Source organism: Pseudophryne corroboree, unplaced genomic scaffold (assembly GCF_028390025.1).
Source record: "Pseudophryne corroboree isolate aPseCor3 unplaced genomic scaffold, aPseCor3.hap2 scaffold_280, whole genome shotgun sequence".
Lineage (NCBI taxonomy): Eukaryota > Metazoa > Chordata > Amphibia > Anura > Myobatrachidae > Pseudophryne > Pseudophryne corroboree.
This window is the reverse complement of record NW_026969463.1, coordinates 319284-456083: the sequence shown is the minus strand read 5'-3', so window position 1 is coordinate 456083 and position 136800 is coordinate 319284. Positions and strand designations below refer to the sequence as shown.

The window sequence follows — 136800 nt, the reverse complement described above, 5'->3', positions numbered from 1 at the left end:
ATAGCCCTGAATTTTCCAATGCGCAGCTCTTTGCAAACGAGAGATATTGGCAAGGAAAAGCTGTCTTGTACCTTTGCATTTTTCTCCCAAACGAAGGACACTAGAAAGAAAATTTTAAAGCCTCCTGTTAGGCCATCATCTACACGACATAGCCCTGAATTTTCCAATGCGCAGCTCTTTGCAAAAAAGAGATATTGGCAAGGAAAAGCTGTCTTGTACCATTGCATTTTTCTCCCAAACGAAGGACACTAGAAAGAAAATTTTAAAGCCTCCTGTTAGACCATCATCTACACGACATAGCCCTGAATTTTCCGATGCGCAGCTCTTTGCAAAAGAGAGATATTGGCAGGGAAAAGCTGTCTTGTACCTTTGCATTTTTCTCCCAAACGAAGTACACTAGAATTAAAATTTTAAAGCCTCCTGTTAGGCCATCATCTACACGACATAGCCCTGAATTTTCCAATGCGCAGCTCTTTGCAAAAGAGAGATATTGGCAAGGAAAAGCTGTCTTGTACCATTGCATTTTTCTCCCAAACGAGGGTCACTAGAAAGAAAATTTTAAAGCCTCCTGTTAAGCCATCATCTACACGACATAGCCCTGAATTTTCCAATGCGCAGCTCTTTGCAAAAGAGAGATATTGGCAAGGAAAAGCTGTCTTGTACCTTTGCATTTTTCTCCCAAACGAAGGACACTAGAAAGAAAATTTTAAAGCCTCCTGTTAGGCCATCATCTACACGACATAGCCCTGAATTTTCCAATGCGCAGCTCTTTGCAAACGAGAGATATTGGCAAGGAAAAGCTGTCTTGTACCTTTGCATTTTTCTCCCAAACGAAGGACACTAGAAAGAAAATTTTAAAGCCTCCTGTTAGGCCATCATCTACACGACATAGCCCTGAATTTTCCAAAGCGCAGCTCTTTGCAAAAGAGAGATATTGGCAAGGAAAAGCTGTCTTGTACCATTGCATTTTTCTCCCAAACGAAGGACACTAGAAAGAAAATTTTAAAGCCTCCTGTTAGACCATCATCTACACGGCATAGCCATGAATTTTCCAATGCGAAGCTCTTTGCAAAAGAGATATTGGCAAGGAAAAGCTATCTTGTAACTTTGCATTTTTCTCCCAAACGAAGGACACTAGAATTAAAATTTTAAAGCCTCCTGTTAGGCCATCATCTACACGACATAGCCCTGAATTTTCCAATGCGCAGCTCTTTGCAAAAGAGAGATATTGGCAAGGAAAAGCTGTCTTGTACCTTTGCATTTTTCTCCCAAACGAAGGTCACTAGAAAGAAAATTTTAAAGCCTCCTGTTAGGCCATCATCTACACGACATAGCCCTGAATTTTCCAATGCGTAGCTCTTTGCAAAAGAGAGATATTGGCAAGGAAAAGCTGTCTTGTACCTTTGCATTTTTCTCCCAAACGAAGGACACTAGAAAGAAAATTATAAAGCCTCCTGTTAGTGCTTTATCTACACGGCATAGCCCTGAATTTTCCAATGCGTAGCTCTTTGCAAAAGAGAGATATTGGCAAGGAAAAGCTGTCTTGCACCTTTGCATTTTTCTCCCAAACGAAGGACACTAGAATTCAAATTTTAAAGCCTCCTGTTAGGCCATCATCTACACGACATAGCCCTGAATTTTCCAATGCGCAGCTCTATGCAAAAGAGAGATATTGGCAAGGAAAAGCTGTCTTGTACCTTTGCATTTTTCTCCCAAACGAAGGTCACTAGAAAGAAAATTTTAAAGCCTCCTGTTAGGCCATCATCTACACGATATAGCCCTGAATTTTCCAAAGCGCAGCTCTTTGCAAAAGAGAGATATTGGCAAGGAAAAGCTGTCTTGTACCTTTGCATTTTTCTCCCAAACGAAGGTCACTAGAAAGAAAATTTTAAAGCCTCCTGTTAAGCCATCATCTACACGACATAGCCCTGAATTTTCCAATGCGCAGCTCTTTGCAAAAGAGAGATATTGGCAAGGAAAAGCTGTCTTGTACCTTTGCATTTTTCTCCCAAACGAAGGACACTAGAAAGAAAATTTTAAAGCCTCCTGTTAGGCCATCATCTACACGACATAGCCCTGAATTTTCCAATGCGCAGCTCTTTGCAAACGAGAGATATTGGCAAGGAAAAGCTGTCTTGTACCTTTGCATTTTTCTCCCAAACGAAGGACACTAGAAAGAAAATTGTAAAGCCTCCTGTTAGACCATCATCTACACGGCATAGCCATGAATTTTCCAATGCGCAGCTTTTTGCAAAAGAGAGATATTGTCAAGGAAAAGCTATCTTGTACCTTTGCATTTTTCTCCCAAACGAAGGACACTAGAATTAAAATTTTAAAGCCTCCTGTTAGGCCATCATCTACACGACATAGCCCTGAATTTTCCAATGCGCAGCTCTTTGCAAAAGAGAGATATTGGCAAGGAAAAGCTGTCTTGTACCTTTGCATTTTTCTCCCAAACGAAGGTCACTAGAAAGAAAATTTTAAAGCCTCCTGTTAGGCCATCATCTACACGACATAGCCCTGATTTTTCCAATGCGTAGCTCTTTGCAAAAGAGAGATGTTGGCAAGGAAAAGCTGTCTTGTACCTTTGCATTTTTCTCCCAAACGAAGGACACTAGAAAGAAAATTTTAAAGCCTCCTGTTAGTGCTTTATCTACACGGCATAGCCCTGAATTTTCCAATGCGTAGCTCTTTGCAAAAGAGAGATATTGGCAAGGAAAAGCTGTCTTGCACCTTTGCATTTTTCTCCCAAACGAAGGACACTAGAATTAAAATTTTAAAGCCTCCTGTTAGGCCATCATCTACACGACATAGCCCTGAATTTTCCAATGCGCAGCTCTATGCAAAAGAGAGATATTGGCAAGGAAAAGCTGTCTTGTACCTTTGCATTTTTCTCCCAAACGAAGGTCACTAGAAAGAAAATTTTAAAGCCTCCTGTTAGGCCATCATCTACACGATATAGCCCTGAATTTTCCAATGCGCAGCTCTTTGCAAAAGAGAGATATTGGCAAGGAAAAGCTGTCTTGTACCTTTGCATTTTTCTCCCAAACGAAGGTCACTAGAAAGAAAATTTTAAAGCCTCCTGTTAAGCCATCATCTACACGACATAGCCCTGAATTTTCCAATGCGCAGCTCTTTGCAAAAGAGAGATATTGGCAAGGAAAAGCTGTCTTGTACCTTTGCATTTTTCTCCCAAACGAAGGACACTAGAAAGAAAATTTTAAAGCCTCCTGTTAGACCATCATCTACACGGCATAGCCATGAATTTTCCAATGCGTAGCTCTTTGCAAAATAGAGATATTGGCAAGGAAAAGCTGTCTTGTACCTTTGCATTTTTCTCCCAAACGAAGGACACTAGAATTAAAATTTTAAAGCCTCCTGTTAGGCCATCATCTACACGACATAGCCCTGAATTTTCCATGGCGCAGCTCTTTGCAAAAGAGAGATATTGGCAAGGAAAAGCTGTCTTGTACCTTTGCATTTTTCTCCCAAACGAAGGTCACCAGAAAGAAAATTTTAAAGCCTCCTGTTAGGCCATCATCTACACGACATAGCCCTGAATTTTCCAAAGCGCAGCTCTTTGCAAAAGAGAGATATTGGCAAGGAAAAGCTGTCTTGTACCATTGCATTTTTCTCCCAAACGAAGGACACTAGAAAGAAAATTTTAAAGCCTCCTGTTAGACCATCATCTACACGGCATAGCCATGAATTTTCCAATGCGAAGCTCTTTGCAAAAGAGAGATATTGGCAAGGAAAAGCTATCTTGTACCTTTGCATTTTTCTCCCAAACGAAGGACACTAGAATTAAAATTTTAAAGCCTCCTGTTAGGCCATCATCTACACGACATAGCCCTGAATTTTCCAATGCGCAGCTCTTTGCAAAAGAGAGATATTGGCAAGGAAAAGCTGTCTTGTACCTTTGCATTTTTCTCCCAAACGAAGGTCACTAGAAAGAAAATTTTAAAGCCTCCTGTTAGGCCATCATCTACACGACATAGCCCTGAATTTTCCAATGCGTAGCTCTTTGCAAAAGAGAGATATTGGCAAGGAAAAGCTGTCTTGTACCTTTGCATTTTTCTCCCAAACGAAGGACACTAGAAAGAAAATTTTAAAGCCTCCTGTTAGTGCTTTATCTACACGGCATAGCCCTGAATTTTCCAATGCGTAGCTCTTTGCAAAAGAGAGATATTGGCAGGGAAAAGCTGTCTTGTACCTTTGCATTTTTCTCCCAAACGAAGGTCACTAGAAAGAAAATTTTAAAGCCTCCTGTTAAGCCATCATCTACACGACATAGCCCTGAATTTTCCAATGCGCAGCTCTTTGCAAAAGAGAGATATTGGCAAGGAAAAGCTGTCTTGTACCTTTGCATTTTTCTCCCAAACGAAGGTCACTAGAAAGAAAATTTTAAAGCCTCCTGTTAAGCCATCATCTACACGACATAGCCCTGAATTTTCCAATGCGCAGCTCTTTGCAAAAGAGAGATATTGGCAAGGAAAAGCTGTCTTGTACCTTTGCATTTTTCTCCCAAACGAAGGACACTAGAAAGAAAATTTTAAAGCCTCCTGTTAGGCCATCATCTACACGACATAGCCCTGAATTTTCCAATGCGCAGCTCTTTGCAAACGAGAGATATTGGCAAGGAAAAGCTGTCTTGTACCTTTGCATTTTGCTCCCAAACGAAGGACACTAGAAAGAAAATTTTAAAGCCTCCTGTTAGGCCATCATCTACACGACATAGCCCTGATTTTTCCAAAGCGCAGCTCTTTGCAAAAGAGAGATATTGGCAAGGAAAAGCTGTCTTGTACCATTGCATTTTTCTCCCAAACGAAGGACACTAGAAAGAAAATTGTAAAGCCTCCTGTTAGACCATCATCTACACGGCATAGCCATGAATTTTCCAATGCGCAGCTTTTTGCAAAAGAGAGATATTGTCAAGGAAAAGCTATCTTGTACCTTTGCATTTTTCTCCCAAACGAAGGACACTAGAATTAAAATTTTAAAGCCTCCTGTTAGGCCATCATCTACACGACATAGCCCTGAATTTTCCAATGCGCAGCTCTTTGCAAAAGAGAGATATTGGCAAGGAAAAGCTGTCTTGTACCTTTGCATTTTTCTCCCAAACGAAGGACACTAGAAAGAAAATTTTAAAGCCTCCTGTTTAGACCATCATCTAAACGGCATAGCCATGAATTTTCCAATGCGCAGCTCTTTGCAAAAGAGAGATATTGGCAAGGAAAAGCTGTCTTGCACCTTTGCATTTTTCTCCCAAACGAAGGACACTAGAATTAAAATTTTAAAGCCTCCTGTTAGGCCATCATCTACACGACATAGCCCTGAATTTTCCAATGCGCAGCTCTTTGCAAAAGAGAGATATTGGCAAGGAAAAGCTCTCTTGTACCTTTGCATTTTTCTCCCAAACGAAGGTCACTAGAAAGAATATTTTAAAGCCTCCTGTTAGGCCATCATCTACACGACATAGCCCTGAATTTTCCAATGCGTAGCTCTTTGCAAAAGAGAGATATTGGCAAGGAAAAGCTGTCTTGTACCTTTGCATTTTTCTCCCAAACGAAGGACACTAGAAAGAAAATTTTAAAGCCTCCTGTTAGGCCATCATCTACACGATATAGCCCTGAATTTTCCAATGCGCAGCTCTTTGCAAAAGAGAGATATTGGCAAGGAAAAGCTGTCTTGTACCTTTGCATTTTTCTCCCAAACGAAGGACACTAGAATGAAAATTTTAAAGCCTCCTGTTAGTGCTTCATCTACACGGCATAGCCCTGAATTTTCCAATGCGTAGCTCTTTGCAAAAGAAAGATATTGGCAAGGAAAAGCTGTCTTGTACCTTTGCATTTTTCTCCCAAACGAAGGACACTAGAATTAAAATTTTAAAGCCTCCTGTTAGGCCATCATCTACACGACATAGCCCTGAATTTTCCAATGCGCAGCTCTTTGCAAAAGAGAGATATTGGCAAGGAAAAGCTGTCTTGTACCATTGCATTTTTCTCCCAAACGAAGGACACTAGAAAGAAAATTTTAAAGCCTCCTGTTAGACCATCATCTACACGGCATAGCCATGAATTTTCCAATGCGTAGCTCTTTGCAAAAGAGAGATATTGGCAAGGAAAAGCTGTCTTGTACCTTTGCATTTTTCTCCCAAACGAAGGACACTAGAAAGAAAATTTTAAAGCCTCCTGTTAGACCATCATCTACACGGCATAGCCATGAATTTTCCAATGCGCAGCTTTTTGCAAAAGAGAGATATTGTCAAGGAAAAGCTATCTTGTACCTTTGCATTTTTCTCCCAAACGAAGGACACTAGAATTAAAATTTTAAAGCCTCCTGTTAGGCCATCATCTACACGACATAGCCCTGAATTTTCCAATGCGCAGCTCTTTGCAAAAGAGAGATATTGGCAAGGAAAAGCTGTCTTGTACCTTTGCATTTTTCTCCCAAACGAAGGACACTAGAAAGAAAATTTTAAAGCCTCCTGTTTAGACCATCATCTAAACGGCATAGCCCTGAATTTTCCAATGCGCAGCTCTTTGCAAAAGAGAGATATTGGCAAGGAAAAGCTGTCTTGCACCTTTGCATTTTTCTCCCAAACGAAGGACACTAGAATTAAAATTTTAAAGCCTCCTGTTAGGCCATCATCTACACGACATAGCCCTGAATTTTCCAATGCGCAGCTCTTTGCAAAAGAGAGATATTGGCAAGGAAAAGCTCTCTTGTACCTTTGCATTTTTCTCCCAAACGAAGGTCACTAGAAAGAATATTTTAAAGCCTCCTGTTAGGCCATCATCTACACGACATAGCCCTGAATTTTCCAATGCGTAGCTCTTTGCAAAAGAGAGATATTGGCAAGGAAAAGCTGTCTTGTACCTTTGCATTTTTCTCCCAAACGAAGGACACTAGAAAGAAAATTTTAAAGCCTCCTGTTAGGCCATCATCTACACGACATAGCCCTGAATTTTCCAAAGCGCAGCTCTTTGCAAAAGAGAGATATTGGCAAGGAAAAGCTGTCTTGTACCTTTGCATTTTTCTCCCAAACGAAGGACACTAGAATTAAAATTTTAAAGCCTCCTGTTAGGCCATCATCTACACGACATAGCCCTGAATTTTCCAATGCGCAGCTCTTTGCAAAAGAGAGATATTGGCAAGGAAAAGCTGTCTTGTACCATTGCATTTTTCTCCCAAACGAAGGACACTAGAAAGAAAATTTTAAAGCCTCCTGTTAGACCATCATCTACACGGCATAGCCATGAATTTTCCAATGCGTAGCTCTTTGCAAAAGAGAGATATTGGCAGGGAAAAGCTGTCTTGTACCTTTGCATTTTTCTCCCAAACGAAGGACACTAGAATTAAAATTTTAAAGCCTCCTGTTAGGCCATCATCTACACGACATAGCCCTGAATTTTCCAATGCGCAGCTCTTTGCAAAAGAGAGATATTGGCAAGGACAAGCTGTCTTGTACCTTTGCATTTTTCTCCCAAACGAAGGTCACTAGAAAGAAAATTTTAAAGCCTCCTGTTAGTCCATCATCTACACGACATAGTCCTGAATTTTCCAATGCGTATCTCTTTGCAAAAGAGAGATATTGGCAAGGAAAAGCTGTCTTGTACCTTTGCATTTTTCTCCCAAACGAAGGTCACTAGAAAGAAAATTTTAAAGCCTCCTGTTAGGCCATCATCTACACGACATAGCCCTGAATTTTCCAATGCGTAGCTCTTTGCAAAAGAGAGATATTGGCAAGGAAAAGCTGTCTTGTACCTTTGCATTTTTCTCCCAAACGAAGGACACTAGAAAGAAAATTTTAAAGCCTCCTGTTAGGCCATCATCTACACGACATAGCCCTGAATTTTCCAATGCGCAGCTCTTTGCAAAAGAGAGATATTGGCAAGGAAAAGCTGTCTTGTACCATTGCATTTTTCTCCCAAACGAAGGACACTAGAAATACAATTTTAAAGCCTCCTGTTAGACCATCATCTACACGACATAGCCCTGCATTTTCCAATGCGCAGCTCTTTGCAAAGAGAGATATTGGCAAGGAAAAGCTGTCTTGTACCATTGCATTTTTCTCCCAAACGAAGGACACTAGAATTAAAATTTTAAAGCCTCCTGTTAGGCCATCATCTACACGATATAGCCCTGAATTTTCCAATGCGCAGCTCTTTGCAAACGAGAGATATTGGCAAGGAAAAGCTGTCTTGTACCTTTGCATTTTTCTCCCAAACGAAGGACACTAGAAAGAACATTTTAAAGCCTCCTGTTAGACCATCATCTACACGGCATAGCCATGAATTTTCCAATGCGCAGCTCTTTGCAAAAGAGAGATATTGGCAAGGAAAAGCTGTCTTGTACCTTTGCATTTTTCTCCCAAACGAAGGACACTAGAATTAAAATTTTAAAGCCTCCTGTTAGGCCATCATCTACACGATATAGCCCTGAATTTTCCAATGCGCAGCTCTTTGCAAAAGAGAGATATTGGCAAGGAAAATCTGTCTTGTATCTTTGCATTTTTCTCCCAAACGAAGGACACTAGAAAGAAAATTTTAAAGCCTCCTGTTAGGCCATCATCTACACGACATAGCCCTGAATTTTCCAATGCGCAGCTCTTTGCAAAAGAGAGATATTGGCAAGGAAAAGCTGTCTTGTACCATTGCATTTTTCTCCCAAACGAAGGACACTAGAAAGAAAATTTTAAAGCCTCCTGTTAGGCCATCATCTACACGACATAGCCCTGAATTTTCCAATGCGCAGCTCTTTGCAAAAGAGAGATATTGGCAAGGAAAAGCTGTCTTGTACCATTGCATTTTTCTCCCAAACGAAGGACACTAGAAAGAAAATTTTAAAGCCTCCTGTTAGACCATCATCTACACGACATAGCCCTGAATTTTCCAATGCGCAGCTCTTTGCAAAAGAGAGATATTGGCAAGGAAAAGCTGTCTTGTACCATTGCATTTTTCTCCCAAACGAAGGACACTAGAATTAAAATTTTAAAGCCTCCTGTTAGGCCATCATCTACACGATATAGCCCTGAATTTTCCAATGCGCAGCTCTTTGCAAACGAGAGATTTTGGCAAGGAAAAGCTGTCTTGTACCTTTGCATTTTTCTCCCAAACGAAGGACACTAGAAAGAAAATTTTAAATCCTCCTGTTAGGCCATCATCTACACGACATAGCCCTGAATTTTCCAATGTGCAGCTCTTTGCAAAAGAGAGATATTGGCAAGGAAAAGCTGTCTTGTACCATTGCATTTTTCTCCCAAACGAAGGACACTAGAAAGAAAATTTTAAAGCCTCCTGTTAGACCATCATCTACACGATATAGCCCTGAATTTTCCAATGCGCAGCTCTTTGCAAAAGAGAGATATTGGCAAGGAAAAGCTGTCTTGTACCATTGCATTTTTCTCCCAAACGAAGGACACTAGAAAGAAAATTTTAAAGCCTCCTGTTAGGCCATCATCTACACGACATAGCCCTGAATTTTCCAATGCGCAGCTCTTTGCAAAAGAGAGATATTGGCAAGGAAATGCTGTCTTGTACCTTTGCATTTTTCTCCCAAACGAAGGACACTAGAATTAAAATTTTAAAGCCTCCTGTTAGGCCATCATCTACACGACATAGCCCTGAATTTTCCAATGCGCAGCTCTTTGCAAAAGAGAGATATTGGCAAGGAAAAGATGTCTTGTACCTTTGCATTTTTCTCCCAAACGAAGGTCACTAGAAAGAAAATTTTAAAGCCTCCTGTTAGGCCATCATCTACACGACATAGCCCTGAATTTTCCAATGCGCAGCTCTTTGCAAAAGAGAGATATTGGCATGGAAAAGCTGTCTTGTACCTTTGCATTTTGCTCCCAAACGAAGGACACTAGAATTACAATTTTAAAGCCTCCTGTTAGGCCATCATCTACACGATATAGCCCTGAATTTTCCAATGCGCAGCTCTTTGCAAAAGAGAGATATTGGCAAGGAAAAGCTGTCTTGTACCATTGCATTTTTCTCCCAAACGAAGGTCACTAGAAAGAAAATTTTAAAGCCTCCTGTTAAGCCATCATCTACACGACATAGCCCTGAATTTCTCACAAAATCGTTGCCCCAATGCATCATTGAAATTCAAGCTGGAAAGATGATTTTAATATATCACTTGTACATTTTGTATTGCTCTTCTGGTGACAATGTAGTTTGTTTTTGTCAATTACCATTTTAATAATAGGGTAAAGAAAATTAAGTGGATTTTTGAAAGAAAACTATACTGTCAATATACTATTAAAACAAATTAAAATGGTAAAAGTTATTGTACTTTAAGTAAAAATAAAAGAGCAAAAATATCAATCCCAGTTTTTATTACTTAAATTAACAAAAAAAAAACTGCATATAGCAAAGGATAGTTTCAATCTGCCTACCTCTGGGTTATGGCCAGCATGCTTCCATTGCAGTACTCTGCTGCACATGTAAGTGCAAGAGATCCTGAAGCACTCACTCATCATGGGAAAGTACCAATGTGTTTCTTCGTTGGTTTATGGAAGAAACATCTTACAAAAACTCTCCAGATTATTAACTTTTTAAAGTTTTTTTAATAAACGTTCTAGATGAATGCTTATTAGCCTTTGTCAGTATGCACTTTTGCAAAGTGTCTCTGTGGCGCAATCAGTTAGTGTGTTTGGCTGCTAACCAAAAGGTTGGTGGTTCAATCCCACCCAGGGACGTAATTGACCTTGTGATAAGATTTTGGTGATCTTTAAGTAGTCAAGTCAAAATTTCAAACCCCCTCTTATGGTGTAGGGTACCTGGCCTTCTCTGATTTAATCAGAGTTAGATTTGATTCAGTGATTTTATAAAAAAACAGCTAGGAAGCACAATTTAGCAGTGGGTTGCAGAGAAAAAAAAATATGCTTGCAGAAAAATCAAATTGAGTGATTAAACAGCTCTTCATTTTCTGGCTTTATTTTTATGCTAACAAATCTGTTCTCTGAAAAGTGTCCACAAAGCCAAGTCTCTGATTAACACCTTTGTAAGGATGGTTTTTCACCTATTACTAAATTAAACTTGCTTTATTGGAAAGGCAGCAAGATGTATCCTCATTTCAATGTCTACTGAAATAATACGGGTTGACACCAGGAAACATTAACGCCAATGCATCCTTGCTGCTTTCTCATGTGGAAGTCTGTTTAATGTGAAAACAAGGTGATATCTAATTAGCACACAGGTAAGGAATTAAGAAAATCTTTATTTAAGGGGGAAGATGTTTCTCACAAAATCGTTGCCCCAATGCATCATTGAAATTCAAGCTGGAAAGATGATTTTAATATATCACTTGTACATTTTGTATTGCTCTTCTGGTGACAATGTAGTTTGTTTTTGTCAATTACCATTTTAATAATAGGGTAAAGAAAATTAAGTGGATTTTTGAAAGAAAACTATACTGTCAATATACTATTAAAACAAATTAAAATGGTAAAAGTTATTGTACTTTAAGTAAAAATAAAAGAGCAAAAATATCAATCCCAGTTTTGATTACTTAAATTAACAAAAAAAAAAACTGCATATAGCAAAGGATAGTTTCAATCTGCCTACCTCTGGGTTATGGGCCCAGCATGCTTCCATTGCAGTACTCTGCTGCACATGTAAGTGCAAGAGATCCTGAAGCACTCACTCATCATGGGAAAATACCAATGTGTTTCTTCGTTGGTTGATGGAAGAAACATCTTACAAAAACTCTCCAGATTATTGACTTTTTAAAGTTTTTCTAGGAAACGTTTTAGATGAATGCTTATTAGCCTTTGTCAGTGTGGACTTTTGCAAAGAGTCTCTGTGGTGCAATCAGTTAGTGTGTACGGCTATTAACCAAAAGGTTGGTGGTTCAATCCCACCCAGGGACGTAATTGACCTTGTTATCAGATTTTGGTGATCTTTAAGTAGACAAGTCAAAATTTCAAACCCCCTGTTATGGTGTAGGGTACCTGGCCTTTTCTGATGTAATCAGAGTTAGATTTGATTCAGTGATTTTATAAAAACAGCTAGGAAGCACAATTTAGCAGTGGGTTGCAGAGAAAAAGAAATATGCTGGCAAAAAAATCCAATTGAGTGATTAAACAGCTCTTCATTTTCTGGCTTTATTTTTATGCTAACAAATTTGTTCTCTGAAAAGTGTCCACAAAGCCAAGTCTCTGATTAACACCTTTGTAGGGATGGTTTTTCACCTATTACTAAATTAAACTTGCTTCATTGGAAAGGCAGCAAGATGCATCCTCATTTCAATGTCTACTGAAATAATACAGGTTGACACCAGGAAACATTAACGCCAATGCATCCTTGCTGCTTTCTCATGTGGAAGTCTGTTTAATGTGAAAACAAGGTGATATCTAATAAGCACACAGGTAAGGAATTAAGAAAATCTTTATTTAAGGGTGAAGATGTTTCTCACAAAATCGTTGCCCCAATGCATCATTGAAATTCAAGCTGGAAAGATGATTTTAATATATCACTTGTACATTTTGTATTGCTCTTCTGGTGACAATGTAGTTTGTTTTTGTCAATTACCATTTTAATAATAGGGTAAAGAAAATTAAGTGGATTTTTGAAAGAAAACAATACTGTCAATATACTATTAAAACAAATTAAAATGGTAAAAGTTATTGTACTTTAAGTAAAAATAAAAGAGCCAAAATATCAATCCCAGTTTTGGATTACTTTAATTAACAAAAAAAAATGCATATAGCAGAGGATAGTTTCAATCTGCCTACCTCTGGGTTATGGGCCCAGCATGCTTCCATTGCTGTACTCTGCTGCACATGTAAGTGCAAGAGATCCTGAAGCACTCACTCATCATGGGAAAGTACCAATGTGTTTCTTCGTTGGTTGATGGAAGAAACATCTTACAAAAACTCTCCAGATTATTGACTTTTTAAAGTTTTTTTAGGAAACGTTTTAGATGAATGCTTATTAGCCTTTGTCAGTATGGACTTTTGCAAAGTGTCTCTGTGGCGCAATCAGTTAGTGTGTACGGCTATTAACCAAAAGGTTGGTGGTTCAATCCCACCCAGGGACGTAATTGACCTTGTTATCAGATTTTGGTGATCTTTAAGTAGACAAGTCAAAATTTCAAACCCCCTGTTATGGTGTAGGGTACCTGGCCTTCTCTGATGTAATCAGAGTTAGATTTGATTCAGTGATTTTATAAAAACACCTAGGAAGCACAATTTAGCAATGGGTTGCAGAGAAAAAGAAATATGCTGGCAAAAAAATCCAATTGAGTGATTAAACAGCTCTTCATTTTCTGGCTTTACTTCTATGCTAACAAAGTTGTTCTCTGAAAAGTGTCCACAAAGCCAAGTCTCTGATTAACACCTTTGTAGGGATGGTTTTTCACCTATTACTAAATTAAACTTGCTTCATTGGAAAGGCAGCAAGAAACACTAGACTGATTGGAGGTGCGCCCTAAAGCAAATTACAATGTTAGGATTAGGGGGTTCGGAAAGACCTCTAGTGTATACTGTCATGATCCGGGTATCTGGACGCCATTACTTACCTTTTAGATGCCTCCTAAGGCTTGCTCAGCGCTCCAGGACCGGATCCCATCTGTTATTCAGATGTCCTTATTCCTGCCTCCTCTCCTGTCACTCTGAGACGCTGTCACAGCGGCGCCATGTTACATCTTGAATGGCATCTCCCGCGGCCTCCGCCGCCGTCCCTGAGTTTCTGCATGCAGGATGTCAGAGTGGCGCTTATGTCAGCTGCGGCCTCCGCTGTTGCCCGCGTGGTTCAAATGTGCACTCATCAGTCTGGCGTCTCCTGTTTACTGTGGCCGGCGCCGCCATTGCTGTTAAAGTTCCCACATGGATTATCAAACCAATCTTCCCTCCAAGTGTCTGCATGGGCGCAGCCATGTTGGATTCTGTCACCTGTTTATTTCCACCAATCCGCTGTTTCCATTGTAATCTGCATAATTGCCTAGCCAATCCCTTCCTTGCTGCAGGTATAAGTATTCTGTGCCTGAGCAAGGAAGGCGTCAGTGCTTTGGTTGTCAAACCTAGTTCCAGTTTGTCTCTCTCCCGTGGTTGTTTTCCAGGTTCCAGTTACCATCTCCAAACCTCCACTAAAGAGACCCGCTCTAGTCTACCACCTGTGGTGCAGCCTGACTCTCCAGTCCTCTGGGACTCATCTGTTTCCAGTTACAGATTTACCTGCTTCCAGCCTAGCTTCCAGCAGAGATCAGCTCTTCTTAAAGTGCCGGTATCATTTCCGCAGATTACCACTCACCACCGGTACTATTATTTCACCGCTCTCAAACTCCATATATCAATCATATTTCATAGCTCTCAAGCTTCATTTATTATTTGGCTGGTTCCATCCAGCAATCCACTCCGTGCTTACATCAGTCTGGTTTCAGCCAGTACCCACAGCAGCCATTTTATCCACAGCAGCCCAGCTTTTCCTGGAACACCAGCTAGTACGATCCTGGGCTATCTCCATTGCTACAGTCGGGCCTGTTAAGGACTTTCCAACTAGAAGATAAGAACTGTCTCATACTACCAGAGCCCTGTGGTCCTTGCCCTCCTGTAGTACCCAGGAACTGTATTATTTCTCTGCTGATTTTATGTTTCTCTTTTATTACTGCTGTGATGCATGGAGTTTGTCAAAATAAACATCATTGACTTTTATCCTGGTTGTCGTGGGCACGCCTTCGGGCAATTCTTCTTCATTTAACTTACATGTCCAGGGGTCTGATACAACCTCCCAGGTTCCACTACACCTCAGCCCCTACAACTGAGGCTGCCTCCAGTCAGCTCAGGCCCTCAGTTGTAACATATACACTGTATATACATTTTAAGATAGGAAGGTACAAAAAACATATTCACATTGCATCTATGGGCTGGATTCAAATGTCCCTTTCCTCCCTCAATCGTGCCCGTCAGCAGCTATTCTATTCTATATAAGGAGCCACGCGTCACCGCCATTTTCACTTGTGCATTGGAGATGATAGGGAGAGGACGTGCAGCGTTTTCTCAGTTTCTGTGTTCAGTGTGCTGCAAATATCTGTGCTCAGTGTGCTTGCAAATATCTGTGCTCAGTGTGCTGAAAATATCTACGTTCTCTGCCTGAAAAATGCTCCATATCTGTGCTGCATTGTAGTATATAGTAGGAGGACAGGGCAGAATTTTGCTGACCACCAGTATATAATATATAGCAGTACGGTACAGTAGGCCACTGCTCTACCTACCTCCGTGTCGTCAAGTATACTATCCATCCATACCTGTGGTGTATTTTAGTAGTTGTGCGCACTATATATAGTAGGAGGACAGTGCAAAATTTTGCTGACCACCAGACTTCTACTTAAGTCCAATGGTGTAGGATGTGCAAAGCCGTTTGGCTGTGCATTTATTGATCTAAGCATGCATTTTTATCAAAGCGTGATAAAATTGACACATAACGCAGCGTTCAATCAGCGTTAATTTATCTTCAGCTGATATCGATTGTGAATTGACGTTTCTTCTCTTCTTGTCACCTACAGGTAATTACAATTGACTACAACCACCAATCTATTCTGCTGCACTATATCTATATATGCAAAGCTAATTCTGCTGGGTAATTACAATTGACTACAACCACCAATCTATTCTGCTGCACTATATCTATATATGCAAAGCTAATTCTTATCTTCAGCTGATATCGATTGTGAATTGATGTTTCTTCTCTTCTTGTCGCCTACAGGTAATTACAATTGACTACAACCACCAATATATTCTGCTGCACTATATCTATATATGCAAAGCTAATTCTGCTGGGTAATGCAAATTGAAACATTATTGCATAGTATGTGATTTTGAAGTACTTTTTTAAAGTTTTGAATGATATAGACCCAGTTTAATCTTTGTGGAATGCCTGGTTGTTGTTTTTAAGGTAATTCATTGCCTGGCATTTGAGGGGGTGGGGTGTGGTTACAGATTTCAATTATTGGTTTCACTTGTAATAGTCTTCTACTTAAGTCCAATGGTGTAGGCTGTGCAAAGCCATTTGGCTGTGCATTTATTGATCTAAGCGTGCATTTTTATAAAAGCGTGATAAAATTGACACATAACAGCAGTGTTCAATTAGCGTTCAATCGAAGTGAAAAAGAAGGAAAACAGAAGCACACCAATCTAACAAAACAAAGAAAACTGAAGAACTAATAACAAATGTGAGTCACTTACTCCTCAGATCACTCACCTCCTGATTGTTGCATCTGATTACATAGCACAGAACTACCTTACTTGGACATTTCATAAACCATCCATTTCACCTACAAATGCCTGTATCTGTATTATTGTAATTTTGTTTTTTAAGCACAGCTGCACCAATGCAATTTTACCTGCAAACACTTAAAACATCTAACATAATTACTAGAGATGAGCGGGTTCGGTTTCTCTGAATACGAACCCGCCCGAACTTCATGGTTTTTTTCACGGGTCCGAGCAGACTCGGATCCTCCCGCCTTGCTCGGTTAACCCGAGCGCGCCCGAACATCATCATGACGCTGTCGGATTCTCGCGAGACTCGGATTCTATATAAGGAGCCGCGCGTCGCCGCCATTTTCACACGTGCATTGAGATTGATAGTGAGAGGACGTGGCTGGCGTCCTCTCCATTTAGATTATAAGAGAGAGAGATTTACTGGAGCTTAGGACTAGGAGGAGTACTGTAGAAGTGTAGAGAGTGCAGAGAGTTTACTAGTGAGTGACCACCAGACAGTGCAGTTTATTTAATATATCCGTTCTCTGCCTGAAAAAAGCGATACACACAGTGACTCAGTCACATACCATATCTGTGTGCACTGCTCAGGCTCAGCCCAGTGTGCTGCATCATCTATATATATTATATATCTGTCTGACTGCTCAGCTCACACAGCTTATAATTGTGGGGGAGACTGGGGAGCACTGCAGTGCCAGTTATAGGTTATAGCAGGAGCCAGGAGTACATAATATTATATAGTGAGTGACCACCAGACAGTGCAGTTTATTTAATATATCCGTTCTCTGCCTGAAAAAAGCGATACACACAGTGACTCAGTCACATACCATATCTGTGTGCACTGCTCAGGCTCAGCCCAGTGTGCTGCATCATCTATATATATTATATATCTGTCTGACTGCTCAGCTCACACAGCTTATAATTGTGGGGGAGACTGGGGAGCACTGCAGTGCCAGTTATAGGTTATAGCAGGAGCCAGGAGTACATAATATTATATTAAAATTAAACAGTGCACACTTTTGCTGCAGGAGTGCCACTGCCAGTGTGACTGACCAGTGACCTGACCACACTGACCACCAGTATAGTTAGTAGTATACTTATATTGTGATTGCCTGAAAAAGTTAAACACTCGTCGTGTGACTTCACTTGTGTGTTGTTGTTTTTTTTATTCTATAAAAATAAAACTCATTCTGCTGACAGACAGTGTCCAGCAGGTCCGTCATTATATAATATATAATATATACCTGTCCGGCTGCAGTAGTGATATATATATATTTTTTATATCATTTATCATCCAGTCGCAGCAGACACAGTACGGTAGTTCACGGCTGTGGCTACCTCTGTGTCTGCACTCGGCAGGCAGTCCGTCCATAATTGTATACCACCTAACCGTGGTTTTTTTTTCTTCTTTATACATACATACTACTACGACATCTCTTTATCAACCAGTCTATATTAGCAGCAGACACAGTACAGCACGGTAGTACACGGCTGTGGCTACCTCTGTGTCTGCACTCGGCAGGCAGTCCGTCCATAATTGTATACCACCTAACCTTTTTCTTTGCATCATGTGCTGATTGGGGAGGGTTTTTTGGAAGGGACATCCTGCGTGACACTGCAGTGCCACTCCTAAATGGGCCCGGTGTTTGTGTCGGCCACTAGGGTCGCTAATCTTACTCACACAGCTACCTCATTGCGCCTCTTTTTTTCTTTGCGTCATGTGCTGTTTGGGGAGGGTTTTTTGGAAGGGACATCCTGCGTGACACTGCATTGCCACTCCTAGATGGGCCCGGTGTTTGTGTCGGCCACTAGGGTCGCTAATCTTACTCACACAGCTACCTCATTGCGCCTCTTTTTTTCTTTGCGTCATGTGCTGTTTGGGGAGGGTTTTTTGGAAGGGCCATCCTGTGTGACACTGCAGTGCCACTCCTAGATGGGCCCGGTGTTTGTGTCGGCCACTAGGGTCGCTAATCTTACTCACACAGCTACCTCATTGCGCCTCTTTTTTTCTTTGCGTCATGTGCTGTTTGGGGAGGGTTTTTTGGAAGGGACATCCTGCGTGACACTGCAGTGCCACTCCTAGATGGGCCCGGTGTTTGTGTCGGCCACTAGGGTCGCTTATCTTACTCACACAGCGACCTCGGTGCAAATTTTAGGACTAAAAATAATATTGTGAGGTGTGAGGTATTCAGAATAGACTGAAAATGAGTGTAAATTATGGTTTTTGAGGTTAATAATACTTTGGGATCAAAATGACCCCCAAATTCTATGATTTAAGCTGTTTTTTAGTGTTTTTTGAAAAAAACACCCGAATCCAAAACACACCCGAATCCGACAAAAAAAATTCGGTGAGGTTTTGCCAAAACGCGTTCGAACCCAAAACACGGCCGCGGAACCGAACCCAAAACCAAAACACAAAACCCGAAAAATTTCAGGCGCTCATCTCTAATAATTACCATTGCTTCTTAAACCTCTCACAATCCTTTCATTTCTTACACTCCAAATACATTTCTGCACCCACTTTATCTACGCTTTTGACTCATTTCATACTAAATCTACACCCCTTGAGCCTACACTGCTTTTCTCACCTGCATTTCTACAATTCTTCTGCTCGGATTCCCTTACAGTCTCCTCTCCTACTTCCACTTTCCCTCAACCTATTTACCTACTTAACACTATGTCAATGCTTTCTTATACTCCCCACATCACTCAGTGTATACCTAATAATGTATCTTTATCCTTCCCCCCTAGTCTCCTCCACCTCCTCCTCTGTCTCCCCTCCATCCCTCTGTTTCCTTCCCCCACCTTTCCTGTTACCCCACTTTCATTCACCTCTGCCCCATGGTCCTGCTACCCCACAACTCAGCCCTGCTCCCTCTCTCCCTTCCCTGTCACCTCCCCACACCCCCATCCACATCACACTGACCTCCCTCCCTGCCCACCTCCTGCAGTTTCCCCTCCTAGCTCAGGCACCCGTACCATCACTACTCTCTCATCCCTGCCCTCAAAGTTAATCCCACCTCATCGCTACAGCAACCCTGAAAATCTAATTCACATCTCTCCCACAAACTCATACCCCCTATCCTGCGCCCTCTGGAATGCCAGATCCGTTTGTAACAAACTGGTCCCCACTCATGACCTTTTCATTTCCAACTCCCTACACCTACTAGCCATTACTGAAACTTGGATTACGCCCTCTGACACTACTACTGCTGCTGCTTTCTCTGCTGGGGGCCTTACATTCACACACACCCCCCGACCTGGGGGTCGCCATGGGGGTGGTGTTGGGGTCCTTTTACCTTCTAGTTACTCCTACCAACTCATACCACCAGAACCATCCCTTATATTCTCTACATTTGAGGTCCACTCCATATGTCTCTTCCAACCAGTCCATCTTAGAGTAGCTGTCATTTACCGCCCCCCTGGCACTGCTTCCAAATTCATCGACAACTTTGCTTCCTCACTTCCTCTCTTCTGACATTCCCACCATTATCCTAGGCGATTTCAACATCCCTATTGACATCCCCACACAATCCCCTGCCTCTAAACTCCTTAACCTCACCTCTTCACTTGGTCTCTCCCAGTGGACCTCCTCACCCTCCCATGTGAATGGGAGCTCACTGGATCTGGTCTTCACTCACCGCTGTGATATTTCTGATTTTTCCAACTCCCCATTTCCCCTCTCTGACCACCACCTGCTCTCCTTAAACCTATCTCTCTCGACTTCCCCATCTCTACCTCCTAAGGCTACCATCACTAAGCGTAACATTGAAGCTATTGACACCACATTCCTTTCCTCCCTGTTTGACTCACTTCTCTCTCCTATTCTCTCTCTCTCTCATGCCCTGAACAAGCCACTTCCACATACAATGCTTCCCTTACTTCTGCTCTTGACTCTGTTGCTCCACCAACCACTATTCACCATCGCAAATTAACACCTCAACCCTGGCACACCAAATGCATCAGATATCTGCAAAAATGCTCACGTACTGCTGAGCGACACTGGAGGAAATCACGCTCTAAGGCAGACTTCCTCCATTTCAAACTTATGCTCTCATCCTTCAGTGCTGCCCTTTCTCTTGCTAAACAGTCATACTTCAAGAACCTCATCTCCTCCCAGTCTTCCAACCCCCGGCGCCTCTTTGCCACTCTCAACTCACTCCTCTGCCCACCTCCACCTCGTCTCCCTTCCTCACTCTCTGCTCTTGACTTTGCCACTTACTTCACATCCAAAATTGACTCCATACGTCAGGACATCACATCACACCAGACTATCAGTAACCAGCCTTCTCCCATCCCTTACCAACCCTCCCCATCCCTCGCACCAACTCTGTCATCTTTCTCCCATGCATCTGGAGAGGAAGTCATGGCCCTCATTCGTTCCTGTCCCCTCACCACCTCCCCACTTGACCCTATCCCCTCCCGCCTCCTCTGCCACATCTCTTCTTCTGCTTGTTCCCAACTTTCCCACCTTCTCAATCTCTCCCTCTCATCAGGCACTGTCCCCTCTGCCTTCAAGCGCGCTCTCATCTCTCCTATTCTTAAAAAACCTACCCTTGATCCAAACACTCTCTCCAACTACCGACCCATCTCTCTTCTCCCTTTTGCCTCCAAACTCCTTGAGCGTATTGTCTACAACCGCCTTACTTCCTTTCTTTCCTCACACTCACTGCTTGACCCATTCCAGTCTGGCTTCCGTCCTCTCCACTCCACTGAAACTGCCCTTACAAAAGTATGCAATGACCTCCATGCTGCTAAATCTAAGGGACACTACTCTCTACTTATTCTACTTGATCTCTCTGCTGCTTTTGACACTGTGGACCACCCTCTCCTACTGCAAATCCTTCACTCCATTGGTCTGCGTAACACTGCCCTCTCTTGGTTGTCGTCCTACCTTTCTGACCGTTCATTCTCTGTCTCCTCTCATGACTCCACCTCCCCCTCACTTCCACTAACTGTAGGGGTACCCCAAGGTTCTGTCCTTGGTCCTCTTCTCTCTCTATACGTCCTCACTAGGTAAGCTCATTAGTTCTTTTGGTTTCCAATATCATCTCTATGCTGATGACACTCAAATCTATCTTTCCTCTCCAGACCTCTCCCCTACTCTCCTCACTCGTATCTCCAACTGTCTCTCTGCTATCTCTTCCTGGATGTCCCAGCGCTTTCTTAAACTTAACATGTCTGAGACCGAGCTGATCATCTTCCCTCCCTCCCGCATAACCTCACCTCCTACAATCTCATTATCTATTGATGGCACTACTATCTCCTCTACCCCCCAAATCCGCTGTCTTGGAGTAATCCTTGACTCCTCCCTCTCCTTCAAACCACACATTCAGCACCTCTCACAAACCTGCCGTTTTCATCTAAAAAATATTTCCAGGATCAGACCCTTTCTGACCCAGGATGCTACTAAGACTCTTATCCACTCACTGGTCATCTCCAGACTGGACTACTGTAATCTCCTCCTGACTGGCATTCCTGACAAATACCTCTCTCCACTCCAATCTATCCTCAATGCTGCTGCCCGGCTCATTTTCCTCACCAAATGCACTACGTCCACCTCTCCTCTCTTACTAGTCCTTCACTGGCTCCCCTTCCCTTTCAGAATCCATTTCAAGCTTCTCACACTTGCTTACAAAACCCTCACCTACTCCTCTCCCATCTACATCTCTGATCTTATCTCGCTTTACACTCCCACCCGTCCTCTTCGCTCTGCTAATGCACGCCGACTCTCCTGCCTACGGATTACTTCCTCCCACTCCTACCTCCAAGATTTTTCACGTGCTGCACCACTTCTCTGGAATTCCCTACCTCTCCCCCTCAGACTCTCCACCTCTCTACAAAATTTCAAATGGGCTCTCAAGACCCACTTCTTCACCAAACCCAGCCAAATCTCATCCTAAACCTCTGTTCCACACTCTCTATGTACCCCATCTGTCTCACCCCTGTCTGTCTACCCCTCCCCTTTAGAACGTAAGCTCTCATGAGCAGGGCCCTCTTCCCTCATGTGCTTACTCTTTTCTTACTTTAATAATCTTCAGCTGCACCAAATCCAGCAGTCTTCTGCCACCTGATACTTATTCCAGTGTCATCTGCTGATGTAGCTATGTTTATTTACCCTGTACTTGTCCTATATTGTCATCAACTGTAAGTTGCTGTTTTCCTGTTTGATTATTTGTTTATGTACTCTGTAATTGGGTGCTGCGGAACCCTTGTGGCGCCATATAAATAAAGGATAATAATAATAAATAATATAATATATAGCAGTACGGTACAATAGGCCACTGCTCTACCTACCTCTGTGTCGTCAAGTATACTATCCATCCATACCTGTGGATTTTAGAAAAAAAACATATCTCGGCAGAGCAATCTATAAATCCATCATTTTTCAGACAGCAACAGTGGGTATTGTAATAGTCACCCAATCCATCACTTTTATAGGGTTACATGCATCCACATGCTACAGCCCGTCTCAATAATGCTGCATTCAGACTGCAAATGCCGGATCCTACCCGGTAAGACAAACGTGTACTTACCGGGTGGGATCCGGCATTTGCACTCCGCTGCTGGCTTTCCGACCCGGCAATATACCGGGTCGGTTGCCATAACAACGGAGCGCGCAGCAGCAGCAGGGGCGGGGGTGGAGGCAGCGTCGGGAGATGAGCTCATCTCCAGCGCCGCCTCTCCCTATCTTGTGAATGGGAACCGTGTCGCATCGACACGGCTCCCATTCACACCGCACCTGACCCGGTAATCAACCCGGGTAAAACCCTTCTTTTTTACCGGGTTGATTTACCGGGTCAGGCGACCCGCTAAATCGGCCAGTGTGCTTTCACATCGCACACTGACCCGGTTCGACACGGCAATATGCCGTGTCGGTACCGGGTTATTTGTGCGATGTGAAAGGGGTATAATTTTACTGTCACGGTGTGTGTGTTTGTGTTTTTATTTGGGTATTTTTTGTTGTTGTAGAACTACAGGTACCAGCGAGCCCGTTATTTCCCCGCCTGCTGGTACTTGAGGTTCTCAAAGTACCAGCAAGTGGGGGAGGCTTGCTGGGCCTTGTAGTTCCACAACAAAAAAACAATATTCTTTTTTTACACATATGGCTATCAGCCCGGCACCCACCACCCAGGGGCTGCCTCGGGCTTCACCCCTGGCCCTTGGGTGCCTCGAAGGGAGGAACCTCTTGATTTAAGGGGTCCCCACTCCTCCAGGGAACCTCGGCCAGGGATGACTAGTTGGAGGGGAAATGCCAGGGCCGCAGGGACCTACATAAAAGTGTCCCCCGGCTGTGGCATTATCTCTCTGGCTAGTGGAGCCCGGTGCTGGTTTTAAAAATATGGGGGACCCCTACATCTTTTGTCCCACGTATTTTTGGAACCAAGACCCGTCTAAGAGCCCGGTGCTGGTTGTCTAAATACGGGGAACCTCTGTCCAATTTTTCCTCCAGTATTTAAATAACCAGGACCGGCTCAAAGAGGCTGGTTATACTAAGGAGGGGGGACCTCACACATTTTTTTTAACCCATTCAGACCCTTCTCCTTTAAGTTAATGCAGAGAGAGGTAGATTTTGGGAGAAGGAATGTCCTAGCATAACTGTTAATTGCAGTGTAATACTGTAATTCAACTGTGCAGCATTTGTGGCTAAATGTCAAAGAAGCCAGTATTTACCCTGCATGCAAAACAATAAATGTATTTGCACATACCTCCCAACTAACCCAATTTTTGCAGGACAGTCACTTTTTTTGGGAATGTCCAGCTAACCCAAACAACCCCCCCCCCAGTGTCCCATAGTCATGGGGAAGGGGGGGGGGTGGAAGGCTCCCTGTAGCTTGTTGCTCTGCAAATATGCACATTGTGGGTAATTCAGACCTGATCGCTAGGGTGCGTTTTTGCATCCCTGTGATCAGGTGGTTGCCGCCTACAGCGGAAGGGAAAATTTGCTGTGCAGGTGTGTGATCACATGTGCACAAGAGCTGCACAGCTCAGCACTTACTCAGCCATTGAGGTGACGTCACAAATCCTCCCACAAAACGCCGGGTCCCTCCAGTGTTTTTCCGGACACTCCCTAGAAACATTCAGTTGCCACCCACACAAACACCCTCTTCTTGTCAATCTTCTTGTGATCTCCGGACCGTCGCACCTACGCATTGTGGCGCATACGCATGTGCAGTGCAGACCTGATTGCCCGCTGGGTGAAAATAAATTGAAGCGATCTGGTCTGAATAAGCCCCAATGTCTATTCACGGGAGACAGAGGGGCTGGGGCATGGTCAGCAGCTCACAGAGCACCTATAATGACAAAAATGGGAGACATGGCTCATGATCGCGATATACCTGCGAAGGTACGCCCTCTACTGATTGACAGGCAGAGGCATTCGCATTTTCTGCGGGGCACCCGGAGAAAATGTAGGCACATGCACAGGATGGACCCTGCGTATATGTCCCCATCCTCTTCATAGTTTTTGCGGTTGGAACGAGCAGTGTGAAAACATCAATCGATGGGGGTAATTCCAAGTTGATCGCAGCAGGAATTTTGTTAGCAGTTGGGCAAAACCATGTGCACTGCATTTACGAACAGATGATTTTTTATATAAATTTTAAAATGTTAGTAAATGTGTGTGTTTTTTTCAACCTGGAAGCCCAACATCGATTAAGATCGATCTTAAATAGACCCCTGGGTTTTAAGGATAACCATATTGAGTCCAATGGTTAATTTACATTGACCGAAGTTCTAATTAAGTAGTGATGTGCACCGGAATTTTTTCGGGTTTTGGTTTTGGGTTCGGTTCCGCGGCCGTGTTTTGGGTTTGGACGCGTTTTGGCAAAACCTCACCGAAATTTTTTTGTCGGATTCGGGTGTGTTTTGGATTCGGGTGTTTTTTTCAAAAAACCCTAAAAAACAGCTTAAATCATAGAATTTGGGGGTCATTTTGATCCCATAGTATTATTAACCTCAATAACCATAATTTCCACTCATTTTCAGTCTTTTTTGAACACCTAACACCTCACAATATTATTTTAATTGGTATTTGGTACCGGGGACACAGTACCTCAATCAAGTCTATAGTTGGCTCTGAAATCAGCATTAAACTGGATCCACACTTAGATTATCTGTCCAATTTTTTTTTCTAGTTGAAACAAAATTATGCTAATATGTGGCAGCAAATGACAATTGACCATTTGCTCCCAAACACTGGAAAACATCCAAAAATGGTCATTTAGATAAATTGGTTAAATCCATTTCATTTAGCTAATTTATCCAAACTACCTTTATTGTATCTTTGTGGGTGAATGATGTGTGGGTCAGTGTTGAGGGTGGTGGAGGAGATGGGTAATAGGCACAGCAGGGTGTGGACAGTCAAATAGTGTGCTTAGAGGTGCAGATAAATAGGGATATCTAATAATTCACCCACTATTCTATAGAATTATTAGATATCATTATTTATCTGCATTACTCACCTAACACTCAGCATTTATCTACATGCTGATGCTATTCATAGCACTTAGCTTGCAAGTATTTTACCCATAAGGAGACACATTAGATGTTCCCTCTCTTTTCATTAAAGACGTCCCCAGCAACCATACTGTACTATACTATAACAGGAATAATTACTGTGGGGGATTATACCATTTGATCTGGAATAAAGGGAAAATATTGTGGAAAGAGTTCTGTAAGTGTATTATATGTAGAACTATTGCCAGGTTCTGACATTTGTCAAGTGAATTACTAATATACATTCAACTAATATTACATAGTGTCCAGTAATTCAGTATCAGACTAATTGATATAGTCAATTTGGATCAATAATAAAGACACAACACAGGTAGCGAACCTTGATATTAATAAATGTATTTCCATTTATTATATATGGTAATTACATTATACAAACTTATTGTACTTTATTTCGTGTTTAGACAATTTTAACGAATTTATTAAAAGTTAATTTTTAAATCATCATTTGTGCGCCAGCAAAAGAGACATTCTTTTCTCTTCTCCTTTCCTGCATAACATTACTTGTCTCTGGTAGCACCCCCGAACGTCCTACAATTAATATTTAATATAACTGATGGACATTTATTGGGGCCTCTTCTTACAAATATTTAGAATTTAATAGCTGGTGCAGAACACATCCCCTTCCCCCCATTCCCTGTATATCTGGATTCACCAAGGAAATGCTGATGCTGACTCCAAGAAGAAAGGGAGTCTCTTCCCTATGAAGGTGAAGCCTTGTTTGGCGACGGCCTAGTTAATTTGATCTCGGCAGCTCCCGCAGGTAAGTCAACCTTCTTGCACTATGTTCCCTCTCAACGGATAAAGACGCATCATTATCTGATGCAGTCATTTCGGCCCAATAGATATGCAAGAAGTTAAGATTCCCCTTTCTTTGCAGGTAGAGGAAGGAGAAGAGGGAAGAGGTCTGTAGCCTCTTCAAGATTGCAGGAGCAGAGATTGTCCTCTGCTTCTGCCAAATCCACTGCATGACGCTAGGGCTTTCTTGCAGGAGCCCGCACCAGTGGGGGCACGTCTAAAACTCTTCAGTCAGTTCTGGATTCATTCGGACCTGGACTCGTGGGTTTTATAAATAGTGTCCCAAGGGTACAAACTGGGGTTTCAAGACGTTCCCCCTCACCGATTGTTCAAATCAGCCTTAGTCAGCAGGGAGAAGGTTTTTATTCAAGCCTCTTCGTGGTCCCGAAGCCGGACGGCTCAGTCAGACCAATCTGAAATCTGAAATCCCTCAATTTCTACCTAAAGAAATTCAATTTCAAGATGGAATCTCTCACGGTAGTGATCTCCAGTCCGGAGGAAGGAGATTTCATGGTTTTGGTAAACTTAAAGGATGCCTACTTACATGTTCCCATTTAGCCACTGCATCAAGCTACCTGAGGTTTGCAATTCAGGATTGTCATTACTAATTTCAGATGTTGCCATTTGGTCTGTCCACGGCTCCGAGGATTTTCACCAGGGTGATGGCGGAAATGATGGTTCTCCTTCGCAAGCAAGGAGTCACAATTATCCCGTACTTGGATGTTCTCCTGATAAAGGCGAGATCCAGGGACCAGTTGGTGCAAAACATTGCACTCTCCCTGACAGTTCTTCAACAACATGGTTGGCTCCTAAACTTGCCAAAATCGCAGTTGGTCCCAATGACGCGGTTGTTGTTTTTGGGAGTGATACTGGACACAGAGAGGTTTTCCTCCAGTGGAAAGGCTATGGAGATCCAGAGTCTGGTCAAACAAATTCTGAAACCAGCAAGAGTGTTAATCCATCAATGCATTCGGTTGCTGGGGAAGATGGTTTTGGCCTACGAGGCCATTCAGTTTGGCAGGTTCCATGCCAGAGTGTTCCAGTGGGACCTGTTGGACAAGTGGTCCGGATCCCACCTACACATGCACCGGAGGATAATCCTGTCTTCCAAGACCAGAATATCACTCCATTGGTGGCTGCACAGTTCTCACCTCCTAGAGGGGCGATGGTTCGGGATCCAGGACTGGATTCTAGGGACCACGGATGCAACCCTTTCGAGGTGGGGAGCAGTCACACAGGGGGAAAACGTCCAAGGAAGATGGTCAAGTCAGGAAAGTTGTCTCCACATAAATGTTCTGGAGTTAAGGGCCATTTAATAACAGCAGACACAGTACACACTGGGACGGGTGCCCAGCATCCTCTACGGACTAAGAGAAAAGGATAAACCGGTAGGTATTAAAATTCTAGTTTCTCTAATGTCCTAGAGTATGCTCGGGACTCCGTAAGGACCATGGGGATAGACGGGCTCCGCAGGAGACATGGGCACTTTAAGAAAGACTTTAGTTCTGGGTGTGCACTGGCTCCTCCCTCTATGCCCCTCCTCCATACCTCAGTTTGATACTGTGCCCAGTTGAGACTGGGTGCTTTTCAGGAGCTCTCCTGAGCTTTCTGACAGAAAGTATTTTGTTAGGTTTTTAATTTTCAGGGAGCACTGCTGGCAACAGACTCCCTGCATCGAGGGACTGAGGGGAGAGAAGCAGCCCTACTCTCTGAGTTGCAAGGTCCTGCTTCTTAGGCTACTGGACACCATTAGCTCCAGAGGGATTGGTACGCAGGATCTCACCCTCGCCGTCCGTCCCAGAGCCGCGCCGCCGTCTGCCTCGCAGATTCAGAAGATAGAAGCCGGGTGAGTATGAGAAGAAAAGAAGACTTCAGAGGCGGCAGAAGAGTTCATGATCTTCACTGAGGTAACGCACAGCACTGCAGCTGTGCACCATTGCTCCCATACACCTCACATACTCCGGTCACTGTAAGGGTGCAGGGCGCAGGGGGGGCGTCCTGGGCAGCAATATAAACCTCTTTTTGGCAAAAATATAACATATATACAGCTGGGCACTGTATATGTATGAGCCCCTGCCAATTTTACAGTTTAAGCGGGACAGAAGCCCGCCGCCGAGGGGGCGGGGCTTCTCCCTCAGCACTCACCAGCGCCATTTTTTCTCCACAGCACCGCTGAGAGGAAGCTGCCCGGACTTTCCCCTGCTTATACCACGGTAGACAAGAGGGTTGAAAAGAGAGGGGGGGCACATAATTCGGCGCAAATGACATACAGCAGCGCTACTGGACAAACATTAAGTTACTGTGTTATTCCTGGGTTATATAGCGCTGGGGTGTGTGCTGGCATACTCTCTCTCTCTGTCTCTCCAATGGGCCTTGTGGGGAAACTGTCTTCAGAAAAAGCATTCCCTGTGTGTGTGGTGTGTCGGTACACGTGTGTCGACATGTCTGAGGAAGAAGGCTATATTAGAGAGGAGCGGGAGCAAATGAATGTGGTGTCTCTGCCGACACCTGATTGGATGGATATGTGGAATGTTTTAAATGCTAGTGTAAACTCATTGCACAAAAGATTAGACAAGGCTGAAGCTTTGGGACAGTCAGGGTCTCAACCCATGCCTGATCCTATGTCGCAGGGACTGTCAGGGTCTCATAAGTGCCCACTATCCCAGATTGTTGACACAGATACCGACACGGATTCTGACTCCAGTGTCGATTACGTTGATGCAAAGTTACAGCCAAAATTGGCAAAATCCATTCGATATAGGATTATGGCAATAAAATATGTTTTGCACATCACACAGGAACCCCCTGTCCCTGACAAGAGGGTACATATGTACAAGGGAAAGAAGCCTGAGGTAACCTTTCCCCCCTCACACGAGCTGAACGAGTTATGTGAAAAAGCTTGGGAATCTCCAGATAAAAGACTGCAGATTTCCAAAAGGATTCTTATGGCGTATCCTTTCCCATCAACGGATAGGTTACGATGGGAATCCTCCCCTAGGATGGACAAAGCATTAACACGCACAGCTACAGCTGGAAAATCAAATTTTTTACCTTACAGCATAAGAAAGCTCCGCATTATCAAATGCAGTCCTTTCGGTCACAAAGAAACAAGAAAGTGGGAGGTGCGTCCTTTCTTGCCAGAGGTAGGGGAAGAGGAAAAAAGCTGCACAACACAGCTAGCTCCCAGGAACAGAAGTCCTCCCCGGCCTCTACAAAATCTACTGCATGACGCTGGGGCTCCACTGGCGGAGTCCGGCCCATGTGATGTTATGCAGCCGCTCTGACCACGCCTCCTGTTTCTCCGTTGCCGACCCAATATTGAAACCCTGCCCCCGCACCGCTCCATCTCCGAGTTGGAAATGGAGTGTTGTTGACCCCCCTCCCCCCCCCCCTGCACCGATTGACAGGCAGAGGCGATCGCATTATCTGCGGGGTGCCGCAGAAAATGCAGGCGGATGCGTATGCTCTTAGCAATTTTTGCAGTTGGATTGCTTATTGCGATTGCAATCCAACCTGAATCAGGCCCTATTACCTATCACAATGCACTGCGGGTAGTACAAAATGGGGTTAATACTAATACCTAACAAAATACTTTCTGTCAGAAAGCTCAGGAGAGCTCCTGAAAAGCACCCAGTTTCCACTGGGCACAGTATCAAACTGAGGTATGGAGGAGGGGCATAGAGGGAGGAGCCACTGCACACCCAGAACTAAAGTCTTTCTTAAAGTGCCCATGTCTCCTGCGGAGCCCGTCTATCCCCATGGTCCTTACGGAGTCCCCAGCATCCTCTAGGACGTTAGAGAAAATAGGATTTTAATACCTACCGGTAAATCCTTTTCTCTTAGTCCGTAGAGGATGCTGGGCACCCGTCCCAGTGCGTACTGTGTCTGCAGTTATTAAATGGCCCTTAACTCCAGAACATTTATGTGGAGACAACTTTCCCGACTTGACCATCTTCCTTGGATGTTTTCCCCCTGTGTGACTGCTCCCCAGCCTCGGAGGGTTGCATCCGTGGTCCCTAGGATCCAGTCCTGGATCCCGAACCATCGCCCCTCTAGGAGGTGAGAACTGTGCAGCCGCCAATGGAGGGATATTCTGGTCTTGGAAGACAGGATTATCCTCCGGTGCATGTGTAGGTGGGATCCGGACTACTTGACCAACAGGTCCCACTGGAACACTCTAGCATGGAACCTGCCAAACTGAATGGCCTCGTAGGCCGCAACCATCTTCCCCAGCAACCGAATGCATTGATGGATTAACACTCTTGCTGGTTTCAGAATTTGTTTGACCAGACTCTGGATCTCCATAGCCTTTCCACTGGAAGAAAACCTCTTCTGTGTCCAGTATCACTCCCAAAAACAACAACCGCGTCATTGGGACCAACTGCGATTTTGGCAAGTTTAGGAGCCAACCATGTTGTTGAAGAACTGTCAGGGAGAGTGCAATGTTTTGCAACAACTGGTCCCTGGATCTCGCCTTTATCAAGATATCATCCAAGTACGGGATAATTGTGACTCCTTGCTTGCGAAGGAGAACCATCATTTCCGCCATCACCCTGGTGAAAATCCTCGGAGCCGTGGACAGACCAAACGGCAACGTCTGAAATTAGTAATGACAATCCTGAATTGCAAACCTCAGGTAGCTTGATGCAGTGGCTAAACGGAACATGTAAGTAGGCATCCTTATGTCTACCAAAACCATGAAATCTCCTTCCTCCGGACTGGAGATCCCTACTCTGAGAGATTCCATCTTGAAATTGAATTTCTTTAGGTAGAAATTGAGGGATTTAAGATTTCAGATTGGTCTGACTGAGCCTTCCGGCTTCGGGACCACGAAGAGGCTTGAATAAAAGCCTTCTCCCTGCTGACTAATGCCGATTTGAACAATCGGTGAGGGGGAACGTCTTGAAACCCCAGTTTGTACCCTTGGGACACTATTTGTAAAACCCACGAGTCCAGGTCCAAATTAATCCAGAACTGACTGAAGTGTTTTAGACGTGCCCCCACTGGTGTGGGCTCCTCCAAGAGAGCCCCAGCGTCATGCAGTGGATTTGGCAGAAGCAGAGGACGATCTCTGCTCCTGCGATCTTGAAGAGGCTACAGACCTCTTCCCTCTTCTCCTTCCTCTACCTGCAAAGAAAGGGGAATCTTAACTTCTTGCATATCTATTGGGCCAAAATGACTGCGTTAGATAATGATGCGTCTTCATCCGTTGAGAGGGAACATAGGGCAAGAAGGTTGACTTACCTGCGGGAGCTGCCGAGATCAAATTAACTAGGCCGTCGCCAAACAAGGCTTCACCTTCATAGGGAAGAGACTCCCTTTCTTCTTGGAGTCAGCATCAGCATTCCCTTGGTGAATACACAATGCCCTCCTATCCGAGACTGCCATGAAATTGGCCCGTGAACTCAAGAGTCCTATATCCCTTGCAGTCGTAAGTATGCTGCAGTGTCCTTGATATGATCTAACGTAAGGAGCATCCCATGTCTCCAGGATATCTATATCGGATGACAAGGTATTCGACCAATTCTTGAATACTACTACTCACCCATGCGCATGTAATGGCAGGTCTAAGTAAATGTACCCGTGGTAGTTCGCATTGTGCGTTGGAAGGCACAAAGTAAGCAGACAGGAGAAGTCAGGATAGTGCGCAAGGGCATAGAAGGGAGCGGCTCAAGAATAGAGAAGTGGAAACAGACAGCAAACTAGGCTGGAGAGAGACCTGAGACAAAGAGATCTGAATTATACGAGAGCCGACCAGGGGAAACACAAATTATGCAGTCAAGTTTCCCACATTTGGGGAAATCGCAGGAGCAGCACACCCAGAGTGCAATGGGTGAGCCTTGCCCTGGGAGAAGCACCTTCATGATCATAGTATCTCACCTGGCAGGTAAGTAGGAGTTGGGCTAGAGCTGGGGAGGGTCGCTGCTCAGGCACCCCCCTGTCAAGTGAAGGAGATCCAACTGAGGCAGCACAAGGAAACTCTCGAAAGAAGAACAAGGCTAGAGGAAGATCTGAGACAAAGAAATCTGACTTTTACCAGAGCTGACCAGAGGAAAGCACAAACACAGTCCCCCACTACCACAAATAATGCAGTCAAGTTACCCACATTTGGGGAAATCACAGGGGTCAGCATACCCAGAATGCAATGAATGAACCTCACCCTGGGAGAACAATCTTCATGACCATGGTATCTCCTATGCAAAATAAGTATGATTTGGGATAGGGCTGGGGAGGGCCGCTGCTCAGGCACATCTCTGTCAAGTAAAGGAGATTCAACTGAGGCAGCACAAGGGAACTCTCATCTGGGGACAACAACTGCAGGGAGAACACATATTTTCAGATGAACATGGGAGGGCAGAAGGCTGACTAATACTGAAGCACCACTAAACAACAAACCAAATGCAACAACTAGTACAAGCATTCCTGGGGGAAGGTCTGCAGAAGACGGATTTGCATACGGTGATGTCATCCAAGCAGTGTGCCAAAGTTGGCTGGAACCCTCAACTGCATATGAAAAGAGAAAAGGGGTATGCAGGGCATGGCGGCCTTCTGCGGCGCTTGGATGACCCCTAGTTTGCATTAAACACCCCCACCCTCCTTCGGTGTGGGGCTCATGTTGGCCATGCCCCAGCCCCTGAAGCATTCAAGCTGATTTCTTGCAGCAGCTGGGCACTGTAACAGCTCCAGAGCTGCTCTGTAAGGCAAGTAAAAGGGTGTGGGCCCTGCAGCACTACCTGTAGTTTGCATTGTGCATTGTAAGGCACTAAGTAAGCAGATTGGAGGAGAAGTCAGGATAGTGCACAAGGGTATAGAAGGGAGGGGCTAAAGAAAAAAGAAGTGGAAACAGACAGCAAACTAGGCTGGAGAGAGACCTGAGACAAAGAGATCTGAATTATATGAGAGCTGACCAGGGGAAACACAAATTATGCAGTCAAGTTTCCCACATTTGGGGAAATCACAGGGGCAGCACACCCAGAGTGCAATGGGTGATCCTTGCCCTGGGAGAAGCAACTTCATGATCATAGTATCTCACCTGACAGGTAAGTAGGAGTTGAGCTAGAGCTGGGGAGGGTCGCTGCTCGGGCACCCCCCTGTCAAGTGAAGGAGATCCAACTGAGGCAGCACAAGGGAACTCTCGAAAGAAGAACAAGGCTAGAGGAAAATCTGAGACAAAGAAATCTGACTTTTACCAGAGATGACCAGAGGAAAGCACAAACACAGTCCCCCACTACCACAAATAATGCAGTCGAGTTTGCCACATTTGGGGAAATCACAGGGGTCAGCATACCCAGAATGCAATGAATGAACCTCACCCTGGGAGAACAATCTTCATGACCATGGTATCGGCTATGCAAAATAAGTATGATTTGGGATAGGGCTGGGGAGGGCCGCTGCTCAGGCACATCTCTGTCAAGTAAAGGAGATTCAACTGAGGCAGCACAAGGGAACTCTCATCTGGGGACAACAACTGCAGAGAGAACACATATTTTCAGATGAACATGGGAGGGCAGAAGGCTGCCTAATACTGAAGCACCCCCAAACAACAAACCAAATGCAACAACTAGTGCTAGCATTCCTGGGGGAAGGCTGCAGCAGATGGATTTGCATATGGTGATGTCATCCAAGCAGTGGGTCAAAGTTGGCTTCAACCCTCGTCTGCATATGAAAAGAGAAAAGGGGCGTGCAGGGCATGGCAGCCTTTTGCAGCACTTGGATGACCCCTAGTTCGCATTAAACATCTCCACCCTCCTTCGGTGTGGGTCTCATGTTGGCTATGCACCATCCCCTAAAGTATTCAAGCTGATTTCTTGCAGCAGCTGGGCACTGTAACAGCTCCAGAGCTGCTCTGTAAGGCAAATAAAAGGTTGCAGGACCTGCAGCACTACCTGTAGTTTGCATTGTGCGTTGGAAGGCACAAAGTAAGCAGACGGGAGAAGTCAGGATAGTGCGCAAGGGCATAGAAGGGAGCGGCTCAAGAAAAGAGAAGTGTAAACAGACAGCAAACTAGGCTGGAGAGAGACCTGAGACAAAGAGATCTGAATTATACGAGAGCCGACCAGAGGAAACACAAATTATGCAGTCAAGTGTCCCACATTTGGGGAAATCACAGGAGCAGCACACCCAGAGTGCAATGGGTGAGCCTTGCCCTGGGAGAAGCACCTTCCTGATCATAGTATCTCACCTGGCAGGTAAGTAGGAGTTGGGCTAGAGCTGGGGAGGGTCGCTGCTCAGGAACCCCCATGTCAAGTGAAGGAGATCCAACTGAGGCAGCACAAGGGAACTCTCGAAAGAAGAACAAGGCTAGAGGAAGATCTGAGACAAAGAAATCTGACTTTTACCAGAGCTGACCAGAGGAAAGCACAAACACAGTCCCCCACTACCACAAATAATGCAGTCGAGTTTCCCACATTTGGAGAAATCACAGGGGTCAGCATACCCAGAATGCAATGAATGAACCTCACCCTGGGAGAACAATCTTCATGACCATGGTATCTTCTATGCAAAATAAGTATGATTTGGGATAGGGCTGGGGAGGGCCGCTGCTCAGGCACATCTCTGTCAAGTAAAGGAGATTCAACTGAGGCAGCACAAGTGAACTCTCATCTGGGGACAACAACTGCAGGGAGAACACATATTTTCAGATGAACATGGGAGGGCAGAAGGCTACCTAATACTGAAGCACCCCCAAACAACAAACCAAATGCAACAACTAGTGCAAGCATTCCTGGGGGAAGGCCTGCAGCAGATGGATTTGCATATGGTGATGTCATCCAAGCAGTGGGTCAAAGTTGGCTTCAACCCTCATCTGCATATGAAAAGAGAAAAGGGGCGTGCAGGGCATGGCAGCCTTTTTCGGCGCTTGGATGACCCCTAGTTCGCATTAAACACCTCCACCCTCCTTCGGTGTGGGGCTCATGTTGGCTATGCCCCAGCCCCTGAAGCATTCAAGCTGATTCCTTGCAGCAGCTGGGCACTGTAAAAGCTCCAGAGCTGCTCTGTAAGGCAAATAAAAGGGTGTGGGACCTGCAGCACTACCTGTAGTTCGCATTGTGCGTTGGAAGGCACAAAGTAAGCAGACGGGAGAAGTCAGGATAGTGCGCAAGGGCATAGAAGGGAGCGGCTCAAGAAAAGAGAAGTGGAAACAGACAGCAAACTAGGCTGGAGAGAGACCTGAGACAAAAAGATCTGAATTATACGAGAGCCGACCAGGGGAAACACAAATTATGCAGTCAAGTTTCCCACATTTGGGGAAATCGCAGGAGCAGCACACCCAGAGTGCAATGGGTGAGCCTTGCCCTGGGAGAAGCACCTTCATGATCATAGTATCTCACCTGGCAGGTAAGTAGGAGTTGGGCTAGAGCTGGGGAGGGTCGCTGCTCGGGCACCCCCCTGTCAAGTGAAGGAGATCCAACTGAGGCAGCACAAGAGAACTCTCGAAAGAAGAACAAGGCTAGAGGAAAATCTGAGACAAAGAAATCTGACTTTTACCAGAGCTGACCAGAGGAAAGCACAAACACAGTCCCCCACTACCACAAATAATGCAGTCGAGTTTCCCCACATTTGGGGAAATCTCAGGGGTAAGCATACCCAGAATGCAATGAATGAACCTCACCCTGGGAGAACAATCTTCATGACCATGGTATCTCCTATACAAAATAAGTATGATTTGGGATAGGGCTGGGGAGGGCCGCTGCTCAGGCACATCTCTGTCAAGTAAAGGAGATTCAACTGAGGCAGCACAAGGGAACTCTCATCTGGGGACAACAACTGCAGGGAGAACACATATTTTCAGATGAACATGGGAAGGCAGAAGGCTGCCTAATACTGAAGCACCCCCAAACAACAAACCAAATGCAACAACTAGTACAAGCATTCCAGGGGGAAGGTCTGCAGAAGACGGATTTGCATACGGTGATGTCATCCAAGCAGTGGGCCAAAGTTGGCTGGAACCCTCATCTGCATATGAAAAGAGAAAAGGAGTATGCAGGACATGGCGGCCTTTTGCGGCGCTTGGATGACCCCTAGTTTGCATTAAACACCCCCACCCTCCTTCGGTGTGGGGCTCATGTTGGCCATGCCCCAGCCCCTGAAGCATTCAAGCTGATTTATTGCAGCAGCTGGGCACTGTAACAGCTCCAGAGCTGCTCTGTAAGGCAAGTAAAAGGGTGTGGGCCCTGCAGCACTACCTGTAGTTTGCATTGTGAATTGTAAGGCACAAAGTAAGCAGACGGGAGGAGAAGTCAGGATAGTGCACAAGGGTATAGAAGGGAGGGGCTCAAGAAAAAAGAAGTGGAAACAGACAGCAAACTAGGCTGGAGAGAGACCTGAGACAAAGAGATCTGAATTATATGAGAGCCGACCAGGGGAAACACAAATTATGCAGTCAAGTTTCCCACATTTGGGGAAATCACTGGGGTAGCACACCCAGAGTGCAATGGGTGATCCTTGCCCTGGGAGAAGCAACTTCATGATCATAGTATCTCACCTGGCAGGTAAGTAGGAGTTGGGCTACAGCTGGGGAGGGTCGCTGCTCGGGCACCCCCCTGTCAAGTGAAGGAGATCCAACTGAGGCAGCACAAGGAATCTCTCGAAAGAAGAACAAGGCTAGAGGAAGATCTGAGACAAATAAATCTGACTTTTACCAGAGCTGACCAGAGGAAAGAACAAACACAGTCCCCCACTACCACAAATAATGCAGTCGAGTTTCCCACATTTGGGGAAATCATACGGGTCAGCATACCCAGAATGCAATGAATGAACCTCACCCTGGGAGAACAATCTTCATGACCATGGTATCTCCTATGCAAAATAAGTATGATTTGGGATAGGGCTGGGGAGGGCCGCTGCTCAGGCACATCTCTGTCAAGTAAAGGAGATTCAACTGAGGCAGCACAAGGGAACTCTCATCTGGGGACAACAACTGCAGGGAGAACACATATTTTCAGATGTACATGGGAGGGCAGAAGACTACCTAATACTGAAGCACCCCCAAACAACAAACCAAAGGCAACAACTAGTGCAAGCATTCCTGGGGGAAGGCCTGCAGCAGATGGATTTGCATATGGTGATGTCATCCAAGCAGTGGGTCAAAGTTGGCTTCAACCCTCGTCTGCATATGAAAAGAGAAAAGGGGCGTGCAGGGCATGGCAGCCTTTTTCGGGGCTTGGATGACCCCTAGTTCGCATTAAACACCTTCACCCTCCTTCGGTGTGGGGCTCATGTTGGCTATGCCCCAGCCCCGAAGCATTCAAGCTGATTTCTTGCAGCAGTTGGGCACTGTAACAGCTCCAGAGCTGCTCTGTAAGGCAAGTAAAAGGGCGTGGGACCTGCAGCACTACCTGTAGTTCGCATTGTGCGTTGGAAGGCACAAATTAAGCAGACGGGAGAAGTCAGGATAGTGCGCAAGGGCATAGAAGGGAGCGGCTCAAGAAAAGAGAAGTGGAAACAGACAGCAAACTAGGCTGGAGAGAGACCTGAGACAAAGAGATCTGAATTATACGAGAGCCGACCAGGGGAAACACAAATTATGCAGTCAAGTTTCCCACATTTGGAGAAATCACAGGAGCAGCACACCCAGAGTGCAATGGGTGAGCCTTGCCCTGGGAGAAGCACCTTCATGATCATAGTATCTCACCTGGCAGGTAAGTAGGAGTTGGGCTAGAGCTGGGGAGGGTCGCTGCTCGGGCACCCCCCTGTCAAGTGAAGGAGATCCAACTGAGGCAGCACAAGGAATCTCTCGAAAGAAGAACAAGGCTAGAGGAAGATCTGAGACAAATAAATCTGACTTTTACCAGAGCTGACCAGAGGAAAGAACAAACACAGTCCCCCACTACCACAAATAATGCAGTCGAGTTTCCCACATTTGGGGAAATCATACGGGTCAGCATACTCAGAATGCAATGAATGAACCTCACCCTGGGAGAACAATCTTCATGACCATGGTATCTCCTATGCAAAATAAGTATGATTTGGGATAGGGCTGGGGAGGGCCGCTGCTCAGGCACATCTCTGTCAAGTAAAGGAGATTCAACTGAGGCAGCACAAGGGAACTCTCATCTGGGGACAACAACTCCAGGGAGAACACACATTTTCAGATGAACATGGGAGGGCAGAAGGCTGCCTAATACTGAAGCACCCCCAAACAACAAACCAAATGCAACAACTAGTGCAAGCATTCCTGGGGGAAGGCCTGCAGCAGATGGATTTGAATATGGTGATGTCATCCAAGCAGTGAGTCAAAGTTGGCTTCAACCCTCATCTGCATATGAAAAGAGAAAAGGGGCGTGCAGGGCATGGCGGCCTTTTGCGGCGCTTGGATGACCCCTAGTTCGCATTAAACGCCTCCACCCTCCTTCGGTGTGGGGCTCATGTTGGCTATGCCCCAGCCCCTGAAGCATTCAAGCTGATTTCTTGCAGCAGCTGAGCACTGTAACAGCTCCAGAGCTGCTCTGTAAGGCAAGTAAAAGGGTGTGGGCCCTGCAGCACTACCTGTAGTTCGCATTGTGCGTTGGAAGGCACAAATTAAGCAGACAGGAGAAGTCAGGATAGTGCGCAAGGGCATAGAAGGGAGCGGCTCAAGAAAAGAGAAGTGGAAACAGACAGCAAACTAGGCTGGAGAGAGACCTGAGACAAAAAGATCTGAATTATACGAGAGCCGACCAGGGGAAACACAAATTATGCAGTCAAGTTTCCCACATTTGGGGAAATCACAGGAACAGCACACCCAGAGTGCAATGGGTGAGCCTTGCCCTGGGAGAAGCACCTTCCTGATCATAGTATCTCACCTGGCAGGTAAGTAGGAGTTGGGCTAGAGCTGGGGAGGGTCGCTGCTCGGGCACCCCCCTGTCAAGTGAAGGAGATCCAACTGAGGCAGCACAAGGGAACTCTCGAAAGAAGAACAAGGCTAGAGGAAGATCTGAGACAAAAAAATCTGACTTTTACCAGAGCTGACCAGAGGAAAGAACAAACACAGTCCCCCACTACCACAAATAATGCAGTCGAGTTTCCCACATTTGGGGAAATCACAGGGGTCAGCATACCCAGAATGCAATGAATGAACCTCACCCTGGGAGAACAATTTTCATGACCATGTTATCTCCTATGCAAAATAAGTATGATTTGGGATAGGGCTGGGGAGGGCCGCTGCTCAGGCACATCTCTGTCAAGTAAAGGAGATTCAACTGAGGCAGTACAAGGGAACTCTCATCTGGGGACAACAACTGCAGGGAGAACACATATTTTCAGATGAACATGGGAGGGCAGAAGGCTACCTAATACTGAAGCACCCCCAAACAACAAACCAAATGCAACAACTATTGCAAGCATTCCTGGGGGAAGGCCTGCAGCAGATGGATTTACATATGGTGATGTCATCCAAGCAGTGGGTCAAAGTTGGCTTCAACCCTCGTCTGCATATGAAAAGAGAAAAGGTGCGTGCAGGGCATGGCAGCCTTTTTCGGCGCTTGGATGACCCCTAGTTCGCATTAAACACCTCCACCCTCCTTCGGTGTGGGGCTCATGTTGGCTATGCCCCAGCCCCTGAAGCATTCAAGCTGATTTCTTGCAGCAGCTGGGCACTCTAACAGCTCCAGAGCTGCTCTGTAAGGCAAGTAAAAGGGCGTGGGCCCTGCAACACTACCTGTAGTTCGCATTGTGCGTTGGAAGGCACAAATTAAGCAGACGGGAGAAGTCAGGATAGTGCGCAAGGGCATAGAAGGGAGCGGCTCAAGAAAAGAGAAGTGGAAACAGACAGCAAACTAGGCTGGAGAGAGACCTGAGACAAAGAGATCTGAATTATACGAGAGCCGACCAGGGGAAACACAAATTATGCAGTCAAGTTTCCCACATTTGGAGAAATCACAGGAGCAGCACACCCAGAGTGCAATGGGTGAGCCTTGCCCTGGGAGAAGCACCTTCATGATCATAGTATATCACCTGGCAGGTAAGTAGGAGTTGGGCTAGAGCTGGGGAGGGTCGCTGCTCGGGCACCCCCCTGTCAAGTGAAGGAGATCCAACTGAGGCAGCACAAGGGAACTCTCGAAAGAAGAACAAGGCTAGAGGAAAATCTGAGACAAAGAAATCTGACTTTTACCAGAGCTGACCAGAGGAAAGAACAAACACAGTCCCCCACTACCACAAATAATGCAGTCGAGTTTCCCACATTTGGGGAAATCATACGGGTCAGCATACTCAGAATGCAATGAATGAACCTCACCCTGGGAGAACAATCTTCATGACCATGGTATCTCCTATGCAAAATAAGTATGATTTGGGATAGGGCTGGGGAGAGTCGCTGCTCGGGCACCCCCCTGTCAAGTGAAGGAGATCCAACTGAGGCAGCACAAGGAATCTCTCGAAAGAAGAACAAGGCTAGAGGAAAATCTGAGACAAAGAAATCTGACTTTTACCAGAGCTGACCAGAGGAAAGAACAAACACAGTCCCCCACTACCACAAATAATGCAGTCGAGTTTCCCACATTTGGGGAAATCATACGGGTCAGCATACTCAGAATGCAATGAATGAACCTCACCCTGGGAGAACAATCTTCATGACCATGGTATCTCCTATGCAAAATAAGTATGATTTGGGATAGGGCTGGGGAGGGCCGCTGCTCAGGCACATCTCTGTCAAGTAAAGGAGATTCAACTGAGGCAGCACAAGGGAACTCTCATCTGGGGACAACAACTGCAGGGAGAACACATATTTTCAGATGTACATGGGAGGGCAGAAGACTACCTAATACTGAAGCACCCCCAAACAACAAACCAAAGGCAACAACTAGTGCAAGCATTCCTGGGGGAAGGCCTGCAGCAGATGGATTTGCATATGGTGATGTCATCCAAGCAGTGGGTCAAAGTTGGCTTCAACCCTCGTCTGCATATGAAAAGAGAAAAGGGGCGTGCAGGGCATGGCAGCCTTTTTCGGGGCTTGGATGACCCCTAGTTCGCATTAAACACCTTCACCCTCCTTCGGTGTGGGGCTCATGTTGGCTATGCCCCAGCCCCGAAGCATTCAAGCTGATTTCTTGCAGCAGTTGGGCACTGTAACAGCTCCAGAGCTGCTCTGTAAGGCAAGTAAAAGGGCGTGGGACCTGCAGCACTACCTGTAGTTCGCATTGTGCGTTGGAAGGCACAAATTAAGCAGACGGGAGAAGTCAGGATAGTGCGCAAGGGCATAGAAGGGAGCGGCTCAAGAAAAGAGAAGTGGAAACAGACAGCAAACTAGGCTGGAGAGAGACCTGAGACAAAGAGATCTGAATTATACGAGAGCCGACCAGGGGAAACACAAATTATGCAGTCAAGTTTCCCACATTTGGAGAAATCACAGGAGCAGCACACCCAGAGTGCAATGGGTGAGCCTTGCCCTGGGAGAAGCACCTTCATGATCATAGTATCTCACCTGGCAGGTAAGTAGGAGTTGGGCTAGAGCTGGGGAGGGTCGCTGCTCGGGCACCCCCCTGTCAAGTGAAGGAGATCCAACTGAGGCAGCACAAGGAATCTCTCGAAAGAAGAACAAGGCTAGAGGAAGATCTGAGACAAATAAATCTGACTTTTACCAGAGCTGACCAGAGGAAAGAACAAACACAGTCCCCCACTACCACAAATAATGCAGTCGAGTTTCCCACATTTGGGGAAATCATACGGGTCAGCATACTCAGAATGCAATGAATGAACCTCACCCTGGGAGAACAATCTTCATGACCATGGTATCTCCTATGCAAAATAAGTATGATTTGGGATAGGGCTGGGGAGGGCCGCTGCTCAGGCACATCTCTGTCAAGTAAAGGAGATTCAACTGAGGCAGCACAAGGGAACTCTCATCTGGGGACAACAACTCCAGGGAGAACACACATTTTCAGATGAACATGGGAGGGCAGAAGGCTGCCTAATACTGAAGCACCCCCAAACAACAAACCAAATGCAACAACTAGTGCAAGCATTCCTGGGGGAAGGCCTGCAGCAGATGGATTTGAATATGGTGATGTCATCCAAGCAGTGAGTCAAAGTTGGCTTCAACCCTCATCTGCATATGAAAAGAGAAAAGGGGCGTGCAGGGCATGGCGGCCTTTTGCGGCGCTTGGATGACCCCTAGTTCGCATTAAACGCCTCCACCCTCCTTCGGTGTGGGGCTCATGTTGGCTATGCCCCAGCCCCTGAAGCATTCAAGCTGATTTCTTGCAGCAGCTGAGCACTGTAACAGCTCCAGAGCTGCTCTGTAAGGCAAGTAAAAGGGTGTGGGCCCTGCAGCACTACCTGTAGTTCGCATTGTGCGTTGGAAGGCACAAATTAAGCAGACAGGAGAAGTCAGGATAGTGCGCAAGGGCATAGAAGGGAGCGGCTCAAGAAAAGAGAAGTGGAAACAGACAGCAAACTAGGCTGGAGAGAGACCTGAGACAAAAAGATCTGAATTATACGAGAGCCGACCAGGGGAAACACAAATTATGCAGTCAAGTTTCCCACATTTGGGGAAATCACAGGAACAGCACACCCAGAGTGCAATGGGTGAGCCTTGCCCTGGGAGAAGCACCTTCCTGATCATAGTATCTCACCTGGCAGGTAAGTAGGAGTTGGGCTAGAGCTGGGGAGGGTCGCTGCTCGGGCACCCCCCTGTCAAGTGAAGGAGATCCAACTGAGGCAGCACAAGGGAACTCTCGAAAGAAGAACAAGGCTAGAGGAAGATCTGAGACAAAAAAATCTGACTTTTACCAGAGCTGACCAGAGGAAAGAACAAACACAGTCCCCCACTACCACAAATAATGCAGTCGAGTTTCCCACATTTGGGGAAATCACAGGGGTCAGCATACCCAGAATGCAATGAATGAACCTCACCCTGGGAGAACAATTTTCATGACCATGTTATCTCCTATGCAAAATAAGTATGATTTGGGATAGGGCTGGGGAGGGCCGCTGCTCAGGCACATCTCTGTCAAGTAAAGGAGATTCAACTGAGGCAGTACAAGGGAACTCTCATCTGGGGACAACAACTGCAGGGAGAACACATATTTTCAGATGAACATGGGAGGGCAGAAGGCTACCTAATACTGAAGCACCCCCAAACAACAAACCAAATGCAACAACTATTGCAAGCATTCCTGGGGGAAGGCCTGCAGCAGATGGATTTACATATGGTGATGTCATCCAAGCAGTGGGTCAAAGTTGGCTTCAACCCTCGTCTGCATATGAAAAGAGAAAAGGTGCGTGCAGGGCATGGCAGCCTTTTTCGGCGCTTGGATGACCCCTAGTTCGCATTAAACACCTCCACCCTCCTTCGGTGTGTGGCTCATGTTGGCTATGCCCCAGCCCCTGAAGCATTCAAGCTGATTTCTTGCAGCAGCTGGGCACTCTAACAGCTCCAGAGCTGCTCTGTAAGGCAAGTAAAAGGGCGTGGGCCCTGCAACACTACCTGTAGTTCGCATTGTGCGTTGGAAGGCACAAATTAAGCAGACGGGAGAAGTCAGGATAGTGCGCAAGGGCATAGAAGGGAGCGGCTCAAGAAAAGAGAAGTGGAAACAGACAGCAAACTAGGCTGGAGAGAGACCTGAGACAAAGAGATCTGAATTATACGAGAGCCGACCAGGGGAAACACAAATTATGCAGTCAAGTTTCCCACATTTGGAGAAATCACAGGAGCAGCACACCCAGAGTGCAATGGGTGAGCCTTGCCCTGGGAGAAGCACCTTCATGATCATAGTATATCACCTGGCAGGTAAGTAGGAGTTGGGCTAGAGCTGGGGAGGGTCGCTGCTCGGGCACCCCCCTGTCAAGTGAAGGAGATCCAACTGAGGCAGCACAAGGGAACTCTCGAAAGAAGAACAAGGCTAGAGGAAAATCTGAGACAAAGAAATCTGACTTTTACCAGAGCTGACCAGAGGAAAGAACAAACACAGTCCCCCACTACCACAAATAATGCAGTCGAGTTTCCCACATTTGGGGAAATCATACGGGTCAGCATACTCAGAATGCAATGAATGAACCTCACCCTGGGAGAACAATCTTCATGACCATGGTATCTCCTATGCAAAATAAGTATGATTTGGGATAGGGCTGGGGAGAGTCGCTGCTCGGGCACCCCCCTGTCAAGTGAAGGAGATCCAACTGAGGCAGCACAAGGAATCTCTCGAAAGAAGAACAAGGCTAGAGGAAGATCTGAGACAAATAAATCTGACTTTTACCAGAGCTGACCAGAGGAAAGAACAAACACAGTCCCCCATTACCACAAATAATGCAGTCGAGTTTCCCACATTTGAGGAAATCATACGGGTCAGCATACCCAGAATGCAATGAATGAACCTCACCCTGGGAGAACAATCTTCATGACCATGGTATCTCCTATGCAAAATAAGTATGATTTGGGATAGGGCTGGGGAGGGCCGCTGCTCAGGCACATCTCTGTCAAGTAAAGGAGATTCAACTGAGGCAGCACAAGGGAACTCTCATCTGGGGACAACAACTGCAGGGAGAACACATATTTTCAGATGAACATGGGAGGGCAGAAGGCTACCTAATACTGAAGCACCCCCAAACAACAAACCAAATGCAACAACTAGTGCAAGCATTCCTGGGGGAAGGCCTGCAGCAGATGGATTTGCATATGGTGATGTCATCCAAGCAGTGGGTCAAAGTTGGCTTCAACCCTCGTCTGCATATGAAAAGAGAAAAGGGGCGTGCAGGGCATGGCAGCCTTTTTCGGCGCTTGGATGACCCCTAGTTCGCATTAAACACCTCCACCCTCCTTCGGTGTGGGGCTCATGTTGGCTATGCCCCAGCCCCGAAGCATTCAAGCTGAGTTCTTGCAGCAGCTGGGCACTGTAACAGCTCCAGAGCTGCTCTGTAAGGCAAATAAAAGGGTGTGGGACCTGCAGCACTACCTGTAGTTCGCATTGTGCATTGGAAGGCACAAATTAAGCAGACGGGAGAAGTCAGGATAGTGCGCAAGGGCATAGAAGGGAGCGGCTCAAGAAAAGAGAAGTGGAAACAGACAGCAAACTAGGCTGGAGAGAGACCTGAGACAAAGAGATCTGAATTATACGAGAGCCGACCAGGGGAAACACAAATTATGCAGTCAAGTTTCCCACATTTGGAGAAATCACAGGAGCAGCACACCCAGAGTGCAATGGGTGAGCCTTGCCCTGGGAGAAGCACCTTCATGATCATAGTATATCACCTGGCAGGTAAGTAGGAGTTGGGCTAGAGCTGGGGAGGGTCGCTGCTCGGGCACCCCCCTGTCAAGTGAAGGAGATCCAACTGAGGCAGCATAAGGGAACTCTCGAAAGAAGAACAAGGCTAGAGGAAGATCTGAGACAAAAAAATCTGACTTTTACCAGAGCTGACCAGAGGAAAGAACAAACACAGTCCCCCACTACCACAAATAATGCAGTCGAGTTTCCCACATTTGGGGAAATCACAGGGGTCAGCATACCCAGAATGCAATGAATGAACCTCACCCTGGGAGAACAATCTTCATGACCATGGTATCTCCTATGCAAAATAAGTATGATTTGGGATAGGGCTGGGGAGGGCCGCTGCTCAGGCACATCTCTGTCAAGTAAAGGAGATTCAACTGAGGCAGCACAAGGGAACTCTCATCTGGGGACAACAACTGCAGGGAGAACACATATTTTCAGATGAACATGGGAGGGCAGAAGGCTACCTAATACTGAAGCACCCCCAAACAACAAACCAAATGCAACAACTAGTGCAAGCATTCCTGGGGGAAGGCCTGCAGCAGATGGATTTGCATATGGTGATGTCATCCAAGCAGTGGGTCAAAGTTGGCTTCAACCCTCGTCTGCATATGAAAAGAGAAAAGGGGCGTGCAGGGCATGGCAGCCTTTTTCGGCGCTTGGATGACCCCTAGTTCGCATTAAACACCTCCACCCTCCTTCGGTGTGGGGCTCATGTTGGCTATGCCCCAGCCCCGAAGCATTAAAGCTGATTTCTTGCAGCAGCTGGGTACTGTAACAGCTCCAGAGCTGCTCTGTAAGGCAAGTAAAAGGGCGTGGGCCCTGCAGCACTACCTGTAGTTTGCATTGTGCGTTGGAAGGCACAAATTAAGCAGACGGGAGAAGTCAGGATAGTGCGCAAGGGCATAGAAGGGAGCGGCTCAAGAAAAGAGAAGAGGAAACAGACAGCAAACTAGGCTGGAGAGAGACCTGAGACAAAGAGATCTGAATTATACGAGAGCCGACCAGGGGAAACACAAATTATGCAGTCAAGTCTCCCACATTTTGAGAAATCACAGGAGCAGCACACCCAGAGTGCAATGGGTGAGCCTTGCCCTGGGAGAAGCACCTTCATGATCATAGTATATCACCTGGCAGGTAAGTAGGAGATGGGCTAGAGCTGGGGAGGGTCGCTGCTCGGGCACCCCCCTGTCAAGTGAAGGAGATCCAACTGAGGCAGCACAAGTGAACTCTCGAAAGAAGAACAAGGCTAGAGGAAGATCTGAGACAAAGAAATCTGACTTTTACCAGAGCTGACCAGAGGAAAGCAAAAACACAGTCCCCCACTACCACAAATAATGCAGTCGAGTTTCCCACATTTGGGGAAATCACAGGGGTCAGCATACCCAGAATGCAATGAATGAACCTCACCCTGGGAGAACAGTCTTCATGACCATGGTATCTCCTATGCAAAATAAGTATGATTTGGGATAGGGCTGGGGAGGGCCGCTGCTCAGGCACATCTCTGTCAAGTAAAGGAGATTCAACTGAGGCAGCACAAGGGAACTCATCTGGGGACAACAACTGCAGGGAGAACACATATTTTCAGATGAACATGGGAGGGCAGAAGGCTACCTAATACTGAAGCACCCCCAAACAACAAACCAAATGCAACAACTAGTGCAAGCATTCCTGGGGGAAGGCCTGCAGCAGATGGATTTGCATATGGTGATGTCATCCAAGCAGTGGGTCAAAGTTGGCTTCAACCCTCGTCTGCATATGAAAAGAGAAAAGGGGCGTGCAGGGCATGGCAGCCTTTTTTGGCGCTTGAATGACCCCTAGTTCGCATTAAACACCCCCACCCTCCTTCGGTGTGGGGCTCATGTTGGCTATGCCCCAGCCCCTGAAGCATTCAAGCTGATTTCTTGCAGCAGCTGGGCACTCTAACAGCTCCAGAGCTGCTCTGTAAGGCAAGTAAAAGGGTGTGGGCCCTGCAGCACTACCTGTAGTTTGCATTGTGCATTGTAAGGCACTAAGTAAGCAGACGGGAGGAGAAGTCAGGATAGTGCACAAGGGTATAGAAGGGAGGGGCTCAAGAAAAAAGAAGTGGAAACAGACAGCAAACTAGGCTGGAGAGAGACCTGAGACAAAGAGATCTGAATTATATGAGAGCTGACCAGGGGAAACACAAATTATGCAGTCAAGTTCCCCACATTTGGGGAAATCGCAGGAGCAGCACACCCAGAGTGCAATGGGTGATCCTTGCCCTGGGAGAAGCAACTTCATAATCATAGTATCTCACCTGGCAGGTAAATAGGAGTTGGGCTAGAGCTGGGGAGGGTCGCTGCTCGGGCACCCCCCTGTCAAGTGAAGGAGATCCAACTGAGGCAGCACAAGGGAAATCTCGAAAGAAGAACAAGGCTAGAGGAAAATCTGAGACAAATAAATCTGACTTTTACCAGAGCTGACCAGAGGAAAGCACAAACACAGTCCCCCCCTACCACAAATAATGCAGTCGAGTTTCCCACATTTGGGGAAATCACAGGGGTCAGCATACCCAGAATGCAATGAATGAACCTAACCCTGGGAGAACAATCTTCATGACCATGGTATCTCCTATGCAAAATAAGTATGATTTGGGATAGGGCTGGGGAGGGCCGCTGCTCAGAAACATCTCTGTCAAGTAAAGGAGATTCAACTGAGGCAGCACAAGGGAACTCTCATCTGGGGACAACAACTGCAGGGAGAACACATATTTTCAGATGAACATGGGAGGGCAGAAGGCTACCTAATACTGAAGCACCCCCAAACAACAAACCAAATGCAACAACTAGTGCAAGCATTCCTGGGGGAAGGCCTGCAGCAGATGGATTTGCATATGGTGATGTCATCCAAGCAGTGGGTCAAAGTTGGCTTCAACCCTCGTCTGCATATGAAAAGAGAAAAGGGGCGTGCAGGGCATGGCAGCCTTTTTCGGCGCTTGGATGACCCCTAGTTCGCATTAAACACCTCCACCCTCCTTCGGTGTGGGGCTCATGTTGGCTATGCCCCAGCCCCGAAGCATTAAAACTGATTTCTTGCAGCAGCTGGGTACTGTAACAGCTCCAGAGCTGCTCTGTAAGGCAAGTAAAAGGGTGTGGGCCCTGCAGCACTACCTGTAGTTTGCATTGTGCGTTGGAAGGCACAAATTAAGCAGACGGGAGAAGTCAGGATAGTGCGCAAGGGCATAGAAGGGAGCGGCTCAAGAAAAGAGAAGTGGAAACAGACAGCAAACTAGGCTGGAGAGAGACCTGAGACAAAGAGATCTGAATTATACGAGAGCCGACCAGGGGAAACACAAATTATGCAGTCAAGTCTCCCACATTTTGAGAAATCACAGGAGCAGCACACCCAGAGTGCAATGGGTGAGCCTTGCCCTGGGAGAAGCACCTTCATGATCATAGTATATCACCTGGCAGGTAAGTAGTAGATGGGCTAGAGCTGGGGAGGGTCGCTGCTCGGGCACCCCCCTGTCAAGTGAAGGAGATCCAACTGAGGCAGCACAAGTGAACTCTCGAAAGAAGAACAAGGCTAGAGGAAGATCTGAGACAAAGAAATCTGACTTTTAAGAGAGCTGACCAGAGGAAAGCAAAAACACAGTCCCCCACTACCACAAATAATGCAGTCGAGTTTCCCACATTTGGGGAAATCACAGGGGTCAGCATACCCAGAATGCAATGAATGAACCTCACCCTGGGAGAACAGTCTTCATGACCATGGTATCTCCTATGCAAAATAAGTATGATTTGGGATAGGGCTGGGGAGGGCCGCTGCTCAGGCACATCTCTGTCAAGTAAAGGAGATTCAACTGAGGCAGCACAAGGGAACTCATCTGGGGACAACAACTGCAGGGAGAACACATATTTTCAGATGAACATGGGAGGGCAGAAGGCTACCTAATACTGAAGCACCCCCAAACAACAAACCAAATGCAACAACTAGTGCAAGCATTCCTGGGGGAAGGCCTGCAGCAGATGGATTTGCATATGGTGATGTCATCCAAGCAGTGGGTCAAAGTTGGCTTCAACCCTCGTCTGCATATGAAAAGAGAAAAGGGGCGTGCAGGGCATGGCAGCCTTTTTCGGCGCTTGAATGACCCCTAGTTCGCATTAAACACCCCCACCCTCCTTCGGTGTGGGGCTCATGTTGGCTATGCCCCAGCCCCTGAAGCATTCAAGCTGATTTCTTGCAGCAGCTGGGCACTGTAACAGCTCCAGAGCTGCTCTGTAAGGCAAGTAAAAGGGTGTGGGCCCTGCAGCACTACCTGTAGTTTGCATTGTGCATTGTAAGGCACTAAGTAAGCAGACGGGAGGAGAAGTCAGGATAGTGCACAAGGGTATAGAAGGGAGGGGCTCAAGAAAAAAGAAGTGGAAACAGACAGCAAACTAGGCTGGAGAGAGACCTGAGACAAAGAGATCTGAATTATATGAGAGCTGACCAGGGGAAACACAAATTATGCAGTCAAGTTCCCCACATTTGGGGAAATCGCAGGAGCAGCACACCCAGAGTGCAATGGGTGATCCTTGCCCTGGGAGAAGCAACTTCATAATCATAGTATCTCACCTGGCAGGTAAATAGGAGTTGGGCTAGAGCTGGGGAGGGTCGCTGCTCGGGCACCCCCCTGTCAAGTGAAGGAGATCCAACTGAGGCAGCACAAGGGAAATCTCGAAAGAAGAACAAGGCTAGAGGAAAATCTGAGACAAATAAATCTGACTTTTACCAGAGCTGACCAGAGGAAAGCACAAACACAGTCCCCCCCTACCACAAATAATGCAGTCGAGTTTCCCACATGTGGGGAAATCACAGGGGTCAGCATACCCAGAATGCAATGAATGAACCTAACCCTGGGAGAACAATCTTCATGACCATGGTATCTCCTATGCAAAATAAGTATGATTTGGGATAGGGCTGGGGAGGGCCGCTGCTCAGAAACATCTCTGTCAAGTAAAGGAGATTCAACTGAGGCAGCACAAGGGAACTCTCATCTGGGGACAACAACTGCAGGGAGAACACAAATTTTCAGATGAAAATGGGAGGGCAGAAGGCTGCCTAATACTGAAGCACCCCCAAACAACAAACCAAATGCAACAACTAGTGCAAGCATTCCTGGGGGAAGGCCTGCAGCAGATGGATTTGCATATGGTGATGTCATCCAAGCAGTGAGTCAAAGTTGGCTTCAACCCTCGTCTGCATATGAAAAGAGAAAAGGGGCGTGCAGGGCATGGCGGCCTTTTGCGGCGCTTGGATGACCCCTAGTTCGCATTAAACGCCTCCACCCTCCTTCGGTGTGGGGCTCATGTTGGCTATGCCCCAGCCCCTGAAGCATTCAAGCTGATTTCTTGCAGCAGCTGGGCACTGTAACAGCTCCAGAGCTGCTCTGTAAGGCAAGTAAAAGGGTGTGGGCCCTGCAGCACTACCTGTAGTTCGCATTGTGCGTTGGAAGGCACAAATTAAGCAGACGGGAGAAGTCAGGATAGTGCGCAAGGGCATAGAAGGGAAAGGCTCAAGAAAAGAGAAGTGGAAACAGACAGCAAACTAGGCTGGAGAGAGACCTGAGACAAAGAGATCTGAATTATACGAGAGCCGACCAGGGGAAACACAAATTATGCAGTCAAGTTTCCCACATTTGGAAAAATCTCAGGAGCAGCAGACCCAGAGTGCAATGGGTGAGCCTTGACCTGGGAGAAGCAACTTCATGATCATAGTATCTCACCTGGCAGGTAAGTAGGAGTTGGGCTAGAGCTGGGGAGGGTCGCTGCTCGGGCACCCCCCTGTCAAGTAAAGGAGATCCAACTGAGGCAGCACAAGGAATCTCTCGAAAGAAGAACAAGGCTAGAGGAAGATCTGAGACAAATAAATTTGACTTTTACCAGAGCTGACCAGAGGAAAGAACAAACACAGTCCCCCACTACCACAAATAATGCAGTCGAGTTTCCCACATTTGGGGAAATCATACGGGTCAGCATACCCAGAATGCAATGAATGAACCTCACCCTGGGAGAATAATCTTCATGACCATGGTATCTTCTATGTAAAATAAGTATGATTTGGGATAGGGCTGGGGAGGGCCGCTGCTCAGGCACATCTCTGTCAAGTAAAGGAGATTCAACTGAGGCAGCACAAGGGAACTCTCATCTGGGGACAACAACTGCAGGGAGAACACATATTTTCAGATGAACATGGGAGGGCAGAAGGCTACCTAATACTGAAGCACCCCCAAACAACAAACCAAATGCAACAACTAGTGCAAGCATTCCTGGGGGATGGCCTGCAGCAGATGGATTTGCATATGGTGATGTCATCCAAGCAGTGGGTCAAAGTTGGCTTCAACCCTCGTCTGCATATGAAAAGAGAAAAGGGGCGTGCAGGGCATGGCAGCCTTTTTCGGCGCTTGGATGACCCCTAGTTCGTATTAAACACCTCCACCCTCCTTCGGTGTGGGGCTCGTGTTGGCTATGCCCCAGCCCCGAAGCATTCAAGCTGATTTCTTGCAGCAGCTGGGCACTGTAACAGCTCCAGAGCTGCTCTGTAAGGCAAATAAAAGGGTGTGGGACCTGCAGCACTACCTGTAGTTCGCATTGTGCGTTGGAAGGCACAAAGTAAGCAGATGGGAGAAGTCAGGATAGTGCGCAAGAGCATAGAAGGGAGCGGCTCAAGAAAATAGAAGTGGAAACAGACAGCAAACTAGGCTGGAGAGAGACCTGAGACAAAGAGATCTGAATTATACGAGAGCCGACCAGGGGAAACACAAATTATGCAGTCAAGTTTCCCACATTTGGGGAAATCGCAGGAGCAGCACACCCAGAGTGCAATGGGTGAGCCTTGCCCTGGGAGAAGCACCTTCATGATCATAGTATCTCACCTGGCAGGTAAGTAGGAGTTGGGCTAGAGCTGGGGAGGGTCGCTGCTCGGGCACCCCCCTGTCAAGTGAAGGAGATCCAACTGAGGCAGCACAAGGGAACTCTCGAAAGAAGAACAAGGCTAGAGGAAGATCTGAGACAAATAAATCTGACTTTTACCAGAGCTGACCAGAGGAAAGTACAAACACAGTCCCCCACTACCACAAATAATGCAGTCGAGTTTCCCACATTTGGGGAAATCACAGGGTCAGCATACCCAGAATGCAATGAATGAACCTCACCCTGGGAGAATAATCTTCATGACCATGGTATCTTCTATGTAAAATAAGTATGATTTGGGATAGGGCTGGGGAGGGCCGCTGCTCAGGCACATCTCTGTCAAGTAAAGGAGATTCAACTGAGGCAGCACAAGGGAACTCTCATCTGGGGACAACAACTGCAGGGAGAACACATATTTTCAGATGAACATGGGAGGGCAGAAGGCTACCTAATACTGAAGCACCCCCAAACAACAAACCAAATGCAACAACTAGTGCAAGCATTCCTGGGGGATGGCCTGCAGCAGATGGATTTGCATATGGTGATGTCATCCAAGCAGTGGGTCAAAGTTGGCTTCAACCCTCGTCTGCATATGAAAAGAGAAAAGGGGCGTGCAGGGCATGGCAGCCTTTTTCGGCGCTTGGATGACCCCTAGTTCGTATTAAACACCTCCACCCTCCTTCGGTGTGGGGCTCGTGTTGGCTATGCCCCAGCCCCGAAGCATTCAAGCTGATTTCTTGCAGCAGCTGGGCACTGTAACAGCTCCAGAGCTGCTCTGTAAGGCAAATAAAAGGGTGTGGGACCTGCAGCACTACCTGTAGTTCGCATTGTGCGTTGGAAGGCACAAAGTAAGCAGATGGGAGAAGTCAGGATAGTGCGCAAGAGCATAGAAGGGAGCGGCTCAAGAAAAGAGAAGTGGAAACAGACAGCAAACTAGGCTGGAGAGAGACCTGAGACAAAGAGATCTGAATTATACGAGAGCCGACCAGGGGAAACACAAATTATGCAGTCAAGTTTCCCACATTTGGGGAAATCGCAGGAGCAGCACACCCAGAGTGCAATGGGTGAGCCTTGCCCTGGGAGAAGCACCTTCATGATCATAGTATCTCACCTGGCAGGTAAGTAGGAGTTGGGCTAGAGCTGGGGAGGGTCGCTGCTCGGGCACCCCCCTGTCAAGTGAAGGAGATCCAACTGAGGCAGCACAAGGGAACTCTCGAAAGAAGAACAAGGCTAGAGGAAGATCTGAGACAAATAAATCTGACTTTTACCAGAGCTGACCAGAGGAAAGTACAAACACAGTCCCCCACTACCACAAATAATGCAGTCGAGTTTCCCACATTTGGGGAAATCACAGGGGTCAGCATACCCAGAACGCAATGAATGAACCTCACCCTGGGAGAACAGTCTTCATGACCATGGTATCTCCTATGCAAAATAAGTATGATTTGGGATAGGGCTGGGGAGGGCCGCTGCTCAGGCACATCTCTGTCAAGTAAAGGAGATTCAACTGAGGCAGCACAAGGGAACTCTCATCTGGGGACAACAACTGCAGGGAGAACACATATTTTCAGATGAACATGGGAGGGCAGAAGGCTGCCTAATACTGAAGCACCCCCAAACAACAAACCAAATGCAACAACTAGTGCAAGCATTCCTGGGGGAAGGCCTGCAGCAGATGGATTTGCATATGGTGATGTCATCCAAGCAGTGGGTCAAAGTTGGCTTCAACCCTCGTCTGCATATGAAAAGAGAAAAGGGGCGTGCAGGGCATGGCAGCCTTTTGCAGCACTTGGATGACCCCTAGTTTGCATTAAACATCTCCACCCTCCTTCGGTGTGGGGCTCATGTTGGCCATGCCCCAGCCCCTGAAGCATTCAAGCTGATTTCTTGCAGCAGCTGGGCACTGTAACAGCTCCAGAGCTGCTCTGTAAGGCAAGTAAAAGGGTGTGGGCCCTGCAGCACTACCTGTAGTTTGCATTGTGCATTGGAAGGCACAATGTAAGCAGATGGGAGGAGAAGTCAGGATAGTGCACAAGGGTATAGAAGGGAGGGGCTCAAGAAAAAAGAAGTGGAAACAGACAGCAAACTAGGCTGGAGAGAGACCTGAGACAAAGAGATCTGAATTATATGAGAGCCGACCAGGGGTAACACAAATTACGCAGTCAAGCTTCACACATTTGGGGAAATCGCAGGATCAGCACACCCAGAGTGCAATGGGTGATCCTTGCCCTGGGAGAAGCACCTACATGATCATAGTATCTCACCTGGCAGGTAAATAGGAGTTGGGCTAGAGCTGGGGAGGGTCGCTGCTCGGGCACCCCCCTGTCAAGTGAAGGAGATCCAACTGAGGCAGCACAAGGAAACTCTCGAAAGAAGAACAAGGCTAGAGGAAGATCTGAGACAAATAAATCTGACTTTTACCAGAGCTGACCAGAGGAAAGAACAAACACAGTCTCCCACTACCACAAATAATGCAGTCGAGTTTCCCACATTTGTGGAAATCACAGGGGTCAGCATACCCAGAATGCAATGAATGAACCTCACCCTGGGAGAACAATCTTCATGACCATGGTATCTCATATGCAAAATAAGTATGATTTGGGATAGGGCTGGGGAGGGCCGCTGCTCAGGCACATCTCTGTCAAGTAAAGGAGATTCAACTGAGGCAGCACAAGGGAACTCTCACCTGGGGACAACAACTGCAGGGAGAACACATATTTTCAGATGAACATGGGAGGGCAGAAGGCTACCTAATACTGAAGCACCCCCAAACAACAAACAAAATGCAACAACTAGTGCAAGCATTCCTGGGGGAAGGCCTGCAGCAGATGGATTTGCATATGGTGATGTCATCCAAGCAGTGGGTCAAAGTTGGCTTCAACCCTCGTCTGCATATGAAAAGAGAAAAGGGGCGTGCAGGGCATGGCAGCCTTTTGCGGCGCTTGGATGACCCCTAGTTCGCATTAAACACCTTCACCCTCCTTCGGTGTGGGGCTCATGTTGGCTATGCCCCAGCCCCTGAAGCATTCAAGCTGATTTCTTGCAGCAGCTGGGCACTGTAACAGCTCCAGAGCTGCTCTGTAAGGCAAATAAAAGTGTGTGGGACCTGCAGCACTACCTGTAGTTCGCATTGTGCGTTGGAAGGCACAAAGTAAGCAGACGGGAGAAGTCAGGATAGTGCGCAAGGGCATAGAAGGTAGCGGCTCAAGAAAAGAGAAGTGGAAACAGACAGCAAACTAGGCTGGAGAGAGACCTGAGACAAAGAGATCTGAATTATATGAGAGCTGACCAGGGGAAACACAAATTATGCAGTCAAGTTTCCCACATTTGGGGAAATCGCAGGAGCAGCACACCCAGAGTGCAATGGGTGATCCTTGCCCTGGGAGAAGCAACTTCATGATCATAGTATCTCACCTGGCAGGTAAGTAGGAGTTGGGCTAGAGCTGGGGAGGGTCGCTGCTCGGGCACCCCCCTGTCAAGTGAAGGAGATCCAACTGAGGCAGCACAAGGGAGCTCTCGAAAGAAGAACAAGGCTAGAGGAAGATCTGAGACAAAGAAATCTGACTTTTACCAGAGCTGACCAGAGGAAAGCACAAACACAGTCCCTCACTATCACAAATAATGCAGTCCAGTTTCCCACATTTGGGGAAATCACAGGGGTCAGCATACCCAGAATGCAATGAATGAACCTCACCCTGGGAGAACAATCTTCATGACCATGGTATCTCCTATGCAAAATAAGTATGATTTGGGATAGAGCTGGGGAGGGCCGCTGCTCAGGCACATCTCTGTCAAGTAAAGGAGATTCAACTGAGGCAGCACAAGGGAACTCTCATCTGGGGACAACAACTGCAGGGAGAACACATATTTTCAGATGAACATGGGAGGGCAGAAGGCTGCCTAATACTGAAGCACCCCCAAACAACAAACCAAATGCAACAACTAGTGCAAGCATTCCTGGGGGAAGGCCAGCAGCAGATGGATTTGCATATGGTGATGTCATCCAAGCAGTGGGTCAAAGTTGGCTTCAACCCTCATCTGCATATGAATAGAGAAGAGGGGCGTGCAGGGCATGGCGGCCTTTTGCGGCGCTTGGATGACCCCTAGTTCGCATTAAACACCTCCACCCTCCTTCGGTGTGGGGCTCATGTTGGCTATGCCCCAGCCCCTGAAGCATTCAAGCTGATTTCTTGCAGCAGCTGGGCACTGTAACAGCTCCAGAGCTGCTCTGTAAGGCAAGTAAAAGGGTGTGGGCCCTGCAGCACTACCTGTAGTTCGCATTGTGCGTTGGAAGGCACAAAGTAAGCAGACGGGAGGAGAAGTCAGGATAGTGCACAACGGTATAGAAGGGAGGGGCTCAAGAAAAAAGAAGTGGAAACAGACAGCAAACTAGGCTGGAGAGAGACCCGAGACAAAGAGATCTGAATTATATGAGAGCCGAACAGGGGAAACACAAATTATGCAGTCAAGTTTCCCACATTTGGGGAAATCACAGGGGCAGCACACCCAGAGTGCAATGGGTGATCCTTGCCCTGGGAGAAGCAGCTTCATGATCATAGTATCTCACCTGGCAGGTAAGTAGGAGTTGGGCTAGAGCTGGGGAGGGTCGCTGCTCGGGCACCCCCCTGTCAAGTGAAGGAGATCCAACTGAGGCAGCACAAGGGAACTCTCGAAAGAAGAACAAGGCTAGAGGAAGATCTGAGACAAAGAAATCTGACTTTTACAAGAGCTGACCAGAGGAAAGCACAAACACAGTCCCCCACTACCACAAATAATGCAGTCGAGTTTCCCACATTTGGGGAAATCACAGGGGTCAGCATACCCAGAAAGCAATGAATGAACCTCACCCTGGGAGAACAGTCTTCATGACCATGGTATCTCCTATGCAAAATAAGTATGATTTGGGATAGGGCTGGGGAGGGCCGCTGCTCAGGCACATCTCTGTCAAGTAAAGGAGATTCAACTGAGGCAGCACAAGGGAACTCTCATCTGGGGACAACAACTGCAGGGAGAACACATATTTTCAGATGAACATGGGAGGGCAGAAGGCTGCCTAATACTGATGCACCCCCAAACAACAAACCAAATGCAACAACTAGTACAAGCATTCCTGGGGGAAGGTCTGCAGCAGATGGATTTGCATACGGTGATGTCATCTAAGCAGTGGGCCAAAGTTGGCTGGAACCCTCATCTGCATATGAAAAGAGAAAAGGGGTATGCAGGGCATGGCGGCCTTTTGCGGCGATTGGATGACCCCTAGTTCGCATTAAACACCCCCACCCTCCTTCGGTGTGGGGCTCATGTTGGCCATGCCCCAGCCCCTGAAGCATTCAAGCTGATTTCTTGCAGCAGCTGGGCACTGTAACAGCTCCAGAGCTGCTCTGTAAGGCAAGTAAAAGGGTGTGGGCCCTGCAGCACTACCTGTAGTTCGCATTGTGCGTTGGAAGGCACAAAGTAAGCAGACGGGAGGAGAAGTCAGGATAGTGCACAAGGGTATAGAAGGGAGGGGCTCAAGAAAAAAGAAGTGGAAACAGACAGCAAACTAGGCTGGAGAGAGACCTGAGACAAAGAGATCTGAATTATATGAGAGCCGACCAGGGGTAACACAAATTACGCAGTCAAGCTTCACACATTTGGGGAAATCGCAGGATCAGCACACCCAGAGTGCAATGGGTGATCCTTGCCCTGGGAGAAGCACCTACATGATCATAGTATCTCACCTGGCAGGTAAGTAGGAGTTGGGCTAGAGCTGGGGAGGGTCGCTGCTCGGGCACCCCCCTGTCAAGTGAAGGAGATCCAACTGAGGCAGCACAAGGAAACTCTCGAAAGAAGAACAAGGCTAGAGGAAGATCTGAGACAAAGAAATCTGACTTTTACCAGAGCTGACCAGAGGAAAGAACAAACACAGTCCCCCACTACCACAAATAATGCAGTCGAGTTTCCCACATTTGTGGAAATCACAGGGGTCAGCATACCCAGAATGCAATGAATGAACCTCACCCTTGGAGAACAATCTTCATGACCATGGTATCTCATATGCAAAATAAGTATGATTTGGGATAGGGCTGGGGAGGGCCGCTGCTCAGGCACATCTCTGTCAAGTAAAGGAGATTCAACTGAGGCAGCACAAGGGAACTCTCACCTGGGGACAACAACTGCAGGGAGAACACATATTTTCAGATGAACATGGGAGGGCAGAAGGCTACCTAATACTGAAGCACCCCCAAACAACAAACAAAATGCAACAACTAGTGCAAGCATTCCTGGGGGAAGGCCTGCAGCAGATGGATTTGCATATGGTGATGTCATCCAAGCAGTTGGTCAAAGTTGGCTTCAACCCTCGTCTGCATATGAAAAGAGAAAAGGGGCGTGCAGGGCATGGCAGCCTTTTGCGGCGCTTGGATGACCCCTAGTTCGCATTAAACACCTCCACCCTCCTTTGGTGTGGGGCTCATGTTGGCTATGCCCCAGCCCCTGAAGCATTCAAGCTGATTTCTTGCAGCAGCTGGGCACTGTAACAGCTCCAGAGCTGCTCTGTAAGGCAAATAAAAGTGTGTGGGACCTGCAGCACTACCTGTAGTTCGCATTGTGCGTTGGAAGGCACAAAGTAAGCAGACGGGAGAAGTCAGGATAGTGCGCAAGGGCATAGAAGGGAGCGGCTCAAGAAAAGAGAAGTGGAAACAGACAGCAAACTAGGCTGGAGAGAGACCTGAGACAAAGAGATCTGAATTATATGAGAGCTGACCAGGGGAAACACAAATTATGCAGTCAAGTTTCCCACATTTGGGGAAATCGCAGGAGCAGCACACCCAGAGTGCAATGGGTGATCCTTGCCCTGGGAGAAGCAACTTCATGATCATAGTATCTCACCTGGCAGGTAAGTAGGAGTTGGGCTAGAGCTGGGGAGGGTCGCTGCTCGGGCACCCCCCTGTCAAGTGAAGGAGATCCAACTGAGGCAGCACAAGGGAACTCTCGAAAGAAGAACAAGGCTAGAGGAAGATCTGAGACAAAGAAATCTGACTTTTACCAGAGCTGACCAGAGGAAAGCACAAACACAGTCCCTCACTACCACAAATAATGCAGTCCAGTTTCCCACATTTGGGGAAATCACAGGGGTCAGCATACCCAGAATGCAATGAATGAACCTCACCCTGGGAGAACAATCTTCATGACCATGGTATCTCCTATGCAAAATAAGTATGATTTGGGATAGAGCTGGGGAGGGCCGCTGCTCAGGCACATCTCTGTCAAGTAAAGGAGATTCAACTGAGGCAGCACAAGGGAACTCTCATCTGGGGACAACAACTGCAGGGAGAACACATATTTTCAGATGAACATGGGAGGGCAGAAGGCTGCCTAATACTGAAGCACCCCCAAACAACAAACCAAATGCAACAACTAGTGCAAGCATTCCTGGGGGAAGGCCAGCAGCAGATGGATTTGCATATGGTGATGTCATCCAAGCAGTGGGTCAAAGTTGGCTTCAACCCTCATCTGCATATGAATAGAGAAGAGGGGCGTGCAGGGCATGGCGGCCTTTTGCGGCGCTTGGATGACCCCTAGTTCGCATTAAACACCTCCACCCTCCTTCGGTGTGGGGCTCATGTTGGCTATGCCCCAGCCCCTGAAGCATTCAAGCTGATTTCTTGCAGCAGCTGGGCACTGTAACAGCTCCAGAGCTGCTCTGTAAGGCAAGTAAAAGGGTGTGGGCCCTGCAGCACTACCTGTAGTTCGCATTGTGCGTTGGAAGGCACAAAGTAAGCAGACGGGAGGAGAAGTCAGGATAGTGCACAACGGTATAGAAGGGAGGGGCTCAAGAAAAAAGAAGTGGAAACAGACAGCAAACTAGGCTGGAGAGAGACCTGAGACAAAGAGATCTGAATTATATGAGAGCCGACCAGGGGTAACACAAATTACGCAGTCAAGCTTCACACGTTTGGGGAAATCGCAGGATCAGCACACCCAGAGTGCAATGGGTGATCCTTGCCCTGGGAGAAGCACCTACATGATCATAGTATCTCACCTGGCAGGTAAGTAGGAGTTGGGCTAGAGCTGGGGAGGGTCGCTGCTCGGGCACCCCCCTGTCAAGTGAAGGAGATCCAACTGAGGCAGCACAAGGAAACTCTCGAAAGAAGAACAAGGCTAGAGGAAGATCTGAGATAAAGAAATCTGACTTTTACCAGAGCTGACCAGAGGAAAGAACAAACACAGTCCCCCACTACCACAAATAATGCAGTCGAGTTTCCCACATTTGTGGAAATCACAGGGGTCAGCATACCCAGAATGCAATGAATGAACCTCACCCTGGGAGAACAATCTTCATGACCATGGTATCTCATATGCAAAATAAGTATGATTTGGGATAGGGCTGGGGAGGGCCGCTGCTCAGGCACATCTCTGTCAAGTAAAGGAGATTCAACTGAGGCAGCACAAGGGAACTCTCATCTGGGGACAACAACTGCAGGGAGAACACATATTTTCAGATGAACATGGGAGGGCAGAAGGCTACCTAATACTGAAGCACCCCCAAACAACAAACAAAATGCAACAACTAGTGCAAGCATTCCTGGGGGAAGGCCTGCAGCAGATGGATTTGCATATGGTGATGTCATCCAAGCAGTGGGTCAAAGTTGGCTTCAACCCTCGTCTGCATATGAAAAGAGAAAAGGGGCGTGCAGGGCATGGCGGCCTTTTGCGGCGCTTGGATGACCCCTAGTTCGCATTAAACACCTCCACCCTCCTTCGGTGTGGGGCTCATGTTGGCTATGCCCCAGCCCCTGAAGCATTCAAGCTGATTTCTTGCAGCAGCTGGGCACTGTAAAAGCTCCAGAGCTGCTCTGTAAGGCAAATAAAAGTGTGTGGGACCTGCAGCACTACCTGTAGTTCGCATTGTGCGTTGGAAGGCACAAAGTAAGCAGACGGGAGAAGTCAGGATAGTGCGCAAGGGCATAGAAGGGAGCGGCTCAAGAAAAGAGAAGTGGAAACAGACAGCAAACTAGGCTGGAGAGAGACCTGAGACAAAGAGATCTGAATTATATGAGAGCTGACCAGGGGAAACACAAATTATGCAGTCAAGTTTCCCACATTTGGGGAAATCGCAGGAGCAGCACACCCAGAGTGCAATGGGTGATCCTTGCCCTGGGAGAAGCAACTTCATGATCATAGTATCTCACCTGGCAGGTAAGTAGGAGTTGGGCTAGAGCTGGGGAGGGTCGCTGCTCGGGCACCCCCCTGTCAAGTGAAGGAGATCCAACTGAGGCAGCACAAGGGAACTCTCGAAAGAAGAACAAGGCTAGAGGAAGATCTGAGACAAAGAAATCTGACTTTTACCAGAGCTGACCAGAGGAAAGCACAAACACAGTCCCTCACTACCACAAATAATGCAGTCCAGTTTCCCACATTTGGGGAAATCACAGGGGTCAGCATACCCAGAATGCAATGAATGAACCTCACCCTGGGAGAACAATCTTCATGACCATGGTATCTCCTATGCAAAATAAGTATGATTTGGGATAGAGCTGGGGAGGGCCGCTGCTCAGGCACATCTCTGTCAAGTAAAGGAGATTCAACTGAGGCAGCACAAGGGAACTCTCATCTGGGGACAACAACTGCAGGGAGAACACATATTTTCAGATGAACATGGGAGGGCAGAAGGCTGCCTAATACTGAAGCACCCCCAAACAACAAACCAAATGCAACAACTAGTGCAAGCATTCCTGGGGGAAGGCCAGCAGCAGATGGATTTGCATATGGTGATGTCATCCAAGCAGTGGGTCAAAGTTGGCTTCAACCCTCATCTGCATATGAATAGAGAAGAGGGGCGTGCAGGGCATGGCGGCCTTTTGCGGCGCTTGGATGACCCCTAGTTCGCATTAAACACCTCCACCCTCCTTCGGTGTGGGGCTCATGTTGGCTATGCCCCAGCCCCTGAAGCATTCAAGCTGATTTCTTGCAGCAGCTGGGCACTGTAACAGCTCCAGAGCTGCTCTGTAAGGCAAGTAAAAGGGTGTGGGCCCTGCAGCACTACCTGTAGTTCGCATTGTGCGTTGGAAGGCACAAAGTAAGCAGACGGGAGAAGTCAGGATAGTGCGCAAGGGCATAGAAGGGAGCGGCTCAAGAAAAGAAAAGTGGAAACAGACAGCAAACTAGGCTGGAGAGAGACCTGAGACAAAGACATCTGAATTATACGAGAGCCGACCAGGGGAAACACAAATTATGCTGTCAAGTTTCCCACATTTGGGGAAATCACAGGGGCAGCACACCCAGAGTGCAATGGGTGAGCCTTGCCCTGGGAGAAGCACCTACATGATCATAGTATCTCACCTGGCAGGTAAGTAGGAGTTGGGCTAGAGCTGGGGAGGGTCGCTGCTCGGGCACCCCCCTGTCAAGTGAAGGAGATCCAACTGAGGCAGCACAAGGGAACTCTCGAAAGAAGAACAAGGCTAGAGGAAGATCTGAGACAAAGAAATCTGACTTTTACCAGAGCTGACCAGAGGAAAGCACAAACACAGTCCCCCACTACCACAAATAATGCAGTCGAGTTTCCAACATTTGGGGATATCACAGGGGTCAGCATACCCAGAATGCAATGAATAAACCTCACCCTGGGAGAACAATCTTCATGACCATGGTATCTCCTATGCAAAATAAGTATGATTTGGGATAGAGCTGGGGAGGGCCGCTGCTCAGGCACATCTCTGTCAAGTAAATGCGATTCAACTGAGGCAGCACAAGGGAACTCTCATCTGGGGACAACAACTCCAGGGAGAACACAAATTTTCAGATGAACATGGGAGGGCAGAAGGCTGCCTAATACTGAAGCACCCCCAAACAACAAACCAAATGCAACAACTAGTGCAAGCATTCCTGGGGGAAGGCCTGCAGCAGATGGATTTGCATATGGTGATGTCATCCAAGCAGTGAGTCAAAGTTGGCTTCAACCCTCGTCTGCATATGAAAAGAGAAAAGGGGCGTGCAGGGCATGGCGGCCTTTTGCGGCGCTTGGATGACCCCTAGTTCGCATTAAACGCCTCCACCCTCCTTCGGTGTGGGGCTCATGTTGGCTATGCCCCAGCCCCTGAAGCATTCAAGCTGATTTCTTGCAGCAGCTGGGCACTGTAACAGCTCCAGAGCTGCTCTGTAAGGCAAGTAAAAGGGTGTGGGCCCTGCAGCACTACCTGTAGTTCGCATTGTGCGTTGGAAGGCACAAATTAAGCAGACGGGAGAAGTCAGGATAGTGCGCAAGGGCATAGAAGAGAGCGGCTCAAGAAAAGAGAAGTAGAAACAGACAGCAAACTAGGCTGGAGAGAGACCTGAGACAAAGAGATCTGAATTATACGAGAGCCGACCAGGGGAAACACAAATTATGCAGTCAAGTTTGCCACATTTGGAATAATCACAGGAGCAGCACACCCAGAGTGCAATGAGTGAGCCTTGCCCTGGGAGAAGCACCTTCATGATCATAGTATATCACCTGGCAGGTAAGTAGGAGTTGGGCTAGAGCTGGGGAGGGTTGCTGCTCGGGCACCCCCCTGTCAAGTGAAGGAGATCCAACTGAGGCAGCACAAGGAATCTCTCGAAAGAAGAACAAGGCTAGAGGAAGATCTGAGACAAATAAATCTGACTTTTACCAGAGCTGACCAGAGGAAAGAACAAACACAGTCCCCCACTACCACAAATAATGCAGTCGAGTTTCCCACATTTGGGGAAATCATACGGGTCAGCATACCCAGAATGCAATGAATGAACCTCACCCTGGGAGAACAATCTTCATGACCATGGTATCTCCTATGCAAAATAAGTATGATTTGGGATAGGGCTGGGGAGGGCCGCTGCTCAGGCACATCTCTGTCAAGTAAAGGAGATTCAACTGAGGCAGCACAAGGGAACTCTCATCTGGGGACAACAACTGCAGGGAGAACACATTTTCAGATGAACATGGGAGGGCAGAAGGCTACCTAATACTGAAGCACCCCCAAACAACAAACCAAATGCAACAACTAGTGCAAGCATTACTGGGGGAAGGCCTGCAGCAGATGGATTTGCATATGGTGATGTCATCCAAGCAGTGGGTCAAAGTTGGCTTCAACCCTCGTCTGCATATGAAAAGAGAAAAGGGGCGTGCAGGGCATGGCAGCATTTTTCGGCGCTTGGATGACCCCTAGTTCGCATTAAACACCTCCACCCTCCTTCGGTGTGGGGCTTATGTTGGCTATGTCCCAGCCCCGAAGCAATCAAGCTGATTTCTTGCAGCAGCTGGGCACTGTAACAGCTCCAGAGCTGCTCTGTAAGGCAAGTAAAAGGGTGTGGGCCCTGCAGCACTACCTGTAGTTTGCATTGTTCATTGTAAGGCACTAAGTAAGCAGACGGGAGGAGAAGTCAGGATAGTGCACAAGGGTATAGAATGGAGGGGCTCAAGAAAAAAGAAGTGGAAACAGACAGCAAACTAGGCTGCAGAGAGACCCGAGACAAAGAGATCTGAATTATATGAGAGCCGAACAGGGGAAACACAAATTATGCAGTCAAGTTTCCCACATTTGGGGAAATCACAGGGGCAGCACACCCAGAGTGCAATGGGTGATCCTTGCCCTGGGAGAAGCAGCTTCATGATCATAGTATCTCACCTGGCAGGTAAGTAGGAGTTGGGCTAGAGCTGGGGAGGGTCGCTGCTCGGGCACCCCCCTGTCAAGTGAAGGAGATCCAACTGAGGCAGCACAAGGAAACTCTCGATAGAAGAACAAGGCTAGAGGAAGATCTGAGACAAATAAATCTGACTTTTACCAGAGGAAAGAACAAACACATTCCCCCACTACCACAAATAATGCAGTCGAGTTTCCCACATTTGGGGAAATCATAGGGGTCAGCATACCCAGAATGCAATGAATGAACCTCACCCTGGGAGAACAATCTTCATGACCATGGTATCTCCTATGCAAAATAAGTATGATTTGGGATAGGGCTGGGGAGGGCCGCTGCTCAGGCACATCTCTGTCAAGTAAAGGAGATTCAACTGAGGCAGCACAAGGGAACTCTCATCTGGGGACAACAACTGCAGGGAGAACACATATTTTCAGATGAACATGGTAGGGCAGAAGGCTGCCTAATACTGAAGCACCCCCAAACAACAAACCAAATGCAACAACTAGTGCAAGCATTCCTGGGGGAAGGCCTGCAGCAGATGGATTTGCATATGGTGATGTCATCCAAGCAGTGGGTCAAAGTTGGCTTCAACCCTCGTCTGCATATGAAAAGAGAAAAGGGGCGTGCAGGGCATGGCGGCCTTTTGCGGCGCTTGGATGACCCCTAGTTCGCATTAAACACCTCCACCCTCCTTCGGTGTGGGGCTATGCCCCAGCCCCTGAAGCATTCAAGCTGATTTCTTGCAGCAGCTGGGCACTGTAACAGCTCCAGAGCTGCTCTGTAAGGCAAGTAAAAGGGTGTGGGCCCTGCAGCACTACCTGTAGTTTGCATTGTGCGTTGGAAGGCACAAAGTAAGCAGACGAGAGAAGTCAGGATAGTGCGCAAGGGCATAGAAGGGAGCAACTCAAGAAAAGAGAAGTGGAAACAGACAGCAAACTAGGCTGGAGAGAGACCTGAGACAAAGAGATCTGAATTATACGAGAGCCGACCAGGGGAAACACAAATTATGCTGTCAAGTGTCCAACATTTGGGGAAACCGCAGGAGCAGCACACCCAGAGTGCAATGGGTGAGCCTTGCCCTGGGAGAAGCACCTTCATGATCATAGTATCTCACCTGGCAGGTAAGTAGGAGTTGGGCTAGAGCTGGGGAGGGTCGCTGCTCGGGCACCCCCCTGTCAAGTGAAGGAGATCCAACTGAGGCAGCACATGGAAACTCTCGAAAGAAGAACAAGGCTAGAGGAAGATCTGAGACAAATAAATCTGACTTTTACCAGAGCTGACCAGAGGAAAGCACAAACACAGTCCCCCACTACCACAAATAATGCAGTCGAGTTCCCACATTTGGGGAAATCACAGGGGTCAGCATACCCAGAATGCAATGAATGAACATCACCCTGGGAGAACAATCTTCATGACCATGGTATCTCCTATGCAAAATAAGTATGATTTGGGATAGGGCTGGGAAGGGCCGCTGCTCAGGCACATCTCTGTCAAGAATTTATAAAGTCTATATATATATATAACCAAATGTCAATATATATATATATAGAACCCAGCGCTCCTATCAAAACTTATCTATTTCACCAATTTGTTGCTTATTTAATCTTTATACATCTATTAATTTTCACCATATATTATAAAATGCTGCTCCCATAGGTAGTACTGTTCTACCAATAATAAACCAAATTTTAAAGATAATCACACTTGTTATCAAGGGAGCGCAAAAAATAAAATATACAAGCTCTTTATTTTTAAAAAATATATATAGACAGAAGAAACCCACATTCAATAAAATACAATGGAGTCAACATATATAGGCACCACTATCCATATCTAAATGTAATCAGGATCTATTTCATATTGCCCTTGATGAAAACGGAATGTTTATTAAAGTGTCCAAAAAATCCTCCTGGATACAGCTGTTGTTATTTAATCGTTACTTTCCAATTGTAATTGATACATTAAATTCCTTCTTGTGGATGAACAGCAACAGTTGTAACCAACGCCTCTTATTTACTGCAGTTAAAGTTCATATGTAACTCACGTGAGTAATGAAAGAAAACAGGGGGAGAGCGCTGTGATGGTTGGTGAAACACAGCGGTATGCTACGACCCCCGTTAACCGTGGCTGGATCTTATTGGCACTCGCGGTCGGGATATTTCTCCCTGCCGTGGGGTAGAGACCTCCTTTTGCTCGGTCTCAAATTGCTTTTTCCCCTTCACCGCTGCCTTTACATCAGACGTCCGCCGTGATGTAGCTCGTTCATGAACGGGCTTATATCTCAGCAATCAGAGTGTCCGGTAATCACCTTTCTTACGCGTTTCTCCGCTGTTATCCAAGAGCGGTTTCGTCAGAGGATACATCAGCAGCCTAGCAGGCTCTTTTTAAAATGCACCGGACCAATAGCATTACTAATTAGTTGATTGGATACATACATGTACTAATTGGATGCATACATGTAATGACTCACATATGGAACAACTTTCTAATTGCAATTGCACATATAAAGGCATTTCATAATATAAAAATAAGCAACATGGTGATTAAAAATAATAATAAAATAAGCAACAAGGTGGTTTAAAAAATAACAGAAAATATATAATCTATATACAGATTAACCTATAATCTTTCAATCAATACCTCATATCTATAATCACATATACATAATTCAGAGACTCAGCACTAAGGATCCCCATTTACTTATATAAAACCTTTTAGGGTAACATAAATCCATGCCACTACTAAAGCAGTTCTTGTGGCGCAGGGGAAACATCACCTGCACTCTATGCAGCTAGTCCCATGTTCGAATCCAACCCGCTCAGCTTAACATCCATATTATTTATTTACTTTTAATGGGATCATTCGATCAATTCATTTTTACCTTTAATTTTTGTTAATATTATTTCTATATTTCATTATTTTAACCCCTGGAATAATTACATTGCTGTTTAAACAACAAAAAGAATTGAAGAAAAAATAAATATTAAACAGACAATTTAAGGATTCGAAGATTTAAAGATTTGAAGATTTTAAAATTTAAAACAGGGAGGGGGGGAGGGAGGGGGGCCTTTTGGGAGAATGAGGGAAAAAAATAAAAGTAGAAAAAAAAATATATATATATAGAACCAAGAGAAAGTGTAAAAAGAGGATGGAGGAAGAAATCTGATGTTCATCATTACTAGTGGATTTTACTAAAGAACTTTAAAGGAACACACACAACAGGATTATACAGTTTCATCCTAAGAGGAAAGCTGTTTCCAAAATAGCTACTTCTAATAATTTTGTTTATTTATTAAACATACAATAAATGGATATTCAATAAATAATATATTAGGTAAATCAATAGATAAAATCTTCAGAGACTGCCAATGTTGTTCAGTTCGATGCTCTCATTCAGACCATCAGGTGTAAGGGTACCCAATGAAAAAATCCAAAATGCCTCCCTTGTCAAGTAAAGGAGATTCAACTGAGGCAGCACAAGGGAACTCTCATCTGGGGACAACAACTGCAGGGAGAACACATATTTTCAGATGAACATGGGAGGGCAGAAGGCTGCCTAATACTGAAGCACCCCCAAACAACAAACCAAATGCAACAACTAGTACAAGCATTCCTGGGGGAAGGCCTGCAGCAGATGGATTTGCATATGGTGATGTCATCCAAGCAGTGGGTCAAAGTTGGCTTCAACCCTCGTCTGCATATGAAAAGAGAAAAGGGGCGTGCAGGGCATGGCGGCCTTTTGCGGCGCTTGGATGACCCCTAGTTCGCATTAAACACCTCCACCCTACTTCGGTGTGGGGCTCATGTTGGCTATGCCCCAGCCCCTGAAGCATTCAAGCTGATTACTTGCAGCTGGGCACTGTAATAGCTCCAGAGCTGCTCTGTAAGGCAACTAAAAGGGTGTGGGCCCTGCAGCACTACCTGTAGTTCGCATTGTGCGTTGGAAGGCACAAAGTAAGCAGACGGGAGAAGTCAAGATAGTGCACAAGGGCATAGAAGGGAGTGGCTCAAGAAAAGAGATGTGTAAACAGACAGCAAACTAGGCTGGAGAGAGACATGAGACAAAGAGATCTGAATTATACGAGAGCCGACCAGGGGAAACACAAATTTTGCAGTCAAGTTTCCCACATTTGGGGAAATCACAGGGGCAGCACACCCAGAGTGCAATGGGTGAGCCTTGCCCTGGGAGTAGCACCTACATGATCATAGTATCTCACCTGGCAGGTAAGTAGGAGTTGGGCTAGAGCTGGGGAGGGTCGCTGCTCGGGCACCCCCCTGTCAAGTGAAGGAGATCCAACTGAGGCAGCACAAGGGAACTCTCGAAAGAAGAACAAGGCTAGAGGAAGATCTGAGACAAAGAAATCTGACTTTTACCAGAGCTGACCAGAGGAAAGCACAAACACAGTCCCCCACTACCACAAATAATGCTGTCAAGTTTACCACATTTGGGGAAATAACAGGGGTCAGCATACCCAGAATGCAATGAATGAACCTCACCCTGGGAGAACAATCTTCATGACCATGGTATCTCCTATGCAAAATAAGTATGATTTGGGATAGGGCTGGAGAGGGCCGCTGCTCAGGCACATCTCTGTCAAGTAAAGGAGATTCAACTGAGGCAGCACAAGGGGACTCTCATCTTGGGACAACAACTGCAGGAGGTACACATATTTTCAGATGAACATGGGAGGGCAGAACGCTGCCTAATATGGAAGCACCCCCAAACAACAAACCAAATGCAACAACTAGTACAAGCATTCCTGGGGAAGGCCTGCAGCAGATGGATTTGCATATGGTGATGTCATCCAAGCAGTGGGTCAAAGTTGGCTTCAACCCTCGTCTGCATATGAAAAGAGAAAATTGGCATGCAGGGCATGGCGGCCTTTTGCGGTGCTTGGATGACCCCTAGTTCGCATTAAACACCTCCACCCTCCTTCGGTGTGGGGCTCATGATGGCTATGCCCCAGCCCCTGAAGCATTCAAGCTGATTTCTTGCAGCAGCTTGGCACTGTAACAGCTCCAGAGCTGCTCTGTAAGGCAAGAAAAAGGGTGTGGGCCCTGCAGCGCTACCTGTAGTTTGCATTGTGCGTTGGAAGGCACAAAGTAAGCAGACGGGAGAAGTCATGATAGTGCGCAATTGCATAGAAGGGAGCAACTCAAGAAAAGAGAAGTGGAAACAGACTGCAAACTAGGCTGGAGAGAGACCTGAGACAAAGAGATCTGAATTATACTAGAGCCGACCAGGTGAAACACAAATTTTGCAGTCAAGTTTCCCACATTTGGGGAAATCACAGGGGCAGCACACCCAGAGTGCAATGGGTGAGCCTTGCCCTGGGAGTATCACCTACATGATCATAGTATCTCACCTGGCAGGTAAGTAGGAGTTGGGCTAGAGCTGGGGAGGGTCGCTGCTCGGGCACCCCCCTGTCAAGTGAAGGAGATCCAACTGAGGCAGCACAAGGGAACTCTCGAAAGAAGAACAAGGCTAGAGGAAGATCTGAGACAAAGAAATCTGACTTTTACCAGAGCTGACCAGAGGAAAGCACAAACACAGTCCCCCACTACCACAAATAATGCAGTCGAGTTTCCAACATTTGGGGAAATCACAGAGGTCAGCATACCCAGAATGCAATGAATGAACCTCACCCTGGGAGAACAATCTTCATGACCATGGTATCTCCTATGCAAAATAAGTATGATTTGGGATAGGGCTGGGGAGGGCCGCTGCTCAGGCACATCTCTGTCAAGTAAAGGCGATTCAACTGAGGCAGCACAAGGGAACTCTCATCTGGGGACAACAACTGCAGGGAGAACACATATTTTCAGATGAACATGGGAGGGCAGAAGGCTGCCTAATACTGAAGCACCCCAAACAACAAACCAAATGCAACAACTAGTGCAAGCATTCCTGGGGAAGGCCTGCAGCAGATGGATTTGCATATGGTGATGTCATCCAAGCAGTGGGTCAAAGTTGGCTTCAACCCTCGTCTGCATATGAAAAGAAAAAAGGGATGTGCAGGGCATGGCGGCCTTTTGCGGCGCTTGGATGACCCCTAATTCGCATTAAACATCTCCACCCTCCTTCGGTGTGGGGCTCATGTTGGCTATGCCCCAGCCCCTGAAGCATTCAAGCTGATTTCTTGCAGCAGCTGGGCACTGTAACAGCTCCAGAGCTGCTCTGTAAAGCATGTAAAAGGGTGTGGGCCCTGCAGCACTACCTGTAGTTTGCATTGTGCGTTGGAAGGCACAAAGTAAGCAGACAGGAGAGGTCAGAATAGTGTGCAAGGGCATAGAAGGGAGCGGCTCAAGAAAAGAGAAGTGGAAACAGACAGCAAACTAGGCTGGAGAGAGACCTGAGACAAAGAGATCTGAATTATACGAGAGCCGACCAGGGGAAACACAAATTATGCAGTCAAGTTTCCCACATTTGGGGAAATCACAGGGGCAGCACACCCAGAGTGCAATGGGTGAGCCTTGCCCTGGGAGAAGCACCTACATGATCATAGTATCTCACCTGGCAGGTAAGTAGGAGTTGGGCTAGAGCTGGGGAGGGTCGCTGCTCGGGCACCCCCCTGTCAAGTGAAGGAGATCCAACTGAGGCAGCACAAGGGAACTCTCAAAAGAAGAACAAGGCTAGAGGAAGATCTGAGACAAAGAAATCTGACTTTTACCAGAGCTGACCAGAGGAAAGCACAAACACAGTCCCCCACTACCACAAATAATACAGTCAAGTTTCCCACATTTGGGGAAATCACAGGGGTCAGCATACCCAGAATGCAATGAATGAACCTCACCCTGGGAGAACAATCTTCATGACCATGGTATCTCCTATGCAAAATAAGTATGATTTGGGATAGGGCTGGGGAGGGCCGCTGTTCAGGCACATCTCTGTCAAGTAAAGAAGATTCAACTGAGGCAGCACAAGGGAACTCTCATCTGGGGACAACAACTGCAGGGAGAACACATATTTTCAGATGAACATGGGAGGGCAGAAGGCTGCCTAATACTGAAGCACCCCCAAACAACAAACCAAATGCAACAACTAGTGCAAGCATTCCTGGGGGAAGGCCTGCAGCAGATGGATTTGCATATGGTGATGTCATCCAAGCAGTGGGTCAAAGTTGGCTTCAACCCTCGTCTGCATATGAAAAGAGAAAAGGGGCGTGCAGGGCATGGCGGCCTTTTGCGGCGCTTGGATGACCCCTAGTTCGCATTAAACACCTCCACCCTCCTTCGGTGTGGGGCTCATGTTGGCTATGCCCCAGCCCCTGAAGCATTCAAGCTGATTTCTTGCAGTAGCTGGGCACTGTAACAGCTCCAGAGCTGCTCTGTAAGGCAAGTAAAAGGGTGTGGGCCCTGCAGCACTACCTGTAGTTCGCATTGTGCGTTGCAAGGCACAAAGTAAGCAGATGGGAGAAGTCAGAATAGTGCGCAAGGGCATAGAAGGGAGCGGCTCAAGAAAAGAGAAGTGGAAACAGACAGCAAACTAGGCTGGAAAGAGACCTGAGACAAAGAGATCAAAATTATACGAGAGCCGACCAGGGGAAACACAAATTATGCAGTCAAGTGTCCCACATTTGGGGAAATCGCAGGAGCAGCACACCCAGAGTGCAATGGGTGAGCCTTGCCCTGGGAGAAGCACCTTCATGATCATAGTATCTCACCTGGCAGGTAAGTAGGAGTTGGGCTAGAGCTGGGGAGGATCGCTGCTCAAGCACCCCCCTGTCAAGTGAAGGAGATCCAACTGAGGCAGCACAAGGGAACTCTCAAAAGAAGAACAAGGCTAGAGGAAGATCTGAGACAAAGAAATCTGACTTTTACCAGAGCTGACCAGAGGAAAGCACAAACACAGTCCCCCACTACTACAAATCATGCAGTCAAGTTTCCCACATTTGGGGAAATCACAGGGGTCAGCATACCCAGAATGCAATGAATGAACCTCACCCTGGGAGAACAATCTTAATGACCATGGAATCTCCTATGCAAGATAAGTATGATTTGGGATAGGGCTGGAGAGGGCCGCTGCTCAGGCACATCTCTGTCAAGTAAAGGAGATTCAACTGAGGCAGCACAAGGGAACTCTCATCTGGGGACAACAACTGCAGGGAGAACACATATTTTCAGATGAACATGGGAGGGCAGAAGGCTGCCTAATACTGAAGCACCCCCAAACAACAAACCAAATGCAACAACTAGTGCAAGCATTCCTGGGGGAAGGCCTGCAGCAGATTGATTTGCATATGGTAATGCCATCCAAGCAGTGGGTCAAAGTTGGCTTTAACCCTCATCTGCATATGAAAAGAGAAAAGGGGCGTGCAGGGCATGGCGGCCTTTTGCGGCGCTTGGATGACCCCTAGTTCGCATTAAACACCTCCACCCTCCTTCGGTGTGGGGCTCATGTTGGCTATGCCCCAGCCCCTGAAGCATTCAAGCTGATTTCTTGCAGCAGCTGGGCACTGTAACAGCTCCAGAGCTGCTCTGTAAGGCAAGAAAAAGGGTGTGGGCCCTGCAGCACTACCTGCAGTTTGCATTGTGCATTGGAAGGCACAAAGTAAGCAGACGGGAGAAGTCAGGATAGTGCGCAAGGGCATAGAAGGGAGCGGCTCAAGAAAAGAGAAGTGGAAACAGACAGCAAACTAGGCTGGAGAGCTCTTCTGTCTATATTTTGCAAACCTGCTCTTGTCCTCTCCAGCTGCTCCATGTAGATTTGACGTCTGGAAAGGTGCATAACCCACTGACAAGCAAACACACTCCTGCATGAGTTTTCTCTCTCACTAGCTGGATGATACACAATCATTTGCATGTGCTCCACCTCCGACACACCACCCACCCAACCACCCAGTCACCAGAGCCACCCACAAGCCAACTGGCTACGTGATTTAATTTGCACAGTGTAGTCATCCAGGCAGCATGTCCTTCTCAATGGAAGGATCTCTGGTTCCATGGAATCTTCCACATTGGAATGCTGCGGAACAAAAAGGATTTAAATATTCAGCTTGCTAGCATTCAATGTACCTGCGGCTTGGCTCTAGCACATGGGTCTTCATCCTGTGGCCCTCCAGCTGCTGTGAAACTACACATCCCAGCATGCCCTGCCACAATTTTGCTATTAAGGTATGCTAAAACTGAGGCAGGGCATGCTGGCATGTGTAGTTCCACAGCAGCTGGAGGGTCGCAGGTTGAAGACCCATGTTCTAGCATGCCTGTTCTATGATGCATGTACCGTGATGTCACAATCAGCTTGGAATGGGGTGTCTAGCAGGCATTTGCTGACAGCCACTTGAGGGAGACACACATCAGGAGATGCAGCATATCGGAGGTCTTCGATGCCTTTCCAGCAAATGCACACCACCTGCTGCTGGTCTGGACACAAAACAATACCCACAATCGAAGTCCCAAAATGCCCAACTACTGGATTCATGTAAGTAGTGAATTTAGGAATGAATTTAGAAGTAGGAAATTAAGTTAGTTCACAAGTACATTCAAATTCAGATCTAAAGTCTAGGTAGGCCTCACGTCCTGGCAGCCCCCAGCACTTAAAAATGCCTTGATTAGAGGTAGAGAATTAAATGTAGATAAAAAGTAGACACAAAATAAGACTCCACAGAGCAGTTATCAGGTGTCTTTATCAATTGTTGCATTTAAAAAATCAAGCAATTAGGGAACACAATGTTGCAACAATGTAACCCTATTTGCAAAATAGTACTAAATAAGTTTGTCGATGTAAGACATTTGCAAAGGCGCATCCAAAACACGCTGGAAAATGCAACTGAATCTGTTTTTGGAGGCTAGAATAGGAAATGTGCATCGGTCCTACAAGTACAGAAAGCTCTTCTACCATCTCCCTTTTCTGAAAAGCCATTTAATATATGGTTCCCAGATAGGGGACATATCAGATATTGCCTTTCAAAAGCAGCAAATATCATACCACTTCTATTGCCATCAAAGATAAAAATTGATTGTTTTCAGATATTGGATTGAAAAAGCAGTCTTTATTGACATAAAGAAGCAAAAAAACATACATAAACATTACACACATAAGTACTGTGTTGCAGCACAGATAAAACACAATACAAATGCTGTCGGTATAGTACAGTTCAAGAACTACAGCACAGGCCAGCCTACACTATAAATCATGAACTGCACTATACATTTAAACAATACAATAATACAACAGTTAATAAGGCTATGGGTGTGGAATGTAAGAGGGTGAGGGAATCACAAGCCCGAAGCTTTATTGAAAGACAGACACATATAAAGGGAGGATTAATAAATACAAAGATATCCTTTACTATAGAATGTAGTCCAATCCGGTCTTTCAACTCTTCCACAACTTAAAAACGGATAGTGTTCCCAAGCCTTGTATCCTGGAATATCTTCAGTCTCTCGCCAATGAAGAAAACAATCCCTCCAGCAGACTCTTCAACCACGATACAAGATCGCAGCCAAAATGGCGAGAAGCAACTACACTTGCGTTTAACCAAAATAGCTAAAACTTAGTGGAGGAAAGTGCAGTGCACCAAAATATAAGCTGACACAATCATGGAGAATGCGCCAGCATATATGCTCTTCTATCTATATTTTGCAAACCTGCTCTTGTCCCCTCCAGCTGCTCCATGTAGATTTGACGTCTGGCAAGGTGCATAACCCACTGACAAGCAGGCACACTCCTGCATGAGTTTTCACTCTCACTAGCTGGATGATACACATTCATTTGCATGTGCTCCACCTCCGACACACCGCCCACCCAACCACCCAGTCACCAGAGCCACCCACAAGCCAACTGGCTCCGTGATTTTATTTGCACAGTGCAGTCATCCAGGCAGCATGTCCTTCTCAATGGAATAATCTCTGGTTCCATGGAATCTTCCGCATTGGAATGCTGCGGAACAAAAAGGATTTAGACATTCAGCTTGCTAGCATTCAATGTACCTGCGGCTTGGCTCTAGCACATGGGTCTTCATCCTGTGGCCCTCCAGCTGCTGTGAAACTACACATCCCAGCATGCCCTGCCACAGTTTTGCTATTAAGGTATGCTAAAACTGAGGCAGGGCATGTTGGGATGTGTAGTTCCACAGCAGCTGGAGGGTCGCAGGTTGAAGACCCATGTTCTAGCATGCCTGTTCTATGATGTATGTTCCGTGATGTCACAATCAGCTTGGAATGGGGTATCTAGCAGGCATTTGCTGACAGCCACTTGAGGGAGACACACATCAGGAGATGCAGCATATCGGAGGTCTTCGATGCCTTTCCAGCAAATGCACACCACCTGCTGCTGGTCTGGACACAAAACAATGCCCACAATCGAAGTCCCAAAATGCCCAACTACAGGATTCATGTAAGTAGTGAATTTAGGAATAAATTTAGAAGTAGGAAATTAAGTTAGTTCACAAGTACATTCAAATTCAGATCTAAAGTCTAGGTAGGCCTCACGTCCTGGCAGCCCCCAGCATTTAAAAATGCCTTGATTAGAGGTAGGGAATTAAATGTAGATAAGAAGTAGACGCAAAATAAGACTCCACAGAGCAGTTATCAGGTGTCTTTATCAATTGTTGCATTTAAAAAATCAAGCAATTAGGGAACACAATGTTGCAACAATGTAACCCTATTTGCAAAATAGTACTAAATAAGTTTGTCGGTGTAAGACATTTGCAAAGGCGCATCCAAAACACGCTGGAAAATGCAACTGAATCTGTTTTTGGAGGCTAGAATAGGAAATGTGCATCGGTCCTACAAGTACTGAAAGCTCTTCTACCATCTTCCTTTTCTGAAAAGCCATTTAATATATGGTTCCCAGATAGGGGACATATCAGATATTGCCTTTCAAAAGCAGCAAATATCATACCACTTCTATTGCCATCAAAGATAAACATTGATTGTTTTCAGATATTGGATTGAAAAAGCAGTCTTTATTGACATAAAGAAGCAAAAAAACATACATAAACATTACACACATAAGTACTGTGTTGCAGCACAGCCAAAACACAATACAAATGCTGTCGGTATAGTACAGTTCAAGAACTACAGCACAGGCCAGCCTACACTATAAATCATGAACTGCACTATACATTTAAACTATACAATAATACAACAGTTAATAAGGCTATGTGTGTGGAGTGTAAGAGTGTGAGGGAATCACAAGACCGAAGCTTTATTATAACACAGACACATATAAGGGGAGGGGCAATAAATAGAAAGGTATCATTTACTATAGAATGGAGTCCAATCCGACCTCTGTGCTCTTGCACAACTGAAAAACGGATAGTGTGCCCAAGCCTTCCATCCTGGAATATCTTTGGTCTTTCGCCAATGAAGAAAACAATCCCTCCCTCCAGCAGACCCTTCAACCACGATACAAGATCACAGCCAAAAGGCCGAGAAGCAACTACACTTGAGCTTAACAAAAATGGCTAAAACTTAGTGGAGGAAAGTGCAGTGCACCAAAACATAAGCTGACACAATCATGGAGAATGTGCCAGCATATATGCTCTTCTATATATATTTTGCAAACCTGCTCTTGTCCCCTCCAGCTGCTCTATGTAGATTTGACGTCTGGCAAGGTGCATAACCCACTGACAAGCAGGCACACTCCTGCATGAGTTTTCTCTCTCACTAGCTGGATGATACACAATCATTTGCATGTGCTTCACCTCTAACACACCACCCACCCAACCACCCAGTCACCAGAGCCACCCACAAACCAACTGGCTCCGTGATTTAATTTGCACAGTGTAGTCATCCAGGCAGCATGTCCTTCTCAATGGAAGGATCTCTGGTTCCATGGAATCTTCCGCATTGGAATGCTGCGGAACAAAAAGGATTTAAATATTCAGCTTGCTAGCATTCAATGTACCTGCGACTTGGCTCTAGCACATGGGTCTTCATCCTGTGGCCCTCCAGCTGCTGTGAAACTACACATCCCAGCATGCCCTGCCACAATTTTGCTATTAAGGTATGCTAAAACTGAGGCAGGGCATGCTGGGATGTGTAGTTCCACAGCAGCTGGAGGGTCGCAGGTTGAAGACCCATGTTCTAGCATGCCTGTTCTATGATGTATGTTCCGTGATTTCACAATCAGCTTGGAATGGGGTATCTAGCAGGCATTTGCTGACAGCCACTTGAGGGAGACACACATCAGGAGATGCAGCATATCGGAGGTCTTCGATGCCTTTCCAGCAAATGCACACCACCTGCTGCTGGTCTGGACACAAAACAATGCCCACAATCGAAGTCCCAAAATGCCCAACTACAGGATTCATGTAAGTAGTGAATTTAGGAATGAATTTAGAAGTAGGAAATTCAGTTAGTTCACAAGTACATTCAAATTGAGATCTAAAGTCTAGGTAGGCCTCACGTCCTGGCAGCCCCCAGCATTTAAAAATGCCTTGATTAGAGGTAGGGAATTAAATGTAGATAAGAAGTAGACGCAAAATAAGACTCCACAGAGCAGTTATCAGGTGTCTTTATCAATTGTTGCATTTAAAAAATCAAGCAATTAGGGAACACAATGTTGCAACAATGTAACCCTATTTGCAAAATAGTACTAAATAAGTTTGTCGATGTAAGACATTTGCAAAGGCGCATTTAAAACACGCTGGAAAATGCAACTGAATCTGTTTTTGGAGGCTAGAATAGGAAATGTGCATCGGTCCTACAAGTACTGAAAGCTCTTCTACCATCTTCCTTTTCTGAAAAGCTATTTAATATATGGTTCCCAGATAGGGGACATATCAGATATTGCCTTTCAAAAGCAGCAAATATCATACCACTTCTATTGCCATCAAAGATAAACATTGATTGTTTTCAGATATTGGATTGAAAAAGCAGTCTTTATTGACATAAAGAAGCAAAAAAACATACATAAACATTACACACATAAGTACTGTGTTGCAGCACAGCCAAAACACAATACAAATGCTGTCGGTATAGTACAGTTCAAGAACTACAGCACAGGCCAGCCTACACTATAAATCATGAACTGCACTATACATTTAAACTATACAATAATACAACAGTTAATAAGGCTATGTGTGTGGAGTGTAAGAGTGTGAGGGAATCACAAGACCGAAGCTTTATTGTAACACAGACACATATAAGGGGAGGGGCAATAAATAGAAAGGTATCCTTTACTATAGAATGTAGTCCAATCCGACCTCTGTGCTCTTGCACAACTGAAAAACGGATAGTGTTACCAAGCCTTCCATCCTGGAATATCTTTGGTCTTTCGCCAATGAAGAAAACAATCCCTCCCTCCAGCAGACCCTTCAACCACGATACAAGATCACAGCCAAAAGGCTGAGAAGCAACTACACTTGAGCTTAACAAAAATGGCTAAAACTTAGTGGAGGAAAGTGCAGTGCACCAAAACATAAGCTGACACAATCATGGAGAATGTGCCAGCATATATGCTCTTCTATCTGTATTTTGCAAACCTGCTCTTTTCCCCTCCAGCTGCTCCTCCGACACACCGCCCACCCAACCACCCAGTCACCAGAGCCACCCACAAGCCAACTGGCTCCGTGATTTTATTTGCACAGTGCAGTCATCCAGGCAGCATGTCCTTCTCAATGGAATAATCTCTGGTTCCATGGAATCTTCCGCATTGGAATGCTGCGGAACAAAAAGGATTTAAACATTCAGCTTGCTAGCATTCAATGTACCTGCGGCTTGGCTCTAGCACATGGGTCTTCATCCTGTGGCCCTCCACCTGCTGTGAAACTACACATCCCAGCATGCCCTGCCACAGTTTTGCTATTAAGGTATACTAAAACTGAGGCAGGGCATGCTGGGATGTGTAGTTCCACAGCAGCTGGAGGGTCGCAGGTTGAAGACCCATGTTCTAGCATGCCTGTTCTATGATGTATGTTCCGTGATGTCACAATCAGCTTGGAATGGGGTATCTAGCAGGCATTTGCTGACAGCCACTTGAGGGAGACACACATCAGGAGATGCAGCATATCGGAGGTCTTCGATGCCTTTCCAGCAAATGCACACCACCTGCTGCTGGTCTGGACACAAAACAATGCCCACAATCGAAGTCCCAAAATGCCCAACTACAGGATTCATGTAAGTAGTGAATTTAGGAATAAATTTAGAAGTAGGAAATTAAGTTAGTTCACAAGTACATTCAAATTCAGATCTAAAGTCTAGGTAGGCCTCACGTCCTGGCAGCCCCCAGCATTTAAAAATGCCTTGATTAGAGGTAGGGAATTAAATGTAGATAAGAAGTAGACGCAAAATAAGACTCCACAGAGCAGTTATCAGGTGTCTTTATCAATTGTTGCATTTAAAAAATCAAGCAATTAGGTAACACAATGTTGCAACAATGTAACCCTATTTGCAAAATAGTACTAAATAGGTTTGTCGGTGTAAGACATTTGCAAAGGCGCATCCAAAACACGCTGGAAAATGCAACTGAATCTGTTTTTGGAGGCTAGAATAGGAAATGTGCATCGGTCCTACAAGTACTGAAAGCTCTTCTACCATCTTCCTTTTCTGAAAAGCCATTTAATATATGGTTCCCAGATAGGGGACATATCAGATATTGCCTTTCAAAAGCAGCAAATATCATACCACTTCTATTGCCATCAAAGATAAACATTGATTGTTTTCAGATATTGGATTGAAAAAGCAGTCTTTATTGACATAAAGAAGCAAAAAAACATACATAAACATTACACACATAAGTACTGTGTTGCAGCACAGCCAAAACACAATACAAATGCTGTCGGTATAGTACAGTTCAAGAACTACAGCACAGGCCAGCCTACACTATAAATCATGAACTGCACTATACATTTAAACTATACAATAATACAACAGTTAATAAGGCTATGTGTGTGGAGTGTAAGAGTGTGAGGGAATCACAAGACCGAAGCTTTATTGTAACACAGACATATATAAGGGGAGGGGCAATAAATAGAAAGGCATCCTTTACTATAGAATGTAGTCCAATCCGACCTCTGTGCTCTTGCACAACTGAAAAACGGATAGTGTTCCCAAGCCTTCCATCCTGGAATATCTTTGGTCTTTCGCCAATGAAGAAAACAATCCCTCCCTCCAGCAGACCCTTCAACCACGATACAAGATCACAGCCAAAAGGCCGAGAAGCAACTACACTTGAGCTTAACAAAAATGGCTAAAACTTAGTGGAGGAAAGTGCAGTGCACCAAAACATAAGGTGACACAATCATGGAGAATGTGCCAGCATATATGCTCTTCTATATATATTTTGCAAACCTGCTCTTGTCCCCTCCAGCTGCTCTATGTAGATTTGACGTCTGGCAAGGTGCATAACCCACTGACAAGCAGGCACACTCCTGCATGAGTTTTCTCTCTCACTAGCTGGATGATACACAATCATTTGCATGTGCTTCACCTCTAACACACCACCCACCCAACCACCCAGTCACCAGAGCCACCCACAAACCAACTGGCTCCATGATTTAATTTGCACAGTGTAGTCATCCAGGCAGCATGTCCTTCTCAATGGAAGGATCTCTGGTTCCATGGAATCTTCCGCATTGGAATGCTGCGGAACAAAAAGGATTTAAATATTCAGCTTGCTAGCATTCAATGTACCTGCGACTTGGCTCTAGCACATGGGTCTTCATCCTGTGGCCCTCCAGCTGCTGTGAAACTACACATCCCAGCATGCCCTGCCACAATTTTGCTATTAAGGTATGCTAAAACTGAGGCAGGGCATGCTGGGATGTGTAGTTCCACAGCAGCTGGAGGGTCGCAGGTTGAAGACCCATGTTCTAGCATGCCTGTTCTATGATGTATGTTCCGTGATTTCACAATCAGCTTGGAATGGGGTATCTAGCAGGCATTTGCTGACAGCCACTTGAGGGAGACACACATCAGGAGATGCAGCATATCGGAGGTCTTCGATGCCTTTCCAGCAAATGCACACCACCTGCTGCTGGTCTGGACACAAAACAATGCCCACAATCGAAGTCCCAAAATGCCCAACTACAGGATTCATGTAAGTAGTGAATTTAGGAATGAATTTAGAAGTAGGAATTTCAGTTAGTTCACAAGTACATTCAAATTCAGATCTAAAGTCTAGGTAGGCCTCACGTCCTGGCAGCCCACAGCATTTAAAAATGCCTTGATTAGAGGTAGGGAATTAAATGTAGATAAGAAGTAGACGCAAAATAAGACTCCACAGAGCAGTTATCAGGTGTCTTTATCAATTGTTGCATTTAAAAAATCAAGCAATTAGGGAACACAATGTTGCAACAATGTAACCCTATTTGCAAAATAGTACTAAATAAGTTTGTCGATGTAAGACATTTGCAAAGGCGCATTTAAAACACGCTGGAAAATGCAACTGAATCTGTTTTTGGAGGCTAGAATAGGAAATGTGCATCGGTCCTACAAGTACTGAAAGCTCTTCTACCATCTTCCTTTTCTGAAAAGCCATTTAATATATGGTTCCCAGATAGGGGACATATCAGATATTGCCTTTCAAAAGCAGCAAATATCATACCACTTCTATTGCCATCAAAGATAAACATTGATTGTTTTCAGATATTGGATTGAAAAAGCAGTCTTTATTGACATAAAGAAGCAAAAAAACATACATAAACATTACACACATAAGTACTGTGTTGCAGCACAGCCAAAACACAATACAAATGCTGTCGGTATAGTACAGTTCAAGAACTACAGCACAGGCCAGCCTACACTATAAATCATGAACTGCACTATACATTTAAACTATACAATAATACAACAGTTAATAAGGCTATGTGTGTGGAGTGTAAGAGTGTGAGGGAATCACAAGACCGAAGCTTTATTGTAACACAGACACATATAAGGGGAGGGGCAATAAATAGAAAGGTATCCTTTACTATAGAATGTAGTCCAATCCGACCTCTGTGCTCTTGCACAACTGAAAAACGGATAGTGTTCCCAAGCCTTCCATCCTGGAATATCTTTGGTCTTTCGCCAATGAAGAAAACAATCCCTCCCTCCAGCAGACCCTTCAACCACGATACAAGATCACAGCCAAAAGGCTGAGAAGCAACTACACTTGAGCTTAACAAAAATGGCTAAAACTTAGTGGAGGAAAGTGCAGTGCACCAAAACATAAGCTGACACAATCATGGAGAATGTGCCAGCATATATGCTCTTCTATCTGTATTTTGCAAACCTGCTCTTTTCCCCTCCAGCTGCTCTATGTAGATTTTACGTCTGGCAAGGTGCATAACCCACTGACAAGCAGGCACACTCCTGCATGAGTTTTCTCTCTCACTAGCTGGATGATACACAATCATTTGCATATGCTTCACCTCCGACACACCACCCACCCAACCACCCAGTCACCAGAGCCACCCACAAACCATCTGGCTCCGTGATTTAATTTGCACAGTGTAGTCATCCAGGCAGCATGTCCTTCTCAATGGAAGGATCTCTGGTTCCATGGAATCTTCCACATTGGAATGCTGCGGAACAAAAAGGATTTAAATATTCAGCTTGCTAGCATTCAATGTACCTGCGGCTTGGCTCTAGCACATGGGTCTTCATCCTGTGGCCCTCCAGCTGCTGTGAAACTACACATCCCAGCATGCCCTGCCACAGTTTTGCTATTAAGGTATGCTAAAACTGAGGCAGGGCATGCTGGGATATGTAGTTCCACAGCAGCTGGAGGGTCGCAGGTTGAAGACCCATGTTCTAGCATGCCTGTTCTATGATGCATGTACCGTAATGTCACAATCAGCTTGGAATGGGGTGTCTAGCAGGCATTTGCTGACAGACACTTGAGGGAGACACACATCAGGAGATGCAGCATATCGGAGGTCTTCGATGCCTTTCCAGCAAATGCACACCACCTGCTGCTGGTCTGGACACAAAACAATGCCCACAATCGAAGTCCCAAAATGCCCAACTACAGGATTCATGTAAGTAGTGAATTTAGGAATGAATTTAGAAGTAGGAAATTAAGTTAGTTCACAAGTACATTCAAATTCAGATCTAAAGTCTAGGTAGGCCTCACGTCCTGGCAGCACCCAGCATTTAAAAATGCATTGATTAGAGGTAGAGAATTAAATGTAGATAAGAAGTAGACACAAAATAAGACTCCACAGAGCAGTTATCAGGTGTCTTTATCAATTGTTGCATTTAAAAAATCAAGCAATTAGGGAACACAATGTTGCAACAATGTAACCCTATTTGCAAAATAGTACTAAATAAGTTTGTCGGTGTAAGACATTTGCAAAGGCGCATCCAAAACACGCTGGAAAATGCAACTGAATCTGTTTTTGGAGGCTAGAATAGGAAATGTGCATCGGTCCTACAAGTACTGAAAGCTCTTCTCCCATCTCCCTTTTCTGAAAAGCCATTTAATATATGGTTCCCAGATAGGGGACATATCAGATATTGCCTTTCAAAAGCAGCAAATATCATACCACTTCTATTGCCATCAAAGATAAACATTGATTGTTTTCAGATATTGGATTGAAAAAGCAGTCTTTATTGACATAAAGAAGCAAAAAAACATACATAAACATTACACACATAAGTACCGTGTTGCAGCACAGCCAAAACACAATACAAATGCTGTCGGTATAGTACAGTTCAAGAACTACAGTACAGGCCAGCCTACACTATAAATCATGAACTGCACTATACATTTAAACAATACAATAATACAACAGTTAATAAGGCTATGGGTGTGGAGTGTAAGAGGGTGAGGGAATCACAAGCCCGAAGCTTTATTGAAAGACAGACACATATAAAGGGAGGATTAATAAATACAAAGACTTTACTATAGAATGTAGTCCAATCCGGTCTTTCAACTCTTCCACAACTGAAAAACGGATAGTGTTCCCAAGCCTTCCATCCTGGAATATCTTCAATCTCTCGCCAATGAAGAAAACAATCCCTCCAGCAGACTCTTCAACCACGATACAAGATCACAGCCAAAAGGGCGAGAAGCAACTACACTTGCGTTTAACCAAAATGGCTAAAACTTAGTGAAGGAAAGTGCAGTGCACCAAAACATAAGCTGACACAATCATGGAGAATGCGCCAGCATATATGCTCTTCTATCTATATTTTGCAAACCTGCTCTTGTCCCCTCCAGCTGCTCCATGTAGATTTGACGCCTGGCAAGGTGCATAACACACTGACAAGCAGGCACACTCCTGCATGAGTTTTCACTCTCACTAGCTGGATGATACACATTCATTTGCATGTGCTCCACCTCCGACACACCGCCCACCCAACCACCCAGTCACCAGAGCCACCCACAAGCCAACTGGCTCCGTGATTTAATTTGCACAGTGCAGTCATCCAGGCAGCATGTCCTTCTCAATGGAATAATCTCTGGTTCCATGGAATCTTCCGCATTGGAATGCTGCGGAACAAAAAGGATTTAAACATTCAGCTTGCTAGCATTCAATGTACCTGCGGCTTGGCTCTAGCACATGGGTCTTCATCCTGTGGCCCTCCAGCTGCTGTGAAACTACACATCCCAGCATGCCCTGCCACAGTTTTGCTATTAAGGTATGCTAAAACTGAGGCTGGGCATGCTGGGATATGTAGTTCCACAGCAGCTGGAGGGTCGCAGGTTGAAGACCCATATTCTAGCATGCCTGTTCTATGATGCATGTTCCGTGATGTCACAATCAGCTTGGAATGGGGTGTCTAGCATGCATTTGCTGACAGCCACTTGAGGGAGATACACATCAGGAGATGCAGCATATCGGAGGTCTTCGATGCCTTTCCAGCAAATGCACACCACCAGCTGCTGGTCTGGACACAAAACAATGCCCACAATTGAAGGCTCAAAATGCCCAACCACAGGATTAATGTAAGTAGTGAATTTAGGAATGAATTTAGAAGTAGGAAATTAAGTTAGTTCACAAGTACATTCAAATTCAGATCTAAAGTCTAGGTAGGCCTCACGTCCTGGCTGCCCCCAGCATTTAAAAATGCCTTGATTAGAGGTAGGGAATTAAATGTAGATAAGAAGTAGACACAAAATAAGACTCCACAGAGCAATTATCAGGTGTCTTTATCAATTGTTACATTTAAAAAAATCAAGCAATTAGGGAACACAATGTTGCGACAATGTAACCCTATTTGCAAAATAGTACTAAATAAGTTTGTCGATGTAAGACATTTGCAAAGGCGCAAACAAAACACGCTGGAAAATGCAACTGAATCTGTTTTTGGAGGTTAGAATAGATGCAGGATCAAGTAGCTCAATGGGTAGGGTGTTTGATTAGAATTCAACAGGTTATAGGTTTGAATCCTGGGTATGATAGTTTGAGGTGTTATTTAATAAAGTATGTTTATACAGGTTGAGTATCCCATATCCAAATATTCCGAAATACGGAATATTCCGAAATACGGACTTTTTTGAGTGAGAGTGAGATAGTGAAACCTTTGTTTTTTGATGGCTCAATGTACACAAACTTTATTAAAACACAGTAGTGTAAATTCCTGGCGCAAAAAGTTGTCAGCCCAATCTAAATCCTCTGCAGATCAGTCCAAATAACAGATCAAAACAATATTCAATGAAAAACAGATGAGAGGATAGATCAAAGGCGATAACAAATAAATACTTTTGATATACGTCACATAATATGGTGTCCTTTTGGATATTCAATCTCTCAATTTTCCCATGATATCCAGATGTCAAACATGCAAAAAAGAGAGATAATACACATGCATGGGTGGTATTGCTTTCAACAATTAATATAAGCAACCAATGAGTGTCCAGAAAATGAAGCCTGAAGTGCTGGACCCAACTTGATAGTAGATGAGAATAGTATCTCGCCACCAATTTATCAATATTTTGTGGACGTACCGAAACTCACATTAAAATGTGTAGGAACAGGTGTATAAAGGTATCTTTAAACTGCTATTTACCACGTGATGTAACACAGAAAAAGAGCTATTTTAAGAGGGCGTACCCCACTCACTTTGGAGGGGGATTAATTCCACATATAAAGGTATCTTTCAGGTGAAAACCAGGTAGTGAGTTTTTCATTCTTTTTAGTTATATTTTTTACCTTTTGTTTTTATGAGATACCACTTTTGGAGTATATTCAACGTGACAGTACTGGTGTAAAACCGGATTACATCAGTTTTTTTGTCTACTACATCTGACCTGCATGTTTTGTACCAGAGAGTGGAAACTACTTAGAAAAACATCAGATTGCTGTTTTATGAACTTTTAATAAAAACCCTTTGATTAATTTTTTGATGTCATTCCTGATCCTGGCTTGAAAGATACCTTTATATGTGGAATTAATCCCCCTCCAAAGTGAGTGGGGTACGCCCTCTTAAAATAGCTCTTTTTCTGTGTTACATCACGTGGTAAATAGCAGTTTAAAGATACCTTTATACACCTGTTCCTACACATTTTAATGTGAGTTTCGGTACGTCCACAAAATATTGATAAATTGGTGGCGAGATACTATTCTCATCTACTATCAAGTTGGGTCCAGCACTTCAGGCTTCATTTTCTGGACACTCATTGGTTGCTTATATTAATTGTTGAAAGCAATACCACCCATGCATGTGTATTATCTCTCTTTTTTGCATGTTTGACATCTGGATATCATGGGAAAATTGAGAGATTGAATATCCAAAAGGACACCATATTATGTGACGTATATCAAAAGTATTTATTTGTTATCGCCTTTGATCTATCCTCTCATCTGTTTTTCATTGTACACAAACTTTGTTTAATACACAAAGTTATTAATAATATTGTATTAAATGACCTTCAGGCTGTGTATATAAGGTGTATATGAAACATAAATGAATTGTGTGAATGTAGACACACTTTGTTTAATGCACAAAGTTATAAAAAATATTGGCTAAAATTACCTTCATGCTGTGTGTATGAGGTGTATATGTAACATAAATGCATTCTGTGCTTAGATTTAGGTCCCATCACCATGATATCTCATTATGGTATGCAATTATTCCAAAATACGGAAAAATCCCATATCCAAAATACCTCTGGTCCCAAGCATTTTGGATAAGGGATACTCAACCTGTATATTAGTCACACATGGCTTACTTGTACAAATGGCATGTCACCAGTTAGTGCTGACTGCTGATATGCCATTTGCACAAACACGCCATGTGTGACTGTATATGCATTTAAGGAGGGCACCCCGGCAATACCACAAACCATTGAGTGTCAAGTATACTAGATATATCTTCATATCTCATGTGCTTTCTCTGAGACCAATCTTGTTATGCCCCTTCCCCACAAGGCATGCGCCTTTTGTCCATATTGCACAAATGGGGTGGGTGGGGGCATATAATTCTCTGTCACAGGGCACCAAAAAGTCTAGTTATGGCTCTGGTATGCATTATGTAATCTGGCAGACCATATCTCCAACACTGGCTGGTTGGAATAGAAATCCGGTTATCTATGTGAGCAAATGACCATCAACGATTTACTCTCAAACACTAGAAAATGGACAAAAATGGTCCCCTAAACAAATTGGTTAAATTTTGGGTTTAACCAATTTGTGTAATGACCATTTTTGACCACTTTTCTAGTGTTTGGGAGCAAATGGTTAATTGAGATTTGCTCCTATACATTACCAGATTTTCATTCCATCCATCCAGACTGGATAGATAGCCTGACAGATAATTGTGTAGTGTACGCCCAGGATAACTGTCAGTTGTGCTTTCTTTTATGACGGCACATAAATGGGTGGGCAGATCCAGAGCAAGCACTGCCCACTCATGCATAGTTGTCAACTGATGTGAAGTTCCAGGGGGCAATCTCAGTTATAAAGAAAAGTATCTGGAAATTGTCCCTAGTTTAAAAAATAAAAAAAAATTGATCAACTCCATTTATTTAGTATGATATCCCAGGTGATAGGATGCCGGCAGTCAGAACAACATACTTTATTAAATAACACATCTCAAACTACCATACCCAGGATTCAAACCTATAACCTGTTGAATTCTAATCAAACACCCTACCAATTGAACTATTTGATCCTGCATAAAAATTGTGAACATTATATGAAGCTATTGGTACTTTGAAAAAAAAAAGTATCAGCATTACAACGCAGCAGATCCATGCAGTTTGCAGCCACACACTACATGTATCTGCTCAGCCACAATGCTGACTATTTCTTCACAAAGTACAAGGTGAGCTCCAAACAGAATTCTCTAGCTTAGAATTATGCCAAACCTAGAAGTCGGGCCCCCCACCCTGGGATCCCCCAGAGGGTGGCCTGCACCGTCATGCGGCAGGCTTGTCCGTTTTGGAAGCAGGCTGATGGGCAGCCCAGGCTTGCTTCAGTCTGGGCTTGGCAGGTCTGGAAGCATGAGCTTGCTTTGGGTATGCCTGACCTTGAGGATGAAAGGGCCAAGGGAAAGTACTTTTAGCCTTCTGCGTGGTAGGAGTCATACTAGGTAGGCAAGCTGTTTTAGCAGTAGCCAGATCAGCTACAATCTTATTGAGGTCTTCTCCAAAGAGAGTGTCTCCCTTGAAAGGAAGCACCTCCAGGGTTTTCTTGGAATCCATATCCACCGACCAGGATCTCAACCAGCTGTATAAAGTATTACCTTGGAACTGGCTCTCCACTCCCCATTATCTGGTTATCATGGCTTCCTCCGCCAGTGTCCAGACTCGCTTGCTGAAGCTCGGCCACTTCTTCCTAGCAGCAGGCTCCTGGATCACTGGGCAGCAGAGGTGCTTGGGAGCCGGAAGGGGGTGGAGCAATCAGGCAGGCAGTTGCAGTGCTGCCCAGCTATCTGTGGTGTGAGAAGAAGCAGGGGCATCCCACCGCTGGCAGTGCTGCAGCTAGCGGTGTGGCAGCGGCGAGGCTGCTGGGCTGGGTCTTGAAAAAGGTGGAAAGAAGGGTGTTACGGCATGGAATGTACAAACTGCGAGACCCTGCTGGTAGCGCCTTTGTCTATTTAGTAGGAAGGGCACGTAACAGCCGGAGGGCAATGGAGGAAGCCCCTTTAGGGCTGGAGCCCGGCGGCAACTGACTCCGTTGTCTCTGGCAGTTCCGCCCCAGGACTAGAGGAATGGTCAAGAACATGGCAACATTTAATGCCAAAAAATGCAAAATCATACACGTCTCAAAAATACAAAGGCTAACTATAATATTAAGGGCATTATAATGGCAAGAGGAAAGCTATCTAAGTATTACTATTTCAGGTGAGCAATGTAACAAAGCAATAGGAAAGGCAAGTCAGATGCTTGTTTGCATAGGTTAAAGAACCAGTAGCAGAAAAAAGTAATACAGGTTGAGTATCCCATATCCAAATATTCCGAAATACGGAATATTCCGAAATACGGACTTTTTTGAGTGAGACTGAGATAGTGAAACCTTATTGTATTAAATGAACTTCAGACTGTGTGTATAAGGTGTATATGACACATAAATGAATTCTGTGAATGTACACACACTTTGTTTAATGCACAAAGTTATAAAAAATATTGGCTAAAATGACCTTCAGGCTGTGTGTATATGGTATATATGAAACATAAATGCATTCTGTGCTTAGATTTAGGTCCCATCACCATAATATCTCGTTATGGTATGCAATTATTTCAAAATACAGAAAAATCCGATATCCAAAATTCCTCTGGTCCCAAGCATTTTGGATAAGGGATACTCAACCTGTAATGCCACTGTATAGGTCCTTGGTACAGCCACATTTAGAATCCTGTGTTCAGTTCCAGAAGCCATATCTCAAGCGCCTTGAGTCCTGTTGGAGAAAGAGCACTATATAAATAAATAGTATCAAAATTTGTTTCACGGCACCCCTAGGCCAAAGTTTTTTTTATTGAGAAATTCAGAAAAAAATATAAAATTAAGTAAATTGTGTTTATAGCATGTCATCCTCAGGTTCAGTTATGTTGTGAGGGAATGGTTTTGCCAATTTAATAAAGTATAAATAATTTTAATTGGTCCTGGACCACCAAACTATGCTACCAGTGCAAGAACCCCAGTTTGGAAACTACTGCCATAAAATAAACCTTTTTTGTTTTTTTTTTAAACTACATGTAATACACCTTAGATCTCAGTTCCTAAAAGGTTTTAAACCCTTGCATACAGTAAACTACACATATTTAAAAATCCTACACCGGGCACAAGTGCTCACGGGCCAATTTCATGGCAGTCTCGGATAGGAGGGCATTGTGGATTCACCAAGGGAATGCTGATGCTGACTCCAAGAAGAAAGGGAGTCTCTTCCCTATGAAGGTAAAGCCTTGTTTGGCAACGGCCTAGTTAATTTGATCTCGGCAGCTCCCGCAGGTAAGTCAGCCTTCTTGCCCTATGTTCCCTCTCAACGGATGAAGATGCATCATTATCTGACGCAGTCATTTCGGCCCAATAGATATACAAGAAGTTAAGATTCCCCTTTCTTTGCAGGTAGAGGAAGGAAAAGAGGGAAGAGGTCTGTAGCCTCTTCAAGATCGCAGGAGCAGAGATCGTCCTCTGCTTCTGCCAAATCCACTGCATGACGCTGGGGCTCTCTTGCAGGAGCCCACACCAGTGGGGGGCACCAGGGGCGGAACTACTGGCAGGGCAGGCAGTGCATTGCACTGGGGCCCCGCCGCACTCAAGGGCCCACAGCCGCCGGCATTACAATGAGTCACAATGACTCATTGTATCATGCCGCAGCCGCACACCAGCGCTCCCGTCGGGTCTGCGTCCTGCGACTCCCGCCGCCCGCCCGTCGTAACGAACAGATCAGGCCAGGGCACTACGGGCAGCAGCCGCAGCACCAGACACGCTGCCGCCTCTGTAACACACGAAGAGGGAGGAGGGTCGCTTGGAGATGAGAGGAGCAGCGGCACGGGGGGGAGGAGGAGGAGGAGGGAGGTGAAGGAAGGAGCCGCAGCAGCGCTTTGTTACTGGTGGAGGCGCTGCTGTTGCTGCCCCTCTGCTTCACTATAGGCTGTCTTCCGAGAACAGCCTATAGTGAAGCAGAGGGGCAGCAGCAGCAGCGCCTCCACCAATAACACAGCGCTGCTGCGGCTCCCTCCTCCACCTCCCTCCTCCTCCTTCTCTACTGCCCGGGAATCGTCAAGCTGCACGAGGAGCCTGAGCCAGCGGAGAGGGTAAGTATAATTCTTCTTTCTTTCTTTCTTTCTTTCTTTCTTTCTTTCTTTCTTTCTTTCTTTCTTTCTTTCTTTCTTTCTTTCTTTCTTTCGTTCTTTCATCTCTTTCTTTCTTTGTTGGGACTGCCTGCCGCTATGTGTAAAAAGGGGGAATCTGCCTGCCGCTATGTGTAAAAAGGGGGAATCTGCCTGCCGCTATGTGTAAAAAGGGGGAATCTGCCTGCCGCTATGTGTAAAAGGGGGGAATCTGCCTGCAGCTATGTGTTAAAAGGGGGACTGCCTGCTGCAATGTGTAAAAAGGGGGAATCTGCCTGCCGCTATGTGTAAAAAGGGGGAATCTGCCTGCAGCTATGTGTAAAAAGGGGGACTGCCTGCCGCAATGTGTAAAAAGGGGGAATCTGCCTGCCGCAATGTGTAAAAAGGGGGAAGCTGCTTGCCGCAATGTGTAAAAAGGGGGAATCTGCTTGCCGCAATGTGTAACAAGGGGGAATCTGCCTGCCGTAATGTGTAACAAGGGGGATGCTGTCTGCCGTAATGTGTAACAAGGGCACGCTGTCTGCCATAATGTGTAACAAGGGCAAGCTGTCTGCTGTAATGTGTAACAAGGGCAAGCTGTCTGCTGTAATGTGTAAAAAGTGTACGATGTCTGCCATTATGTGTAACAAGGGCAGGCTGACTGCTGTTATGTGAAAAAAGTGTACGCTGTCTGCCGCTATGTTTAACAAGGGCAGGCTGTCTGCCGTTATGTGTAAAAAGTGTACGCTGTCTGCCGCTATGTTTAACAAGGGCAGGCTGTCTGCCGTTATGTGAAAAAAATGTACGCTGTCTGCCGCTATGTGTAACAAGGGCACGCTGTCTGCTGTTGTGTAAAAAAGGGGGATGCTGTCTGCCGTAATGTGTAAAAAGGGGACGTTGTCTGCTGTAATGTGTAAAAAGAGGACGCTGTCTGCTGTAATGTGTAAAAAGAGGAATCTGTCCGCCGTAAGGTGTAAAAGGGTCTCTACCTGGTGTAGTGGTGCTACTGTGCGGCGTAATTTGAATAATGGAGACTACTGTGCACCATTTATGAATTGGTATTATTTTGTGGCCACACCCCTTAACCACGAAGCCACGCCACTATGTATTTTTGCGCGCGCCTACGGCGCGCACTGCCCCTGTTTTGCATGCAGGGGTGGAGCTCCAATGCCGTTTCTTGCACACACTGCTAAAATGTCTAGTTACGGCACTGTTGCTAGGTATCCACTTCCCTGAGCAGGCGCCCCTCACCAGATCCTCTCCAGGGGTGAGGGGGTGGACTTGGATGGGATGGGATGGGGGGGGGCCCAAGCCATTTTGTCGCACATGGGCCCACTGCTCGCTAGTTCCGCCACTGGGGGGCACGTCTAAAACTCTTCAGTCAGTTCTGGATTAATTCGGACCTGGACTCGTGGGTTTTACAAATAGTGTCCCAAGGGTACAAACTGGGGTTTCAAGAAGTTCCCCCTCACCGATTGTTCAAATCCGCCTTAGTCAGCAGGGAGAAGGTTTTTATTCAAGCCTCTTCGTGGTCCCGAAGCCGGACGGCTCAGTCAGACCAATCTGAAATCTGAAATCCCTTAATTTCTACCTAAAGAAATTCAATTTCAAGATGGAATCTCTCAGGGTAGTGATCTCCAGTCCGGGGGATAAAGGAGATTTCATGGTTTTGGTAGACATAAAGGATGCCTACTTACATGGTCCCATTTAGCCACTGCATCAAGCTACCTGAGGTTTGCAATTCAGGATTGTCATTACCAATTTCAGACGTTGCCGTTTGGTCTGTCCACGGCTCCGAGGATTTTCACCAGGGTGATGGCGGAAATTATGGTTCTCCTTCGCAAGCAAGGAGTCACAATTATCCCGTACTTCGATGATCTCCTGATAAAGGCGAGATCCAGGTACCAGTTGGTGCAAAACATCTACTCTCCCTGACAGTTCTTTAACAACATGGTTGGCTCCTAAACTTGCCAAAATCGCAGTTGGTCCTAATGACGCGGTTGTTGTTTTTGGGAGTGATACTGGACACAGAAGAGGTTATCTTCTAGTCGAATGGCTCTGGAGATCCAGAGTCTGGTCAAACAAATTCTGAAACCAGCAAGAGTGTTAATCCATCAATGCATTCGGTTGCTGGGGAAGATGGTTGCGGCCTACGAGGCCATTCAGTTTGGCAGGCTCCATGCCAGAGTGTTCCAGTGGGACCTGTTGGACAAGTGGTCCGGATCCCACCTACACATGCACCGGAGGATAATCCTGTCTTCCAAGACCAGAATCTCACTCCATTGGTGGCTGCACAGTTCTCACCACCTAGAGGGGCGATGGTTTGGGATCCAGGACGGGATCCTAGGGACCACGGATGCAACCCTCCGAGGCTGGGGAGCAGTCACACAGGGGGAAAACATCCAAGGAAGATGGTCAAGTCAGGAAAGTTGTCTCCACATAAATGTTCTGGAGTTAAGGGCCATTTAATAACTGCAGACACAGTACGCACTGGGACGGGTGCCCAGCATCCTCTACGGACTAAGAGAAAAGGATTTACCAGTAGGTATTAAAATCCTATTTTCTCTAACGTCCTAGAGGATGCTGGGGACTCCGTAAGGACCATGGGGATAGACGGGCTCCGCAGGAGACATGGGCACTTTAAGAAAGACTTTAGTTCTGGGTGTGCACTGGCTCCTCCCTCTATGCCCCTCCTACAGACCTCAGTTTGATACTGTGCCCAGTGGAGACTGGGTGCTTTTCAGGAGCTCTCCTGAGCTTTCTGACAGAAAGTATTTTATTAGGTTTTTAATTTTCAGGGAGCACTGCTGGCAACAGACTTCGAGGGACTGAGGGGAGAGAAGCAGCCCTACTCTCTGAGTTACAAGGTCCTGCTTCTTAGGCTACTGGACACCATTAGCTCCAGAGGGATTGGTACGCAGGATCTCACCCTCGCCGTCCGTCCCAGAGCCGCGCCGCCGTCCCCCTCGCAGAGCCGGAAGATAGAAGCCGGGTGAGTATGAGAAGAAAAGAAGACTTCAGAGGCGGCAGAAGACTTCATGATCTTCACTGAGGTAACGCACAGCACTGCAGCTGTGCGCCTTTGCTCCCATACACCTCACATACTCCGGTCACTGTAAGGGTGCAGGGCGCAGGGGGGGCGCCCTGGGCAGCAATATAAACCTCTTTCGCAAAAATATAACATATATACAGCTGGGCACTGTATATATGTATGAGCCCCCACCAATTTTACAGTTTAAGCGGGACAGAAGCCCGCCTCCGAGGGGGCGGGGCTTCTCCCTCAGCACTCACCAGCGCCATTTTTTCTCCACAGCACCGCTGAGAGGAAGCTCCCCGGACTCTACCCTGCTTATACCACGTCAGACAAGAGGGTTGAAAAGAGGGGGGCACATAATTCGCAAATTACATACAGCAGCACTACTGGGCAAACATTAAGTTACTGTTTTATTCCTGGGTTATATAGCGCTGGGGTGTGTGCTGGCATACTCTCTCTCTGTCTCTTCAAAGGGCCTTGTGGGGAAACTGTCTTCAGAAAAAGCATTCCCTGTGTGTGTGGTGTGTCGGTACACGTGTGTCGACATGTCTGAGGAAGAAGGCTATATTAGAGAGGAGCGGGAGCAAATGAATGTGGTGTCTCCACCGACAGCTGATTGGATGGATATGTTGAATGTTTTAAATGCTAGTGTAAACTCATTGCACAAAAGATTAGACAAGGCAGAAGCTTTGGGACAGTCAGGGTCTCAACCCATGCCTGATCCTATGTTGCAGGGACTGTCAGGGTCTCATAAGCGCCCACTATCCCAGTTTGTTGACACAGATACCGACACGGATTCTGACTCCAGTGTCGATTACGATGATGCAAAGTTACAGCCAAAATTGGCAAAATCCATTAGATTTATGATTATGGCAATAAAAGATGTTTTGCACATCACAGAGTAACCCCCTGTCGCTGACAAGAGGGTACATATGTACAAGGGAAAGAAGCCTGAGGTAACCTTTCCCCCCTCACACGAGCTGAACGAGTTATGTGAAAAAGCTTGGAAATCTCCAGATAAAAGACTGCAGATTTCCAAAAGGATTCTTATGGCGTATCCTTTCCCATCAATGGATCGGTTACGATGGGAATCCTCCCCTAGGGTGGACAAAGCATTAACACGCTTATCCAAGAAGGTAGCCCTCCCGTCCCAGGATACGGCTACCCTCAAAGAGTGTGCTGACCGCAAACAGGAGATTACCCTGAAGTCCATTTATACACATTCAGGTACCTTACTCAGACCGGCAATTGCGTCGACCTGGGTGTGTAGTGCTGTAGCGGCATGGATAAATGCCTTATTTGAGGGGATGGATAGCCTAGACAAGGATACTATTTTATTGACCCTGGGGCATATAAGAGATGCTGTCCTATATATGTGTGTATGCAAACTACCGGTGGTGCTGCAGGGCCCACACCCTTTTACTTGTCTTGTAGAGCAGCTCTGAAGCTGTTACAGTGCCCAGCTGCTGCAAGAAATCAGCTTGAATGCTTCAGGGGCTTGGGCATGGCCAACATGAGCCCCACACCGAAGGAGGGTGGGGGTGTTTAATGCAAACTTGGGGTTATCCAAGCGCCGCAAAAGACCGCCATGCCCCGCATGCCCCTTTTCTCTTTTCATATACAGATGAGGGTTCCAGCCAACTTTGGCCCACTGCTTGGATGACATCACCGTATGCAAATCCGTCTGCTGCAGACCTTCCCCCAGGAATGCTTGCAATAGTTGTTGCATATGGTTTAATGTCTGAGGGTGCTTCAGTATTAGGCAGCCTTCCGCCCTCCCATGTTCATCTGAAAAGATGTGGTCTCCCTGCAGTTGTTGTCCCCAGACGAGAGTTCCCTTGTGCTTCCTCAGTTAAATCTCCTTAACTTGACGGGGGTGTGCCCGAGCAGCCACCCTCCCCAGCCCTATCCCAACACATATTTATCTTGCATATGAGATCTCTTGATCATGAAGATAGTTCTCACAGGTTGAGGTTCATCCTGGCCCCGCTCCCCGCTGGAGAGCGCTGATGGGGACAGCAGCGGGGCTTCAGCAGAAGGGTGAGTACGTGTGGCCAGAGACCTCCCTTCCCATGTGCAGGCCTGCAGAGTCTGCCGCGCAGGATGGGGCATGTGGCACTCTCCCTCCCAGGGGCTCTTCCAGATGTAGCTCCTCAGCAGTATTTTTCCCGGGCTGCGCGGCGCTCTCCCCGACTGGCATCCGCCCTGGAACACTGCCTTCCTCAACGCAACATCAGCAGGGGGCCCTGGCCTCATCACCATCCCAGGTCTTTCTCATGTATGTATCATGTATGTGTGTGTGATATATGTATGAATCATATATGTTTGTGATATATATATATATATATATGTATCTATCTATCTATCTATCTATCTATCTATCTATCTATCTATCTATCTATCTATCTATCTATCTATCGTATGTGTGTGTATATATATGTATGTATGTATCTATCTATCTATCTATCTATCTATCTATCGTATGTGTGTGTATATATATGTATCTATCATGTATGTATGTATGTATCTATCTTGTATGTATGTGTTCTATCTATCTATCTATCTATCTATCTATCGTGTGTGTGATATATGTATGTATCTATCATGTATGTATTATATGTATGTATCACACCTTCCTCTATACATATACATACATACATACATACACACACACACACACACACCTATATCTGTACGTACACTGACATACACACACCAACATCTATACATTAACACGCTGACCCCTAAACGTACACCAACGTACCCACACCTGCATCTATACCTACACATGCTGACACGTGGACGTACACCGGCTTACCCACATGTGAATCTATACATACATGTGCTGACACCTGGACATACACTGATGTACCCACACCTAACATCTATACATACACATGCTAACACCTGGACGTATACAGACGTACCCACATTTGCATCCATGCATATATAGATGTAGGTGTGTGTACGTCAGTGTACGTCCAGGTGTCAACGCGTGTATGTATAGATGCAGGTGTGGGTACGTCTGTGTATGTCCAGGTGTCAGAATGTGTATGTATAGATGCAGGTGTGGGAAGGTCAGTGTAGGTTCAGGTGTCAGCGCGTGTATGTATAGATGCAGGTGCTTGTATGTCCAGATGTCAGTGCATGTATGTATAGATGCAAGTGTGGGTACGTCGGTGTATGTCCATTTGTCAGCGCGTGTATATATAGATGCAGGTGCTTGTATGTTGGTGTATGTCCAGGTGTCAGCATGTGTATGTATAGATGCAGGTGTGGGAATGTTGGTGTATGTCCTGGTGTCAGGGCGTGTATGTATGGATATTAGGTGTGGGTACATCAGTGTATGTCCAGGTGTTAGCGCATGTATGTATAGATGTATATATACACACACACACATACGATAGATAGATAGATAGATAGATAGATAGATAGATAGATAGATAGATAGATAGATAGATAGATAGATAGATAGATAGATAGATATTATAAGGGCACGGTCGTGCCCTTATATTAAGGCTGAATCGAACAAACGGAATTCTCCCATAGGGAACTTCTGAGATGGGGCATGGTGTTTGAGGGGCTACACCTCAAAACTGATTGGACGTACTGAGCTGAAATTTGGCATGGGCGTGTAGAATCGTCACCCGGTGCTGCATGCCAAATTTCAGGGCAAAATAATAAAAAATGAGGAATTGGGAGTAACCTAAAGTTCCAACTGTCAGTTTTTTTCTGTGACTTCCTTTGTGGCTTTTTGACACCGTTTTCCTATAGAGTGAATTAGATATTTTTTGGGAAGGCATAACTCCGGATAGAGGACGAATTAAGACTTGGGGTTTGTTTTACTAGATAGAGTATGCCCCAGTGTAGTGCCTTTTGGGGTTGTGGTTTTTCAGAAAGTTATAGGGTTTTTTTAATTAAGAGAAATATGCCCCATTATAGAGATAGGGCTTTTCAATTTGTTGCGGCTGCGCAGTGGCCGCCAGGAGAGCGAGAGTGAGTGAGGGAAGGGGTCTCGTGCAGGCTGAGGTTATAAAAATAAGATTTTACTTACCGATAAATCTATTTCTCGTAGTCCGTAGTGGATGCTGGGGACTCCGTCAGGACCATGGGGATTAGCGGCTCCGCAGGAGACAGGGCACAAAACTAAAGCTTTAGGATCAGGTGGTGTGTACTGGCTCCTCCCCCTATGACCCTCCTCCAAGCCTCAGTTAGGATACTGTGCCCGGACGAGCGTACACAATAAGGAAGGATATTGAATCCCGGGTAAGACTCATACCAGCCACACCAATCACACCGTATAACTTGTGATCTAAACCCAGTTAACAGTATGACAAACGTAGGAGCCTCTGAACAGACGGCTCACAACAATAACAACCCAATTTTTTTGTAACAATAACTATGTACAAGTATTGCAGACAATTCGCACTTGGGATGGGCGCCCAGCAACCACTACGGACTACGAGAAATAGATTTATCGGTAAGTAAAATCTTATTTTCTCTGACGTCCTAAGTGGATGCTGGGGACTCCGTCAGGACCATGGGGATTATACCAAAGCTCCCAAACGGGCGGGAGAGTGCGGATGACTCTGCAGCACCGAGTGAGAGAACTCCAGGTCCTCCTCAGCCAGGGTGTGCCCCTGACCAAGTAGCAGCTCGGCAAAGTTGTAAAGCCGAGACCCCTCGGGCAGTCGCCCAAGATGAGCCCCCTTCCTTGTGGAATGGGCATTTATATATTTTGGCTGTGGCAGTCCTGCCACAGAATGTGCAAGCTGAATTGTACTACACATTCAACTAGCAATCTTCTGCTTAGAAGCAAGAGCACCCAGTTTTTTGGGTGCATACAGGATAACAGCAAGTCAGTTTTCCTGACTCCAGCCGTCCTGGAAATCTATATTTTCAGGGCCCTGACAACATCTAGCAACTTGGAGTCCTCCAAGTCTCTAGTAGCCGCAGGTACCACAATAAGCTGGTTCAGATGAAACGCTGACACCAACTTAGGGAGAAACTGGGGACGAGTCCGCAGCTCTGCCCTGTCCGAATGGACAATCAGATATGGGCTTTTGTGAGACAAAGCCGCCAATTCTGACACTCGCCTGGCCGAGGCCAGGGCCAACATCATGGTCACTTTCCATGTGAGATATTTCAAATCCACAGATTTGAGCGGTTTAAACCAACGTGATTTGAGGAATCCCAGGACTACGTTGAGATCCCACAGTGCCACTGGAGGCACAAAAGGGGGTTGTATATGCAGTACTCCCTTGTCAAATTTCTGGACTTCAGGAACTGAAGCCAATTCTTTCTGGAAGAAAATCGACAGGGCCGAAATTTGAACCTTAATGGACCCCAATTTGAGGCCCATAGACACTCCTGTTTGCAGGAAATGCAGGAATCGACCGAGTTGAAATTTCTTCGTGGGGCCTTCCTGGCCTCACACCACGCAACATATTTTCGCCACATGTGGTGATAATGTTGTGCGGTCACCTCCTTCCTGGCTTTGACCAGGGTAGGAATGACCTCTTCCGGAATGCCTTTTTCCCTTAGGATCCGGCGTTCAACCGCCATGCCGTCAAACGCAGCCGCGGTAAGTCTTGGAACAGACATGGTACTTGCTGAAACAAGTCCCTTCTTATCGGCAGAGGCCCTGAGTCCTCTGTGAGCATCTCTTGAAGTTTCGGGTACCAAGTCCTTCTTGGCCCATCCAGAGCCACGAGTATAGTTCTTACTCCTCTACGTCTTATAATTCTCAGTACCTTTGGTATGAGAAGCAGAGGAGGGAACACATACACCGACTGGTACACCCCTGGTGTTACCAGAACGTCCACAGCTATTGCCTGAGGGTCTCTTGACCTGGCGCAATACCTGTCCAGTTTTTTGTTCAGGCGGGACGCCATCATGTCCACCTTTGGTCTTTCCCAACGGTGCACAATCATGTGGAAAAAACTTCTCGATGAAGTCCCCACTCTCCCGGGTGGAGGTCGTGCTGAGGAAGTCTGCTTCCCAGTTGTCCACTCCCGGAATGAAAACTGCTGACAGTGCTATCACATGATTTTCCGCCCAGCGAAGAATCCTTGCAGTTTCTGCCATTGTCCTCCTGCTTCTTGTGCCGCCCTGTCTGTTTACGTGGGCGACTGCCGTGATGTTGTCCCACTGGATCAATACCGACTGACCTTGAAGCAGAGGTCTTGCTAAGCTTAGAGCATTGTAAATTGCTCTTAGCTCCAGTATATTTATGCGGAGAGAAGTCCCCAGACTTGATCACACTCCCTGGAAATTTTTTTCCCTGTGTGACTGCTCCCCAGCCTTTCAAGCTGGAATCCGTGGTCACCAGGACCCAGTCCTGAATGCATAACATCCACTGCATGACACTGGGGCTTTCTTGCAGGAGCCCACACCAGTGGGGGCACGTCTAAAACTCTTCAGTCAGTTCTGGATTCATTCGGACCTGGACTCGTGGGTTTTACAAATAGTGTCCCAAGGGTACAAACTGGGGTTTCAAGACGTTCCCCCTCACCGATTGTTCAAATTGGCCTTAGTCAGCAGGGAGAATGTTTTTATTCAAGCCTCTTCGTGGTCCCGAAGCCGGACGGCTCAGTCAGACCAATCTTAAATCTGAAATCCCTCAATTTCTTCCTAAAGAAATTCAATTTCAAGATGGAATTTCTCAGGGCAGTGATCTCCAGTCCGGAGGACGGAGATTTCATGGTTTTGGTAGACATAAAGGATGCCTACTTACATGTTCCCATTTAGCCACTGCCTCAAGCTACCTAAGGTTTGCAATTCAGGATTGTCATTACCAATTTCAGACATTGCCGTTTGGTCTGTCCACGGCTCCGAGGATTTTCACCAGGGTGATGGCGGAAATTATGGTTCTCCTTCGCAAGCAAGGAGTCACAATTATCCCGTACTTGGATGATCTCCTGATAAAGGCGAGATCCAGGGACCAGTTGGTGCAAAACATCTACTCTCCCTGACAGTTCTTCAACAACATGGTTGGCTCCTAAACTTGCCAAAATCGCAGTTGGTCCCAATGACGCGGTTGTTGTTTTTGGGAGTCATACTGTTAGGCGCCGGGGTCCGCTTGATGGTCTGCGCGGCCCGGCGCCTAGCAACTAGAGACGCCGTGCACGTACTGCCGCCGGCTCCCTAGCAACGCTAGACGCCGGGCGTGCTGAGCCGCACGGACCCTAGCAACGGGGACGCCACTGGCGGACCGCGTTCCCCGTTGCTAGGCTTTAGGAAATTAAGATATTCACCTGCTCTCTGGCCGTGCAGCAAGGCAGCTGCACGGCATTTATTCTAATCAGCCTTTAGCAGCTGATTGGAGGACTCCTTGTTAAATACACTCCCAGGGCTTCTCACAGTCGCCGGTAATAGCTTCCTGCATGCTGCCTTTGTTTGCTGAGAGTCTGTTTCCAGTCCTGCTGTATCCGGTCATTCCAGTCCGCAGAAGTCCGGTATTCGGGAGTTGTCATCTCATCCCAAGAGGTCGTTTGGTTCCCTGGAGTCCTGACTGATCACCGTTTTATATCCAGTGGTGTTCGTGAGTTGCGGCTCTGCCGTGTGTTGCGGCTCAGCCGCTTTACCTTTTATATTTTGTGTTTGGAGCATTTGCGGAGGGTTCCGCTTCCACAAGTCCTCTCTGGTACTTGGCGGTGCCGGGTAGGAGAATTGTATTTTGGTTGTCCTTTTTCCTGGCGGTTTCTCCGCACATATTATAGTTTTGAGTTTGCTTAGCCCCTGGCCTGGTTGTTTAGTTAGAGGGCCTCTTGTTATCACCCTGTCTCGGGTTTCCCTTTGTCTCTCATTAAGACCGGGGGGCATCGAAGTTGGGCAGACATAATCCGCCCTTCAAACGCGGCTGCCAAGGGCTCAAGAAACCATAGTCTCGCAGGGGATTTCTGACAACACGGGTGAGACAACAGAGTTAGGGCGCCAGGGGCTATTTTCCTGTCCTGCTCCCTTCCCCAGCATTCCGTTCCAGTGCTCCAGTCCTTGCCATAAGATCTTCTCTGACCAGAGTGCTGGAATCATAACATTATTACTGGCCATACCAAAACTTAAAATTAAACGGGGTTTAATTTTTTCTCATTCAGTTTTGTGAGAGTTTATCGGCCTCATGAATCCAACAGGTTTAGGGCCAAATCCTGGTCAGCTCTTAGTCAGCCAGATTCAAGAACTTACTCAGATGGTTCAGGATCTTTCTCTTCGGGTGAAGTCGCAGGAAGATCTTTTGCGAGCTTCCCCAAGGGTAGTCCCTGAACCAAAGATGCATTTGCCTGACCGTTTTTCTAGTGATAGAAAAGAGTTTTTTAATTTTAAAGAATCCTGTAAACTTTATTTTCGTTTAAGACCGACTTCCTCGGGTACTGAATCTCAGCGGGTCGGGTTTATTATTTCTTTGCTCCAGGGGGATCCTCAGACCTGGGCATTTGGTTTAAGAGCAGAGGATCCGGCATTGTTGTCAGTTGACGCTTTTTTTGAGTCTTTAGGGCTCTTGTATGATGACCCTGATAGAGAGGCGTCCGCTGAAAGTCAGTTGCGCGCTCTCAGACAGGGTAGAAATCCTGCAGAGGTTTATTGTACGGAGTTTCGCCGTTGGTCGAACGACTGTGGCTGGAATGACCCAGCCCTGCGCAGTCAGTTTCGCCTCGGCTTATCAGAGTCTATAAAAGACAGTCTCCTTCAGTACCCCGCTCCTGAGACTCTCGATAAACTCATGGAGCTTTCTATTAAGATTGATCGTCGTCTCAGAGAGCGGAGGGCTGAAAAAGGAGCACCTGTAAGGTCAAGTCCGTGTGTATATTCCATTCCTGAAGACGTAGAGGAGACCATGCAGATGGGTCTCTCCCGGCTGTCTCCTGAAGAAAGAGCCAGAAGGCAAAATTCTGGTCTTTGTCTGTACTGTGGGGGTAAGGGACATTTTGCTCGTAATTGTCCGAACAAGTCGGGAAACGCTTTGACCAGGTGAATTGTGAGGGGGTTCACCTAGGTCTGCAGCTTATCTCCTCGAATAACTCCCTTTTAGTCCCAGTTAAAGTTTCCTTTGGCAGCCTCAGTTCTTCGGTGTCGGCTTTTGTTGACAGTGGAGCTGTAGGAAACTTTATGGATTTAACTTGGGCTAAGGCCTTAGGCATTCCTCAGTTACCTTTGGGTAGGTGTGTCACCATGCATGGCTTAGATGGGAGTCCGCTGTCTAATGGGATTATTTCTCTCCGTACACCCCCTGTACTACTTACAGTAGGAGCTCTACATTCCGAGAAAATCGAGTTCTTTCTTACACATTGCCCAGCAGTTCCAGTTGTTCTGGGTCACCCTTGGCTGGCCTTTCATAATCCCACCATTGATTGGCGGTCGGGGGAGATTTCACATTGGGGTACTTTTTGTGATAAGGAATGTATCACGTTTCCAGTCAGAGTAGCAGCTATCATTCCAGAACTCATTCCGGTGGAATACCAGGAGTTTGCTGATGTTTTCTCCAAAGGCAATGCGGACATTCTGCCTCCCCATCGGCCTTATGATTGTGCTATTGAGTTAATTCCTGGTGCCGCATTGCCAAAGGGAAGATTATATGCATTATCCGGGCCAGAAACTGCGGCTATGAATGATTATGTAAAGGAGAGCCTTGAGAAAGGATTTATTAGACCATCAAAATCTCCTTTAAGTGCAGGCTTCTTCTTTGTGGAGAAAAAGGATGGCTCGCTTAGACCTTGCATTGATTTTAGAGCCCTGAATAAGATCTCAGTTAAAAACACCTATCCTTTGCCGTTGATTTCTGTACTCTTTGATCAGTTACGTTCTGCTGTGATTTTTTCTAAAATTGACCTTAGAGGAGCGTACAACCTCATCCGAATTAAATCTGGAGATGAGTGGAAAACGGCCTTCAGTACTCAGTCGGGTTACTACGAATACCTGGTGATGCCGTTCGGCCTGTCCAATGCTCCGGCAGTTTTTCAAGACCTCATTAACGATGTGCTCCGTGACTTCCTAGGGAAATTCGTGGTCGTTTACTTAGACGACATCCTGATTTTTTCTAAATCAATGGAACAACATGTTACCCAGGTGCGTCTGGTTCTTCAAAAGTTATGTGAGAATCATTTATATGCCAAGCTGGAGAAGTGTGAGTTTCATGTCACGGAAGTATCTTTTTTAGGGTACATAATTTCCCCTCAGGGATTTTCCATGGAACCAAAGAAACTCCAGGCCATCCTTAGTTGGGCGCAACCCACCAATTTAAAAGCAATTAAGCGTTTTTTAGGGTTTGCGAATTATTATAGGAGGTTCATTCATTCTTTTTCTGACCTGGTTGCTCCCATTGTAGCTCTGACAAAGAAAGGAGCGGATCCTACCAACTGGTCGCGTGAAGCTGAGTTGTCCTTCCGGGCCTTGAAACAAGCCTTTGTCTCGGCTCCAGTCCTCAGACATCCTAATCCGGAATTGCCCTTTGTGGTGGAGGTTGATGCCTCGGAGGTTGGAGTGGGGGCTATCCTTTCTCAAAAGGATCCGGAGTCTCTGGAGTTACATCCTTGTGCCTTTATGTCCAGGAAATTCTCCTCCGCTGAATCCAACTATGACGTTGGTAATCGGGAGTTACTGGCGGTAAAATGGGCTTTCGAGGAGTGGAGGCATTGGCTGGAGGGAGCAAAACATACTATTTCGGTATTGACTGACCATAAGAACCTGCAATACATTGAATCGGCTAAGCGGCTTAATGCCCGGCAGGCACGTTGGGCATTATTTTTTACGCGTTTCAAATTTATAATCACTTTCAGGCCTGGTTCCAAGAATACTAAGGCTGATGCCCTGTCACATAGCTTTCTTCCGGTTCACAATAACAATCCTGTTACCCCCATACTTCCATCTTCGGTCATCTGGGCGGGCCTCACACAAGATTTATTTACCCAGTTAAAACAGCTTCAACACCAAGCTCCTAGAATTACTCCTGCTGGTCGTCTTTACGTCCCTGAGTTTTTGAGAGTTACTGTTTTAACGGAATTCCATGATAACAAAGTTTCAGGGCATCCAGGAGTCTCTAAGACATTGGAGTTAGTCTCTCGCTCAGTATGGTGGCCTGGTCTTTCTAAAGACGTCAAGGAATTTGTTTATTCATGTCAGGTTTGTGCACAGCATAAGGTTCCCCGTTCCTTGCCCATCGGGCAACTTATGCCCTTAAATGTTCCTCTCAGGCCGTGGTCTCATATTTCCATGGATTTTGTGGTTGACCTTCCCCTTTCAGCCGGATTCCGAGTCATATGGGTGGTAGTGGACCGTTTTAGTAAAATGGCTCATTTTATTGCTCTTCCCCGATTGCCTTCTGCCCAAGGGTTGGCAGTTATGTTTCTCCGCCATGTATTCAGGCTTCATGGGTTGCCTACTGATATTGTTTCTGATCGGGGTCCACAATTCATCGCACAATTCTGGAAATGTTTTTGTGCCTCATTGAAGATGAAATTGTCGTTAACATCCGGTTACCACCCACAATCCAACGGGCAAACCGAACGAGTTAACCAATCATTGAAACAATATTTGCGCTTGTATTCAGCCAAACTCCAGAATGATTGGTCCGAGTTTCTTCCGTTGGCTGAATTTGCTTACAATAATTCTTGTCATTCCTCCACTAAAGAGTCTCCATTCTTTTCAGTTTTTGGTTTTCACCCCAGAGCTAATTCTTTTTTTCATCATTCCTCAGTCTCCTCGCTTACCTTAACCTCCCATCTCAGAGCCATTTGGAAAAAGATGCACCTTGCTCTCAGAAAAGCGGCCTTTCGAGAGAAGAAATTTTCTGACAGGCTCCGACGTCCTTGCACTTTTAAGGTGGGAGATAGGGTGTGGTTGTCGACTCGCAACATCAGGCTTCGACAATCCTCAGCTAGACTGGGACCCAAATTTATTGGGCCATTTCTTATTATTAAAAGAGTCAACCCAGTTGCCTTTCGGTTACGTTTACCAAGATCTCTCAGGATTGGAAATACGTTTCATTGTTCCCTGTTGAAACAATACGTTTCTTCCAGTAGATTTCCTCGGAAGATCTCTCAGGGTAGATCTCCAGTGGATGTACAGGGACAACAGGAGTTCTTGGTAGAGAAGGTTCTCGATTCCAAATTGTCCCGGGATCGGCTGTATTTTCTGGTTCACTGGAAAGGCTATGGTCCAGAGGAAAGGTCTTGGGTCCTGGATAAGGATCTTCATGCCCCGAGGCTCAAGAGGGCATTTTTTCGGGAATTTCCTCAGAAACCTGGCTTTAGGGGTTCCTTGACCCCTCCTCAAGGGGGGGGTACTGTTAGGCGCCGGGGTCCGCTTGATGGTCTGCGCGGCCCGGCGCCTAGCAACTAGAGATGCCGTGCACGTACAGCCGCCGGCTCCCTAGCAACGCTAGACGCCGGGCGCGCTGAGCCGCACGGACCCTAGCAACGGGGACGCCACTGGCGGACCGCGTTCCCCGTTGCTAGGCTTTAGGAAATTAAGATATTCACCTGCTCTCTGGCTGTGCAGCAAGGCAGCTGCACGGCATTTATTCTAATCAGCCATTAGCAGCTGATTGGAGTACTCCTTGTTAAATACACTCCCAGGGCTTCTCACAGATGCCGGTAATAGCTTCCTGCATGCTGCCTTTGTTTGCTGAGAGTCTGTTTCCAGTCCTGCTGTATCCGGTCATTCCAGTCCGCAGAAGTCCGGTATTCGGGAGTTGTCATCTCATCCCAAGAGGTCGTTTGGTTCCCTGGAGTCCTGACTGATCACCGTTTTATATCCAGTGGTGTTCGTGAGTTGCGGCTCTGCCGTGTGTTGCGGCTCAGCCGCTTTACCTTTTATATTTTGTGTTTGGAGCATTTGCGGAGGGTTCCGCTTCCACAAGTCCTCTCTGGTACTCGGCGGTGCCGGGTAGGAGAATTGGACAAGTGGATATTTTGGTTGTCCTTTTTCCTGGCGGTTTCTCCGCACATATTATAGTTTTGAGTTTGCTTAGCCCCTGGCCTGGTTGTTTAGTTAGAGGGCCTCTTGTTATCACCCTGTCTCGGGTTTCCCTTTGTCTCTCATTAAGACCGGGGGGCATCGAAGTTGGGCAGACATAATCCGCCCTTCAAACGCGGCTGCCAAGGGCTCAAGAAACCATAGTCTCGCAGGGGATTTCTGACAACATGGGTGAGACAACAGAGTTTGGGCGCTAGGGGCTATTTTCCTGTCCTGCTCCCTTCCCCAGCATTCCGTTCCAGTGCTCCGGTCCTTGCCATAAGATCTTCTCTGACCAGAGTGCTGGAATCATAACACATACTGGACACAGAAGAGGTTTTCTTCCAGTGGAAAGGCTATGGAGATCCAGAGTCTGGTCAAACAAATTCTGAAACCAGCAAGAGTGTTAATCCATCAATGCATTCAGTTGCTGGGGAAGATGGTTGTGGCCTACGAGGCCATTCAGTTTGGCAGGTTCCATGCCAGAGTGTTCCAGTGGGACCTGTTGGACAATTGGTCCGGATCCCACCTACACATGCACCGGAGGATAATCCTGTCTTCCAAGACCAGAATCTCACTCCATTGGTGGCTGCACAGTTCTCACCTCCTAGAGGGGCGATGGTTCGGGATCCAGGACTGGATCCTAGGGACCACAGATGCAACCCTCCGAGGCTGGGGAGCAGTCACACAGGGGGAAAATGTCCAAGGAAGATGGTCAAGTCAGGAAAGTTGTCTCCACATAAATGTTCTGGAGTTAAGGGCCATTTAATAACTGCAGACACAGTACACACTGGGACGGGTGCCCAGCATCCTCAACAGACTAAGAGAAAAGGATTTACCGGTAGGTATTAAAATCCTAGTTTCTCTAACGTCCTAGAGGATGCTGGGGACTCCGTAAGGACCATGGGGATAGACGGGCTCCACAGAGTTCATGATCTTCACTGAGGTAGCGTACAGCACTGCAGCTGTGCGCCATTGCTCCCATACACCTCACATACTCCGGTCACTGTAAGGGTGCAGGGCGCAGAGGGGGCGCCCTGGGCAGCAATATAAACCTCTTTTTGGCAAAAATATAACATATATACAGCTGGGCACTGTATATATGTATGAGCCCCCACCAATTTTACAGTTTAAGCTGGACAGAAGCCCGCCGCCGAGGGGGCGGGGCTTCTCCCTCAGCACTCACCAGCGCCATTTTTTCTCCACAGCACCGCTGAGAGGAAGCTCCCCGGACTCTCCCCTGCTTATACCACGGTAGAGAAGAGGGTTGAAAAGAGAGGGGGGGCACATAATTCGGCGCAAATTACATACAGCAGCGCTACTGGACAAACATTAAGTTACTGTGTTATTCCTGGGTTATATAGCGCTGGGGAGTGTGCTGGCATACTCTCTCTCTGTCTCTCCAAAGGGCCTTGTGGGGAAACTGTCTTCAGAAAAAGTATTCCCTGTGTGTGTGGTGTGTCGGTACACGTGTGTCGACATGTCTGAGGAAGAAGGCTATATTAGAGAGGAGCGGGAGCAAATGAATGTGGTGTCTCCGCTGACACCTGATTGGATGGATATGTGGAATGTTTTAAATGCTAGTGTAAACTCATTGTACAAAAGATTAGACAAGGCTGAAGCTTTGGGACAGTCAGGGACTCAACCCATGCCTGATCCTATGTTGCAGGGACTGTCAGGGTCTCATAAGCGCCCACTATCCCAGATTGTTGACACAGATACCGACACGGATTCTGACTCCAGTGTCGATTACGATGATGCAAAGTTACAGCCAAAATTGGCAAAATCCATTCGATATATGATTATGGCAATAAAAGATGTTTTGCACATCACAGAGGAACCCCCTGTCCCTGACAAGAGGGTACATATGTACAAGGGAAAGAAGCCTGAGGTAACCTTTGAGGGGGTCACACGAGCTGAACGAGTTATGTGAAAAAGCTTGGGAATCTCCAGATAAAAGACTGCAGATTTCCAAAAGGATTCTTATGGCGTATCCTATTCCATCAACGGATAGGTTACGATGGAAATCCTCCCGTAGGATGGACAAAGCATTAACACGCACAGCTACAGTTGGAAAATCAAATTTTTTACCTTATGTTCCCTCACATCAAATGCAGTCCTTTCAGTCACAAAGAAACAAGAAAGTGCGAGGTGCGTCCTTTCTTGCCAGAGGTAGGGGCAGAGGAATAAAGCTGCACAACACAGCTAGTTCCCAGGAACAGAAGTCCTCCCCGGCCTCTACAAAATCTACCTCATGACGCTGGGGCTCCACTGGCAGAGTCCGGCCCATGTGATGTCATGCAGCTGCTCTGACCACGCCTCCTGTTTCTCCGTTGCCGACCCCATTTTGAAACCGTGCCCCCGCACCGCTCCATCTCCGACTTGGAAATGGAGTGTTGTTGACCCCCCTCCCCCCCCCCTTCACCGATTCACAGGCAGAGGTGATCGCATTATCTGCGGGGTGCCGCAGAAAATGCAGGCGTATGCTCTTAGCAGTTTTTGCAGTTGGATTGCGATCCAACCTGAATCAGGCCCCATTACCTATCACAATGCACTGCGGGTAGTACAAAATGGGGTTAATATAGGAGAAAAAACCCCAGAGCTGTGCTCCTTAACTGTCCCTGGTGGCTAGTGGAGCGGCTGCCCAGTAATCAGTGTCCACGCCAGTGCGCACACGACCTGCCCCCATCAGCGGCCTCGTGATTCCGGAGGGCGGTGTGTGTGTGACTGACCTTAGGAAGAAACCGGAGCCTCCGCTGCAGTGACCCAGCAACCGAGGCACGGGAGTATACTGCGCCACTGGGAGTGATGGAGCTGCAGTAAAGAGGTCTATTAGACCTAGCCTGCTGCAGCCCTTGTAGATTCTTATAAAAAAAGTTCTTCTTTTCTTGCCAAAATTAATAGCTAAGAATAGGCTGCCTGAGGCAGCCCCCTGTTAAGTGGCCTGCTACTGAAGGCACCAACTACAAACTGAGCTCCCTGTTCATGGAAGCGAGGTTATAGAGGAGGGGGCGCTGAGCATCTTGGGAACAGTCAAAAGCTTTGAGCCTGTTGGTGCCTCAGATCAAGATCCTACTCTGGTGTACATATACAATGTGAATCCTTGTGGAGTCCAGTGTACCCCACAGAAGAAATGAATGCGTCACACCCATTGGCAGCAACATTGGAATAGCTGCTGATGGGCACAATTGAGAAAGGAAGGGGGGAAAACATTTGAATCCAGCACATATATGTAATTTGAATATGTAATTTGTACCTTCCTACTTTAAAATGTAATGGATGAACCTCACCCTGTGAGAACTATCTTCATGATCAAGAGATCTCATATGCAAGATAAGTATGTGTTGGGATAGGGCTGTGGAGGGCGGCTGCTCGGGCACACCCCTGTCAAGTTAAGGAGATTCAACTGAGGAAGCACAAGGGAACTCTCATCTGGGAACAACAACTGCAGGGAGAACACATTTTCAGACGAATGTGGGAGGGCAGAAGGCTGCCTAATACTGAAGCACCCCCAAACAACAAACCAAATGCAACAACTACTGCAAGCATTCCTGGGGGAAGGCCTGCAGCAGATGGATTTGCAGATGTCATCCAAGCAGTGGGCATAGTTGGCTGCAACCCTCGTCTGCATATGAAAAGAGAAAAGGGTCACGCAGGGCATGGCGGCCTTTGTGGGGTTGCGCTTGGATGACCCCTAAATCGCTTTATACACCCCCACCCCCCATCAGTGTGGGCTCATGTTGGCCATGCCCCAGCCCCTGAAGCATTCAAGCTGATTTCTTGCAGCAGCTGGACCCAGAAACAGCTCCAGAGTTGCTCTACAAGACAAGTAAAAGGGTGTGAGCCCTGCAGCACCACCTGTAGTTTGCATACACACATATATAGGACAGCATCTCTTATATGCCCCAGGGTCAATAAAATAGTATCCTTATCTAGGGTATCCATCCCCTCAGATAAGGTATCCGTCCATGCCGCTACAGCACTACACACCCAGGCCGACGCAATTGCTGGTCTGAGTAAGGTACCTGAATGTGTATAAATGGACTTCAGGGAAATCTCCTGTTTGCGGTCAGCAGACTCTTTGAGGGTAGCCGTATACTGGGACGGGAGGGCTACCTTCTTGGATAAGCGTGTTAATGCTTTGTCCACCCTAGGGGAGGATTCCCATCGTAACCTATCCATTGATGGGAAAGGATACGCCATAAGAATCCTTTTGGAAATCTGCAGTCTTTTATCTGGAGATTCCCAAGCTTTTTCACATATCTCGTTCAGCTCGTGTGACCCCCTCAAAGGTTACCTCAGGCTTTTTCACCTTGTACATATGTACCCTCTTGTCAGGGACAGGGGGTTCCTCTCTGATGTGCAAAACATCTTTTATTGCCATAATCATATATCGAATGGATTTTGCCAATTTTGGCTGTAACTTTGCATCATCGTAATCGACACTGGAGTCAGAATCCGTGTCTGTATCTGTGTCAACAATCTGGGATAGTGGGCGCTTATGAGACCCTGACAGTCCCTGCAACATAGGATCAGGCATGGGTTGAGACCCTGACTGTCCCAAAGCTTCAGCCTTGTCTAATCTTTTGTGCAATGAGTTTACACTAGCATTTAAAACATTCCACATATCCATCCAATCAGCTGTCGGCGGAGACACCACATTCTTTTGCTCCTGCTCCTCTCTAATATAGCCTTCTTCCTCAGACATGTCGACACACGTGTACCGACACACCACACACACAGGGAATGCTTTTTCTGAAGACAGTTTCCCCACAAGGCCCTTTGGAGAGACAGAGAGAGAGTATGCCAGCACACACCCCAGCGCTATATAACCCAGGAATACACAGTAACTTAATGTTTGCCCAGTAGTACTGCTGTATGTAATTTGCGCCAAATTATGTGCCCCCCCCCCTCTTTTCAACTCTCTTGTCTACCGTGGTATAAGCAGGGGAGAGTCCGGGGAGCTTCCTCTCAGCGGTGCTGTGAAGAAAAAATGGCGCTGGTGAGTGCTGAGGGAGAAGCCCCGCACCCTCGGCGGCAGGCTTCTGTCCCGCTTAAACTGTAAAATTGGCGGGGGCTCATACATATATACAGTGCCCCGCTGTATATGTGTTATATTTTTGCCAAAAAGAGGTTTATATTGCTGCCCAGGGTGCCCCCCCCCCCCTGCGCCCTGCACCCTTACAGTGACCGGAGTGTGTGAGGTGTATGGGAGCAATGGCGCACAGCTGCAGTGCTGTGCGTTACTTCAGTGAAGATCATGAAGTCTTCTGCCGCCTCTGAAGTCTTCTTTTCTTCTCATACTCACCCGGCTTCTATCTTCCGGCTCTGCAAGGGGGACGGAGGCGCGGCTCTGGGACGGACGGCGAGGGTGAGATCCTGCTTACCAATCCCTCTGGAGCTAATGGTGTCCAGTAGCCTAAGAAGCTGGACATTGCAACTCAGAGAGTAGGGCTGCTTCTCTCCCCTCAGTCCCTCGATGAGGGAGTCTGTTGCCAGCAGTGCTCCCTGAAAATTAAAAACCTAATAAAATACTTTCTGTCAGAAAGCTCAGGAGAGCTCCTGAAAAGCACCCAGTCTCCACTGGGCACAGTATCAAACTGAGGTCTGGAGGAGGGGCATAGAGGGAGGAGCCAGTGCACACCCAGAACTAAAGTCTTTCTTAAAGTACCCATGTCTCCTGCGGAGCCTATCTATCCCCATGGTCCTTACGGAGTCCCCAGCATCCTCTAGGACGTTAGAGAAAATAGGATTTTAATACCTACCGGTAAATCCTTTTCTCTTAGTCCGTAGAGGATGCTGGGCACCCGTCCCAGTGCGTACTGTGTCTGCAGTTATTAAATGGCCCTTAACTCCAGAACATTTATGTGGAGAAAACTTTCCTGACTTGACCATCTTCCTTGGATGTTTTCCCCCTGTGTGACTGCTCCCCAGCCTCGGAGGGTTGCATCCATGGTCCCTAGGATCCAGTCCTGGATCCCGAACCATCGCCCCTCTAGGAGGTGAGAACTGTGCAGCCACCAATGGAGTAAGATTCTGGTCTTGGAAGACAGGATTATCCTCCGGTGCATGTGTAGGTGGGATCCGGACCACTTGTCCAACAGGTCCCACTGGAACACTCTGGCATGGAACCTGCCAAACTGAATGGCCTCGTAGGCCGCAACCATCTTCCCCAGCAACAGAATGCATTGATGGATTAACACTCTTGCTGGTTTCAGAATTTGTTTGACCAGACTCTGGAACTCCATAGCCTTTCCACTGGAAGAAAGCCTCTTCTGTGTCCAGTATGACTCCCAGAAACAACAACCGCATCTTTGGGACCAACTGCGATTTTGGCAAGTTTAGGAGCCAACCATGTTGTTGAAGAACTGTCAGGGAGAGTAGATGTTTTGCACCAACTGGTCCCTGGATCTCGCCTTTATCAGGAGATCATCCAAGTACGGCATAATTGTGACTCCTTGCTTGCGAAGGAGAACCATCATTTCCACCATCACCCTGGTGAAAATCCTCGGAGCCGTGGACAGACCAAACGGCAACGTCTGAAATTGGTAATGACAATCCTGAATTGCAAACCTCAGGTAGCTTGATGCAGTGGCTAAACGGGAACATGTAATTAGGCATCCTTATGTCTACCAAAACCATGAAATCTCCTTCCTCCGGACTGGAGATCCCTACCCTGAGAGATTCCATCTTGAAATTGAATTTCTTTAGGTAGAAATTGAGGGATTTCAGATTTAAGATTGGTCTGACTGAGCCGTCCGGCTTCGGGAGCATGAAGAGGCTTGAATAAAAACCTTCTCCCTGCTGACTAAGGCCGATTTGAACAATCGGTGAGGGGGAACGTCTTGAAACCCCAGTTTGTACCCTTGTGACACTATTTGTAAAACCCACGAGTCCAGGTCCAAATTAATCCAGAACTGACTGAAGTGTTTTAGACGTGCCCCCACTGGTGTGGGCTCCTGCAAGAGAGCCCCAGCGTCATGCAGTGGATTTGGCAGAAGCAGAGGACGATCTCTGCTCCTGCGATCTTGAAGAGGCTACAGACCTCTTCCCTCTTCTCCTTCCTCTACCTGCAAAGAAAGGGGAATCTTAACTTCTTGCATATCTATTGGGACAAAATGACTGCGTTAGACAATGATGCGTCTTCATCCGTTGAGAGGGAACATAGGGCAAGAAGGTTGACTTACCTGCGGGAGCTGCCGAGATCAAATTAACTAGGCCGTTGCCAAACAAGGCTTCACCTTCATAGGGAAGAGACTCCCTTTCTTCTTGGAGTCAGCATCAGCATTCCCTTGGTGAATCCACAATGCCCTCCTATCCGAGACTGCCATGAAATTGGCCCGTGAACTCAAGAGTCCTATATCCCTTGCTGTCGTAAGTATGCTGCAGTGTCCTTGATATGATCCAACGTAAGGAGTATCCCATCTCTCCAAGATATCTATATCGGAAGACAAGGTATTCGACCAATTCTTGAATACTACTACTCACCCATGCGCATGTAATGGCAGGTCTAAGTAATGTACCCGTGGTTACATAACTAGAAATAATGTAGCTTCCTGCATACGATCCGCTGGATTTGTGACAGGGCCCCGTGCAGAACAGGGGGTGACTCCCACTTTATTCTGTCCGCAGCAGGAAATGAATAAACAATCGGAAACCTTTTGGGGATTTGAAACCATCTTGTCGAGCTGGCCCAGACTTTCTCAAACAGAGATGGAGGAACGTTACATCAGCTTTCATTATATATCTATATATACATACATATAGACCCCTTTGTCAGGAACAGCAGGGTCCTCAGTGATGTTAATATGTCCTTAATATCCACAATCATGTACTGAATGCTCCTTGCCAATATTGGATCTAATCAGGAAATATTATGGTCGACATAGGAATCAGTATCCGAGTCAGTATCAGTGTGTAGTAACATTTTTGCGGGCCTGAGGGAAAAGAAGCATAGCCATGAACATCACATCTATTCTCTACGTCTGTGTCTGGGACACAGATTTATCCAACCTCACTCTGATATTATTGAAACTTTCACCCAGTCAGTTATTGGTGGTGCCAACAGGGCCACCATCATACGTCTGCATTCCTAATATAGTTTCCTCTTGGGAAAAACATTCAGCCACCGACATGTTGACACACATGTACCAAGTACCCACAGACACATCGGCTTATGGGGGATAGACCTACAGTAAATCTGTCAGAGGGACAGAGAGGATTTTTTAGCTCACAACCCAGTGCCAAAAGTACACAGTCTGGGAAATAATAAACTCTATAGTGATAGACTTGTAACGCTCTATAGATGTGCTGGTGAGGTGAGGAAAAAGCCCCGCCGCTGTAATGGCACGCTACTGTCCCGCTCAGAAACAAATAATTAATTACGCTGGCGGGGTAAGGACAGTGCCCAGGCACTAATGTCCACTTTTGCCAGCCTTTTGTGAGGAATTTATGCTGCCCAGGGTGCCCCCCCCCCCCCCCCACCCACATGCCCTGCACCCTGCAGTGCCTGTGTTTGTGTGGAAGCATGGCGCACAGCATTCCGCTCGCTGCGTGGTACCTCAGAATGCCGTCACTGGAGAAGAAGTCTTCTGTTCTTCTGCTACTCGCCTGTCTTCTGACTTCTGGCTCTGTAAGGGGGTGATTAGAGATGAGCGCCTGAAATTTTTCGGGTTTTGTGTTTTGGTTTTGGGTTCGGTTCCGCGGCCGTGTTTTGGGTTCGAACGCGTTTTGGCAAAACCTCACCGAATTTTTTTTGTCGGATTCGGGTGTGTTTTGGATTCGGGTGTTTTTTTCAAAAAACACTAAAAAACAGCTTAAATCATAGAATTTGGGGGTCATTTTGATCCCAAAGTATTATTAACCTCAAAAACCATAATTTACACTCATTTTCAGTCTTTTCTGAATACCTCACACCTCACAATATTATTTTTAGTCCTAAAATTTGCACCGAGGTCGCTGTGTGAGTAAGATAAGCGACCCTAGTGGCCGACACAAACACCGGGCCCATCTAGGAGTGGCACTGCAGTGTCACGCAGGATGTCCCTTCCAAAAAACCCTCCCCAAACAGCACATGACGCAAAGAAAAAAAGAGGCGCAATGAGGTAGCTGTGTGAGTAAGATTAGCGACCCTAGTGGCCGACACAAACACCGGGCCCATCTAGGAGTGGCACTGCAGTGTCACGCAGGATGTCCCTTCCAAAAAACCCTCCCCAGACAGCACATGACGCAAAGAAAAAAAGAGGCGCAATGAGGTAGCTGTGTGAGTAAGATTAGCGACCCTAGTGGCCGACACAAACACCGGGCCCATCTAGGAGTGGCACTGCAGTGTCACGCAGGATGTCCCTTCCAAAAAACCCTCCCCAAACAGCACATGACGCAAAGAAAAAAAGAGGCGCAATGAGGTAGCTGTGTGAGTAAGATTAGCGACCCTAGTGGCCGACACAAACACCGGGCCCATCTAGGAGTGGCACTGCAGTGTCACGCAGGATGTCCCTTCCAAAAAACCCTCCCCAAACAGCACATGACGCAAAGAAAAAAAGAGGCGCAATGAGGTAGCTGACTGTGTGAGTAAGATTAGCGACCCTAGTGGCCGACACAAACACCGGGCCCATCTAGGAGTGGCACTGCAGTGTCACGCAGGATGTCCCTTCCAAAAAACCCTCCCCAATCAGCACATGATGCAAAGAAAAAGAAAAGAAAAAAGAGGTGCAAGATGGAATTGTCCTTGGGCCCTCCCACCCACCCTTATGTTGTATAAACAAAACAGGACATGCACACTTTAACCAACCCATCATTTCAGTGACAGGGTCTGCCACACGACTGTGACTGATATGACGGGTTGGTTTGGACCCCCCCCAAAAAAGAAGCAATTAATCTCTCCTTGCACAAACTGGCTCTACAGAGGCAAGATGTCCACCTCATCTTCACCCTCCGATATATCACCGTGTACATCCCCCTCCTCACAGATTATCAATTCGTCCCCACTGGAATCCACCATCTCAGCTCCCTGTGTACTTTGTGGAGGCAATTGCTGCTGGTCAATGTCTCCGAGGAGGAATTGATTATAATTCATTTTAATGAACATCATCTTCTCCACATTTTCTGGATGTAACCTCGTACGCCGATTGCTGACAAGGTGAGCGGCGGCACTAAACACTCTTTCGGAGTACACACTTGTGGGAGGGCAACTTAGGTAGAATAAAGCCAGTTTGTGCAAGGGCCTCCAAATTGCCTCTTTTTCCTGCCAGTATAAGTACGGACTGTGTGACGTGCCTACTTGGATGCGGTCACTCATATAATCCTCCACCATTCTATCAATGTTGAGAGAATCATATGCAGTGACAGTAGACGACATGTCCGTAATCGTTGTCAGGTCCTTCAGTCCGGACCAGATGTCAGCATCAGCAGTCGCTCCAGACTGCCCTGCATCACCGCCAGCGGGTGGGCTCGGAATTCTGAGCCTTTTCCTTGCACCCCCAGTTGCGGGAGAATGTGAAGGAGGAGATGTTGACAGGTCGCGTTCCGCTTGACTTGACAATTTTGTCACCAGCAGGTCTTTCAACCCCAGCAGACCTGTGTCTGCCGGAAAGAGAGATCCAAGGTAGGCTTTAAATCTAGGATCGAGCACGGTGGCCAAAATGTAGTGCTCTGATTTCAACAGATTGACCACCCGTGAATCCTTGTTAAGCGAATTAAGGGCTGCATCCACAAGTCCCACATGCCTAGCGGAATCGCTCCCTTTTAGCTCCTTCTTCAATGCCTCCAGCTTCTTCTGCAAAAGCCTGATGAGGGGAATGACCTGACTCAGGCTGGCAGTGTCTGAACTGACTTCACGTGTGGCAAGTTCAAAGGGCATCAGAACCTTGCACAACGTTGAAATCATTCTCCACTGCACTTGAGACAGGTGCATTCCACCTCCTATATCGTGCTCAATTGTATAGGCTTGAATGGCCTTTTGCTGCTCCTCCAACCTCTGAAGCATATAGAGGGTTGAATTCCACCTCGTTACCACTTCTTGCTTCAGATGATGGCAGGGCAGGTTCAGTAGTTTTTGGTGGTGCTCCAGTCTTCTGTACGTGGTGCCTGTACGCCGAAAGTGTCCCGCAATTTTTCTGGCCACCGACAGCATCTCTTGCACGCCCCTGTCGTTTTTTAAAAAATTCTGCACCACCAAATTCAAGGTATGTGCAAAACATGGGACGTGCTGGAATTTGCCCATATTTAATGCACACACAATATTGCTGGCGTTGTCCGATGCCACAAATCCACAGGAGAGTCCAATTGGGGTAAGCCATTCCGCGATGATCTTCCTCAGTTGCCGTAAGAGGTTTTCAGCTGTGTGCGTATTCTGGAAAGCGGTGATACAAAGCGTAGCCTGCCTAGGAAAGAGTTGGCGTTTGCGAGATGCTGCTACTGGTGCCGCCGCTGCTGTTCTTGCGGCGGGAGTCCAAACATCTACCCAGTGGGCTGTCACAGTCATATAGTCCTGACCCTGCCCTGCTCCACTTGTCCACATGTCCGTGGTTAAGTGGACATTGGGTACAACTGCATTTTTTAGGACACTGGTGAGTCTTTTTCTGACGTCCGTGTACATTCTCGGTATCGCCTGCCTAGAGAAGTGGAACCTAGATGGTATTTGGTAACGGGGGCACACTGCCTCAATAAATTGTCTAGTTCCCTGTGAACTAACGGCGGATACCGGACGCACGTCTAACACCAACATAGTTGTCAAGGCCTCAGTTATCCGCTTTGCAGTAGGATGACTGCTGTGATATTTCATCTTCCTCGCAAAGGACTGTTGAACAGTCAATTGCTTACTGGAAGTAGTACAAGTGGGCTTACGACTTCCCCTCTGGGATGACCATCGACTCCCAGCGGCAACAACAGCAGCGCCAGCAGCAGTAGGCGTTACACGCAAGGATGCATCGGAGGAATCCCAGGCAGGAGAGGACTCGTCAGAATTGCCAGTGACATGGCCTGCAGGACTATTGGCATTCCTGGGGAAGGAGGAAATTGACACTGAGGGAGTTGGTGGGGTGGTTTGCGTGAGCTTGGTTACAAGAGGAAGGGATTTACTGGTCAGTGGACTGCTTCCGCTGTCACCCAAAGTTTTTGAACTTGTCACTGACTTATTATGAATGCGCTGCAGGTGACGTATAAGGGAGGATGTTCCGAGGTGGTTAACGTCCTTACCCCTACTTATTACAGCTTGACAAAGGGAACACACGGCTTGACACCTGTTGTCCGCATTTCTGGTGAAATACCTCCACACCGAAGAGCTGATTTTTTTGGTATTTTCACCTGGCATGTCAACGGCCATATTCCTCCCACGGACAACAGGTGTCTCCCCGGGTGCCTGACTTAAACAAACCACCTCACCATCAGAATCCTCCTGGTCAATTTCCTCCCCAGCGCCAGCAACACCCATATCCTCCTCATCCTGGTGTACTTCAACACTGACATCTTCAATCTGACTATCAGGAACTGGACTGCGGGTGCTCCTTCCAGCACTTGCAGGGGGCGTGCAAATGGTGGAAGGCGCATGCTCTTCACGTCCAGTGTTGGGAAGGTCAGGCATCGCAACCGACACAATTGGACTCTCCTTGTGGATTTGGGATTTCGAAGAATGCACAGTTCTTTGCTGTGCTGCTTTTGCCAGCTTGAGTCTTTTCATTTTTCTAGCGAGAGGCTGAGTGCTTCCATCCTCATGTGAAGCTGAACCACTAGCCATGAACATAGGCCAGGGCCTCAGCCGTTCCTTGCCACTCCGTGTGGTAAATGGCATATTGGCAAGTTTACGCTTCTCCTCCGACAATTTTATTTTAGGTTTTGGAGTCCTTTTTTTTCTGATATTTGGTGTTTTGGATTTGACATGCTCTGTACTATGACATTGGGCATCGGCCTTGGCAGACGACGTTGCTGGCATTTCATCGTCTCGGCCATGACTAGTGGCAGCAGCTTCAGCACGAGGTGGAAGTGGATCTTGATCTTTCCCTAATTTTGGAACCTCAACATTTTTGTTCTCCATATTTTAATAGGCACAACTAAAAGGCACCTCAGGTAAACAATGGAGATGGATACTAGTATACAATTATGGACTGCCTGCCGACTGCAGACACAGAGGTAGCCACAGCCGTGAACTACCGTACTGTACTGTGTCTGCAGCTAATATAGACTGGTTGATAAAGAGAAGATGTCTATGTAACTATGTATGTATAAAGAAGACTGAAAAAAATCCACGGTTAGGTGGTATACAATTATGGACGGACTGCCTGCCGAGTGCAGACACAGAGGTAGCCACAGCCGTGAACTACCGTACTGTACTGTGTCTGCAGCTAATATAGACTGGTTGATAAAGAGAAGATGTCTATGTAACTATGTATGTATAAAGAAGAATGAAAAAAATCCACGGTTAGGTGGTATTACAATTATGGACGGACTGCCTGCCGAGTGCAGAGACACAGAGGTAGCCACAGCCGTGAACTACCGTACTGTGTCTGCTGCGACTGGATGATAAATGATATAAAAAATATATATATATCACTACTGCAGCCGGACAGGTATATATTATATATTATATAATGACGGACCTGCTGGACACTGTCTGTCAGCAGAATGAGTTTTATTTTTATAGAATAAAAAAAAAAAAAAACACACAAGTGAAGTCACACGACGAGTGTTTAACTTTTTCAGGCAATCACAATATAAGTATACTACTAACTATACTGGTGGTCAGTGTGGTCAGGTCACTGGTCAGTCACACTGGCAGTGGCACTCCTGCAGCAAAAGTGTGCACTGTTTAATTTTAATATAATATGTACTCCTGGCTCCTGCTATAACCTATAACTGGCACTGCAGTAGTGCTCCCCAGTCTCCCCCACAATTATAAGCTGTGTGAGCTGAGCAGTCAGACAGATATATATAATATTATATATAGATAATAGATGATGCAGCACACTGGCCTGAGCCTGAGCAGTGCACACAGATATGGTATGTGACTGACTGAGTCACTGTGTGTATCGCTTTTTTCAGGCAGAGAACGGATATATTAAATAAACTGCACTGTGTGTCTGGTGGTCACTCACTATATAATATATTATGTACTCCTGGCTCCTGCTATAACCTATAACTGGCACTGCAGTAGTGCTCCCCAGTCTCCCCCACAATTATAAGCTGTGTGAGCTGAGCAGTCAGACAGATATATATAATATTATATATAGATAATAGATGATGCAGCACACTGGCCTGAGCCTGAGCAGTGCACACAGATATGGTATGTGACTGACTGAGTCACTGTGTGTATCGCTTTTTTCAGGCAGAGAACGGATATATTAAATAAACTGCACTGTGTGTCTGGTGGTCACTCACTATATAATATATTATGTACTCCTGGCTCCTGCTATAACCTATAACTGGCACTGCAGTAGTGCTCCCCAGTCTCCCCCACAATTATAAGCTGTGTGAGCTGAGCAGTCAGACAGATATATATAATATTATATATAGATAATAGATGATGCAGCACACTGGCCTGAGCCTGAGCAGTGCACACAGATATGGTATGTGACTGACTGAGTCACTGTGTGTATCGCTTTTTTCAGGCAGAGAACGGATATATTAAATAAACTGCACTGTGTGTCTGGTGGTCACTCACTATATAATATATTATGTACTCCTGGCTCCTGCTATAACCTATAACTGGCACTGCAGTAGTGCTCCCCAGTCTCCCCCACAATTATAAGCTGTGTGAGCTGAGCAGTCAGACAGATATATATAATATTATATATAGATAATAGATGATGCAGCACACTGGCCTGAGCCTGAGCAGTGCACACAGATATGGTATGTGACTGACTGAGTCACTGTGTGTATCGCTTTTTTCAGGCAGAGAACGGATATATTATTTAAACTGCACTGTGTGTCTGGTGGTCACTCACTATATAATATATTATGTACTCCTGGCTCCTGCTATAACCTATAACTGGCACTGCAGTAGTGCTCCCCAGTCTCCCCCACAATTATAAGCTGTGTGAGCTGAGCAGTCAGACAGATATATATAATATTATATATAGATAATAGATGATGCAGCACACTGGCCTGAGCCTGAGCAGTGCACACAGATATGGTATGTGACTGAGTCACTGTGTGCTGTGTATCGCTTTTTTCAGGCAGAGAACGGATTATAAAGTAAACTGCACTGTCCTCACTAGTAAACTCTCTCCACTCAGTCTCTACACTTCTACAGTAACAGTACTCCTCCTAGTCAGCTCCAGTAAATCTCTCTCAGTCTCTTATAATCTAAATGGAGAGGACGCCAGCCACGTCCTCTCCCTATCAATCTCAATGCACGTGTGAAAATGGCGGCGACGCGCGGCTCCTTATATAGAATCCGAGTCTCGCGATAGAATCCGAGCCTCGCGAGAATCCGACAGCGTCATGATGACGTTCGGGCGCGCTCGGGTTAACCGAGCAAGGCGGGAAGATCCGAGTCGCTCGGACCCGTGAAAAAAAACATGAAGTTCTGGCGGGTTCGGATTCAGAGAAACCGAACCCGCTCATCTCTAGGGGTGATGGCAGGCTACGGGATTGGGCATCCAGGCGTACCCAGCGATCAGCACCCTCAGGAGCTAATGGTGTCCTGTCAGCCAGAAGCAGAGCCATTGAACTCACTAGAAGTTGGTCATACTTCTCTCCCCTAAGTTCCACGAAGCAGGGAGACTGTTGCCAGCAGCCTCCCTGAAAATAAGAAAAACTAACATAAGTATTTTCAGAGAAACTCAGTAGAGCTCCCCTGTAGTGCATCCAGTCTCACTGGGCACAATTCTAAAACTGGAGTCTGGAGGAGGGGCATAGAGGGAGGAGACAGTTCACACCCTTTGAAAGTCTTAAAGTGCCCATGTCTCCTGCGGATCCCGTCTATACCCCATGGTTCTTAATGTGATCCCAGCATCCTCTAGGACGTATGAGAAAACAAATAACGCACACACGAGGAGGAGAGAACAAAGGAAGCTATAAGGAGGGGAGGGGAGGGGAGGGGAGGGGAGGGGAGGGGAGGGGGGGGGGAGGTAAGGTAGTAAAGGGATATTGGATAAACTACAACCTTATACATATTCATTAATGTACCAGTAGTTAGAAGTAGAAGAGCTCTAACAGAAACCACAAAGCTTATCTAAAGCCACACCACACTGGATATGCCCAATCTCATTTGATCTTTGAAGCAAAGCAGTATTGGACTTTGTTACTACCAAGCAGTCTCCCATCCATGTATTATCAGATTCTTTAGGTGTTTTTAAACTACCAACACCCTTTTCTTGGTACTGTACATTTAATTTTTACACATATTCTTTTATGTACCAGAAGTTAGAAGTAGAAGAGCTCTAACAGAAACCACGAGCTCATCTACAGCCACAGCACACTGGATTTGCCCAATCTCTCCTGATCATGGAAGCTGAGCAGTGTTGGTCCTGGTTTTAGTACTTGGATGGGAGACCACCAGGAAATACCAGGAGCTGTGTGTATTTTTACAATACCAACACCGTTCTCTTGATGCATTCCATTTTGAAACATTGGGGCAGATCTATTAAGCCTGGTGAACTGATAAAGTGCAAGGTGATAAAGTACCAGCCAGTCAGCTCCTAACTGTCATTTTTCAAACCCAGCCTGTGACATGGCAATTAGGAGCTGATTGGCTGGTACTTTATCACCATGCAAATTATCATTTCACCAGGTTTAATAAATCGTCCGCTTATTCATTTATGTACGAGTAGTTAGAAGTAGAAGAACTCTAACAGAAACCACTAAGCTCATCTACAGCCACACCACACTGTATATGCCCAATATCACCTGATCTTAGGCCTGGTTTGTTCTTGGATGTGAGACCACCTGGGAATACCAGGTGCTGTAGGTAGTTTTATACTACCAACACCGTTCTCTTGATGCATTCTATTTTGAAACTTATTCATTGATGTAGAAGTTAGAAACAGCAAAAATCATCTACAGCCGCATCACACTGGATATGTCCAATCCAGTGGCGTAACTAGAAATTTTTCTCCCCCAAGCCAAAAAATTCTTCGGCGCCCCCCCCCCCCCCCTTCATGCTCCATAATTGGGAGCAAGAAAGGGATAAATATGCGCGCGCCTAAGGCGCGCGCGTCAAAAAAGGGGCGTGGTTTTGTTGGAGTGGGCGTGGTTTCACATAAAGGGGCGTGGCATTGCAGGAAAAGACTACCTTATACCCCAGTTTTGCAACCTGCACGCCCATACGTTGGCCACCACAGGAAAGAAAAATAATCCTGATTCATGCCCCTTACATTATTTGTCATTTTTCCTCCTTATAGTAATGCCCAGTATACATTATGCCACATACTGCAATGGCCCTTAGACATTATGCCGCACACAATAATGCACGACACAATATGCACACACTGTAATGCCCCCGACACATTATGCCACACACCGTAATGTCTGTGACACATTATGCCACACACCGTAATGCCTGTGACACATTATGACAGGAATCGCAATGCCCGTTATACATTATGCTACACACTGCAATGCCCCTGATACATTATAGCACATACAATGTCTGTGACACATTATGACACACACCGCAATGTCCGTGATACATTATGCCACACACTGCAATGCCCGATACATTATAGCACATACAATGCTTGTGACACATTATGCCACACACTGCAATGACCTTGAGACATTATACCACAATGCCCGTGATATAGTATACCATACACCGTAATGCCTGTGACACATACCGCAATGCCCTGCCCGTTATACCCTATGCCACACATCGCAATGCCCGTTATGTATTATGCCACACTGCAATGACCCTGAGACATTATACCACATACCACAATGCCCGTGATATAGTATACCACACACCGTAATGCCTGACACATTATGACACACACCGCAATGTCCGTGATACATTATGCCACACACTGCAATGACCCTGAGACATTATACCACATATCACAATGCCCGCGATATAGTATACCATACACCGTAATGCCTGCGACACATTATGACACACACCGCAATGTCCGTGATACATTATGCCACACACCGTAATGCCCATTACACATTAAGTCCTACAGTAAGGCTTCTAATTACTTTTCAATTACCTGCTCGTTGTCAGGGGTTTCATGCACTGGGTGTCATGCTCGTTGCCAGGGGTTTCATGCTCTTGGTTCCATGCACGGTGCCAGGGGTTTTCATGCTCAGGGTGTCATGCTCGTTGCCAGGGGTTTCATGCACTGGGTGTCATGCTCGTTGCCAGGTGTTTCATGCACTGGGTGTTATGCTCGTTGCCAGATGTTTCATGCACTGGGTGTCATGCTCGTTGCTAGGAGGTAGTCCTTGTTGCTAGGGCTGTGCTCCCAGTGCCACATATGTCCCCAGTGCCAGATATTCCCCCACGGTGCCAGGTACTTACATGCCCCAGTGCCAAATATAGTCGTCCCCCCCATGTGCCAGGTACACATATGCCCCCAGTGCCAGATATTCCCCCCCAGTGCCATATATGCCCCCAGTGCCAGATATTCCCCCCAGTGCCATATATGCCCCCCGTGCCATATATGCCCCCAGTGCCAGATACCCCCCCCAGTGCCATATATGCCCCCAGTGCCAGATATTCCCCCCCAGTGCCATATATGCCCCAGTGCCAGATATCCCCCCCAGTGCCAGATATGCCCCCAGTGCCAGATATTCCCCCCAGTGCCAGAAATGCCCCAGTGCCAGATATTCCTCCCTCCCCCCCCCCGTGCCATATATGCCCCCAGTGCCAGATATTTACCCCCCCCCCCGCCGTCGCTTTTTGGAGGGACACGGAGGGCACAGCTCGTCTCTCCTGTGTCCCTCCTGCTGCATCATCTCCGGCGGCCGCGGGTCTAATAGGGGGAAGTGCCGGTTCGTGAGCCAATTAGAGCTCACGGACGGCACTTCCCCCTATTAGACCCGCGGCCGCCGGAGATGATGCAGCTGGAGGGACACAGGGAGGCGCGCTGTGTGCCCTCCGTGTCCCTCCAAAAAGCGGTGGAGGGAAGGAGACTGCAGACTGACATGCGGACGCTCGTCCGCATGTCAGTCTGCTGTAAATCAGTGGCGCCCCCGCAGCCCCTCGCCCCCAAGCCACCGCGAGGACTGCGGGGGCAGTAGTTACGCCACTGGTCCAATCTCATCTGATGATGGAAGCTAAGCAGTGTTGTGCCTGGTTTGTTTTTGGATTTCAAGTCCTGCCTTCTGGTTTGGCCACGGCACCTCGGATATTCATGGCCGTGATGACGACCCTTCACCATCAGAGAATCAGGATCCTGCCAAATCTGGACGACTTGCTGATCCTGGTGAACTCCCAAGAGGTTCTCCACAGTTATCTGGAACTGGCGGTCCAATTCCTAAAAGTCCACGGGTGGCTCATCAACTGAAAAAAGTCCTCGCTGGTCCCTGCTCGGAACATTGTGCACCTAGGGGCACTGCTGGACACACACAGCCAACAATTGTTTCTGTCTCCAGAGAAAGTCCTGAAAATTCAGGACAGTATCGTCCTCTCTCGCCCAAGAGTGTTGATACACACGGCGATGCAAGTACTAGACCTCATGGTGTCGGCTTTCGATATGGTAGAGTACGCTCAATTTCATTACCGCCCTCTGCAGAGGTTAATCCTCTCCAAGTGGGACGGCCTGCCTCATCGGATGATGTCTCAAATGATCTCCTTGACTCCGGAGGTTCGTCTGACACTGAGCTGGTGGCTACAGGACCAACAGTTGAGCAGGGGCCATCCCTTCTGGATCTCCAACTGTGTCCTCCTGACAATGGATGCCAGTCTTTTGGGCTGGGCCATGGTGTTGGAGCAACACTTTCTCCAGGGTCGGTGGACCAGGGAGGAATCTCTCCTCCTGATATACATTCTGGAATTGCAGGCAGTGTTCAATTAATTGACACTGGCCCTGCCTCTAGTACAGAACAGGCCTGTTCAAGTACAATCTGACAACGCCACCACGGTAGTGTACACAAATCATCAAGGCGGCACTCGAAACTGCATGGCAAAGCTGGAAGTATCAAAAATCCTCCGTTGGGTAGAAAGTCATCTGACAGCAATATCGGCAGTGTTCATTCCCGGAGTCCTCAACTAGGAAGCGGATTTCCTCAGTCGTCAGGACGTTCACGCTGGAGAGTGGAGAGGCCGCAGCAGAAATGTCTGCACTGGTGTCAGTAGGTGACTGAGGCAGGGATGACTGGGAGATAGTGGGTGACTGAAGCATGTATGAGTGGGAGATAGTGGGTGACTGAGGCCGGGGTGACTGGGAGATAGTGGGTGACAGGGAGATAGTGGGTTACTGAGGGAGGGGTGATAGGAAGGGGTTGGGTAAGTATGGGAAGAAAGTGGGTGACAGGTATAATAAATGACTAAGGCAGGGGTGATAGGGAGATAGTGGATGACTGTGGCAGGGGTGACAGGGACAGTAAGAGACTGAGGCAGGGGTGACAGGGATAGTGGCTGACTGAGGCAGGGGTGACTGGGAGATAGTGGGTGACTGAGGCAGGGTTGACAGGGATAGTGGGTGACTGAAGCAGGGGTGATAGGGTGACAGTGGGTGACTAAAGCAGGGGTGACTGGTATAGTGGGTGACTGAGGCAGGGATCGCAGATATAGTGGTTGACTGAGGCAGCGGTGACTGGGAGATAGTGGGTAACTGAGGCAGGGGTGACAGGGAAAGTGTGTGACTCAGGCAGGGGTGATAGGGAGATAGTGGGCTGCATATCTCTGCCTCACTGCAGCAGCACATTCCTGCTTCAATGACAGCAGCACATCCCTACCTCACTTATAGCAGCACATCCCTGCCTCGCTGACAGCAGCACATCCCTGCCTCGCTGACAGCAGCACATCCCTGCCTCGCTGACAGCAGCACATCCCTGCTTCGCTGACAGCAGCACATCCCTGCTTCGCTGACAGCAGCACATCCCTGCTTCGCTGACAGCAGCACATCCCTGCCTCGCTGACAGCAGCACATCCCTGTCTCGCTGACAGCAGCACAGCACTGCTTCGCTGACAGCAGCACATCACTGCTTCACTACCAGCAGCACATCCCTGCCTCACTGGCAGCAGCACATCCCTGCCTTACTGACAGCTGTATATTGGGCCTAATTCAGACCTGATCCCTGCTGTGCATATTCACACAACAGGAGATCAGGTCTGAAGTGCGTGTGTGCTGGTGCCGCAGTGCACCGGCACATGCCAGAGATGCGATCAGCATCTCTGCCCAGTGAGCGCCTCTGCCTGATTGACAGGCAGAGGCGGTCACTGGGCAGGAGGAGTCGGGCCAGCGGCGTTGTGCCGCCATTTTGGGGGCACAGTCAGGACAACGCAGACATGACCGGACCGTATGGGGGCGGGCCGTGACGGCTGCGTGACCCGGACAGCAACGGGCCTTATTTACTAAAATCTCAGATAAATTTTATGGCATTTATGTGCAGTCTAGTTTGCACAGTTGATAGAGTGTTGATCTTGCACTATCAATGTAAGCCTCACATAGGTTTGATACACATGTAAGTTTGTTTTTATTTTACTACATTGTGGTTTGTGGCTCTATACCATGTAATGCATGTCTTTTAACAGTAGTCAAGTCTTCCAATGTGCTTGTTAGTGAAACCCAATAGATAGCTTTATTTTATTTTGTTTCTTCAAATATTGAATGCATATGTCTTATAACTTTTTTTTTTTTTCAATATACAGGTTGAGTATCTGTATATACATTTTTATTATAAGATTTTCAATGACACAAGTACATCCAAGTTGCAGATTATGGATTGTGAAGGACAAATCAACCATATAAACAATTTAAGCAATTTAAATTGCATGCAGGTAGTAGAATATCAAACTCCTTGGATGAGAGTTGGTCGTAATAAACTAGGATAGAAAAGAATAAAGTAGAAAATAAGATTTTAAACCTACCGGTAAATCTTTTTCTCGTAGTCCGTAGAGGATGCTGGGGACTCCGTAAGGACCATGGGGATAGACGGGCTCCACAGGAGACATGGGCACTTTAAGAAAGACTTTAGTTCTGGGTGTGCACTGGCTCCTCCCTCTATGCCACAGTTAGAGAAACTGTGCCCAGAGGAGACGGACAGTATGAGGAAAGGATTTTGTTAATCCAGGGCAAGATTCATACCAGCCACACCAATCACACCGTATAACTTGTGATAAACTACCCAGTTATCAGTATGAAAAAACAACATAGCATCAGTGCAGGACCGATGCAACTATAACATAACCCTTATTGAAGCAATAACTATATACAAGTATTGCAGAAGTAGTCCGCACTTGGGACGGGCGCCCAGCATCCTCTACGGACTACGAGAAAAAGATTTACCAGTAGGTTTAAAATCTTATTTTCTCTAACGTCCTAGAGGATGCTGGGGACTCCGTAAGGACCATGGGGATTATACCAATGCTCCAAAACGGGCGGGAGAGTGCGGATGACTCTGCAGCACCGATTGAGCAAACATGAGTTCCTCCTCAGCCAGGGTATCAAACTTATAGTATTTTGCAAAGGTGTGTGAACCCGACCAAGTAGCAGCTTGACACAGCTGTAGTGCCGAGACCCCTCGGGCAGCCGCCCAAGAAGAGCCCACTTTCCTCGTGGAATGGGCCTTGACCGATTTCAGTAACTGCAATCCAGCCATAGAATGCGCTTGCTGAATCGTGTTACAAATCCGGCGAGCAATAGCCTGCTTTGAAGCAGGGGCACCAATCTTGTTGGTTGCATACAGGACAAACAGCGCTTCAGTTTTCCTGACTCTAGCCGTCCTGGCCACGTAAATTTTCAAAGCCCTAACCACATCAAGTAACTCGGAATCCTCCAAGTCACGCGTAGCCACAGGCACCACAATAGGTTGGTTCATATGAAAAGATGAGACCACTTTTGGTAGGAATTGAGGACGGGTCTGCAATTCCGCTCTATCCACATGGAATACCAAATATGGGCTTTTATGTGACAAAGCCGCTAATTCCGACACTCGCCTAGCCGAAGCCAAGGTTAATAACATGACCACCTTCCATGTGAGATATTTTAACTCCACTGTTTTAAGTGGTTCAAACCAGTGTAATTTTAGAAAACTTAACACCACGTTAAGGTCCCAAGGTGCCACCGGAGGCACAAAAGGAGGCTGAATATGCAGCACTCCTTTTACAAAAGTCTGAACTTCTGGAAGAGAAGCCAATTCTTTTTGAAAGAAAATGGATAAGGCCGAAATCTGGACCTTAATAGAGCCTAATTTTAGGCCCAAATTCACTCCAGTTTGTAGGAAGTGAAGGAAACGGCCCAGATGGAATTCTTCCGTAGGAGCATTCCTGGCCTCACACCAAGAAACATAATTTCGCCATATACGGTGTAATGTTTTAACGTTACATCCTTCCTAGCCTTTATCAGCGTAGGGATGACCTCAACCGGAATGCTAGGATCCGGCATTCAACCGCCATGCCGTCAAACGCAGCCGCGGTAAGTCTTGGAACAGACAGGGCCCCTGATGCAACAGGTCCTGTCTTAGAGGGAGAGGCCACAGATCTTCTGTGAGCATTTCCTGCAGATCCGGATACCAGGTCCTCCGTGGCCAATCTGGAACAATGAGGATTGTTCTCACTCCTCTTTGTCTTATTATCCTCAACACCTTGGGTATGAGAGGAAGAGGAGGAAATACATAGACCGACCGGAACACCCACGGTGTCACTAGGGCGTCTACAGCTACTGCCTGAGGGTCTCTTGACCTTGCGCAATACCTCTGTAGCTTTTTGTTGAGCCGGGACGGCATCATGTCTATCTGTGGCAGTTCCCACCGACTTGTAATCTGTGCAAAGACTTCCTGATGAAGTCCCCACTCTCCCGGATGTAGGTCGTGTCTGCTGAGGATGTCTGCTTCCCAGTTGTCCACTCCCGGAATGAACACTGCTGACAGTGCGCTTGCGTGATTCTCCACCCAGCGAAGAATTCTGGTGGCTTGTGCCATCGCCACTCTGCTTCTTGTGCCGCCTTGGCGGTTTACATGAGCCACTGCGGTGACGTTGTCTGACTGGATCAGAACCGGTTGGTCGCAAAGTAAGGTCTCCGCTTGACGTAGGGCATTGTATATGGCCCTTAGTTCCAGGATGTTGATGTGAAGACAAGTCTCTTGACTTGACCAAAGACCTTGGAAATTTCTTCCCTGTGTGACTGCTCCCCAACCTTGGAGGCTTGCTTCTGTGGTCACCAGGATCCAGCCCTGAATGCTGAATCTGCGTCCCTCGAGAAGGTGAGCACTCTGCAGCCACCACAAGAGTGATACCCTGACCCTGGGGGACAGGGTGATCAACCAATGCATCTGTAAATGTGACCCGGACCACTTGTCCAGTAGGTCCCATTGGAAAGTCCTCGCATGGAACCTGCCGAATGGAATGGCCTCGTATGATGCCACCATCTTTCCCAGGACTCGAGTGCAGTGATGCACTGACACCTGTTTTGGTTTCAAATAGGTTCCTGACAAGAGTCATGAGTTCCTGGGCCTTTTCTATCAGGAGATAAACCCTCTTCTGGTCTGTGTCCAGAATCATGCCCAAGAAAGACAGACGAGTAGTAGGAATCAACTGCGACTTCGGGATATTGAGAATCCAGCCGTGTTGCTGTAACACTTTCAGTGAAAGTGATACGCTGTTCAGCAACTGCTCTCTTGATCTCGCTTTTATGAGATCGCCCAAGTACGGGATAATTGTGACACCTTGCTTGCACAGGAGCACCATCATTTCCGCCATTACCTTGGTGAAAATTCTCAGGGCCATGGAGAGACCAAACAGCAACGTCTGAAATTGGCAATGACAGTCCTGTACCGCAAATCTGAGTTACGCCTGATGAGGTGGATAAATGGGGACATGAAGGTATGCATCCTGTACACAAATGCGGACAACAGGTGTCAAGCCGTGTGTTGCCTTTGTCAAGCTGTAATAAGTAGGGATAAGGACGTTAACCACCTCGGAACATCCTCCCTTATATGTCACCTGCAGCGCATTCATCATAAGTCAGTGACAAGTTCAAAAACTTTGGATGACAGCGGAAGCAGTCTACTAACCACTAAATCCCTTCCTCTTGTAACCAAGCTCCTGCAAACCACACCACCAACTCCCTCAGTGTCAATTTCCTCCTTAGACAGGAGAGCCAATAGTCCTGCAGGCCATGTCACTGGCAAGTCTGACGAGTCCTCTCCTGCCTGGGATTCCTCCGATGCATCCTTGAGTGTAACACCTACTGCTGCTGGCGCTGCTGTTGTTGCTGCTGGGAGTCGATCGTCATCCCAGAGGGGAAGTCGGAAGACCACTTGTACTTCTTCCAGTAAGCAATTGACTGTCCAACAGTCCTTTGCGAGGAAGATGAAATATCACAGCAGTCATCCTGCTGCAAAGCGGATAACTCAGGTCTGGGTGGTGAGAAACGTGGTTCCGGTATCCATCGTTAATTTAGAGGCAACTAGAGACTTGATTGAGGTACTGTGTCCCCGGTACCAAATACCCTCTAGGTTCCATTTCTCTAGGCAGGCGATACCGAAAATGTACACAGACCTCAGAAAAAGAGTCACCAGTGTCCTAAAAAATGCAGTTGTACCCAATGTCCACTTGTCTGTGGTTAAGTGGAGCAGGGCAGACTCAGGACTATATGACTGTGACAGCCCACTGGGTAGATGTATTGCCTCCCGCAGCAAGAACAGCAGCGGCGGCACCAGTAGCAGCATCTCGCAATTGCCAACTCGTTCCTAGGCAGGCTACGCTTTGTATCACCGCTTTCCATAAGAGGCACACAGCTGACAACCTCTTACGGAAACTGAGGAACATCATCGCAGAATGGCTTACCCCAATTGAACTCTCCTGGGGATTTGTGACATCGGACAACGCCACCAATATTGTGCGTGCATTACATCTGGGCAAATTCCAGCACGTCCCATGTTTTGCACATACATTGAACTTGGTGGTGCAGAATTATTTAAAAAACGACAGGGGCGTGCAAGAGATGCTGTCGGTGGCCCGAAGAATTGCGGGCCACTTTCTGCCTTCAGCCACCGCATGCCGAAGACTGGAGCACCACCAAACATTCCTGAACCTGCCCTGCCATCATCTGAAGCAAGAGGTGGTAACGAGGTGGAATTCAACCCTCTATATGCTTCAGAGGATGGAGGAGCAGCAAAAGGCCATTCAAGCCTATACATCTGCCCACGATATAGGCAAAGGAGGGGGAATGCACCTGACTCAAGCGCAGTGGAGAATGATTTCAACGTTGTGCAAGGTTCTGCAACCCTTTGAACTTTCCACACGTGAAGTCAGTTCAGACACTGCCAGCCTGAGTCAGGTCATTCCCCTCATCAGGCTTTTGCAGAAGAAGCTGGAGACATTGAAGGAGGAGCTAAAACAGAGCGATTCAACTAGGCATGTGGGACTTGTGGATGGAGCCCTTAATTTGCTTAACCAGGATTCAATCTGTTGAAATCAGAGCACTACATTTTGGCCACCGTGCTCGATCCTAGATTTAAAACCTACATTGTATTTCTCTTTCCGGCAGACACAAGTCTGCAGAGGTTCAAAGACCTGCTGGTGAGAAAATTGTCAAGTCAAGCGGAACGTGACCCGTCAACAGCTCCTCCTTCACATTCTCCCGCAACTGGGGGTGCGAGGAAAAGGCTAAGAATTCCGAGCCCACCCGCTGGCGGTGATGCAGGGCAGTCTGGAGTGAGTGCTGACATCTGGTCCAGACTGAAGGACCTGGCAACGATTACTGACATGTCGTCTACTGTCACTGCATATGATTCTGTCACCTTTGAAAGAATGGTGGAGAAAAAGAGGCAATTTGGAGGCCCTTGCACAAACTGGCTTTATTCTACCTAAGTTGCCCTCCCTCCAGTGTGTACTCCGAAAGAGTGTTTAGTGCGGCCGCTCACCTTGTCAGCAATCGGCGTACAAGGTTACTTCCAGAAAATGTGGAGAAGATGATGATCATCAAAATTAATTATAATCAATTCCTCCGTGGAGACATTCACCAGCAATTGCCTCCAGAAAGTACACAGGGATCTGAGATGGTGGATTCCAGTGGGGACGAATTAATAATCTGTGAGGAGGGGGATGTACACAGTGAAAGGGGTGAGGAATCGGAGGATGATGAGGTGGACATCTTGCCTCTGTAGAGCCAGTTTGTGCAAGGAGAGATTGATTGATTCTTTTTTGGTGGGGGCCCAAACCAACCAGTCATTTCAGTCAGTCGTGTGGCAGACCCTGTCGCTGAAATGATGGGTTCGTCAATGTTTTTCTTTTCAATCTAAGCCCCTGCAGTTTTCTGTAAGCATCTGCTTCGCTATGATGATCAACAAGTCACAAGGGAAAACACTCAGGGCTGGAGGCGTAGATCTTAGGACCAGCTGCTACAAGCATGGCAGAGGTGTCACTATCACTGGTGACACCCAGAGAGGCGGCGAGGGAGATTGTAATGCAGTGCGCGCAGATAAGCAGCGCAATGGTAAAAAGGAGGCATGGTCTCATAGGTAGGGGCGTGGCCTGAATCACCATTTTGTTGCTGCGGGTATCCCGGGGGTTGGGGGCTGTACCCGGGGACTAGTGTGTGAGTGGTGCTGGCTCCTGCACAGTGACAGAAACTGGGTGTTGCACGTAATGTCACAGTGAAACACCCATATTCTGTCACTGAAGAAGAGCCGGCACTTTGGTGTCACCCCACTTGGCGGGTGACACTCGGGTGTGTGCCGCAACCCCGTTGTGATGCCACTGACCCATGGGAAGCTTTACGTGGCTTACCCATGTGTTAGTAGCCCCAAGCATCTTTTGTGTTAGTCCCTGAAGAAAAACTTCAAATATTGTTTACAATTTTGTAATCAATGGCCTAATTCAGTAAGGATTGCAAATTCTGCTAAGTAACAGAATTTGCAATCCTTTGGTTCGCATGCTGGGGCCACCCATCACAGGGCATGGCCACCCAGCATGCCGCCTCCCTTCTTGACCACGCTGAAATTGCAGTCTCAGTGCAGTTCAGCGTGATCATAAAAAATGGGTTAGCCTCCTGTTGGTGCAGACTGTACGTGTGCGCAGGAAGCCGCCACCATTTTTGTGATCGCAACGGCTGCATGTGATGTCATGCAGCCGCTCTGACCACGCCTCCTGTTTCTCCGTTGAAGCCCTGCCCCCGCACCGCTCCATCTCCGACTTTGAAATGGAGTGTTGCTGACCCCCCCCCCCCCGCACCGATTGACAGTCACAGAAAATGCAGGCGCATGCGTATGCTCTTAGCAATTTTTGCAGTTGGATTGCTTATTGTGATTGCAATCCAACCTGAATCAGGCTCTATTACCTATCACAATGCACTGCAGGTAGTACAAAATGGGGTTAATATAGGAGAAAAACCCCCAGAGCTGTGCTC

The 136800-nt window shown here is 46.8% G+C and overlaps 61 non-coding genes and 10 pseudogenes across 61 annotated transcripts; 1 reads left to right on the top strand and 70 right to left on the bottom strand.

Moving 5' to 3' along the window:
* Window positions 1-10631: 10631 nt before the first annotated feature.
* TRNAS-GCU (transfer RNA serine (anticodon GCU)) lies at window positions 10632-10705 on the top strand. The gene has a single exon. It is a non-coding gene; the product is annotated as a tRNA-Ser (tRNA).
* Window positions 10706-32271: 21566 nt separating this feature from the next.
* LOC135014378 (U1 spliceosomal RNA) lies at window positions 32272-32434 on the bottom strand. Its single transcript, XR_010212919.1, has one exon. It is a non-coding gene; the product is annotated as a U1 spliceosomal RNA (small nuclear RNA).
* Window positions 32435-32586: 152 nt separating this feature from the next.
* On the bottom strand, window positions 32587-32750 carry LOC135014275 (U1 spliceosomal RNA). Its single transcript, XR_010212819.1, has one exon. It is a non-coding gene; the product is annotated as a U1 spliceosomal RNA (small nuclear RNA).
* A 695-nt stretch (window positions 32751-33445) lies between these two features.
* Window positions 33446-33587, bottom strand: LOC135014433 (U1 spliceosomal RNA; annotated as a pseudogene).
* A 152-nt stretch (window positions 33588-33739) lies between these two features.
* LOC135014342 (U1 spliceosomal RNA) lies at window positions 33740-33903 on the bottom strand. The gene has a single exon (XR_010212884.1). It is a non-coding gene; the product is annotated as a U1 spliceosomal RNA (small nuclear RNA).
* A 670-nt stretch (window positions 33904-34573) lies between these two features.
* LOC135014395 (U1 spliceosomal RNA) lies at window positions 34574-34736 on the bottom strand. Its single transcript, XR_010212931.1, has one exon. It is a non-coding gene; the product is annotated as a U1 spliceosomal RNA (small nuclear RNA).
* Window positions 34737-34888: 152 nt separating this feature from the next.
* LOC135014299 (U1 spliceosomal RNA) lies at window positions 34889-35052 on the bottom strand. The gene has a single exon (XR_010212842.1). It is a non-coding gene; the product is annotated as a U1 spliceosomal RNA (small nuclear RNA).
* A 671-nt stretch (window positions 35053-35723) lies between these two features.
* LOC135014377 (U1 spliceosomal RNA) lies at window positions 35724-35886 on the bottom strand. Its single transcript, XR_010212918.1, has one exon. It is a non-coding gene; the product is annotated as a U1 spliceosomal RNA (small nuclear RNA).
* A 152-nt stretch (window positions 35887-36038) lies between these two features.
* Window positions 36039-36203, bottom strand: LOC135014282 (U1 spliceosomal RNA). Its single transcript, XR_010212825.1, has one exon. It is a non-coding gene; the product is annotated as a U1 spliceosomal RNA (small nuclear RNA).
* Window positions 36204-36898: 695 nt separating this feature from the next.
* Window positions 36899-37040, bottom strand: LOC135014467 (U1 spliceosomal RNA; annotated as a pseudogene).
* A 152-nt stretch (window positions 37041-37192) lies between these two features.
* Window positions 37193-37356, bottom strand: LOC135014337 (U1 spliceosomal RNA). Its single transcript, XR_010212879.1, has one exon. It is a non-coding gene; the product is annotated as a U1 spliceosomal RNA (small nuclear RNA).
* Window positions 37357-38026: 670 nt separating this feature from the next.
* On the bottom strand, window positions 38027-38189 carry LOC135014413 (U1 spliceosomal RNA). The gene has a single exon (XR_010212948.1). It is a non-coding gene; the product is annotated as a U1 spliceosomal RNA (small nuclear RNA).
* A 152-nt stretch (window positions 38190-38341) lies between these two features.
* Window positions 38342-38505, bottom strand: LOC135014319 (U1 spliceosomal RNA). Its single transcript, XR_010212862.1, has one exon. It is a non-coding gene; the product is annotated as a U1 spliceosomal RNA (small nuclear RNA).
* A 671-nt stretch (window positions 38506-39176) lies between these two features.
* On the bottom strand, window positions 39177-39339 carry LOC135014393 (U1 spliceosomal RNA). Its single transcript, XR_010212929.1, has one exon. It is a non-coding gene; the product is annotated as a U1 spliceosomal RNA (small nuclear RNA).
* A 152-nt stretch (window positions 39340-39491) lies between these two features.
* On the bottom strand, window positions 39492-39655 carry LOC135014291 (U1 spliceosomal RNA). The gene has a single exon (XR_010212834.1). It is a non-coding gene; the product is annotated as a U1 spliceosomal RNA (small nuclear RNA).
* A 671-nt stretch (window positions 39656-40326) lies between these two features.
* LOC135014441 (U1 spliceosomal RNA) lies at window positions 40327-40489 on the bottom strand. Its single transcript, XR_010212964.1, has one exon. It is a non-coding gene; the product is annotated as a U1 spliceosomal RNA (small nuclear RNA).
* Window positions 40490-40641: 152 nt separating this feature from the next.
* Window positions 40642-40805, bottom strand: LOC135014318 (U1 spliceosomal RNA). Its single transcript, XR_010212861.1, has one exon. It is a non-coding gene; the product is annotated as a U1 spliceosomal RNA (small nuclear RNA).
* A 152-nt stretch (window positions 40806-40957) lies between these two features.
* Window positions 40958-41121, bottom strand: LOC135014317 (U1 spliceosomal RNA). The gene has a single exon (XR_010212860.1). It is a non-coding gene; the product is annotated as a U1 spliceosomal RNA (small nuclear RNA).
* A 670-nt stretch (window positions 41122-41791) lies between these two features.
* LOC135014412 (U1 spliceosomal RNA) lies at window positions 41792-41954 on the bottom strand. Its single transcript, XR_010212947.1, has one exon. It is a non-coding gene; the product is annotated as a U1 spliceosomal RNA (small nuclear RNA).
* A 152-nt stretch (window positions 41955-42106) lies between these two features.
* Window positions 42107-42270, bottom strand: LOC135014316 (U1 spliceosomal RNA). Its single transcript, XR_010212859.1, has one exon. It is a non-coding gene; the product is annotated as a U1 spliceosomal RNA (small nuclear RNA).
* A 671-nt stretch (window positions 42271-42941) lies between these two features.
* Window positions 42942-43104, bottom strand: LOC135014392 (U1 spliceosomal RNA). The gene has a single exon (XR_010212928.1). It is a non-coding gene; the product is annotated as a U1 spliceosomal RNA (small nuclear RNA).
* Window positions 43105-43256: 152 nt separating this feature from the next.
* LOC135014290 (U1 spliceosomal RNA) lies at window positions 43257-43420 on the bottom strand. Its single transcript, XR_010212833.1, has one exon. It is a non-coding gene; the product is annotated as a U1 spliceosomal RNA (small nuclear RNA).
* A 671-nt stretch (window positions 43421-44091) lies between these two features.
* LOC135014440 (U1 spliceosomal RNA) lies at window positions 44092-44254 on the bottom strand. Its single transcript, XR_010212963.1, has one exon. It is a non-coding gene; the product is annotated as a U1 spliceosomal RNA (small nuclear RNA).
* A 152-nt stretch (window positions 44255-44406) lies between these two features.
* LOC135014315 (U1 spliceosomal RNA) lies at window positions 44407-44570 on the bottom strand. The gene has a single exon (XR_010212858.1). It is a non-coding gene; the product is annotated as a U1 spliceosomal RNA (small nuclear RNA).
* Window positions 44571-44722: 152 nt separating this feature from the next.
* Window positions 44723-44886, bottom strand: LOC135014359 (U1 spliceosomal RNA). The gene has a single exon (XR_010212901.1). It is a non-coding gene; the product is annotated as a U1 spliceosomal RNA (small nuclear RNA).
* A 670-nt stretch (window positions 44887-45556) lies between these two features.
* On the bottom strand, window positions 45557-45719 carry LOC135014439 (U1 spliceosomal RNA). Its single transcript, XR_010212962.1, has one exon. It is a non-coding gene; the product is annotated as a U1 spliceosomal RNA (small nuclear RNA).
* Window positions 45720-45871: 152 nt separating this feature from the next.
* Window positions 45872-46035, bottom strand: LOC135014488 (U1 spliceosomal RNA). Its single transcript, XR_010212986.1, has one exon. It is a non-coding gene; the product is annotated as a U1 spliceosomal RNA (small nuclear RNA).
* Window positions 46036-46705: 670 nt separating this feature from the next.
* LOC135014472 (U1 spliceosomal RNA) lies at window positions 46706-46868 on the bottom strand. The gene has a single exon (XR_010212978.1). It is a non-coding gene; the product is annotated as a U1 spliceosomal RNA (small nuclear RNA).
* Window positions 46869-47020: 152 nt separating this feature from the next.
* LOC135014288 (U1 spliceosomal RNA) lies at window positions 47021-47184 on the bottom strand. The gene has a single exon (XR_010212831.1). It is a non-coding gene; the product is annotated as a U1 spliceosomal RNA (small nuclear RNA).
* A 693-nt stretch (window positions 47185-47877) lies between these two features.
* On the bottom strand, window positions 47878-48019 carry LOC135014483 (U1 spliceosomal RNA; annotated as a pseudogene).
* A 152-nt stretch (window positions 48020-48171) lies between these two features.
* LOC135014513 (U1 spliceosomal RNA) lies at window positions 48172-48335 on the bottom strand. The gene has a single exon (XR_010213008.1). It is a non-coding gene; the product is annotated as a U1 spliceosomal RNA (small nuclear RNA).
* Window positions 48336-49005: 670 nt separating this feature from the next.
* LOC135014471 (U1 spliceosomal RNA) lies at window positions 49006-49168 on the bottom strand. The gene has a single exon (XR_010212977.1). It is a non-coding gene; the product is annotated as a U1 spliceosomal RNA (small nuclear RNA).
* A 152-nt stretch (window positions 49169-49320) lies between these two features.
* Window positions 49321-49484, bottom strand: LOC135014287 (U1 spliceosomal RNA). Its single transcript, XR_010212830.1, has one exon. It is a non-coding gene; the product is annotated as a U1 spliceosomal RNA (small nuclear RNA).
* A 693-nt stretch (window positions 49485-50177) lies between these two features.
* LOC135014482 (U1 spliceosomal RNA) lies at window positions 50178-50319 on the bottom strand (annotated as a pseudogene).
* Window positions 50320-50471: 152 nt separating this feature from the next.
* LOC135014272 (U1 spliceosomal RNA) lies at window positions 50472-50635 on the bottom strand. Its single transcript, XR_010212816.1, has one exon. It is a non-coding gene; the product is annotated as a U1 spliceosomal RNA (small nuclear RNA).
* Window positions 50636-51306: 671 nt separating this feature from the next.
* On the bottom strand, window positions 51307-51469 carry LOC135014507 (U1 spliceosomal RNA). The gene has a single exon (XR_010213003.1). It is a non-coding gene; the product is annotated as a U1 spliceosomal RNA (small nuclear RNA).
* A 152-nt stretch (window positions 51470-51621) lies between these two features.
* Window positions 51622-51785, bottom strand: LOC135014383 (U1 spliceosomal RNA). The gene has a single exon (XR_010212923.1). It is a non-coding gene; the product is annotated as a U1 spliceosomal RNA (small nuclear RNA).
* A 670-nt stretch (window positions 51786-52455) lies between these two features.
* Window positions 52456-52618, bottom strand: LOC135014376 (U1 spliceosomal RNA). Its single transcript, XR_010212917.1, has one exon. It is a non-coding gene; the product is annotated as a U1 spliceosomal RNA (small nuclear RNA).
* A 152-nt stretch (window positions 52619-52770) lies between these two features.
* LOC135014365 (U1 spliceosomal RNA) lies at window positions 52771-52933 on the bottom strand. The gene has a single exon (XR_010212907.1). It is a non-coding gene; the product is annotated as a U1 spliceosomal RNA (small nuclear RNA).
* A 670-nt stretch (window positions 52934-53603) lies between these two features.
* Window positions 53604-53766, bottom strand: LOC135014375 (U1 spliceosomal RNA). Its single transcript, XR_010212916.1, has one exon. It is a non-coding gene; the product is annotated as a U1 spliceosomal RNA (small nuclear RNA).
* A 152-nt stretch (window positions 53767-53918) lies between these two features.
* Window positions 53919-54082, bottom strand: LOC135014280 (U1 spliceosomal RNA). Its single transcript, XR_010212823.1, has one exon. It is a non-coding gene; the product is annotated as a U1 spliceosomal RNA (small nuclear RNA).
* A 674-nt stretch (window positions 54083-54756) lies between these two features.
* On the bottom strand, window positions 54757-54919 carry LOC135014506 (U1 spliceosomal RNA). The gene has a single exon (XR_010213002.1). It is a non-coding gene; the product is annotated as a U1 spliceosomal RNA (small nuclear RNA).
* A 152-nt stretch (window positions 54920-55071) lies between these two features.
* LOC135014364 (U1 spliceosomal RNA) lies at window positions 55072-55235 on the bottom strand. Its single transcript, XR_010212906.1, has one exon. It is a non-coding gene; the product is annotated as a U1 spliceosomal RNA (small nuclear RNA).
* Window positions 55236-55927: 692 nt separating this feature from the next.
* Window positions 55928-56069, bottom strand: LOC135014426 (U1 spliceosomal RNA; annotated as a pseudogene).
* Window positions 56070-56221: 152 nt separating this feature from the next.
* On the bottom strand, window positions 56222-56385 carry LOC135014327 (U1 spliceosomal RNA). Its single transcript, XR_010212869.1, has one exon. It is a non-coding gene; the product is annotated as a U1 spliceosomal RNA (small nuclear RNA).
* Window positions 56386-57086: 701 nt separating this feature from the next.
* LOC135014456 (U1 spliceosomal RNA) lies at window positions 57087-57222 on the bottom strand (annotated as a pseudogene).
* Window positions 57223-57374: 152 nt separating this feature from the next.
* LOC135014293 (U1 spliceosomal RNA) lies at window positions 57375-57538 on the bottom strand. Its single transcript, XR_010212836.1, has one exon. It is a non-coding gene; the product is annotated as a U1 spliceosomal RNA (small nuclear RNA).
* Window positions 57539-58212: 674 nt separating this feature from the next.
* On the bottom strand, window positions 58213-58375 carry LOC135014499 (U1 spliceosomal RNA). The gene has a single exon (XR_010212996.1). It is a non-coding gene; the product is annotated as a U1 spliceosomal RNA (small nuclear RNA).
* A 152-nt stretch (window positions 58376-58527) lies between these two features.
* Window positions 58528-58691, bottom strand: LOC135014358 (U1 spliceosomal RNA). The gene has a single exon (XR_010212900.1). It is a non-coding gene; the product is annotated as a U1 spliceosomal RNA (small nuclear RNA).
* A 692-nt stretch (window positions 58692-59383) lies between these two features.
* Window positions 59384-59525, bottom strand: LOC135014425 (U1 spliceosomal RNA; annotated as a pseudogene).
* A 152-nt stretch (window positions 59526-59677) lies between these two features.
* On the bottom strand, window positions 59678-59841 carry LOC135014311 (U1 spliceosomal RNA). Its single transcript, XR_010212854.1, has one exon. It is a non-coding gene; the product is annotated as a U1 spliceosomal RNA (small nuclear RNA).
* A 674-nt stretch (window positions 59842-60515) lies between these two features.
* LOC135014502 (U1 spliceosomal RNA) lies at window positions 60516-60678 on the bottom strand. The gene has a single exon (XR_010212999.1). It is a non-coding gene; the product is annotated as a U1 spliceosomal RNA (small nuclear RNA).
* Window positions 60679-60830: 152 nt separating this feature from the next.
* LOC135014354 (U1 spliceosomal RNA) lies at window positions 60831-60994 on the bottom strand. The gene has a single exon (XR_010212896.1). It is a non-coding gene; the product is annotated as a U1 spliceosomal RNA (small nuclear RNA).
* A 692-nt stretch (window positions 60995-61686) lies between these two features.
* Window positions 61687-61828, bottom strand: LOC135014424 (U1 spliceosomal RNA; annotated as a pseudogene).
* Window positions 61829-61980: 152 nt separating this feature from the next.
* Window positions 61981-62144, bottom strand: LOC135014310 (U1 spliceosomal RNA). The gene has a single exon (XR_010212853.1). It is a non-coding gene; the product is annotated as a U1 spliceosomal RNA (small nuclear RNA).
* A 671-nt stretch (window positions 62145-62815) lies between these two features.
* Window positions 62816-62978, bottom strand: LOC135014434 (U1 spliceosomal RNA). The gene has a single exon (XR_010212957.1). It is a non-coding gene; the product is annotated as a U1 spliceosomal RNA (small nuclear RNA).
* A 152-nt stretch (window positions 62979-63130) lies between these two features.
* On the bottom strand, window positions 63131-63294 carry LOC135014529 (U1 spliceosomal RNA). Its single transcript, XR_010213024.1, has one exon. It is a non-coding gene; the product is annotated as a U1 spliceosomal RNA (small nuclear RNA).
* A 671-nt stretch (window positions 63295-63965) lies between these two features.
* On the bottom strand, window positions 63966-64128 carry LOC135014489 (U1 spliceosomal RNA). Its single transcript, XR_010212987.1, has one exon. It is a non-coding gene; the product is annotated as a U1 spliceosomal RNA (small nuclear RNA).
* A 152-nt stretch (window positions 64129-64280) lies between these two features.
* On the bottom strand, window positions 64281-64444 carry LOC135014336 (U1 spliceosomal RNA). Its single transcript, XR_010212878.1, has one exon. It is a non-coding gene; the product is annotated as a U1 spliceosomal RNA (small nuclear RNA).
* Window positions 64445-65142: 698 nt separating this feature from the next.
* LOC135014454 (U1 spliceosomal RNA) lies at window positions 65143-65278 on the bottom strand (annotated as a pseudogene).
* A 142-nt stretch (window positions 65279-65420) lies between these two features.
* LOC135014530 (U1 spliceosomal RNA) lies at window positions 65421-65584 on the bottom strand. The gene has a single exon (XR_010213025.1). It is a non-coding gene; the product is annotated as a U1 spliceosomal RNA (small nuclear RNA).
* Window positions 65585-66245: 661 nt separating this feature from the next.
* LOC135014479 (U1 spliceosomal RNA) lies at window positions 66246-66408 on the bottom strand. The gene has a single exon (XR_010212982.1). It is a non-coding gene; the product is annotated as a U1 spliceosomal RNA (small nuclear RNA).
* A 152-nt stretch (window positions 66409-66560) lies between these two features.
* On the bottom strand, window positions 66561-66723 carry LOC135014278 (U1 spliceosomal RNA). The gene has a single exon (XR_010212821.1). It is a non-coding gene; the product is annotated as a U1 spliceosomal RNA (small nuclear RNA).
* A 2625-nt stretch (window positions 66724-69348) lies between these two features.
* Window positions 69349-69511, bottom strand: LOC135014446 (U1 spliceosomal RNA). The gene has a single exon (XR_010212969.1). It is a non-coding gene; the product is annotated as a U1 spliceosomal RNA (small nuclear RNA).
* A 152-nt stretch (window positions 69512-69663) lies between these two features.
* On the bottom strand, window positions 69664-69827 carry LOC135014330 (U1 spliceosomal RNA). The gene has a single exon (XR_010212872.1). It is a non-coding gene; the product is annotated as a U1 spliceosomal RNA (small nuclear RNA).
* Window positions 69828-70497: 670 nt separating this feature from the next.
* On the bottom strand, window positions 70498-70660 carry LOC135014447 (U1 spliceosomal RNA). The gene has a single exon (XR_010212970.1). It is a non-coding gene; the product is annotated as a U1 spliceosomal RNA (small nuclear RNA).
* A 152-nt stretch (window positions 70661-70812) lies between these two features.
* On the bottom strand, window positions 70813-70976 carry LOC135014298 (U1 spliceosomal RNA). The gene has a single exon (XR_010212841.1). It is a non-coding gene; the product is annotated as a U1 spliceosomal RNA (small nuclear RNA).
* Window positions 70977-71645: 669 nt separating this feature from the next.
* Window positions 71646-71808, bottom strand: LOC135014403 (U1 spliceosomal RNA). The gene has a single exon (XR_010212938.1). It is a non-coding gene; the product is annotated as a U1 spliceosomal RNA (small nuclear RNA).
* Window positions 71809-71960: 152 nt separating this feature from the next.
* LOC135014533 (U1 spliceosomal RNA) lies at window positions 71961-72124 on the bottom strand. The gene has a single exon (XR_010213029.1). It is a non-coding gene; the product is annotated as a U1 spliceosomal RNA (small nuclear RNA).
* Window positions 72125-72816: 692 nt separating this feature from the next.
* On the bottom strand, window positions 72817-72958 carry LOC135014401 (U1 spliceosomal RNA; annotated as a pseudogene).
* Window positions 72959-73110: 152 nt separating this feature from the next.
* LOC135014325 (U1 spliceosomal RNA) lies at window positions 73111-73274 on the bottom strand. The gene has a single exon (XR_010212867.1). It is a non-coding gene; the product is annotated as a U1 spliceosomal RNA (small nuclear RNA).
* Window positions 73275-136800: the final 63526 nt, after the last annotated feature.